Source organism: Salmo salar, chromosome ssa16 (assembly GCF_905237065.1).
Source record: "Salmo salar chromosome ssa16, Ssal_v3.1, whole genome shotgun sequence".
In the NCBI taxonomy this organism is placed as follows: domain Eukaryota; kingdom Metazoa; phylum Chordata; class Actinopteri; order Salmoniformes; family Salmonidae; genus Salmo; species Salmo salar.
In genome coordinates, this window is record NC_059457.1 from 4358015 (window position 1) to 4502193 (window position 144179).

At 42.6% G+C, this 144179-nt stretch overlaps 5 protein-coding genes, 1 long non-coding RNA gene and 1 other non-coding gene across 16 annotated transcripts; 1 reads left to right on the forward strand and 6 right to left on the reverse strand.

Annotated features, from left to right (window-relative positions):
• Positions 1-3446: 3446 nt before the first annotated feature.
• On the reverse strand, positions 3447-9219 carry LOC106573067 (uncharacterized). 3 transcript variants are annotated; one of them, XR_001321254.2, is made up of 4 exons: positions 8910-9170; positions 4691-4761; positions 4347-4479; positions 3447-4098 (listed from the first exon to the last, which is right to left on the reverse strand). It is a non-coding gene; the product is annotated as an uncharacterized lncRNA (long non-coding RNA). The 3 variants fall into 3 exon arrangements; XR_001321253.2 differs by having other exon boundaries at positions 3447-4479; positions 8910-9219; XR_001321255.2 differs by lacking the exon at positions 8910-9170 and adding an exon at positions 7261-7352 and having other exon boundaries at positions 3447-4479.
• A 1243-nt stretch (positions 9220-10462) lies between these two features.
• s35b4 (UDP-xylose and UDP-N-acetylglucosamine transporter) lies at positions 10463-17334 on the reverse strand. 3 transcript variants are annotated; one of them, NM_001142712.1, is given in 10 exon segments: positions 10463-11792; positions 12246-12321; positions 12668-12743; positions 13050-13159; positions 13760-13820; positions 14067-14148; positions 14425-14474; positions 14605-14707; positions 16455-16568; positions 16806-16953. In NM_001142712.1, coding segments are annotated over 10 exon segments (1050 nt in total). In that variant the 5' UTR covers positions 16934-16953; the 3' UTR covers positions 10463-11542.
• Positions 17335-17368: 34 nt separating this feature from the next.
• Positions 17369-30209, forward strand: golt1bb (golgi transport 1Bb). Its single transcript, XM_014147732.2, has 5 exons — positions 17369-17634; positions 20487-20578; positions 28149-28327; positions 28781-28862; positions 29156-30209. Exons 1-5 carry the CDS (start codon positions 17610-17612, stop codon positions 29192-29194), a joined length of 417 nt encoding a protein of 138 aa, XP_014003207.1. The 5' UTR covers positions 17369-17609; the 3' UTR covers positions 29195-30209.
• Positions 30210-37392: 7183 nt separating this feature from the next.
• On the reverse strand, positions 37393-48444 carry ldhbb (lactate dehydrogenase Bb). Of its 2 annotated transcripts, none has more exons than XM_014147734.2 (8): positions 48353-48444; positions 45166-45302; positions 44409-44526; positions 43934-44107; positions 43283-43456; positions 41080-41197; positions 39704-39827; positions 37393-39493 (listed from the first exon to the last, which is right to left on the reverse strand). In XM_014147734.2, the coding sequence occupies exons 2-8, from the start codon at positions 45292-45294 to the stop codon at positions 39326-39328; spliced, it is 1005 nt and encodes a 334-aa protein (XP_014003209.1). In that variant the 5' UTR covers positions 45295-45302; positions 48353-48444; the 3' UTR covers positions 37393-39325. The 2 variants fall into 2 exon arrangements, with proteins under 2 accessions (XP_014003209.1, XP_014003208.1); XM_014147733.2 differs by lacking the exon at positions 48353-48444 and adding an exon at positions 45839-46144.
• Positions 48445-49014: 570 nt separating this feature from the next.
• LOC106573070 (phosphate carrier protein, mitochondrial) lies at positions 49015-73215 on the reverse strand. 5 transcript variants are annotated; one of them, XM_014147736.2, is made up of 8 exons: positions 72817-73215; positions 72284-72487; positions 65603-65730; positions 65079-65258; positions 62380-62561; positions 57186-57358; positions 50637-50747; positions 49015-49679 (listed from the first exon to the last, which is right to left on the reverse strand). In XM_014147736.2, exons 3-8 carry the CDS (start codon positions 65699-65701, stop codon positions 49519-49521), a joined length of 906 nt encoding a protein of 301 aa, XP_014003211.2. In that variant the 5' UTR covers positions 65702-65730; positions 72284-72487; positions 72817-73215; the 3' UTR covers positions 49015-49518. The 5 variants fall into 5 exon arrangements, with proteins under 5 accessions (XP_014003211.2, XP_014003213.2, XP_014003210.2 ...); XM_014147738.2 differs by lacking the exon at positions 65603-65730 and adding an exon at positions 70118-70242 and having other exon boundaries at positions 72741-73154; XM_014147735.2 differs by having other exon boundaries at positions 72741-73149.
• LOC123727949 (small nucleolar RNA SNORA53) lies at positions 49844-50039 on the reverse strand. The gene has a single exon (XR_006759911.1). It is a non-coding gene; the product is annotated as a small nucleolar RNA SNORA53 (small nucleolar RNA).
• A 25924-nt stretch (positions 73216-99139) lies between the features above and the next one.
• On the reverse strand, positions 99140-105332 carry LOC106573071 (lamina-associated polypeptide 2). Its single transcript, XM_014147740.2, has 6 exons — positions 104733-105332; positions 102849-102966; positions 102418-102588; positions 102040-102152; positions 101752-101855; positions 99140-101544 (listed from the first exon to the last, which is right to left on the reverse strand). The coding sequence occupies exons 1-6, from the start codon at positions 104961-104963 to the stop codon at positions 101151-101153; spliced, it is 1131 nt and encodes a 376-aa protein (XP_014003215.2). The 5' UTR covers positions 104964-105332; the 3' UTR covers positions 99140-101150.
• Between the last annotated feature and the right edge of the window lie 38847 nt (positions 105333-144179).

Genomic DNA, 144179 nt, shown 5'->3' on the forward strand with positions numbered 1-144179 from the left:
AGTCCGATGGACGAATCTGGGTTTGGCGGATGCCAGGAGAACGTTACCTGCCCTAATGTATAGTGCTAACTGTAAAGTTTGGTGGAGGAGGAATACTGGTCTGTGGCTGTTTTTCATGGTTCCGGCTAGGCCCCTTAGTTCCAGTGAAGGGAAATATTAATGCTACAGCATAAAATGACATTATAGATGATTCTGTGCTTCCAACTTTGTGGCAACAGTTTGGGGAAGGCCCTTCCTGTTTCAGTATGACAATGCCCCCATGCACAAAGCAAGTTCCATACAGAAATGGTTTGTCGAGATCGGTATATAAGAACTTGACTGGCCTGCACAGAGCCCTTAACTCAACCCCATCGAACAACATTGGGATGGATTGGAATGCTGACTGTGAGCCAGGCCTAATTGCCCAACATCACTGCCCGACCTCACTAATGCTCATCTAGTGGAAAGCGTTCCCAGAAGAGTAGAGACTGATACAGCAGAAAAGGAGGGACCAACTCCATATTAATGCCCATGATTTTGGAATGAGATGTTCGACTAGCAGGTGTCCACATATGTAGTGTGTGTTACGTTTCATATGGTAGGCTATGCATTAATTTGTGGTTGTCTATCACCCATTTCACGTGTTATGTTATGAATTACAATTCGTATTATATGTTACGAATTTACAAAACTTACAATATGTTACGAGATTGCAAAACGTATGATACGTTACGAATCTAGCTAGGTGGCTAACGTTAGCTAGCCTAGGGGTTAGGGTTAAGTTTAGGAGTTAGGTTAAAGGGTTAAGGTTAGAGGAAGGATTAGCTAAAATGGTTAAGGTTAGGGGAAGGGTTAGCTAATATGGTAATTTGTTAAAAAGCAGCAAAAAGTTAAGTAGTTGAAAGTTGCTAATTACCTAAAGTGGTTTGTGATGATATTCGAACTCACAACCTTTGTGTTTCTAGACACTGAGTAGTAACTACTTAGCAAACGTGCAATATGTTGCAAATTTACTAAATGTACCATATCTCACAAATTTGCTAAATGTATATGTTACGAAATCTAGCTAGGTGGCTAACGTTAGCTAACTGGCTAACGTTAGCTAGGCTAGGGGTTAGAGGTTAGGGTTATATTTAGGAGTTAGGTTAAAGGGTTAAGGTCAGGGTTAGCTAACATGCTAAGTAGTTACAAAGCAGCAAAAAAAGTAGCAAGTCGTTGAAAAGTTGCTAATTAGCTAAAATGCTAAGGTCTGTGTTGAGATTCAAACTCGCAAAGGTTGCTAGACGTTTGCATTATAAAAAGGGTTAAGGTTAGGGTTACACCTTGATCACACCGACAGCGTCATTGAGCAAAATGGTACGCAGCATCATCTGGATATGTGTGCAACAAAAGTTCAACATTCACCTTCTGCTACCATTTCTGTCAAGCCGTCACGCATACAATTTGATGCATACAATAAATCCAACGTATGCACCACACAGAATACACTGCAACTGCCTTTGCAATGCAATGCTGCAAGGAAAACGCAGCGCTCCATTGGGAATTAACATAGTTTGGTGTACCAAAATGCAATGACGCTGTCGGTGTGGTCAAGGAATTAGGGGAAATAAATACCATATATTCCGGACTATAAGCCGCAACTTTTTTCCCACGCTTTGAACCCCACGGCTTAAACAATGACGCGGCTAATATATGGATTTTTCCCGCTTTCAATTAAAAAAAAAAAAAAACATTCTGTGACGTGCTCAGTTTTTTGGCGGCATGAAGCTTTCATTAGACCAATGAAATTGCCGAACGGGTTAAGGTCAAACAACTTTTTTTTTACTGTTTAGATTAAATCGAGTGCTCTCAAACTTCCCATCATTCTGATTACGGTAGTCATTTTGTCACCCTCATCATGGCAAAGACACGGAGAAATGCATATGATGCAGCTTTCAAGTTGAAGGCGATTGATCTGGCTGCTGCTGCACGGGAGCTTGGTCTTAATGAGTCGATGATAAGACGTTGGAAACAGCAGCGTGAGGAATTGACTCAGTGCAAAAAGACAACTAAAGCTTACTGCTAATTTTTTATTTTTTGTTACAAGCCGTGTTTCGTTAAAGCCTATTTATTTTTGTTACAAGCCGTGTTTCGTTAAAGCCTGTGTAAAGTTAATTTGTTTCAATGTACCGGTAGGCACCTGCGGCTTATAGACATGTGCGGCTTATTTATGTTCAAAATAATATATTTTTTTTTTATTCAGTGGGTGTGGCTTATATTCAGGTGCGCTAAATAGTCCGGAAATTACGGTAGTTGAAAAGTTGCTAACTAGCTAAAGTCCCTAATGAGATTCAAACTCGCAACCTTGGGGTTGCTAGACGTACGCGTTATACGCCCACACATCCACCCCGACCAACTGCACTACTTGCCTTAAGTAACCATCTGGCTTATGTAACCACACCAAATGTAACATATCATGCTAATTCGAGTGTCCCGGATTTACATTTGCTATGTTATGTCTCGTTTATGAGACCAGGCTGAGTCTACTATGCACCTTTTCCTTTTGACCAGGGTACATTAAGTGGTAATTGTGTGCATTTATAGCCCATTTGTGTGTGAGGAAATGTGAATGGGATCAAATTGGTTTTATATTCAAATTTGGGCTGACTAGGCTACCTAGACTTTTTCCAATCCAAAATGATTAACTGGAATGAATCAATAAATACAATAGCTGACAGACTGAATACATTTTTAATGAGGCACACAGTTAATTGCATAGGGCATGACTACACAATGCAAACCTGCATAAAGCAAGTGCAGCCCTGTGAGTTTAATTGTAAAATTATGTTGCTTTCTATGTGCCTATGTATAGGAAACCCCGTTAGTCCTGTTTTAAAATATAATTCATATGAACAAGTATAAGGTTGCTGCAGTTTGACAGGGTTTTCATCCTCCCCAAGGCCAGGAGTTTTTCCAGGAGTTTTTTCAACCAAAAACTCTGGTCCCATCATAGCCCATTTTACAACAGATGAATCACGTTATACCGTGTAAGGTTCAGCATTTTACTTGGTTAGGTTACCAGATTAGGAAAAACTAGAATTTTTCTACGCCACACCACACTGGGACCTGTGGTGCCACCTCTGAGATACAGTACACCCGGGTCGCCCCATCTCAGGCTGCAGTATTACAAAATGGTGCGCAATCCAATGGCCAAAAAAACATGAGCGCAGTAACCTATACACAGAGTGACAGGTATCAAAAGATGATCTATTTCCACACAGGTAAAGTTAAAATGCTAACCGTTTTAAAGATAAAGTACTCTTTGGGTATGTTGTTGACTTGTTATGCTCTCCATATCCAACTGTGTAAATGTTCTATAGGAAGGGAAGCATGTCCACACGTAGTGCTATCCAAGTAAATCGAACATTCTCTTTTCATTTCACATTCTTATCACTAAACTGATATACATTCAAATCTGAAGGCTGATAGGGGTTTCACAACAATTTATTGAGCTCAGAACAACTCCCTTTCACACCCTCCATGATTCAGAAATATGTTTTGATGGAACATTAAGGCATAGGTTCATATTAACTCCACAAACGATGCACAATATATTTCACAACGCGGCCATTCCTTATGTTTCTTACTGCTGTAAATAGCAAAATATTAATCCCATTATTTCGATTGGTGGATATATTATATGATGCGTTTACGTCCAGTCAGGGATGAGATGTGTTTGAAGCACCAGCTATGCTTTATTTCTTGTGTTAGTGTAGTCATGGTAACACTGTCCGTTTCCTGTGGTAGTAGCACTGTCAATTTGAACTGCACTTCCTTCACTTTCAGACCCAATCTACCACATCCTTTGACATCAGTACCAGCGAAGACAGTACCAGTGGTCTGTCATAGCCTGGACTGGGTCAAGACATGGTCTCCTCGTTCTACCTCTGACCCTGTGCCAAGTTCATACAGATACCATGGATGGGAGTAAGGAATGGTGGAACAGCTGCTGTGGCCCTGGTGTCTGTACAGTTCAACTGGCTTTGGTGTGCCTTGATGGCTGATGGTGCCTGTCCCTTTGGTTTAACAGTAATGCAATTGGTGGAAATTAAGGCTCTTCTACCCTCCAGTGCACTTAGTCTGAAAAGCAAAGAGGAGAAAGGGCTTGACTAAAATGGCTGTTCAAAATATGAAGGATGAGAGTGAACAGAGGAAGTAAAGATGGAGTGAGGGGAAGGAAAATATGTTTAAAAATAACAAAAATAAAACGTGAACATGAGCAGACTACAAATTTCACAAGAACATGTCTGTCTGTCTGTCTGTCTGTCTGTCTGTCTGTCTGTCTGTCTGTCTGTCTGTCTGCGAAGGAGATAAAAGACGTGTGAGACCTTGTGGTTATCCACACACTGCATGTAAAGGTTGGCGATGCCAGAGCAGGCGAGGGTCTGTCCTATGTTTTCCCTGAAGCACTTCAGGATCTGACTCTGCTGGTCACCACACACTGGCTTGATGTCAACACACCTGGGAATAGAGGGAGAAAGAGGAGAGGGATGGACAGAGACTCAGAGAGAGACAACAGACATCCTACCATACCATATTCTGCCCAGTGAAGACAGCTCACAGAACGCTTGTTTTTGTCAAACAGAATGTGTTTTCAATAACCTACCTGGTTAAATAGTAAAGGTGATAAAAACCTTATTAGCATACAGCCAAGTGTAACGACGATACTCACTTGAAGGTGTTGCAAACGTCGTGTTTGTCCTTCTTGAAGTTCTCTGTGGTGACTTTGAAGAACTGTCAACTCTGTTAAAGAGGGGAACACATGGCACATCAGCAATAGAACAGCTGTTGGACTGTTAAGGGTTGCAGGTTCAATGGGTGTAGGCAGGACTACAGATTCAACCACTAGAGGAACAACTACAGGATCAGCAGGTGGAGGCACAACTACAGCTTCCAGAGGCTGTGTGTGTGTGTGTGTGTGTGTGTGTGTGTGCGTGCGTGCGTGCGTGTGTATATACACTACAGTTCAAAAGTTTGGGGTCACTTAGAAATGTCCTTGTTTTTGAAAGAAAAGCACATTTTATGTCCATTAAAATAACATGAAATTGATCAGAAATACAGTGTAGACATTGTTAATGTTGTAATTGACTAGTGTAGCTGGAAACAGCAGATTTTTTTATGGAATATCTACAAAGGCGTACAGAGGCCCATTATCAGCAACCATCACTTCTGTGTTCCAATGGCATGTTGTGTTAGCTAATCCAAGATTATAATTTTAAAAGGCTAATTGATCATTAGAAAATCCTTTTGTAATTATTTTAGCACAGCTGAAAACTGTTGTTCTGATTAAAGAAGCAAAAAACTGGCCTTCTTTAGACTAGTTGAGTATCTGGAGCATCAGCATTTGTGGGTTCGATTACAGGCTGAAAATGCCAGAAACAAATTACTTTCTTCTGAAACTCGTCAGTCTATTCTTGTTCCGAGAAATGAAGGCTATTCCATGCGACAAATTGCCAAGAAACTGAAGATCTCGTACAACGCTGTGTACTACTCCCGTCACAGAACAGCGCAAACTGGCTCTAACCAGAAAATAAAGAGGAGTGGGAGGCCCCGGTGCACAACTGAGCAAGAGGACAAGTACATTAGTGTCTAGTTTGAAAAACAGACACCTCACAAGTCCTCAAATGGCAGCTTCATTAAATAGTACCCGCAAAACACCAGTCTCAATGTCAACAGTGAAGAGGCGATTCTGGGATGCTGGCCTTCTAGGCAGAGTTGCAAAGAAAAAGCCATATCTCAGACTGGACAATTAAAAGAAAAGATTAAGATGGGCAAAAGAACAGACACTGAACAGAGGAAGAAGATTGGAAAAAGTGTTATGGACAGACTTATCTAAGTTTGAGGTGTTCGGATCACAAAGATGAACATTCGTGAGATGCAGAAAAATTAAAAGATGCTGAAGGAGTGCTTGACACCATCTGTCAAGCATGGTGGAGGCAATGTGATGGTCTGGGGGTGCTTTGGTGGTGGTAAAGTGGGAGATTTGTACAGGGTAAAAGGGGTCTTGAAGAAGGAAGGCTATCACTCCATTTTTCAATGCCAGGCCATACCCTGTGGACGGCGCTTAATTGGATCCAGTTTCCTCCTATAACAGGACAATGACCCAAAGCACAGTTCCAAATTATGCAAGAACTATTTAGGGAAGAAGCAGTCAGCTGGTATTCTGTCTATAATGGAGTGGCCAGCACAGTCACCGGATCTCGACCCTATTGAGCTGTTGTGGGAGCAGCTTGACCGTATGGTATGTAAGAAGTGCCCATCAAACCAATCCAATTTGTGGAAGGTGCTTCAGGAAGCATGGGGTGAAATCTCTTCAGATTACCTCAACAAATTGACAACTAGCATGCCAAATGTCTGCAAGCCTGTAATTGCTGCAAATGGAGGATTCTTTGACGAAGCAAAGTTTGAAGGACACAATTAAAAATCATTATTTATAACCTTGTCAACGTCTTGACTATATTTCCTATTCATTTTACAACTCATTTCATGTATGTGATCATGGAACAAAGACATTTCTAAGTGACCCCAACATTTTGAACGGTACTGTACATATGTTTGTTACTGCTCGACTAAAACAGTCTCAGTTGAACAACAGCCTAACGACCAAACAATGGACCAGTCGACTAATTTGGCTCATCCCTACTCTCATTACATTGTCATACATTTTGTCTCCAGCCTATAGGCTACAGAAAAGCTCACAAACTCTTTCTACCATATACTTTATCTGCTACATGATTTATGGTAGATCATTTTTGAGGGAACGCTGGTGGAGCGCGGAAGCAATGAGTCTCTCCAACAGCAACCTGGAGAGGCGCGCCGAGGATGGACAAGCAAAATATTTTGCGCCCCTTCCTTTGACAAAGTGGGCACTACTTATCACAGGGCGGCATCAGCGCACAGCTAAAAAACCCATATGCCACTGGTTGAGAGAAAATGTAATTGTTTTTGGGAAGAATTGTATGAGGATTTGTGTTGTTGGAGGCGCGTCTTTGTCGGTTTAGCACAGGAAATACAGACCTCTTCAACCTGCCGCCATAGGCGGATGCATAATCCTACCTAATGAGCGGGCCGGACTTGGTTATGGCTACTGGAATTGACTCTAAGGAAAGTGGGCTCTGACACCGAAAACTTTTTTCCAGTCAAAGGTTCCTCTGTGGATTTTATTTATACACTGGGGAGCCAGGCCCACCAACTTGGGAACCAGGCCCTGCCAGTCAGAATGAGTTTTTCCCCACAAAATACCTTTATTACAGACAGAAATCCTCCTCAGTTTCATCAGCTGTCCGGGTGGCTGGTCTCAGACGATCCCGCAGGTGAAGAAGCTGGATGTGGAGGTCCTGGGCTGGTGTGGTTACACTTAGTCTGCGGTTATGAGGCCGGTTGGATGTCCTGCCAATTAATCTAAAACGACGTTGGAGGCGGTTGTGTGACAAAACTGCACATTTTAAAAGTGGCTTTTTATTGTCCCCAGCACAAGGTGCACCTGTGTAATGATCATGCTGTTTAATCATGTTCTTGATATATCACACCTGTCAGGTGGATGGATTATCTTGGCTAAGGAGAAATGCTCACTAACAGGGATGTAAACAAATTTGTGTGCAACATTTTAGAGAAATAAGCTTTTTGTGCATATAGTACATTTCTGTGATCTTTTATTTCAGCTCATGAAACATGGGACCAATACTTTACATGTTGTGTTTATATTTTTGTTCAGTTTATTTAGCCCCTACTCTTGCAATTAGGGCCCCCCTCCTAGATTTGACTCCAAATCCAATATGGCTGCCACATTACAATTCAATTGTGGTTTAATCACCTATATATGTACACATTTTAAATGAGACGCTTTTCAGATGTGTACTGCCCTTATGACCAGTACTCAAGACTATTTCTGGGTACTTCACTATGTTAGGAATCCAATATGCCTACCATATACACTCAAAAAACTTTGTCTGGAACAGGTGATTTTTACGTGATACGAGCTTCAGCACTCGGCGATCCCTTTCTGTGAGCTTGTGTAACATACCACTTCGCTGCTGAGCCGTTGTTGCTCCTAGATGTTTCCACTTCACTATAACAGCACTTACATTTGACCAGGGCAGAAATTTGACGAACTGACTTGGAAAGGTGGCATCTTATGACAGTGCACATTTTGAGTGTTCCTTATTTGTTAAGTAAATAAAACGGAGCACAGAAAAACGGAACCAACACCATCCTACTGCCAATGTTTGTCTATGGAGATTGCATGGCGGTGTGCTCGATTTTCTACACCTGTCAGCAACGGGTGTGGCTGAAATAGCCGAATCCACTAATTTGAAGGGGTGTCCACATGCTTTTGTATATATAGTGTATATCGGTCTGCTAATACAGGACTATTAAAGGCCCAGTGCACTACTTTTGTGAAAAAGTATTCATCTTTTTTTATTCAGACTTTTCAGGGGGTGCTGCAGCACCCTGAGCACCTCTGCGTCTATGGTTGTGATTTGTTATACCTCAGGTAGGGGTATCTCAAATTTTTCGGGCCTTGCCACTACCTATTTACCCGTTTGAACATGGATAGTCAGGAAAGACTAAGCTATTTGGGGACTTAGCAGCATATTGTTTTCAAATGGTTGTGCAATTGTTAGGGCTATCTGGGGTCCTTGGGACTGCCATAACCTAAACCCTATCCTAACCTTACCTAACCATTTTAAAATGTCAACTTCAATGGCGTAGGGACTTCCCATGTATGCTAGACCGTTGTGCAATACGTTTAAAAAAAGTGCTGACCTGGCAGAATTTGATGCGTTTCAGAATTTTTGCATAAATATCGACAAAAACAACTGCAACATAACCGTATCATTTCAGTGATACAGCTTGATTATCTACATGAAACGTATCTCGTGCTCACTTACCCTAATGCCCTCTTCATACGAGACGTGGGTGCTCTTGTTGCCCCCCCCAATGCTTGCCGTACAGAGTTCCTAAAATGATAGTTTATGAAGATTCTTGAGCCATAACATTGGTCTTTGGACCGGGATCACACGGCCCAGTCACAGCTCACATTCAAACACAACCGCAAGTACCTGGGGGTGTATTCATTACGCCGATTATGTTGCAAAACGTTTCATATGTTTTGTAACAGAAACCGTTTAATCCTAACACTCTTCAACGTGGACGTAAAAGCTGTTGGGTTCTTAAACGGAAGTTGTAGTTCATTTTAATTGTATGGTTTACAAGAGTTGCCATTCCAATCGGAATAATCTGCTAAGTGTTCTGCACAAACTCCACATCTATCAATTATTCCATGCTCTAACGTGGAGTGAAGTCAGCAGTGTTCCTTCCACCTTCTTCCAGCCGCTTATTTTTTTGGAAGAGACACGACTGAACTACGACAGTTTAAAAACGGAACTCAACATTGTTTGGAGTAAAGGGTTTGTTGCAAAACGTTTAGAACAGAATCGGTGTAATGAATACACCCCTGCCCTTCCCTCTGAGTATTGAATTTAGGCAATTTCCATTGGCTGAGAAAAGGTGTCTTGAACAAGACCGCTCTCCATTGTTGTTCATTTTCACTGAAACTATTACGTAAGTACAATATTTTCCATTTTTCCATTTAATTGTAAGTGGGTCATTGTATGAAAATATACATACAGAAATATTATGCAATACAATGCAAATGTATAGGGTAGAACATTTTATTTCAGTAGGTTGAGAATTAATGGTGCATTGTTTCTGGAGTGTAGTAAAATGCATTTGCATGTTTTTTTGTTTTTTTCAAGACAGTTACTGGACCTGCCAATTACTATTTTGAAAGGACAAATATCCTCATGAGGAAATATTCCTACAATAAAATCTGAGCAAGTATCATATTCAGAATACATGAAAATAATACTTGTAACTTTTGTGTTTCACTAACATCAGTTTTTATAACATTGATGAGGTGGTGAACTCACTTTTTGTCATTAAGTATTTCAAGCCTTCCCTGTAGCTCAGTTGGTAGAGCATGGTGTTTGCAACACCAGGGTTGTGGGTTCAATTCCCACGGGGGGCCAGCACAGAAAAAAAAAATGTATGAAATGTATGCATTCACTACTGTAAGTCGCTCTGGATAAGAGCGTCTGCTAAAATGTAAATGTAAAATGATGCTAAACAGAGTACAGTAATATGTTTTGTCCATATACCAGTATAATCATTTTTCTGGTGTTCAATTACATACTCTTCACTCACAGCTCAGCAAAACTCATATTTAGCAAAACACCTAAATAAATACAGCTCACCAAACAAACAAAACAGTAGGGTATCTCCATACAATCAGTTTTGCAAAAATCTTGCCTTGACTTATTCAGTGAACAAGGTCGTTTTTGTCAAGGTTATGTCCTTAAAATGGGTTAAGTGAGAAACCTAGTGGGAAGGCATTTTTTCTAAGGTAATTGTTCAAGCAATGAAAACAATAGGAAAAAACTTATTTTTTTAATGATGATTCTATTAAAGACCAACCTGCTCCTACTGCAACTGCAGTAGAGAGCGAGGGGGGAAACAGGCTCCAGTGTGCAATCACACCCACAACAAATGTATACACACACACACAACAGTGCAGCCAAAGGCACTCTCTTGTGACGTTGTGTAACGGCTGTCTTCGTCGTCAGATGAAACAGAGAAGTCATCGTCTGAAAAGGTGAACCAATACGCAGCGGAGGATGTGTTCATCATTAGTCTTTTAATGAAAAAAAGAGAACACTACAAAAATAAACAAAAGACGACAGCAAACAGTTCTGTTAGGAAAACACACGAACAAAATACAATTACCCACAAAACCCAAAGGGAAAACATGCTCCTTATGTCTGACTCCCAATCAAAAACAACGAACTTCAGCTGTGCCTGATTGGGAGCCACTGTCACGTCCTGACCAGCAGATGGAGCTGGTGTAGTAGTTTGGGGGTCAGGACGTGGCAGTCTTGTGTGTGTCTTGTGACTCCTGATCAGGAACAGCTGGGAATCGTTGTTCCTGATTGGGAGTCATATATGTAGGAGTTGTTTGTCACTGGGGTTTGTTGGTGGTTGTTTTGCACTGCGTTTTTTAGCCTGCAAACTGTTGTTGCTGTCACGTTTATTGTTTCCTGTGGATGCTTTACTCCTTTTGTTGGGTAATTAAAAAATGAGTATTCACATACCTGCTGCGCCTTGGTTCATTTCAGAAGACAGCCGTTACAGCCACACACGGCCCAAAACACAGAAATACAAAAACCTAGAAAAAGAACATAGAACGCCCACCCAATGTAACACCCTGGCCTAACCAAAATAAAGAACAAAAAACCTCTCTCTATGGCCAGGGCGTTACACGTTGGCTCTATCTCAATTTGTCTTTCTGTGATTTCCTGCATCCTCTCACTTCTACTCCTTCTCAACCATATTGGAGGAGATGGTTTCAGGTCCCCCCTCCCGTGGACCCTCTTCTCCAATTCGTTTTGAGAAGGAGGCAAAGAGAGAGGATGCAAGGAATTGACGAAAGTGCTGCGTATCACTCTGCCTTCTTTACTGCATATTACTACGTCTTTTTCTTCTTCAGCTTTTCACTTCCTCTTAACGCCGTGCAGATGCTAGTCCAGACCTCCGTGTAGATCAGGGTGCCCAGGAAGACGACTCCAGTGCCCACCCAGTGCCAGGCGGTGAAGGGATTCTTGAAGAAGAGGATGGAGATGATGAGGCTGATGAACTTCCTCAGAGTGACCACCAGGGTTACGGTGAGAGAGGCACACTCTGTGGTCAGGATGAAGACACCGCGGATACACACGTATCTGAGGAGGGTGAAGGACTGGTAGAGGATGATGGTATATGTTTAATCAAAACTGGTCTAAAATGTGTGTGTGTACGTGAGTGAGAGAGAGAGAGTGTTTGCATCGCAATTTGTAAGGTGAATGTGCATAGTTTTCTAGTAGACAGAGACGTCAGTGACAGTGTGTTTGTTAGCAGCGTTGTAAAGAAAACTCTGGATTGGTCTAATTTGTTTCCAATGGGATGAATTCCCCTCCAAGCATGCCAATTTGTGTTCAGTGACTACACATAGTGTTTACTGTGAAAGTAAGATTTTAAAGGAGCTGAAAGAAAAACAGCACAACTATGGACAACTTCCAATCCTTACCGTGGCGGCAGGCAGGTAGTCGCTGGTTCGAATACCCGAGCCGACAAGGTGAAAAATCGGTACTGACTACACAATACAGTATTCACTGTGAAAGTATTGTAAAGGATACTGTGTGATGACGTTCAGCAGTAGGTACAGCCACAACACCGGCACAGCCTGGCCAATCACAGGAACCTCTACAGGAGCTGGAATACAAATGTAATTTAGGCTACAGCCCAACTCTGGACAATATGAATTCAACATAACATTCATAACATCAGTGAGAAAAGACTAGCCTGGTCCCAGATCTGTTTGTGCTGTCTTGCTAACTCCTATGGTTATTGCCAAGACAGCACAAACAGATCTGGAACCAGGTTATCAAAGACACCAACAGACATAACTTTAAATTATTGAGGTTAGTGAAGCAATTTCCAATTAATCCTTCAACTGGGATTTCTGAAAAACCTGGAAACTTTGAGTAGAGTTGCAATGAGGAGGATACTTTGACATGTTTTCATACAAAACTTTCCTACAAGACTGTATTTGACTCACTGCTTTGACTGAAGAGGACACAGTGGTTATAGATGTCTGAGGACAGAAGCAGGAATCCAGGCAGAGGCAAGCAGTGCTGAGAGAGCAATGACAAACATATTACAACTGCAGAGAAGATACATATATAGAGTAAAGTATACATATAAACACCCTATTATCAATGCACAGTGCACACAACACTGAAAATGCAGACACTTGGTTTGCACCAAATATAGATCAACAATTGTAGGGTGGAGCATTACCTTTGGTGAGAAAAGCAAAGCTTAATATCCCCATTGTCAGGGGATAAATTACAATTACTTTTGTGAGTTACTTTGCCTTTCAAGTATACAACATCTGACAGGTTTGGAATGCATACAGGAGTTTTGGGGTGGGCGCGTACATTATAGAAGAGAGCCTCCTTGGAGTGTTTGCCATACTGCTTGTATAGGGTCTCCTGGAAAATGCCCATTCTCGCAGACATGAGCAGTGCAAAGGTCAACATGGCGATACCTAGAAGAAGAACAACAACAAACCCAGAAAATCAGTTGTATCATGATTGACAAACGGATACTTTAACCATACAGGGAGAGGGAGAGAGTTGTCGGTTGTCAGTCTGTACAGTAGGGGCCATTTGTTTGCTTGCCGACTGCAGTCATTTTGCCCATTTCTACATGTAGAATCAGTTTGCAAATGACTGCCAGCACTCTGTTCAGAGGTGCTAAGTACTCTCGGCTGGCAGACACTCTACAATCCTACCGGTGTGTCTGTGCCTTAAGCTTGTATTAATGATTGCATTAATCATTGTCAGGTTAAAATGGGAATGGGGTAGATTATGCACTAAGGACTTGCAAGTCCCGTAATTTCCTATAAATACGTATGCAGGGTTTGTGTGATCGTCAGAGTTGTGTGCTCTTATTTCAAGCCATTGTCCACCCTTTGTCAACAACAGTAACAATCAGTGTCCAGTTCTCAGATAAAGATAGTCCCAACTAGTCGAGGCAAGGCAAAGATCTTATTAACAAAAATGCAAGTCATTCAGGAACAAAGAAATCTGGCTGAGAAGACACTCTTATATGCACACCGAACAGCCAAAGTCCATGTAAGACTTACCTATCAGCCAGTGCAGGAAGGCATATACACCTTGATCATCTGAGCCCTTAGTACCTACATTCTGAAAAGTGGATAACAGAGGTCACTAAATAGCAGAAAATGTAACAGCCCAAAAACCTACTGAAGATTTCCCTGTACAATATGAACAAATATGTACTGACTACTGTATACGTGTGGCAGATTGTAATAACTGTAACACGTGTAACAACTCAGCTACTAGACATTGCGGCTGCAGCCCACGGTGCACATTATATGGAAACAAAGTGTGTGGTTGAACAGAGTCATGTTAATATTATGAAGAGCTCACCACTTGTTTGGCGGACATGATGGTGCATATGAAGATGCCCAGAGACACCATCGCTACGGAGAGATATTTACTCATTGAATACCTGCAGGGAAAAGATGCTGTACATAGTTTCAGAACCTCCTTATAACCAGAACAGGCCAGACATCTTAGGCATTTCAACAGCAGCCATCATGGTCATGCAAAATAGTGACAAAGGAAGCAATACATTCCTCTGATGCTATAGCTCATGCGGCAGAAAGGCAAAAGTAGCCTATTCATTTGGCTAACTAATTAGTAACATCTCTAGAGTAACAGTAACGTGATAACATGGTAAGGGTTTGTAAGACTGCCAAGTAAAGAGAAATTATGCAGGGGATACCTTTTTTTCAGAATTATTATACCCAGGATCATATTAGCTATTAACGATCCCTGTGAAGATATAAGCAAGGCATTTGTCAATCAAGAAGGGATATTATTGGATGTTGGTAATAAGTGGTACTAAAAGCATCAGATGTTGAGAGTTAAGAGCCATCAGAACATTTATAAACAGTAGACTTACAGATCTGAAGATCATGTGCAGAGGCATAGCGATGTTGAAGTTGAGAGCATAGTTGTTGATCACACTGACTGTGAAGAACATGGTCACCATGATTACATAGTTGCTATTAAGAAGAAATAAACACAAAAGGTTGAAATGAAAACTGTGCTCCTCATCCCTGACAGGACAGGGAGACAGACGGACGGACAGACAAGCAGACAGACAGCTCAATAATTCCATCATTGTAGCTACATTCTCATACATTAGGCCAGATGTTCCCAAACTTTTTCAGCACTGGGGAATACCCTGTGCCCCCCGCGCACGCGCCTCGTCTATTTCTACAGGCACAAGCACTGTTCATGACACAAACTGTTCACACCCCTCTTTTGCAGGTTTAAGCTTACTTCCTGCAATTCTACACATTTTGTCATGGGCGCAAAGACAATTGTGCCGTTTTAAAGCAAATTTTCTTGCAATTCTACACATTTTTCCATGTCTAATGTGTATTCATGTGATATTTGAGTGACAAAAAAATGACAACAATATCTATGGGCTAAAAAAACGCAATAAAAAAACATTAGCTGACATGGGCTAGTTGATCTGGACATTTCTGACAAGTTATAAATAGCTCTCCAACAATGGTGGTCAGTGCCGTTTATTATGAGGAGGCCGATTTTCTTTTCTCATGAGCATGCCGTTATTTCTATGACAGCATATTGGATGACTGTCATTCATATTCCATTCACCCAGTTCAATGTAACATCAATAGGTTTAGGCTACTACATGATACTCACATTTTCCCTGTACCCATCATGAGTTTGCTACAACCTAGTGTAACCGATGTGAAATGGCTAGCTAGTTAGCGGGGTGCGCGCTAATAGCGTTTCAATTGGTGATGTCACTCGCTCTGAGACCTTGAAGTAGTTGCTCCCCTTTGCTCTGCAAGGGCCGCGGCTTTTGTGGAGCGGTGGGTAACGATGTTTCGAGGGTGGCTGTTGTCTGTGTGCAGAGGGTCCCTGGTTCGAGCCCAGGTATGGGCGAGGAGAGGGACGGAAACAAAACTGTTACATTGATGCTGTTGACCCGGATCACTGGTTGCTGCGGAAAAGGAGGAGGTCAAAAGTTGGGTGAGTGTAACCGATGTGAAATGACTACCTAGTTAGCGGGGTTTGCGCTTATAGCGTTTCAATTGGTGACGTCACTCGCTCTGAGACCTTGAAGTAGTTGTTTCCCTTGCTCTGCAAGGGCCGCGGCTTTTGTGGAGCGATGGGTAACGATGCTCGTGGGAGGCAGTTGTTGATGTGTGCAGAGGGTCCCTGGTTCGGGGCAAGGAGAGGGACGGAAGCTATACTGTTACACTAGCCTATGAATGAAAGTTTACGAAGTAGGTGCACACAGGTCAAGAGAAAAGTTCTCCAAGGTATGCAAAGACTAACATGACAAGAGGAATTGGTGATGTACTACCCAATTTCGAAATTGCACCTTGTCCATTTTACTATTACAACTTTCAAGAATAAATTTTATGCTGGACTGAGTTCCTTTAAAAAGGAGGGGAACCGCCGATCCCAGGTAGCCTGGCGGGTAGGAGTGTGGGGCCAGTAACCGAAAGGTTGCTGGATCGAATCCCAGAGCTGACAGGGTAAAAATCCGTCATTCTGCCCCTGAGCAAGGCAGTCAAGCCACTATTCCCCAGGCGCCGAAGACGTGGATGTTGATCAAGGCAGTCCCCCCACACCTCTCTGATTCAGAGGGGTTGGGTTAAATGCAGATGACACATTTCAGTTGAAAGCATTCAGTTGTAGAACTGACTAGGTATCCCCCTTTCCCTTTCACCCCCCACAGTTTGGGAACCACTGCATTAGGCTACCTACCTCATAGGGATGGCTGGTTTCTTTCTTCCAAAGTTCGTCTCGAAGATGAACCCCTCCAATGCAATGAAGGCAAATTGAGCGAAGGTCACAATGTTGCCACATCCTGGGAACTCTCTGGGAGTAGGAAAAATATATTAAAGTGTACATGAATATCATTAATTATCAGGAAATATCCTAGCCTAAATAATAGATTATTGGATATTAAGCATTGCAGCATCTTAGCTAGGCTTATATAAACTTGTTCTTTAAAGAATGCATAAATATTCTAAAGATGCAGCTAACCTCATTCAACTAAGCTAGTAGCCTAGTTGTCAATAGTTGTTGTTGAGGAGTTCAGAGTTGATCACTGACCTTACAAGCGTTTCCAGAAACACAACATTGCTGCAGCACCCAACGAAAACAAGAAGTACTGCAAAAATGGTATTCATGTTTGCAGTTATTGGGGGAAAATAACCTACGAGTACTCCTAATGCGGACATTGTGTAAACACTGAGGTTTTCTGCTCTAATAATATTTATTAAAAAAACGAATCGAGTATTTTCTTGAATACGTCACCGGTTGCACTCTTCCGGATTGCCTACGCATGGATGTTGTAGTAGCTATATTTTTCAAGCAGAGAACCACATTTCCCATAAAGATGGCGATGCAACGCTAAAATAAATCAGTTGTATTGAGTCCAGGCAGAATTTTGTTGGGGGTTAAGGATACATAGTAACAAAATACATATTCACAACAGAGAGGAAGAGGCGAAGCGAGAGGGTTCACTCTCGCCATAATCTGTCCAAAATAAACCTAATGTGTTTATATGGGTTTATCTTGGAACTAAGCTTAAGCTTGTCGCCTGCCTTCCCATCTTTGGGACAACGACTCCAATTGTTAGGGCGGAGACATGGGCATCTCGTCATTATATACAGATCTCTGTTCACAAATAGCAACACACACATCCCCCCCATATCTTGACTTTTTATCACGACTAAAGCTCTACGCAGCACCGCGCAGAACTGTTTCCCGTGAACGTGTCATTTGAGCGTGCGTGACCGCATGAATCACGAAGAAGACGTGGCGCCAGCTTTTCTTCTGCTTCAACAAGCTACCGCTGTCTAACGATTATTGAATGAGCACAAGTGATTTTCCAATCGCTACACTTCCGACAAAATGATTTCTCTAACGGATTCCCAGAGTAAGACCGTTTCATTTATAAATGACATGTTTAAAGCGTTGTTGTATCTTCTCTTTGTGAGCAGTCCTTCTAGCTAGCCAGGTTGAATGAATGGGACCAGTTGGGCCCATCGCCCTGTTTTATGAACGACCTATTATGAACTTATTACACTGCTAGTCAAATCATGGGCGATAGCTAGTTACCTACCTACTCCTGCTCATAAAGTAACGAATGTGCAGACAAGAGAGAGTATATGGATGGATGCTTTAGGTGTCAATCAATGTCAATGGAAACAATGTGGCTAGTTAGACTTGAATGTATAACATGTAAATAACATGATTAAGTCTACCTCTGATAAGCTTCCCAGTAAAGCATTAAAAACAATCAAGCAACCCAGAAAAGTGCTAAAAATAGCCCATATTAACATATGTAGCCTAAGAAACAAGGTCCATGAAGTCAACAACTTGCTTGTAACAGATGACATCCATATTCTGACTATCTCTGAAACTCACTTAGGTAATACCTTTGCTACAGTGGTAGCAATACATGGTTATAACATCTACAGAAAAGAGAGAAATGCCAACCAACGGAGGCGGTGTTGCTGTCTATATTCAGAACCACATTCCTGTAAAGCTTAGAGACCATCTAATGTTAAATAATGTTGAAGTAATATGGCTACAGGTTCATCTGCATCACCTAAAGCCCATTCTTGTGGGAAGCTGCTATAGACCACCAAGTACTAACAGTCAGTATCTGGATAATATGTGTGAAATGCTTGATAATGTATGTGATATCAACAGAGAAGTATATTTTCTGTCGATTAAAATATTGACTGGCTATCATCAAGCTGCCCACTCAGGAAAAAACGTTGAACTCTGCCTGCAAGTCAAACTACCGGGGTAGTTACAAACAGCACAGGAATTAAATCATCAACATGTATTGATCACATTTTTACTAACGCTACAGATATTTGCTTTAAAGCAGTAGTATCCAAATCCATAGGGTGTAGTCATCACAATATAATAGCCATATCTAGGAAAATCAAAGTTACAAAGGCTGGGCCTAATATAGTGTGCATATATAAGAGGTCATACAAGAAGTTTTGTAGTGATTCATATGTTGATGATGTAAAGAATATTTGCTGGTCTGTGGTGTGTAATGAGGAGCAACCAGACACTGCACTTAACACATTTATGAAATGACTTTTTCCAGTTACTAATAAGCACCCATTAAGAAAATGACTGTAAAAACTGTTAAATCCACATTGGATTGATGAGGAATTGAAAAATTGTATAGTGGAGATGGATGAGGCAAAAGGTATGGCAATTAAGTCTGGCAGCCCAACTGATTGGCAAATGTACTGCAAATTAAGAAATCATGTGACTAAACTAAATAAAAATAAACTACACTACACTGAAACGAAGATCAATTATATAAAAAATGATAGCAAAAGCTTTGGGGCACCTTAAATAAAAATTTTGGGAAAAAAGCCAACTCGGCTCCTTCATTCATTAAATCAGATGGCTCATTCATCACAAAGCCCACTGATATTACAAACTACTTTAATGACTTTATCATTGGTAAGATAATAAAACTTAGGGATGACATGCCAGCAACAAACACTGACACTACACATCCAAGTATATCGGAACCAAATTATGAAAGACAAGAATTGTACTTTTGAATTCCGTAAAGTCAGTGTGGAAGAGGTGAAAAAATGATTGTTGTCTATCAACAATGCCAAGCCACCGGGGTCTGACAATCTAGATGGAAAATTACTGAGGATAATAGCAATCATATTGTCGCTCCTATTTGCCACATCTTCAATTTAATCCTAGGAGAGAGCGTGTGCCCTCAGGCCTGGAGGGAAGCTAAAGTCATTCCGCTACCCAAGAATAGTAAAGCCCCCTTTACTGGCTCAAATAGCCGACCAATCAGCCTGTTACCAGCATTTAGTAAACTTCTGGAAGAAATTGTTTGACCAGATACAATGCTATTTTACTGTAAACAAATTGACAACAACATTTCAGCATGCTTATAGGGAAGGACACTCAAAAAGCACGGCACTTACACAAATTACTGATGATTGGCTGAGAGAAATTGATGATAAATAGATTGTGGGGGCTGTCTTGTTAGACTTCAGTGCAGCTTTTGACATTATTGATCATAGCCTGCTGCTGGAAAAACGTATGTGTTATGGCTTTAATGTGGATAAAGAGTTACTTGTCTAACAGAACACAAGAGGGTGTTCTTTAATGGAAGCCTATCAAATATAATCCAGTTAGAATCAGGAATTCCCCAGGGTAGCTGTTTAGGCCCCTTGCTTTTTTCAATTTTTTACTAACAACATACCACTCAACCAAGAGCTGCAGTTAGTTTCAGAGTAGGTGGCAAGGAATAAGTTCACCCTAAATATCCTAAAACTAAAAGTATTCTATTTGGAACAAAACACTCACTAAACCCTAAACCTCAACTAAATCTTGTAATAAATAATGTGGAAATTGAGCAAGTTGAGATGACTAAACTGCTTGGAGTACTGTCATGGTCAACTGTCATGGTCAAAACATATTGATGCAGTAGTAGCTAAGATGGGGAGAAGTCTGTCTATAATAAAGCGATACTCTGCCTCTTAACAGCACTATCAACAGCAGGTCCTACAGGCCCTAGTTTTGTCGCACCTTGACTACTGTTCAGTCGTGTGGCAACAAACGTACAGTGTGTTGTGAAATCTGTGAATGTATTGTAATGTTTTAAAATTGTAGAAACTGCCTTAATGTTGCTGGACCCCAGGAAGAGTAGCTGCTGCTTTGGCAGCAGCTAATGGGGATCCATAATAAATACAAATGTATTGACTTCTAGTTTTGGCTCCACAGAAATCGGGATGGGGTTGACAGGCTTTGGCGTGTTCTTCCTCTTCTTTGGGATGATCCTGTTTTTTGACAAAGCCCTTCTTGCCATTGGAAATGTGAGTTATAGTCTACTACGTAATCACAATGTTTGCAATAGATGCCCTGCTACATGTATGTCCACCTCTTTTTTTTACGAGAATGATCCAAAATGTACCCCTTACCGGCTGTTTACATTTTACTCATTTAGCAGACGCCCTTCTCCAGAGCGATTTACAGTAGTGACTGCATACTTTTTCATAATTTTTATTCCCCTCATACTGGTCCCCCGTGGGAATCGAACCCACAACCCTGGCGTTGCAAGCACCATGCTTTACGGGACTGGCGTGTACACTATACAAGCAGCCAAACCCTAACGACGCTGGGCCAATTGTGCGCCGCTCTATGGGACCAATCACGTCGGGTTGTGATAGACTGGAATCGAACCAGGGTCTGTAGTGGCGCCTCTAGCACTGAGATGCAGTGCTGTCCACTCAAATCAAATTTTATTTGTCACATGTGCCAAATACAACAGGTGTAGACCTTACAGTGAAATGCTTACTTACAAGCCCTTAACCAACAATGCAGTTTTAAGAAAATAATATTTTTTTGTAAGACATAAGAATAACAAATAATTAAAGAGCAGCAGTAAATAACAATAGCGGGGCTATATACATGGGGTACCGGTGTCAAGGTAATATGTACATGTAGGTAGAGTTATTAAAGTGACTTATGCATAGTTAATAACAGAGAGTTGCAGCAGCGTAGAAGAGAGGGGTGTGTAATGCAAATAGTCTTGGTAGCCATTTGATTAGATGTTCAGGAGTCTTAAGGCTTGGGGGTAGAAGCTCTTTAGAAGCCTCTTGGACCTAGACTTGGTGCTCCGGTACCACTTGCCATGTAGTAGCAGAGAGAACAGTCTATGACTAGTGTGCCTGGAGTCTTTGACAATTCCAACTCCTACTCGGGATCCCCAGTATGGGTTGGAAGCTATGGTGAGCTTCGATTGGTCACTTGAGTTGTGATATCGTGGAGGATTTTTATTTTATTTTATTTCACCTTTATTTAACCAGGTAGGCCAGTTGAGAACAAGTTCTCATTTACAACTGCGACCTTGCCAAGATAAAGCAAAGCAATGCAAAAAAATCAAACAACACAGAGTTACACATAAACAAACGTACAGTCAATAACACAATAGAAAATAAATATAAAAATCTATGTACAGCGTGTGCAAATGTAGGGAGGTAGGCAATAAATAGGCCATAGAGACGAAATAATTACAATTTAGCATTAACACTGGAGTGATAGATGTGCAAGTAGACATACCCCCTTGCTCTTTTGCACCCCAGTAAGTAATAATATGGGGATGAGGTAGTTGGATGGGCTATTTACAGATTGACTCTGTACAGGTACAGTGATCAGTAAGCTGCTCTGACAGTTGATGCTTAAAGTTAGAGAGGGAGATATAAGACTCCACCTTCAGCGATTTTTTTGCAATTCGTTCCAGTCATTGGCAGCAGAGAACTGGAAGGAAAGGCGGCCAAAGGAAGTGTTGGCTTTGGGGATGACCAGTGAAATATACCTGCTGGAGCACGTGGTGCGGGTGGTGTTGCTATGGTGACCAGTGAGCTGAGATAAGGCGGGGCTTTACCTAGCAATGACTTATAGATGACCTGGAGCCAGTGAGTTTGGCGATGAATATGTAGTGTGGGTCGGCCAACGAGAGCACACAGGTCGCAGTGGTGGGTATGGGGCTTTGGTGACAAAACGGATGGCACTGTGATAGACTACATCCAATTTGCTGAGTAGAGGGTTGGGGGATATTTTGTAAATGACATCGCCGAAGTCAAGGATAGGTAGGATAGTCAGTTTTACAAGGGTATGTTTGGCAGCATGAGTGAAGGAGGCTTTGTTGCGAAATAGGAAGCCGATTCTAGATTTCATTTTGGATTGGAGATGCTTAATGTAAGTCTGGAAGGAGAGTTTACAGTCTAACCAGACACCTAGGTATTTGTAGTTGTCCACATGTTCTCGGTCAGAACCGTCCAGAGTAGTGATGCTAGTCGGGCGGGAGGGTGCGGGCAGCAATCTGTTGAAGAGCATGCACTTAGTTTTACTAACAATTAAAATCAGTTGGAGGCCACGGAAGAAGTGTTGTATGGCGTTGAAGCTTGTTTGGAGGTTTGTTAGCACAGTTTCCAAAGAAGGGCCAGATGTATACAGAATGGTGTCGTCTGCGTAGAGGTGGATCAGAGAATCACCAGCAGCAAGAGCGACATCCTTGATATATACAGAGAAAAGAGGAGGCCCGAGAATTGAACCCTGTGGCAGCCCCATAGAGACTAATAGAACTTTGCATGCTATCTCTGCAGTAGATTGCAACTCCGCCCCTTTGGCAGTTCTATCTTGTCGGAAAATGTTATAGTTAGGGATGGAAATTTCAGGATTTTTGGTGGCCTTCCTAAGCTAGGATTCAGACATGGCTAGGACATCCGGGTTGGCGGCGTGTGCTAAAGCAGTGAATAAAGCAAACTTAGGGAGGAGGCTTCTAATGTTAACTTCTCTAGGGCCAGTGGGACGATTTCGTCCCACCTACGTAACAGCCAGTGGAATCCTGTGGCGCGTTATTCAAATAACTTAGAAATGCTATTACTTCAATTTCTCAAACATATGACTATTTTACACCATTTTAAAGACAAGACTCTCGTTAATCTAATCACACTGTCCGATTTCAAAAAGGCTTTACAACGAAAGCAAAACATTAGATTATGTCAGCAGAGTACCCAGCCAGAAATAATCAGACACCCATTTTTCAAGCTAGCATATAATGTCACATAAACCCAAACCACAGCTAAATGCAGCACTAACCTTTGATGATCTTCATCAGATGACAATCTTAGGACATTATGTTATACAATACATGCATGTTTTGTTCAATCAAGTTCATATTTATTTCAAAAACCAGCTTTTTACATTAGCATGTGACGTTCAGAACTAGCATACCCCCCGCAAACTTCCGGTGAATTTACTAAATTACTCACGATAAACGTTCACAAAAAACATAACAATTATTTTAAGAATTATAGATACAGAACTCCTCTATGCACTCGCTATGTCCGATTTTAAAATAGCTTTTCGGTGAAAGCACATTTTGCAATATTCTCAGTAGATAGCCCGGCATCACAGGGCTAGCTATTTAGACACCCACCAAGTTTAGCACTCACCAAAATCAGATTTACTATAAGAAAAATGTTATTACCTTTGCTGTCTTCGTCAGAATGCACTCCCAGGACTTCTACTTCAATAACAAATGTTGGTTTGGTTCAAAATAATCCATAGTTATGTTCAAATATCCTCTGTTTTGTTTGTGCGTTCAAGACACTATCCGAATGGTAAAGAAGGGTGACGCGCACAACGCATTTTTTTGACAAAAAAATTCTAAATATTCCATTACCGTACTTCGAAGCATGTCAACCGCTGTTTAAAATCAATCTTTATGCCATTTTTCTCATAAAAAAGCGATAATATTCCGACCGGGAATCTGTGTTTAGGTTCAAAGACGAAAGAAAAGAAAAACATGGAGTCGACTCGTGCACGCGCCTCAGCCCATTGTCCTCTGATAGACCACTTAACCAAGGCGCTAAAGTTTTTCAGCCAGCGGCTGGAATTACATCATTCAGCTTTTTCCCGGGTTCTGAGAGCCTATGGGAGCCGTAGGAAGTGTCACGTTACAGCAAAGATCCTAAATGTTCAATAAACAGAGCCAAGAAGCCCAGGGCATGGTCAGAGAGGGTACTTCCTGTTTGGAATCTTCTCAGGTTTTTGCCTGCCATATGAGTTCTGTTATACTCACAGACACCATTCAAACAGTTTTAGAAACTTTAGGGTGTTTTCTATCCAAAGCCAATAATTATATGCATATTCTAGTTTCTGGGCAGTAGTAATAACCAGATTAAATCGGGTACGTTTTTTATCCGGCCGTGTAAATACTGCACCCTATCCCTAACAGGTTAACATGCATGAAACCAAGGCTTTTACGGTTACGGAAGTCAACAAATGAGAGCGCCTGGGGAATGGGAGTGATGCTGGGGGCTGCAGGGCCTGGGTTAGCCTCTACATCACCAGAGGAACAGAGGAGGAGTAGGATAAGGGTACGGCTAAAGGCTATAAGAACTGGTTTTCTAGTGCGTTCGGGACAGAGCGTAAAAGGAGCAGATTTCTGGGCGCGGAAGAATAGATTCAAGGCATAATGTACAGACAAGGGTATGGTAGGATGTGAGTACAGTGGAGGTAAACCTAGGCATTGAGTGACGATGAGAGGTTTTGTCTCTAGAGGCACCATTTAAGCTAGGTGAGGTAACCGCATGTGTGGGGGGTGCAACAAAATGGCTAGCTAAGGCATATTGAGCAGGGCTGGAGGCTCTACAGTGAAGTAAGACAAAAATCACTAACCAAAACAGCAATAGACAAGGCATATTGACATTAGGGAGAGCAGTCCGATATGCTCTGGGTTGATATCACGCTGTGCAGACTGGCAGGAATTGGCCAGGCTGAGGCTGGCTGATGTCTGAGTTAACCACTACTAGCGGTCATCACCGTTAACTGACTACTAGCTAGTAGCTAGTTAGCTGGCTAGCTGCTGAAGTGGGTTCCGGTTCAAAAGTATGAAAAATAGTAGATCCATACCACATTGGGTGAGGCGGGTTGCAGGAGAGTATGTTCAGTCCGTAGTTGGAAATAAAAAATATAAAAAATGTACGAATTATATACAAAGAAAACGATATATACACGGGACAAGACAAACAAAACAGACGCCGACTGCTACGCCATCTTGGAACACGGTAAATACGATGAATAATGTTCGTCTTTCATTTCTATTCAAGGGGCTTTATTGGCATGGGAAACATATGTTTACATTGCCAAAGCTTTCCCCAACTTTAGTCCTGCCCTGTTCAGTTCCCTCGCCCATGTTCGTATCCCTCAACAGTTCCGACAGAGAACAATGAGACAGATATTTCACTGGAAGACCAGTGGCCGGCAGTGGGAGAAGATGGAACGAGAGGGATTTTAGCTGAAATTCTGCACACTTTCTCATTAATGAAACATTTGATCTCAACGCAGTTTTCTGTTCCCAAAACTAAAATCTGTTTTGAACAGAGTGGACAAAATTTTTGTGGACTTTACCCTTTGTCAAAGATTTTAAAATTGCGTTTTTTAGGAGTGCAAAGGCGAATGGAGTTATTGCACACGCACACTTCACAGAGTAGGTGTTCCATCGCGGAAATATGCAAATGTGCGCTAGAACGCGCCAATAGAATCTCGCTAGCTTGTGCTTGGCTCTGCCCACCTCCTTGCTTGTTCTGCCCACTATGACTCATTTGTTCCCATTGGAAACTACAGGCTGTGGTCTATCCTAGTTCTAAAAATCTTTGGTTCAGATGTTTCAATGGTGGTGCCACTTCCTTAAACGCAGAGTTATTGTGGAAGAAAACAAAAAACGTTTTAGCTAGAGTTGTGGACAGGGCCCTAAACGAACCTTTTTATCTACCAGCCACTGTAGCAGGTAGATTAGATATTTTACTAGGGCTGAGGCGATACCAGTATCGCAGTACTCGTTAGTATCGTGGCAAAGAAACAAAACACGAAACGGATTTAACATCTTGTTGGAAACAAACATTATGTTGTCATCCCAAATAACATGTATTTATTTTCCAAGTTATAACACACAGTATTGTATGTCCTGCAAGAGATTGCTCTGCTTTGTGTTTTTTCATTTTTGCCATGGAAAGAATATTGCCATGGTATCGTCACAGCCCTATTTACACACAGAAGAAAAATACTGATGTGCATGCATAGTAATGTTTGTAAAACAAGAAATGTATTACTTGTAAGAAATTTGGAATGTTGCGCAATGTCATTTCAATATTTTGTCACCGATTAGACATTTTCAGCTGCCCCTTTAAGGTTACTGTGGTAACGGGGCCATTCCAGTCATCACGTGCAGTCCCTGTGAAAATCTGAGGGACGGGGCAAGTTCAAACGGATCACTTTTGTCAAGTAATTGACCATCGTTGGTCACCACCTTTCAAAGTGTGTTGCATTATGGTTATAAAAATTGTCCGGCTTGCGACTATATGTCGACTCCATGAACTTGTCAAAAATAATGAGATAAAAGGTCATGCAGTTTTTGAAGTCGCTGCAGTTGCTTCTCACCAACGGCACCATGCAGCAGCCATCACCTGCATTGTGTGGGGCACAATTTGCCAACCAGTCATTACGGTGTTTTTGTTTGACTCACGTGAGTGTGGCAAAATACATGACTAAAACAGGAACCAACTTTGTCATATCTTAAAGCTACAGGTGATACAAATAAAGTGATATTTGAGACCTTTCTAGTCTAACCAATGAATTATACACACGTTATGTTTCCAGTGTGTGATATGGGGGTATAGAAAAGTTTATTTTTACATTTTATATAGACAGACATTGATAAACAATAGCAGCTACGTTGACACTGCCATGTTGATCTGAGTTTAGCTGTTGGAAAAACACTGCATTGTCCGACTTTCGGCGGTGGCAGATGCACCTCCTTGACTTTCGACTACAGTGGGTTGCTTTCGCCATTACCGCTCAAATGAGCCCACACTCTTTTCCCGCCACTTTGATTACAAAGGGATTTTCATAGCCGGTTAGGAGAGCATTTTCCCTAACCTCAGTCTCCTGACCTGCTACGTTAATTCTCCAAATCTGCAACGTAAATTCTCCTAATCTGCAATGGAAAAAGTGGCGTGAAAAGAGCGTTTCCTGAGAATCTGACTTGTAGCCGAGGACGTTTCTTCTTCACTAGCACTAGACTCAAACATAAAAAAAAACTAGTATGTAAGGAAAATGTAAATAGCCAAGAAACAAGAGGACAGTCTCACTTTAGTAAGCTTTTGAGTAAATTAGACCAATTTTATGCCTGTGCGCATTTCTTCTAAAAACAAATCTTTCAGCACTTCACTCACAGTGCACACGGCCCCTCAGCCAGGCAGTGTTGCTGTGCGAGGTGAGATATAACGTTAGGATTCATAGATCTTTGTGTAATTACCAGATAATAAAACAAAATGGCAAAAATACTTTGAAAACAGCTACTGCAGCATTTCCTTTGCTACAGTATAAATCACAACTCGCATGTGCTCATATTTGACTTTTGAATATTCTTATGAAATGCTCACACTATAGATCCCTTAGTGTGACCACCTGCCAATGTGGCTGGGGAATTAGATATTCTACCTGCCAATGAGAAAATCTGTTCATTTTAGGCCCTGGTTTGTGGAGGGCTTTGATGATTCTCTGTTGTATTGCACTGCCTACTAATCTACAGTACTAGTACTATGTGTCTCTGATCAGACCACTGTGTTAGGACTTGTCTAGCTGGTATGTGTCCTCCAGTCGTTTACATAGCTAAATTAAGTGAAATGACATACTGTACTGCACTAGCCTTGCATCCAAAATGCTTTCACTACTACGTTTCAATGTTGAAGTGAAACGGCAGGGAAGTGTAGCTAAATCAATTTGGATGCCGCCAGGCTAGTAGTGCAGTATACTGTCATGGGATTCTAAAAATCCTCTAACCTTTTATTTCTCACCCCTGTGTTTGTGTGTCAGATATTGTTTGTAGCAGGCCTATCCTTTGTCATCGGCTTGGAGCGTACCTTCAAATTCTTCTTCCAGAGACACAAATTTAAAGCCACAAGTTTCTTCCTGGGGGGTGTGCTGGTGGTTCTGATTGGCTGGCCTATCATCGGAGTGGTGCTGGAGATCTATGGCTTCTTCCTCTTATTCAGGTCAGTTGGTCTGAAATGGACAGTTAGCCAAATATTTGAACAAACTTATTTTGGCCATGTTTTTTTTCTTGATTCCCTGCTTCCTCTCTCTCTCTCTCTCTCTCTCTCTCTCTCTCTCTCTCTCTCTCTCTCTCTCTCTCTCTCTCTCTCTCTCTCTCTCTCTCTCTCTCTCTCTCTCTCTCTCTCTCTCTCTCTCTCTCTCTCTCTCTCTCTCTCTCTCTCTCTCTCTCTCTCTCTCTCTCTCTCTCTCTCTCTCTCTCTCTCTCTCTCTCCTCCTTTCTCAAAACCTCAGAGAAGCAAGGAGAACATTGGAGCAGAAGGAACCTCAGATCTTCTCCAATGCTCTCTTTGCTTCCCTCTAACATTTTGCGAAGTAGGTGAGGGAACAGGATTTGAAAAATCAAGAAATACTTTTGAGATTCACCCCAAATGTCACTCTCTTCACTTTTCCAGGGGCTTCTTCCCAGTGGCTGTAGGCTTCATCAGGAGGGTGCCTGTCCTCGGGTCCATACTCAACCTCCCAGGGATTAGTGGAGTAAGTATCAAGTTTCAAGTTTATTTGCCACGTGTAATGTGATAAAGTTCATAGAATTGCCAAAGTCGGCTGTTTACGGCTCTTTGCGCCTTGCACCATTGCCCTTTGTTTCTAGGGGCAAGTTTTCTAGACACAAATTAAGCCTAGTCCTGAAAAAAAAAAAAAACACTTTCAATTAAGATTATTAATTGAGCTTGCTTTTTAGTCCAGGACTAGGCTTAATCTGTGTCTGGCAAACCACCCTTAAATGACAGATTGTGGTTTACTGATAATACATTTTTATCTTTTTTCAGTTTGTGGACAAAGTCGGCGAGAGCAACAATATGGTATAACAGTGAACATCTTTGGATTGGAGGATATGAAATCGCTTTACTCTATTTATAATAGTTTATATTGGTGACTTTTCTCTACTGGTCAACTATTGGCCAAGACTACCCCCATGTTAAAGGTCAAAGCTGTGAATCAGAAACCTCTTTCTGTTCAAAGGAAAATAATGTTTCTTTGGGCAGGCGTATGAATACAACTGGTATCGTAAAGCTTCCTTTGACGGAAATGGTCTTATAACCTGGTTGCCATCGATGGACATTGTTACTAAGGGACTACTTTATTTCAAGGCCCAATGGGTGAATTGGGCCCTTTTTGTGTCACTGCCCGTTCCTGATCGACTGATTATGATGATTGACATATGACTGGACCAACCACTAGATTGGACATCGCTATGGAGGAGAAGTCTTGAATCTGTTACAGCAGTCTTTCTTCTGGAATGTTGTCTGTACAGTCAGAGAAGTGTTTTGATTACCTTGATGATGAAGAGTTTCTGGAATTTTTGTATGGCTGTTTAGAGTACAGTTGTGTTACACCTGGGTACTGTTCAGGAGGATGTAGCTTTACAGAACGTTCAGATAGAAATGTATTGTGTAGAACAGATGTGATTCTGTCAGATAGGGAATTATGTCAGCTCTATTTATTCTATTTCTATCTGCAATGTTCAGAATGTTTTGCATCACTAAATACTAAGCTGTTGAAGATGAATTGCCCTGTGCGCACAACGGGTCACAAATGGGTACATTCATTTAAGCTTGTCCAGGACACCGGGTGAGTTGAATTTACACATTTTAAACTATTCCTTCCTGAATTGAAAATTTCCACCCACCTGGGGCACTGGGCGAGCTAAAACGAATGCATCCAATGCTACAGATGTGTCTCTACAACCCAGATATTGATGGTCTCACAGCAGCTGGGCTTTGTCACTTTCTACTTAATGTATTAAGAGGTTTGTCAGAGAGATGTTTTACTCAATGTATCTTTTGTAAATACATACTTGAAATAGTGTGTTTTAAAAACAAATTTGCCTGACAATTTTTTAACACAAAATTCAGATTACTAATGTAGACTAAAAGAACAGGCAATGCTGATTTAAAAACTAGTAATGTACACGTAACTGTCAAAATCAAGGAAACACTTGAGTAAATTAGGAATACAAAGTATATTGAAAGCAGGTGCTTCCACACAGGTGTGGTTCCTAAGTTAATTAATCAATTAACAGCCCATCATGCTCTGTCATGTATTAAAAAAAGCTCAGTTGCCCATTATTTTGGCTACCATGACTAGCATAAAATATTTGTGACTTTGGAAGACGTGTTTAAAGTGTGTCAGTCCCCAGATCTCAACCCAATTCAACACTTATGGGAGATTCCGGGCCGGTGCCTGAGACAGTTTTCCCCACCATCAATAAAACACAAAATTATGGAATTTCTCATGGAAGAATAGTGTCGCATCCCTCCAATAGAGTTCCAGACACTTGTAGAATCTATGCTAGCCTCCGGGTTTCAGGGGAAATGGAAGAGCGAGGCAGTGACATGACTTCCAGTTTTGGATGTTAACAAACCAACACTCCTTCATTTACTGGATTGGTTGAACAGTGCAGAAGAGAACCTCCCCAAAATGTTTTTTTTAAATGTTTTATTCTTGTCAAGACCAGAATGTGGGGGATTTAGTCTCAGGCTTTTTTTTTTTTCACCTGGCTACGTTAAACATTGAAGCGGTTCTGGCGACACGTGGTGGCTCAAACGCACTATTTCAAGACACTTGATGTTTCCTTTATTTTGGCAGTTACCTGTAATTTGAAATTGGACAGAGATTTGCAAATTGAACACAGACAACCTTTGAAAACAATCATCCACCTGCCTCAAAGCCAATGTAGAATAATAATAATAATAATGTATTCATTCTGAAAAAATATGAATAGAAAATAATTATGGGGGGGGGGATCTGATAAAACATAGGCTACATTAATCAACCGCCCTTAGGTCCACACATTCTCAAACAGAAACGTGTCTCCCTCGTCAAACTAACGATGTCTTCGGGGGTCAAATAACAGGCATTCACACCAAGCGAGTAGGAAGTGTCACATTTTCTGGTCTCGTGCACCAGAGTACAGAGCGGTTAGAATACACCCCTGTGATCATTAGGAAGAACACACTGTAATCCAGTGAACATGGGTTATACATGCTGTGAAAGAGAGCGACCCGGCTCTACGTATTTGCTGACCTAGAGTTGACACACAGGGAACTTAATTTATACACATTGACGAAGTATATGGGGATGAAAGATTAGGAAGGTAGGTTCTGTAGAAGGAAATTAAAGGCAATGAATATACTGTACCTATTACAAGAGTAGTAATAAAGGACTGTATAAATATCTCTGAACGTTTACAGGTTACAAGCTATACAGAGGCAACATGCATAATGCAACAACAAACTATTAAGAACAATATATACAGTGGGGGAAAAAAGTATTTAGTCAGCCACCAATTGTGCAAGTTCTCCCACTTAAAAAGATGAGAGAGGCCTGTAATTTTCATCATAGGTACACGTCAGCTATGACAGACAAAATGAGAGAAAAAATCCAGAAAATCACATTGTAGGATTTTTAATGAATTTATTTGCAAATTATGGTGGAAAATAAGTATTTGGTCACCTACAAACAAGCAAGATTTCTGGGTCTCACAGACCTGTAACTTCTTCTTTAAGAGGCTCCTCTGTCCTCCACTCGTTACCTGTATTAATGGCACCTGTTTGAACTTGTTATCAGTATAAAAGACACCTGTCCACAACCTCAAACAGTCACACTCCAAACTCCGCTATGGCCAAGACCAAAGAGCTGTCAAAGGACACCAGAAACAAAATTGTAGACCTGCACCAGGCTGGGAAGTCTGAATCTGCAATAGGTAAGCAGCTTGGTTTGAAGAAATCAACTATGGGAGCAATTATTAGGAAATGGAAGACATACAAGACCACTGATAATCTCCCTCTATCTGGGGCTCCACGAAAGATCTCACCCCGAGGGGTCAAAATTATCACAAGAACGGTGAGCAAAAATCCCAGAACCACACGGGGGGACCTAGTGAATGACCTGCAGAGAGCTGGGACCAAAGTAACAAAGCCTACCATCAGTAACACACTACGCCGCCAGGGACTCAAATCCTGCAGTGCCAGACGTGTCCCCTGCTTAAGCCAGTACATGTCCAGGCCCGTCTGAAGTTTGCTAGAGAGCATTTGGATGATCCAGAAGAGGATTGGGAGAATGTCATATGGTCAGATGAAACCAAAATAGAACTTTTTGGTAAAAACTCAACGCGTCGTGTTTGGAGGACAAAGAATGCTGAGTTGCATCCAAAGAATACCATACCTACTGTGAAGCATGGGGGTGGAAACATCATGCTTTGTGGCTGTTTTTCTGCAAAGGGACCAGGACGACTGATCCGTGTAAAGGAAAGAATGAGTGGGGCCATGTATCATGAGATTTTGAGTGAAAACCTCCTTCCATCAGCAAGGGCATTGAAGATGAAACATGGCTGGGTCTTTCAGCATGACAATGATCCCAAACACACCGCCCGGGCAACAAAGGAGTGGCTTCGTAAGAAGCATTTCAAGGTCCTGGAGTGGCCTAGCCAGTCTCCAGATCTCAACCCCATAGAAAATCTTTGGAGGGAGTTGAAAGTCAGTGTTGCCCAGCGACAGCCCCAAAACATCACTGCTCTAGAGGAGATCTGCATGGCGAAATGGGCCAAAATACCAGCAACAGTGTGTGAAAACCTTGTGAAGACTTACAGAAAACGTTTGACCTGTGTCATTGCCAACAAAGGGTATATAACAAAGTATTGCGATAGACTTTTTATTGACCAAATACTTATTTTCCACCATAATTTGCAAATAAATTCATAAAAAATCCTACAATGTGATTTTCTGGATTTTTTTTCTCATTTTGTCTGTCATCGTTGAAGTGTACCTATGATGAAAATTACAGACCTCTCTCATCTTTTTAAGTGGGAGAACTTGCACAATTGGTGGCTGACTAAATACTTTTTTCCCCCACTGTACATGTCACACAACTCACTTTGGGCATGCAAACCATCCCACAAGTTCAGAGATATGAGTGAGTCCAGTTGATGGGCAGAGAGAGATGTTTCTCTGCCACTGCTTGAGATAGACTGCATGTATTGGGTAACCTGTATAGTCAAGAGGCTGGGCAGATGTCCGTCCCCCTAGTAGCATCCCTTAGCAACCTACCAGGGCACAGTCACACAGGTCAGTAGCCCCATTTATACCTGGTTCTAACTTGCATAATTTGTCCTGACCTTGTCGACATTCTGATTGTCTACTCCTGTATAAAAATGTGGACACAATCAAAGGACACATCGTGATGAGAACATCCTGCCCACCTTTCCGAGGTAGTCGACACATTACATCTGGATATCTTGGTAGTGTAGACATATCTACACAGAGAAAGAATTTAAATCCTCATTATTCCGCCCCCAAATTATTGACAGGTGGCACCATTGACTGATTACATCAATATGTCTTACAATAAATACATATTATTTCGAACGAATAGCTGTGGAATAATTTGCATAAAGGAAGGGGCCAGAATCTGGTCACAATGCAGACACAGTGGATGGATAAGACACATTTTAATACCATGTGTAGACACATTTATGGAAATGTGGGCACAATCCGAATGTAGACAAGATCAAGACAAAGGACCATGTTAGCACCAGGTACAAACAGGGCTAGAGAGTTTGCAAGGCAAGGTACCCCCTAAACTCTAAGGCTCTGGTTGTGGGGGATAGGGAGTGGAGTGGGCAGCTCAGGATTGTGAGGTGCTGAAAACAGTCACCAACCTTCAGGGAATTCGTAACATGCTCTATGTTTTCTATGTAATGAAACTCCTGTGTTCAGAGAGGTCGAAACATCACATCTTAGTGCCTTTCCATGACGCAGGGAAGAGTTGGTCCGGAAGAAGAAAAAAAACGCATTTGTAAACTTTTAACTCTGAATCAGATATTTCGACCCGGTGGATGAACTTTGTGTCTAGAGTGATGACAGTTTGAACAGCACCTCGCTGTTAGTGCACGGTGGCTTACGTATTTACGCATGAGGTGCGAAGGAATCTCCCCATAAAATACCCAGTTCATGACTAATGGGGACCAGGGACAGTCAAGAAGTTAATAAGAAGCCATCTACTTGTTGTACAATCGTGGCCAAAAGTTGAGAATGACACAAATATGAATTTACACAAAGTTTGCTGCTTCAGTGTCTTTAGATATTTTTGTCAGATGTTACTATGGAATACTGACGTATAATTACAAGCATTTCAAGTGTCAAAGGCTTTTATTGACAATTACATGAAGTTGATGCAAAGAGTCAATATTTGCAGTGTTGACCCTTCTTTTTCAAGACCTCTGCAATCCGCCCTGGCATGCTGTCAATTAACTTCTGGGCCACATCCTGACTGATGGCAGCCCATTCTTGCATAATCAATGCTTGGAGTTTGTCAGAATTTGTGGATTTTTGTTTGTCCACCCACCTCTTGAGGATTGACCACAAGTTCTCAATGGGATTAAGGTCTGGGGAGTTTCCTGGCCATGGACCCAAAATATCGATGTTTTGTTCCCCGAGCCACTTAGTTATCACTTTTGCCTTATGGTAAGGTGCTCCCTCGTGCTGGAAAAGGCATTGTTCGTCACCAAACTGTTCCTGGATGGTTGGGAGAAGTTGCTCTCGGAGGATGTGTTGGTACCATTCTTTATTCATGCCTGTGTTCTTAGGCAAAATTGTGAGTGAGCCCACTCCCTTGGCTGAGAAGCAACCCCACACATGAATGGTCTCAGGATGCTTTACTGTTGGCATGACACAGGACTGATGGTAGCCCTCACCTCGTCTTCTCCGGACAAGCTTTTTTCCGGATGCCCCAAACAATCGGAAAGGGGATTCATCAGAGAAAATGACTTTCCAGTCCCAGCACAACCGTTGCAGAAATCAGTCTGGCCCTTTTTAATCTTGCCCTTCACCGCCTCACTGTGCGTGCAGATGCACTCACACCTACCTGCTGCCATTCCTGAGCAAGCTCTGTACTGGTGGTGCCCCGATCCCGCAGCTGAATCAACTTTAGGAGACGGTCCTGGCGCTTGCTGGACTTTCTTGGGCGCCCTGAAGCCTTCTTCACAACAATTGAACCGCTCTCCTTGAAGTTCTTGATGATCCGATAAATGGTTGATTTAGGTGCAATCTTACTGGCAGCAATATCCTTGCCTGTGAAGCCCTTTTTGTGCAAAGCAATGATGACGGCACGTGTTTCCTTGCAGGTAACCATGGTTGACAGAGGAAGAACAATGATTCCAAGCACCACCCTCCTTTTGAAGCTTCCAGTCTGTTATTCGAACTCAATCAGCATGACAGAGTGATCTCCAGCCTTGTCCTCGTCACTCACACCTGTGTTCACAGAGAATCACTGACATGATGTCAGCTGGTCCTTTTGTGGCAGGGCTGAAATCCAGTGGACATTTTTTTTGTTTTTTGGGGGGATTCAGTTCATTTGCATGGCAAAGAGGGACTTTGCAATTAATTGCAATTCATCTGATCACTCTTCATAACATTCTGGAGTATATGCAAATCGCCATCATACAAACTGAGGCAGCAGACTTTGTGAAAATGAATGTGTGTCATTCTCAAAACTTTTGGCCACGACTGTAGATGCAAATACCATATTTAGTAGCGAGCAACTGAAGAAAGACATCCAATAGAAATTAAAGTAAGTCAACTATTTGCCTAAATATAGGGATAATGATGTGCTTTGATATACTGTATCGGAGAACTCTTCTAGGCTTAATGCATTATTGAATGTTATTTTCATTAATAACCGGTGGTTGAAAAGTAACAATGGCATGATTATTCTAATTCTCATTTTGTAGGAACATGTACCCTTTGACGCATGTATATTGGTTTACTAGGGTGCTTTTACAGTAGCATACAAATATTTTCCTCAAAATACTTGATATAAAGTCGACATTTTATTGTTAGTTTTCAGACCTCAACGACTCTTTTGCTCGCGCTGCTCTTGGTTAAATTAACGTCTCATTCTTGGAGCGCGCCCCAGGTAACCACATTTTACTCGCATCCTACAGACCGCTCAAAACCAACATTTTGGTTGATTAAAAGTGCATTGAATAAAAGTTACAATAACATCTATTGTCTGTACTTGGTTTCAGCGGAGAAACTGAACTCCTTGGGCGATACTGTACTTAAAAGGCGCGCGTAAGAAAGATCTTTCTCTTTTTAAAGTGACTGTGTAACGTCTACGGTTATCCTTATCGTTAGGCAATACATTTGTGTGTGCATTTGTTCCATATGTGAATTTTTAATTAGTATGTAGTGGCCTTGTGGTTAGAGTGTCCGCCCTGAGATCGGAAGGTTGGGAGTTCGATCCCTTTGCCAAGTCATACCAAAGACTGTAAAAGTGGGACCCAATACCTCTCTGCTTGGCACTCAGCATTAACGAGACAGATTGCGGGTTAGGCCCTGCGATAGACTAGCGTCCTCTTCAGGGTCAAGCTGCCTCGCGCTACAGGAACACAAGATGAGCCCTTCCGGCTCGTTTGTGCAAGGGTAATTACATTATTGTTGCCAAAGTTATAGAAATGAAAGGGATTTTGTTAACTGTGTAAAGAATGGCCCACCAGTTGTATGAAAGGTTTAGCAAAATATTTAAAAGGACAGTCCATGTATTGGTCCTAATTTGTTAGAGCGAGGACATTATCGTTTCATATCAGAGGGCAGAAAAGGGGACGCTTTACAATTAGGTGAGCAATGAGCATGATTCTCTCTCCGTTGTAGCTTCCTCCATAGCACATTTGTCCCATAATTTCTAATCAGCTGAATATGTGTGGATTGTATGTGTCTCTATAGAATATATTGCTCGATATGAGTCGTGTGTGTGTTGTCTCTTCAGGGACCAGCAGTGAAAACACAGATTGGTCTCCGGTTGCATCAGGTCTCCTAAAACCTGTCATACATTTGTGTTCTTTCCGGTCAGGGAAATTTCAGATCTATATTTTCAAGACCAACCAATGTGGAAAACCAACTATGTTGAACGATGGTTTGTTAATGTGAGCATCTTTATATGTTCCGTTGATGCGTCTAATAACAATGTTATTTTTGAGCTCATTGAATAAAATTATATTCCATAACTTGCAAATGTCATTTATTAAGAGAAATCATGAAATATTTGATAGTCCAATTGTATTGACACTGTCTTCTGCTGGACTCATTTTTAAAAGGGGTTTCCCCTCAAAGTCAACACTGACAGGTGATTAGAAGAAGAAAAAAACATGTCTATGCCTGTCCTCAGGCTACTTACAGTAACTCTGGTGACACAGGACTGTCACGCCACCATAATTAACAGCAGTAACACCCCTCTGAACACCATTCGGCCCCACTTCACCATGGTCACACGATGTTTACATTCTCCTCACTGTGAGAGGTTGCCCCATCACACTGATGTGGGATGACACATTTCTACTGGTCAGACTGAGGGCACATGCCATGGTGTGTTGTTAGGACAGTACTGTGACACTCCAGAGCTCAATCTGAGCATGAGTGGGGAAAAAAACTGTTGCTGTACATAGTATATTGTGTTTGTACATGCATGTATGAAATAATCATGAAAATACAGAAATTATGCTTCTAAATCTGAACCAAATAAATTGTTGATTAATAACGGTTTCAATCATTCTGAAAACAAAAGATTGGAGGACTTTATTCATTCCAACACCAATACACTTTTATTTTACACATCCAACATTATAAATAAGCCTTCACTTTAAAAAGGGAACAATTACTGAAGCATTTGCTGATCCCACATCTGAATGATACATGGTGTTTATATAGCCTAGCACTTTTCCTGGTTTTTATATAGCGCTTTTTCAGGGAAACGAAGACACTTCAATCGGCACCTTTTCCAGTTAAGCAGCCATGTGCAAAGTAACGCTAACACTTAATGCTCTTGACCTTGAGACCAAACACCCAGATGACAGGAAAGCTATGAAGATTACAAGTGTGTAAGATAACAGCAGTGACACTGTGAAAGTGTATTTTTGGAACCTGTGTAATTTTTTTAACCGTGTGGCTCAGTTGTTAAAGGGCAACTGCACTTCCTGATTATCTCTCGTGTTAGATTTGGTTCATTAGAAATGCTAGAGGCCATGACTGAATTCAAACTTGAGTTGGTTTCTGGGTCTGGTATGATGTGGGTGTCTTGTGTGTGTTTGTAGGTGGGAAGAGTTAGTCAAATTATTTAGCCAATTAGCTTCAGCCAGCTGGTGTGCGACTATGGCAAAGTTGGTTTCTCTTTAACGTGAAAATATTGTCTCCAAACACCTTTTAGTTCTCTCATCAAATGCTTTCAATATTTGTATATACATTTTTTTAAATGCTAATTAGTTTGAGGTTTTTAAGTCATTGACATTTTAACATATTGGCCCATGTACATTGTGTAATTTACTGATGGTCCCTAACTAGCCCAATATGGATATCGAAAGTAAACCCAAATTTATCATCGGCATTAAGATTGGATCATTTGCAGCTTTACCTCCCGAATTGATGATTAATTTTGTGCTGCCAGCTGCGGGCAGGAATGAAACAAACCCAACTTTCATTTACGTTGTGATGCAGTCACGACCACAAGTCTCAACATTTCGGATGAGACTGACTTTATGACCAAAATTATCCCATTTACACTTTGTAGTAAATTTGCCACATAGGCGGTTTTATAAATGAGAAGTTGTTTTTTTAGGGGCAGTTGCTCTTTAAGAGCGAGGCTAGCAATGCAAAAGTTGTGGATTTAATTCCCACATGGATCAAAAAAACATATTAGAACTATATGCAATCACTGTACTGTAAGTCGCTTTAGATACAAGCGTCCGTCTGCTAAGTGGCATATGTTGAGTAATAGGTGATAAGGAGAGTTGGGGCTATGTCCCAATTATCTCTCCTTTCTCCCAAAGTGTGCACTTGATTTTAGATTTGTGGGAAGTAGTGACACACTAGAGGAGAAAGGAGATATTATTGGGACACACCCTAGGGGTTGAGTGGAATGTGGCGCCCCTTGGTGTTCTGTTAGCGTTGCTACAGGTCCGTCAGGTCCTTCTGGATGTCCCACAGTGTGTCAGCGCTCTGTTTTATTTGGCCGATCTCGTCGTCCGTCAGGGTCATGTTGACCACGCTGGCCACGCCCCCAGCATTCAGCACGCACGGCAGGCTCAAGTACACCTCGTCATCGATCCCGTACATGCCCTGTCGAGCAACGGCATCATCTCCTTGAGTTTTGTGCATAGGTGTGTACATGTCTATATGCATGTTTGTTTATCTGTTACATACCTATTGTGGAAGCAGTTACATACAACAGACTGTGCGTTTTCAGGGAAGAACCGCACACCTCCAGTGGTGTGAGAAGGCACAAGGCCCAAGTGTGCGTACAGTACGTGTATGGAGTGTGTCTCTCACCTTCACCATTGTGGAGACAGGGTGGATCCTGTTCATGTTCCTGATGAGGCTCTCAGTGAGGTCAGCTACACTCAGGCCAATGGCCCAGTTAGTATAGCCCTTCAACTTGATCACCTCATAGGCACTGGAACACACAATTACATTTTTTTATTTTAGTAGCCTTGAGGTTTGAGAAGCGGGCAGGTAACCAGATGGTTGCCAGTTCGAATCCCAGGGCCGACAGGGAAAAATCTTGTGGAAGTGATCAGACTGCAGTTGTGCCCTTGGGCTCAATATATCCAGGACTCCATTACAGTGAGAGCCAAACTACAGGTATGAGAATGACTCAAATACACTCAGAAAAAAATTGTTCCAAAAGGGTTCTTCGGCTGTCCGCATTGGATAATTTTTTGGGGTTCCAGGTAAAATTCCATGTAGAACCCTCTGTGGAAAGGGTTCTACATGGAACCCAAAACGGTTCTACTTGGTGCCAAAAGGGTTTTACCTGGAACAAACAAGGGTTCTTCAAAGGGTTCTCCTATGGCAGCGTTCCCCAAACTCGGTTCTGCGGACCCCAAGGGGTGCATGTTTTGGTTTTTGCCCTACCACAACACAGCTGATTCAAATAATGATCTCATCATCAAGCTTTGATTATTTGAATCAGCTGTGTAATGCTAGGGCATAAACCAAAACGTGCACCCCTTGTGGTCCCCAGGACTGAGTTTGGGAAACCATGTCCTGATGACTCCAGGCTGTCCCCAGTCCACCTGGTCGTGCTGCGGCTCCAGTTTCAATTGTTCTGCCTGCGGCTATGGAACCCTGACCTGTTTACCGGACGTGCTACCTTGTCCCAGACCTGCTGTTTTCGACTCTCCCTCTCCCTCCCAGACCTGCTGTTTCGAACCTCTGAATGCTCTGCTATGAAAAGACAACTGACATTTACTCCTGAGGTGCTGACCTGTTGCACCCTCTACAACCACTGATTATTATTTGACCCTGCTGGTCATCTATGAACGTTTGAACATCTTGAAGAACAATCTGGCCTTAACGGCCACGTACTATTATAATCTCCACCTGGCACAGCCAGAAGAGGACTGGCCACCCTTCAGAGCCTGGTTCCTCTCTAGGATTATTCCAAGGTTACTGCCTTTCTAGGGAGTTTGTCCTACTCACTGTGCATTGCTTGCTCTCTGGGGTTTTAGGCTGGGTTTCTGTAAAAGCACGTTGTGACATCTGCTGATGTAAAAAGTGCTTTATAAATACATTTGATTTGTCCTACAGGGACAGCCAAAGAACCCTTTTAGGTTCTAGATAACACCTTTTTTCCCCCCTAAGAGTGTATACAACAGAAGTAATAGAGGTAATAGTTTGTGTTGGTACGGTGCTGTGTACATTACCTGTCAACCACCTGTTTGTGAGTCTCCTTCCAGTTCTCCTGGTCAGCATCAGTACCGATGTCAGGGTTCAGTGTCTGCAGGTTGACACCTGCTACGTTAGTGCCGCTCCACACAGGGACTGGAACACACACCCACCCAAAAAAACGTGATCCTGTGTTTTATATATATTTCCACACTGTGGATTTGTGAAAATTATGATAATGCCCTTTTAGTGTAAGAGATGTTTGAAAAGACCGCCTGAAATTTTTGCCCGTTTTGGTGGGAGTGAGTTTTGGCCTGCCTAGTGACATCAAGAAACCTCTACCCATAACAGCTAGTTCTCCCCTCCCACTCCCAGACAGTCCTAGCTAAATTTTTTCTAAGAAGCTATTTTGGACCATTTTAATTAAAAACAATTACAGTAAGGTACTTAATTGTTACCCACAAATGATTTGACATAGAGATAAAAATAGCTGCACTGGACCTGTATGTCCCAGACAGCCCAGATTAACAGATCTCTGTCCCTCACCTTTATCACAGTAACCCTCAAGAATGGGGTCGCTGCTACTTATAGTCTAAGAATTCAGTAGCACATTAGAATGGAATACACACGTCTTCAGACTTCCTGAGTGTATTCTTTAACGCTTTTTGGCTTACTACATGATTCCATATGTGTTATTTGATACTTTTGATGTCTTCACTATTATTCTACAATGTAGAAAACAGTAAAAATAAAGAAATACCTTGGAATGAGTAGGTGTCCAAACCTTTGACTGGTACTGTACGTACGTGTTTATGGTTAATAATTAGGACAAAAAAAAAAAATCTAAATATATTTTATATTTGAGATTCTTCAAAGTAGCCACCCTTTGCCTTGATGACAGCTTAGCACACTCTTGGCATTCTCTCAACCAGCTTCGTGAGGTAGTCACCTGGAACGCATTTCAATTAACAGGTGTGTCTTGTTAAAAGTTAATTTGTGGAATTTCTTTCCTTAATGCGTTTGAGCCAGTCAGTTGTGTTGTGACAAGGTCGGGTGGTATACAGAAGATAGCCCTATTTGGTAAAAAACCAAGGGCCTATTATGGCAAGAACAGCTCAAATAAGCAAAGAGAAACAACAGTCCATCATTACTTTAAACATGAAGGTCAGTCAATCCGGAAAATGGCAAGTTTTTTTTCAAGTGCAGTCGCAAAAACCCATCAAGCGCTATGATGAAACTGGCTCTCATGAGGACCCCCACAGGAAAAGAAAGACCCAGAGTTACCTCAGCTTGGAGGATAAGTTCATTAGAGTTACCAGCCTCAGAAATTGCAGCCCAAATAAATGCTTCACAGACTTCAAGTAACAGACATCTCAATATCAACTGTTCAGAGGAGACTGCGTGAATCAGGCCTTTATGGTCGAATTGCTGCAAAGAAACCACTACTAAAGGACACCAATAATAAGAAGAGACTTGCCTGGGCCAAGAAACAGGAGTAATGGACATTAGACCGGTGGACATCTGTCCTTTGGTCTGATGAGTCCAAATTTGAGATTTTGGTACCAACCGCTGTGTCTTTGTGAGACGCAGAGTAGGTGAATAGATGATCTCCGCATGTGTGGTTCCCACCATGAAGCATGGAGGTGGTGGTGTGATGGTGCTTTGCTGGTGACACTGTCTGTGATTTATTTATAATTCAAGACACACTTAACCAGCATGTCTACCACAGCATTCTGCAGAGATACACCATCCCATCTGGTTTGCGCTTAGTGGGACTGTCATTTGTTTTTTAACAGGACAATGACCCAACACACCTCCAGGCTGTGTAAGGGCTATTTGACCAAGAAGGAGAGTGATGGAGTGCTGCATCAGATGACCTGGCCTGCACAATCACCTGACCTAAACCCAATTGAGATGGTTTGGGATAAGTTGGACCGCAGAGTGAAGGAAAAGCAGCCAACAAGTGCTCTGCATGTGGGAACTCCTTCAAGACTGTTGGGAAAGCATTCCAGGTGAAGCTGGTTGAGAGAATGCCAAGAGTGTTCAAAGGGTGGCTACTTTGAACAATCTAAAATATTTTGATTTGTTTAACACTTACTTCTACATGATTTCATAGTTTTGATGTCTTCACTATTATTCTACAATGTAGAAAATAGTAAAAATAAAGAAAATCCCTTGAATGAGTAGGTGTGTCCAAACTTGACTGGTACTGTACGTATGCATGCACACACACACACTCACCACTGGTGTCTCCGTGTTCTCCCAGGATCCATCCGTTGAAGCTGGTAGCATGGATGCCCAGTTTGTCGGCCATCAGGTAACGGAAACGGGCAGAGTCCAGGTTGGTGCCGCTGCCGATGACACGGTGCTTGGGCAGGCCGCTCAACTTCCAGGTCACGTAGGTCAGCACATCAACTACAGCCAGGGAGAGATTTCTGTGGTTAGACTTACATAACAAGTCGTTGGATGAACACTACTGTATCTGATGTGTGAGTTTGTATCTGTGTTAGTGTGTATCTATGTGAGTGTAGCTGGGATGTGTAAGCGTTTGCATTCAAGTGTGTGTAGGTACTACAGTATATGTAGGTGTGAGTGTCTGCAGAGCCATATATTTATATATCTAAATAAATGGCTCTGAGTCTATGGTGTCTGTGTGTGAGAGTGTACTAGGTGTGTGTTTATTTAAGTGTGTATGTACCAGTGGAGGCTGGTGGGAGGAGCTATAGGAGGACGGGCTCATTGTAATGGCTGGAATGGAATGGAGTCAAACATGGTTTCCATATGTTTAATACCGTCCATTAATTCCATTCCGGCCATTACAATGAGCCTGTCCTCCTACAGCTCCTCCTACCAGCCTCCACTGGTATATACAGTATGCATATTGGAGTTTACCTGGGTTGGAGACCACGATGATGATGCACTTGGGGGAGTGTTTTATGATCTGGGGGATGATGTGTTTGAAGATGTTGACGTTCCGCTGAACCAGGTTCAACCTGCTCTCTCCCTCCTGCTGACGAACGCCCGCTGTTACCACGACGATACGAGAGTTCGCCGTCACAGAGTAGTCTGACCGTGGGAGAACATTAATCAATGAGAGTACTGTGTATCATTTGTGTCTAGTATTTTTTCAGTAATTTGTCATATCATTAATAGATCTAATGGCAGGACTATTACATGTCAAAGTGGGATTTCAGAAATTGCTTTGAGAAACTTCATTCATACATTTCCCTTTCACCCTTTTCCCATCTCCCTTTCATACACTTCCCCTCTCAGTGAGAGTACTTCATTTAACACACAGACATTTGACATGCAGATGGTGTCCATCTTGGTTTTCTGGTTTCCTGGTGCCCAATTGCTACACACTCACCTTTACTGGCGACTATCTTGGGCGTTTTGAGGAAGAGGCTGCCATGCTGCAGATCCATCATCTCTCCCTTCAACTTGTCCTCCATCACATCCACCAAGGCCAGCTCATCAGCCAGCTCCTGAAGAGAGAGAGAAAGAGAAGGGGTGTAAGATGTCATGAATGTACAATGAATGTGCAGTTATTCTTTCCACCTTGACTTCACCATGATGGGCATTTGGGGAATAAAACTATATTTCAACCATTGACCCATAATGTCTTTGCATGACTTCAAACATAGGAGTAATTTAACTCATTGGCCACATTGCTGCAGCTATCATCCCGAATTACGTTGGTAACACTGCCTAGGAATAATACTCAATTTATAACAGATTATAAACACATTTACAATGGCTTCTGAGCTAATATCAGTCTAAGCAATGACAGTCAATTACACATATTCTGCATGTGCATGTCTAAAAGCCTATGTTTTATAGTATAGCAATAAAGTATTAAACATTATAATAACACTAATAAAGAGGGAATGGATAGACGTGTAATATTGAGAGAAGATCAGTAGGCAGAGAGTAAGCTTGCCCTGAGACATGACAGTAGACTCCTATGGCATCTAAGGAGTCTACAGCCATGTCTCAGGGCAAAGAGTAATCCAGTGTCAGTGCGGTAGACTAAACACTATAATACTGTATAATACTGTAGCACTAGGGGGTAAAGTGGGGATAGTAATCTGACAGGAGTATAAACACAGCAGGTCTTTTCTTACCCTGAGCAGGATACTGACAGCACAGGCCATGCCCACCTGGCCGACGCCCACCACTGTCACCTTGTTCCTGGCGGGCTCAGGGGTCCCACTGAACAGGGGAGTGATGAGCTTCTGAAGGATAGAGGCCATGTTCAATGCTATGAAGAGAGAAAGGGGAAGAGAGAGGTGGAGAAACAGAAGTGGTCTTTCACATGTCCAAAGTCATACAACAAATGGTCATCTGCTTCCTTTCCTTTCCCCCTGTAGCTTCGTTGGTAGATCGTGGCTCTTGCAACGCCTGGATAGTAGGTTAGATTCCTGGGACCAACCATACATTACATTTTTTTATGTATGCAAGTCGCTTTGGATAAATGGCATACATTATAAACCCTATCAATCAAGCTGGCCAAATACGTTGGTGGACCTTGGTAGGGTGAATTTAGGTTTCACTAAGTAAGTAATGCATTCATAAAAAAAACAGCCTGCGTTGCTTTAAAACGCAGCACTGCACGGAGATTACAGATGAAGGTTTAACACATTTGATTCTACAGCTCGTAGTCCTGTGTGACTTTCACCTCCTACACCCATTTCTTACACACACATCAACAGCTGAGCTCCAACCCTTAGAACCGAGGAGAGCTGATACTTGCAGGACACCCTGAACTTCCCCAGGTATAAGACAACAAATACTTGCTTTGTTTGACGATGCTCCGAGCTGCGAGGTATAAATACCACCATGTAATCAACATGTCAGACTAGACGAGAGCTACGGTGCCTTCCCCCTGCATCCACAACACCTCACACAACGGCTGTATCCAAATCCAGACAGGGAAGGAATCAGATAGGTGAGCTGCAGCACTACAATCAGTGCATGTGACACAGGCCTAAAACGAGGGTGCACTACAAAAAGCGCCGGTGACAGCACAGAGCTCTACTGTAGTTTGCTGCTGCTCTTCCTCTCCCTCCTGTGCTCCAACGGCCTGGTGAAGGCTCTACTAATCGGATGCCAAACTTGACTGCAGGCTGTTAAAGGAGTTATCCTGTAATCCTGTAATGTCACAGGCTTCATCTGGTGCACTCGTCCTGCTTCTCTGATGACTATAGACGATATGTATGCAGTATATGGGCAGTGCTAAACAAACTGGGAATTATGCATAGCGCATAATGTGTTATAAAGAGGGTTTTATTCCTAGGCAGTGTTACCAACATAATTCTTTCTCGGGATGATAGCTGCAGCAATGTGGCCAATGAGTTAGGAGTAACTTTTTTTTTTTTAAATCATGCAAAGACATTATGGGTCAATGGTTGAAATACAGTTTTATTCCGCAAACGCCCATAATGGTGAAGTCAAGGTGGAAAGAATAAAGTGCAGGGTAGTGCCGCAAAATTGTCAATCTATTGCAAGTGAATGTTGAATGACATCGTCCTCCAGTATGGCGTGCATAAATACATTGAGAGATAATGCGCTTGATCCTTATCCGTTTGGCAAGGTCATCCGTGTAGGCCATGAACAATACATTGTTTCCATTATAATATGTTGGATTACTAGAAAACCAAATATAATTGTGCATGCAGTAAAGATGATACTAGGCAGACCATACAATAGATGAATGAGATGGGACGACCACTGTTCAATTTGCGCAATTCATTATCTCTTGGGCATGGCACGTCGCCAACACATTCAACTTCAAAACAGTCCCACTTTCGCAAGGCAGACAGACAGTCATTCCATCATCGCTCAATCTGCTAAATAGACAATATGGCCGAGGGTAGACGACGTCGGAGATAAAATAAGGGGCTAAATTTGCAGAGACGCATAACTTTAAATTGATATCTAAAGAATATGACGAGGCGCGCGTACATATTTGAATCATAAACGTTATACACAATCTTAAGAGCATTTTGTTTGGATAGGCAAGAACAATTCTAGAATGCGATGCGAATTTTATTTATGCCTAACAAAATTATAATAAATAGGCTTTAGTCTATTAATAAATCACCACAATTTTATAAAGCACGATACACTAATCGTCCATAACATGACATTCAAAACTAATTTGAAGGAAAACATCTTCAGTACACACATCCTTTTTCCTTGATAAAAATTGCCCTCTGTCCCAGAGAGAACGCACTGCGTGGGATTCTGGTTGCTCTTGTCGGGATGGATTTAAAGCGGAAGCTGTCGCCAAAGAGAGATAGATGCGACAATTAAGCAGTGTGGTAAAGTACTTAGATACTACTTCAAAATAATTTGACGTAAGTAGTTTTTTGCAGAATCTGTATTTGACAACTTTTACTTCACTACATTCCTAAAGAAAATAACGTACTTTTTACTCCATACATTTTCCCTGACACACAAAAGTACTTGTAATTGCTAAAATAAACTTAAGTATTGAAAAACTATATAAATCATTTAAAATTCCCTATATTAAACCAGAAGGCACCATTTTCTTTTTTTAAATTTACGGATAGCCAGTGGCACACTCCAACACTTAGACATCATTTACAAACTATGCATTTGTGTTTAGTGAGCGCCACATCAGAGGCAGTTGATGACCAGGGATGTTCTCTTGATAGGTGCATGAATTTGACCATTTTCCTGACCTGCTAGTAACATTTACTTTTGATACTTAAGTATATTTAAAACCAAATACTTTAGACTTTTACTCAAGTAGTATTTCACTGTGTGAATTTCACTTTTACTCGAAAAATGTTCTATTAGCGTATTACATTTACATTTTAGTCATTTAGCAGACGCTCTTATCCAGAGCGACTTACAGTAGCGTATCTTTACTTTTACTCAAGTATGACAATTGGGTACTTTTTCCACCACTGCAATTAAGTAGCCTTAAATTAGTTACACCTCACATAACACCTTGTGTACTGTGTTCAAAATTCGAATGTTCCTGTTGCTTTTTTCTTACCAATCAATGACATCACAAGGCCTTAATCAGGATACCACGATGAATCAACCAATAGCCTAAATATCCAGGGTCAATAGGCTGATTGAAATTGCAGCAGTGCATCATATAGGCTCAGGTAGCCCATGTACAGATGGGTATTGCACACCACCATAGGTTAATAGCGCATGCTTCACATACTTCGACACCCCAAAATCAGACACTGGTTATTGGTATTGGACCCTCTCACCACTGCTCTTTCACTTGTTCCAAAATCTAAATTAAAGTATATTTACAGTAAGTCTTACCCTTGACTTGTCGTCTTCTGTCTCCTAGTCCTCTCTCCTTGCCTGCCTGCTGCCTCCTGAGTGCAGGTAATCAACTCTAAGCCCTAAACTTCCATCCCCCACAGGAAGTGTACTGCCTCTAATGGGTGACCTGACATGTCAGCTGTTTGTGTACTTCACCCTGAGACTCTTTCAAATACCAAAATGCTGTCACCTCTTATCTGTACTGATCTGAAAACCCACCCTAATGATGAACTTCCACCAGTTTTCACCTGTCAAGCCTTTTTACAATCGGTGCAGAAGGAGTCAACGGATTTGTCTAGGGACTCATCTTTCTGAAGGATTCAATCCCCTCCTGGATCAAGATCCCAGTTGTCTAAGTTGTTTTGAGCAATTAAAAATGGAACCCCTTGTGCGCACTTCTGGTAATACCGTGTACCCCGGTATGGTACACAAACCGGAGGAAAATCTAGATACCACCCAACCCTATAAATATGTAGTTGTTTTAGGCGATGGTGCAAAAAAAATCTGACTTTTGAAAGGCTTATCACAACCCCATATTTAAAACAGATAACTAAAATCACAACTACTGGCAATGGACAGTCTCTAAAGAGGCATCTAAAGTGGAATCAAAACATTACCTTCCTTATCTGCCACAATCCTTGAAAAACAAGACAAAACACTGTTGTTTCCACATTTATTAGAACATCAACTATGGTGGGGTGTTAAAACCTGATTGCATTTACGTCGTAGTCTTTCCTCTATACCCCCACAGGGGGGAACCATCTTCCCTCTTATCTTTTAGTATGCCTAATGAGTCATTACCAATGACCAGTTGAGCTGGGGACAATTACATTTCTATTCAATCAATTCAGGAAATAAATTGAAATTCCAATTACCTTGCATTCAATTAAGAAAATTTGCATTTAAAATTAGAATTTAAGTTTACTTCTAGAACTGACAAGGAATTAAAATGGAATCAACCCCAATCCTGCTGATCAGTAGCCCAGCCCAGGGTAGGTGGGCTACAGGCAGGACAGCTATGACTATAGCAGGTAGAGAGCGGTGTGCTAGGCGGTTGTTAACTGAAGGATGTTTGATAAGGCCGCTGTCTTACATCTTATATGGCTGTTGATAAGGCCGCCATTTTGAATTGCCATTTGTTGATAAAGCCGATATTTGTTTCGTTACTCGGTGAGGCCCAGTTTCTTCTTGAGGGACTCGGGCATCTCTGGGGAAGGGGGACGGGGCAGGCGGAAGTAGACCTTCACAGAGTCGTAGATGAACCACTGCAGGGCGGTCAGGGTACCAATCATGATGATACGGGCCACCAGACCCTTCCACACACCTGAGAAGGAAGGACGAACGGAGGGAAGAAGGAGCAAGAGAAATAAAGGCAAGCTGTTTAAACTCCGATCAAATTGATATTTTAATATCCCATTACACCATTTTAAAATATCAAAGGTCAACAACTAATGATGGTTACTCTGAGACAGGTGGTAATAGGTATTGCATGTCTGCTCCCCAGCCCGTCTGCACTGGTAGTATTCGAGCGAGGCTGCCAGTGCAGATAATGGGCTGGGTTGCAGGTAGACTGTTCGCACATGCCAATGACTCAAGCACCTCCAACTGTCCAGCCAAAAAACTGCTGGGGGCACCTGGGCTGGAGCTGCAATCAGCCCTCAGAGAGAGATCTAAGGAGTGTGTTGGAAACCTCAGTGTATTTACTGTGAAGTTAACGCCATCAATTTACATTCTAAACCAGTGGTTATTAACTGGTTGTGCCTCAGGACCCAAATTCAACCAGGTTCTCAGTCGCAACCCAATATTTGCGTTGCGAAAAAAGGCCAGAACACAATCTGGATTTATTTATTTTTATGCCATGATAGTAAATGTGACAATATGACAAAGGAACAACATTCCCACCTTTTTCCATTCTCAATAATTCAATTTTGCCCATATTATTGATTAAGAATGTTAATAAGCTTACTGGTTTGAGACCACAAAACCAACTAAACAGCGCCAATAGCTCCATATTAAAAATACTGGGATTGAAGAAAAATTGTTCAGGGATTAAATGATTGAAGTTAGAACATTTTTTGAAATTATAATGAACCTACCTGGTTTTAGTCGTTTAAATTCAGATGAGTATTTTTTCATTTTATTTAAACTCAGACACCCATTAAAAACCTCCATTTGGGTCGCAGCCCACCAGTTGAGAATTGCCGTTCTAAAAACAGTTAGAATGGGCAATAGGATAGCCCACCTTTGTCTGTAGCACTTCTGGAAAGAATCCAGTACTCACCCTTGGGTCCGAGCTTCTTGAGTACTCCGATGGCGCTGCTGCCACTCTCCTTGTTCAGTACAGACACCACAGAGTCAGCAGGGTGAGACACAATGGCACAGAACACACCAGCTGAAGGGGAGAGAACAAACCCCAAGGATGTGATCAAGACAACATAGAAAATCTTGATTTTGACAAGGGAAGCAGTCTCAAACATACAGCCAAATATGGCCTGCTAACCCATTTAATGTGGCCTGATATTTATTTTTATTACCATATCCTCAATGATTTTAAATGCAGTTCATCCACCTACAGTGCATTCGGAAAGTATTCAGACCTCTTCACTTCTTCCATATTTTGCTAAGTTAGCCTTATTCTAAAATTCATTAAATAAAACATCTCAATCTACACACACCCCATAAGGACGAAGGGAAAACAGGTTATTTGTGTGCAAATGCATAAAAAAATACAGCAATATTCAGACCCTTTGCTATGTGACTCAAAATTGAGCTCAGGTTCATCCTGTTTACATCCTTGAGATGTTTCTACAACTTCATTGGAGTCCACCTGTGGTAAATTCAATTGATTGGACATGATTTGGAAAGGCACACACACACCGATCTATATAACCGATCTATATTCCACAGTTGACAGTGCATGTCAGAACAAAAACCAAGCCATGAGGTCGGAGGAATTATCCGTACAGCTCCGAGACAGGATTGTGTCAAGGCACAGATCTGGGGAAGGGTACCAAAAAAGGTATGAAGCATTGAAGATCCCAAAGTGGCCTCCATTCTTAAAAATGGAAGAAGTTTGGATCCACCAAGACTTTTCCTAGAGCAGGCCACCCGGCCAAACTGAGCAATCGGGGAGAAGGCCCTTGATCAGGGAGGTGAGCAAGAACCCGGTGGTCAATCTAAAAGAGCTCCAGAGTTCCTCTGTGGGGATGGGCGAACCTTCCAGAAGGACAACCATCTCTGCAACACTCCACCAATCAGGCCTTTATGGTAGAGTAGCCAGACGGAAGCCACTCAGTAAAAAACACGACAGACCGCTTGGAATTTGCCAAAAGGCATCTAAAGGACTCTAAGACCATGAGAAACAAGATTCTCTGATTAAACCAAGATTGAACTCTTTGGCCTGAATGCCAAGCGTTACATCTGGAGGAAACCTGGCACCATCCCTACGGTGAAGCATGGTGGTGGTAGCATCATGCTGTGGGTATGTTATTCAGCGGCAGGGACTAGGAGACTAGTCAGGATCAAGGGGAAAGATAACGGAGCAAAGAACAGAGAGATCCTTGATGAGAACCTGCTGGCTTCGGGGGAAGTGTCTGAATGTCCTTGAGTGCCCCAGACAGAGCACGGACTTGAACCCGATCGAACATCTCTGGAGACCTGAATTATTTATTTTTTTTAATAAAAAAAAAAGAGTAACCTTTATTTACCTAGGCAAGTTAGTTAAGAACAAATTCTTATTTACAATGATGCCTATCCAGGCCAAACCTGGACGACGCTGGGCCAATTGTGCGCCGCCCTATGGGACTCCCAATCACAGCCGGATGTGATACAGCCTGGATTCGAACCAGGTACTGCAGTGACACCTCTTGCACTGAGATGCAGTGTCCTAGACCACTGCGCCACTCGGGAGCCTGAGTGGAGCAACGCTCCCCATCCAACCTGACAGAGCTTGAGAGGATCTGCAGAGAAGAATGGGAGGAACTCCAAGTACAGGTATGCCAAGCTTGTAGCATCATACCCAAGACTCAAGGCTGTAATTGCTGCCAAAGGTGCGTCAATAAAGTACTGAGTAAAGGGTCTTAAAACTTATGTAAATAAGGTTGATTTTTAATACATTTGCAAACATTTCTGTTATTATGGTGTATTGTGTGTAGAATGAGGAAAACTATTTAATACATTTTAGAATACGGCTGTAACTTTTTTTTTTAAATGTGGAAAAAGTCATGGGTCTGAATACTTCCTGAATGCACTGTAGCTGTAAAACTGCAAATGTCTCTCTGCTCCATGGCAAAAATGTGTAGAATTGCAAGAACTTAACTCTTAAACAAAAACATTTTATTTCCACTCAAGAGGGGGGCCTCTAAAACATTTTGCTCACAAGGTATTTGTATATATTAAGGATCCCCATTAGCTGCTGTTACTCTTCCTGGGGTACAACAACATTAAGGCAGTTAAATACAATAAAAAAAAAAGATGACATTACATTTCACAATACATTTAGTGTGTTCCCTCAGGCCACTACTCCACCATCACATATTTACAATACCATATCATGTGTAGAGTCTTGTGTGTGTCTTCACAGTTTCCGCTGTTCCATAAGGTGTATTTTTATATCTAATTATACTGCTTGCATCAGTTACCTGATGTGGAATAGAGTTCCATGTAGTACTGTGTGCCTCTCATTATGTTCTTGACGATTTTGAAGACATTTGGTGGCATGTTTTGTGAGGTATACATGGGTGTCCGAGCTGTGTGCTAGTAGTTTAGACAGACACCTCGGTGCATTCAGCATGTCGATACTTACAAAATGTATTGATGAAGTCAATCTCTCCTCCACTTTAAGCCATGAGAGATGTACATGCATGTTATTAATGTTAGCTCTCCGTGTACATTTAAGGACCAGCCGTGCTGCCCTGTTCCGACCAATTGTAATTTTCCGAGGACTCTTTGGCAGCTGACCACACGACTGAACAGTAGTCCAGGTGCGACAAAACTAGAGCCTGTAGGACCTGCCTTGTTAATAGTGTTGTTAAAAAGGCAGAGCAGCACTTTAATATGGACATTCTCCCCATCTTAGCTACTGTTGTATCAACATGTTTGACCATTACAGTTTACAATCCAGGCTTACTCCAAGCAGTTCAGTCACCTCAACTTGATCAATTTCCACATTATTTACAAGATTTAGGGTTTAGTGAATGATTCATCCCAAATACAATACTTTTAGAAATGTTTAGGACGAACATATTCTTTGCCACCCATTGTGAAACTAACTGCAGCTCTTAGTGTTGCAGTGATTTCACTCGTAGTAGCTGACGTATATAGTCATCCGCATACATACACACACACACTGGCTTTACTCAAAGCCAGTGGCATGTCAGTAGTAAAGATTGAAAAAAGGGGGCCTAGATAGCTGCCCTGGGGAATTCCTGATTCTGCCTGGATTATGTTGGCGAGGCTTCCATTATAGAACACCCTCTGACAGGTAACTCTTTACCCACAATATAGCAGGAGGTGTAAAGTCATAACACAAGTTCTTCCATCAGCAGACTATGATTGATAATGTCAAAAGCCACACTAAAGTCTAACAAAACAGCTCCCACAATCTTTTTATCATCAATTTCTCTCAGCCAATCAATCATCAGTAATTTGTATAAGTGCTGTGCTTGTTAAATGTCCTTCATAATAAGCATGCTGAAAGTCTGTTGTCAATTTGTTTACAGTAAAATAGCATTGTATCTGGTCAAACAATTTTACTAAGGGTTGGTAACAGGTTGATTGGTTGGCTATTTGAGCCAGTAAGAGAGGGCTTTACTATTCTTGGGTAGCTGAATTACTTTTGCTTCCCTCCAGGCCTACTATTATCCTCAGTAATTTTCCATCCAAGTTGTTAGACCTCGGTGGCTTGTCATTGTTGATAGGCAATTTTCACTTCTTCCAAACACACTTTACCGAATTCAAAATGACAATGCTCAACTTTCATAATTTGATTAGTTATACTTGGATGTGTAGTGGCAGTGTTTGTTGCTGGCATATCATGCCTAAATTTGCTACTCATATCAATGGAAAAAAATCATTAATGTAACTGGCAACATTACACATCAACAAATATTCTTTACATCAATAACATAGGAATCACTACAACATTTATTGTAGAACCTCATACACTATATTAGGCCAAGCCATTGGAACTTTGGTTTTCCTAGATTGTGATCACTACTTCAAATAGATTTGGACACTGCTTTAAAGCAAATTTCTGCAGCATTAAGTAAAGGTGTGATCAATACATGTTGATGATTTCATTCCTGTGCTGTTTTTAACTACCCTGGTAGGTTAACTGACGTGAACCAGGTTGCAGGCACTAGTTACAGTTTGAAGCATTCTCTTGAGTGGGCAGCTTGATGAAAGCCAGTCAATGTTGAAAAACAACCCCCCAAAAAATATACCTCTGTTGATCACATACATTATCAAGCATTTCACACATTATCCAGATACTGCCTGTTAGCACTTGTTGGTCAATAGCAGTTTCCCACCAGAATGGGCTTTAGGTGAGGTAGATGAACCTGTAGCCATATTACTTCAACAGTATTTAACATGAGATCCTCTAAGCTTTACAGGAATGTGGTTCTTAATATAAAATGGCAACACCACCTTTGGCATTTGTTTTCTGTAGATGACTATAACATGTATTGCTACCAATCTCTGAGTTTCAGAGATTGTCAGAATATGAAAGTCATGTTATTAGCAAATTATTGATTTTATGAACCTTGTTTCTTAATAAGCTACATATGTTAACGTGGCCTATTTTTAGCACTTTCCTGGGATGCTTGATTGTTTTCATTGCTTTACTGGGAAGCTTAACAGAAGTAGACATGCTCATGTTATGTTAGTGCAGGGTGAGCTGCACAGTGGACTTCCTACTAGGGCACACCACCTCAGTGCTAACAGTATAACTCTTGTTCATAGGCACATGATTACTGCATACAATAGCTGTAGGATCAGCAGAGGCATTCAGGGTAGTAAGAGGGACATAAATTAGGTTACTTAAACATTGGGTCTTCCAACACCCCTGGGATAATGTATATTTGCTTAAGTATAATGACAACTCAGTGACACAATGGTAGGGATTAACTGAGCTGGGGTCATTGATAAGTCATTGTCTCATTGCAGCCTTAAGGTTGTGAACGGATCCAGGAACCCAAATGACTTTGGTGAATTTCATCCTCCTTATAAAACGAGTGTTTCAAGAGGGTATCAAAATTGTCAATAAATGTTACACCCAGAGCTGCAAGTCTCGTAGCCAGTTATGGTGGGCTAAAAATCTGCTGAAATGTTCAATGCCACAATTTAGGGATGGCACAGGGCCAGATATTATGGGGCATTTGTTGGTGTCAAGCAGAGACCCAATCAGTTATTTAAAATCCATCATTTTCAGTTGTTGTGAGCTGCCCTTCATAGTGTAATTGAATCCCACATGAACTATGAGAGCCAAAATTTCCTGATGCAGGTTTAAAATGTTTGAGAGAAGCTTATTGATGTCCTGTAAGCCGTGGATTGCAGAACGTTTTTGCTCCAGGGACCGAGACGTTTCTTACCATTGAACTGCCCAATACAACAGCTGGAGAAGGGGATGGAGAAATCCGCCCATTCCCACAATTCGTTGAACCTTTCACGGACCCAGGAGAAGCAGAATAGTAAACGCTCGCTGCTCCCGGCAATAGGTTCAGAATTACCACAGCAGGCAGTGCACCGTCAGATCCAGAGAGAGGGAAAGGAGCAAAACTTATCTACGAAGCCACTGCTGGAGTCAGCATAGTTGGAGTCAGCACAGCAGTCCCAGCAATGAAAGGACAGGTAGTTCAGGCACCAGTGCAGCAAAGTTAAGCCTTAGGTAAATCTGCTCCGAATCGCAGATACACCAGTCCTCTTAGCAGCATGCCGCTGCCTTCGGTTTCCACGACTTGTGACATGGGACAAGCGCCGATTGGAACAATCCTCTTGCTGTTCTACGTGTACTCCACTACAAGATGGAGGAGAAGCAAATGGAGAGGACTTCCTTGGCAGGCAAGTTCCAGGTAACACAGGCCATTCGGATAGTGCCAGATGACAAGGCGGGGAAACATCCTTCAGGCCCGAGCGGCTGTCCAGCCACAGGAGTTGAGAACGAGTAAGTTCCAATTTGCGTTTTCCCAATAAATTTGCTTGCCAAGGATAGCCACCTTATCCTGTAATCCTGCGCTAGCAAACAATTTCCACATTGGAACTCCGGATTGTCAATATTCTCCCGGACAAGAGCGTAATAAACAGATCCTACAGTGCTGGAAACATTTGTTAGCTACTCCAGGCAAGTCAGTTAAGAACAAATTCATATTTACAATGACGGCCTACCGGGGAACAGTGGGTTAACTGCCTTGTTCAGGGGCAGAACGACAGATTTTTACCTTGTCAGCTCAGGGATTCGATTCAGCAACCTTTCAGTTACTGGTCCAATGCTCTAAGCTCTAGACTACCTGCCACCCCAAAGAACAAAATTAAATTTAGAAAACAGGAAGAAACAGGTTAAGGCGCAGGAGGTATCAGAGTTCGTGACTTGGTTGGCCTCTCCCAACAACATTTTGCTTAGGGCCTCCAAAAGGCTAGGGCAGGCTTTGACTGCATGTGTGGGTATGGATGTGGGTAAGCAGACAAGCCAGTATGGCTTCTCATGTTGAGTTTTCTTTTGTGGCCCCCACCAAAGTTGCTGCCCATCCCTGACCTATATGGCTGTAAATCTGTTAACATACCTATTCATCTACCAATTTCAATAAACTTCTATCCAGCATTGTGGACTCACCGATATATCCAGCCACGAAGGTGACGACCAGCTGTTCAGACTTGGAGCATTCAGCACGGGGCTTGGGGACCACACGTTTGTAGAGCAGCTCTACGGTCCTCTCAAAGCAGGCAAACTTCATCATGGTGTAGGGGATCTGCCTCATCCACAGAGGTACCACACCCTTGTAGAAACTAGAGGGAACAGAGGAAGAGGTGGAGCAAATGAGTGACTTGGTTTTATTGACATTTCCCACACCAGGATTAAGCCTAATTTGGAACTATATTAGATGGGCATGGTTAAACCGAATATCCGGATGGACATTAGTATTCGATTACTCTTATTTATTTTTATATAGGTTCACTGACAATAACAACAAGCTACACGTGTGAAATGTTTAAGATACTGGTGCGTCCTTTTTATGGGGAGCACTCAACATTTTGCATAACTGTTTTAAAATGTCTTATGCAATGGTCTATCCTTGTAGCAATTACATATATATATACATACATACATACATATATAAAACATTACACACGTGCAGCTTGTTGTTATTGTCAGTCAATGAAAGTGCCACTACAGTCAGAAGCTCCATGTGTAGCAAGTGAATTGGGAGATTTCAAATGGATGCAAAATGGAATTCAAATTACAGAACTAATTAAGTTGGCTAAATTAGAAGGAGTAGGCTACAATGAGCAACCAACAGGTAGGCTGTTTCATATGGAGTTGTTGTAGACAAGGACGCCTCAAAATATCGTCGCTACTTTAGCTAGCTAGCTGGCTAAATTAGCTTACTATTCTAGCTAGCTTCTTTACAATGATTTGATGCAGTCAACACGGGCACTACCAGATGGTACATGATAGACAAACTTGTTGCTGCTATAGGTTAACTAGCAAGTTGGTTTGGCTACTTTCCTCGCTCTCCCTCCGTTCCACACAGACACACACCGGCCCCTGATCATCTCTTACCATTCCAAGCAGAGCACATGCATTTCGATTATCCGGATAACAGAAGACTGAAATAATTTCAAAATGCCCATCCCTAGAATGTAGGGCTGGGCAGTATACCATATTTTATGATATACCGGTATTGATGCAGGCACCAGTTTGGGTTTTTACTTTACCTTCTATACCGGTATTTGAATGTTAGGTTTGTTAAAATGTGATACGCCATGTGTAATGTGTATTTTTATTCGCTACTTGAGCCGTCTCTCTCCGCTCTTTCTCTCTCCGCTCTTTCTCTCTCGCCACTTTCCACACAGACCTATCCACGCCCCCTGTCATTCAAGGAGCGCATTTGATGTTCTTCAACCATGAGACACTTGTGTTCAGTCTGCATGGTCAATGCAGCACATGCAACAATGTTGATGACAACAATGCTGTTTTCACTTTGCTTCTTAATATAACTCTACTAGTGTTCTATAATGACTCTACTAGTTTGTGTTTCTTACATCAGCAAACAGCTAGTTTGTCTTTTCTTAGCAAGTTGCCATAAATCTTGTGAGACGCTAATTGTTAGCCACTAATGCTAATAAATGTACTGAGTAAGAGAAAACGTAACTTGCTATACAGTCCAATAATAACAGTGATGGTGTAGACCTAAATCAGTATGTTGTTTGTGCAACAGTATATTCTAAATCAAAAAGGAATATGCAAAGCAAGAATATGTTAGCTACATGAACTAGCTAAGAAAAACATGCAATGTAGCCAAAGCTTATAGGGTCCCCTAGGAAACACTTATAAACTTTAGTTCCTACCATGTCACAATTACTCCTCCCTGGCATTTTAGTTCGTTGTCATCTCAAACACAGTATTCAAAGTGCACACTATTTTATTCTAACTATATAATTAGAATAGTCATTATATTTCCATGATTCCAACAGTATTGCTCTAATTCACTAGTTAAATCACAAATGGCAACATTTATCATGCAGCGTCTTTTGTAACCATCGCAGATTTTAGAGAAACATATTTTGGTTCATATAAGTGTCTTATATCGGCTGAAAGCTTAAATTCTTGTTAATATAACTGCACTGTCCAATTTACAGTAGCTATTACTGTAAATTATTTCCACTTGTTCAATTTGTAAAGAAAGGAATCTTTGAAAATCTAACCCTAAACGTTGTTTCAACCAGGCAAATCACGTTGGTATGTATTCCTCAGAGATCCTAGAACATAACCAGACTTCACTATATCACTAGGGGTGTAGTATATCCTATAGGACACCAAATTTGGTCAGAGAGCGATGCCTTCATGGCACACCGATGACGCGGCCGGTCTTCATTTGATCGACTGTATCTTTGTCAAATAAGCACCAAATCAGGATCAAACAAAGCTAGCTAGATAGCCAATGAGCTGGGCTTTTCGGGAATATCCCCAAAATGTAGGTGGTAACCTTTTGCGACAGCATGCCTTTTCCTTTTGGACAAAAATAAGAATATTCAGAGTTATGAAAACTGGTTGTTTTGCAAATGTTGAACTTATAATATGGCTACGAATACTGGAAAAGCTCAAAGTCCAAGTATACAGATTTGACAATATTCTTGCAGAAAAATGTAATATGAATGACCATGTCTCCTTCACGATTTGCCCAAATGTACCTGGGTGACTCATACTTCAAGCTATCCGTCTGAAAGTTTGCATATACACTGCCGCCATCTTGTGGACACCATCGGAATTACAAACAGAGTGATGGCGAAAACAGGGACCCATCTCTTGCATTTCAAAGACGGTGGTAGAAAAAAAACGGGTTGGTTTTATCCTCTACCAGATCTATTGTGTTATATTCTCCTACATTCAAGTAACATTTCCACAAACTTCAAAGTGTTTCCTTTCAAATGGTACCAAGAATATGCATATCCTTGCTTCAGGTCCTGAGCTACAGGCAGCTAGACTTGGTATGTCATTTTAGGTGAAAATTGAAGAAGAAAAAAAAGGGGGGGGGGGGCAGAGAGATATCCCTAAAAAGTTAAAAATAAGTCCTAGATTATTTGCTCATATCGTGCAGCCCTACGTGGCAGTGTGGAAATTATCTCAATTGAGCAGTGGTGTAAAGTACTTAAGTAAAAGTCTTTTGGGGTATCTGTACTTTACCATTTGACAACTTTCACTTTACTACATTCCTAAAGAAAATACTGTACTTTTTACGTGAATTGGACCTTTTTCCCTGACACCTAAAAGTACTCGTTTTATTTTGAATGCTTAGCAGGACATGAAAATGATCCAATTCACGCACTTGTCAAGAGAACATCCCTGGTCATCTACTGCCTCTGATCTGGAGGACTCACTAAACACAAATGCTTTGTTTGTAAATTATGTCTGAGTGGTGGAGTGTGCTCCTCGCTAGCCGTAAATAATAATAAAAAAAAGAAAATGGTGCCATCTGGTTTGCTTAATATAAGGAATTTGAAATTATTTATACTTTTGATACTTAAGTACATTTTATCAATTACATTTACTTTTGATATACTTATGTATATTTAAAACAAAATACTTAAGACTTTTACTCAAGTAGTATTTTACCGGGTGACTTTCATTTTTACTTGAGTAATTTTCTTTTAAACGCATCTTTACTTTTAATCAAGTATGACAATTGGGTACTTTTTCCACCAGCAATGCGCACACGGCAGTAGGATATATGCGCGACTGTTCCATAAGCAGGATAACGCCATTCTCAAAAGTAACCACAAATGCGATTATGCATGTAATGCTTTTATTATAAAAGGTGCATTTTTATGGTGAAAATGAATATTCCCCAAACTTGAAACTCACATGCTGCGTATGTATGCCAGTTTGGCTCTACACCCTTTGTAAAGCGGATAAATGTGCTTCATTTTAAGACATTATTTGGCCACTTTAGTTGTGATAGAAACCTTATCAAAACATATAGACCTACGGGCTAGGCTACATGAGGTGTGCAATTATGATTTTAAAAAGCCACAAAAAAAGCATGCGCTGTTTGCCTTAACAGGGCATCATTCACAAGTGATAGGCTAATATTGTCACCCACCAAACTATTCTTGATTTAATCTTGTCTTTACATATACTAAATAATATGTGTTACACTTCTTTTGATTTAGAATGGACCATTATCATGCACCTGTCTTGAAACAGGGGCAGCGGGAAAAAATACATGTCATCTATGCACTTAAATAGCGAATGGATGGCGCTTTTCCAATGGTTCATTTTCATGCCAGCCAGGTAGGCTGCACTCCTGTTTTAAAGAGAAGCAATGTGCTTAATATTAGGAAGGTTGATAAATAAATATAGCCGGTCTAGCCTATAGAAAGCTGACGGGATCCTCTTTTTAACAGAGGGCTATATAAACATTGCGCAACATGAGCTCATTTGAAGTGTTTAATTTGATTTTCGATTACATTTACATTGATGTCAGAGTGATTAGAGAGACAAAGTGCGGTGTGCCAGGCAGATAGCAAGTTTGGTAGGCTACTTATGACCATCAGCAGCATCAGAGCTTGAAGAAGACTAATTACTGTGACTAAACGGTAACATTGAATTTGGCTGCCATCATGACCGATGGTAATACGGTCACCGTAACAGCCCTAGGTGCACCTTGTGATGGGGACAGTAAAAGGCCACAAAACAAACTGCAGTTTTGTCACAACAATGCCACAGATGTGCCAAGTTTTGAGGGAGTTTACAATTGGCCTGATGACTACAGGAATGTCCACCAGAGCTGTTGCCAGATAATTTAATGTTCATTCCTCTACCTTAAGCAGCCTCCAACGTCGTTTTAGAGAATTTTGTAGTACGTCCAATTGGCCTTACAACCGCAGACCATGTGTAACCACACCAGCCCAGGACCTCCAGATCCAGCTTCTTCACCTGCAGGATCATCTGAGACCAGCCACCCAGACAGCTGATGAAACTGAGGAGTGTTTCGGTCTGTAATAATGCCCTTTTGTGTTTAAAAACCCATTCCGATTGGCTGGCCCTGGCTCCTAAGTGGGTGGACCTATGGTTCATCCCCTGCCCAGTCATGTGAAATCCATAGATTAGGCCATAATTGATTTAATCTGACCGATTTCCTTATATGAACTGTAACTCAGTAAAATCTTAAATTGTTGCATGTTGCATTTATATTTTTGTTCAGTATAGTACTTCACTGATTATACAAATCCAGACCAACATCAAAGGGTTACAGCTAAGCAGGAGGTAGCGAAATGTGACCGGCTGATTTAGTTGGGATACTCACGCCCAGAGGCCCTCCTCTGCGAACATCTTGGGGGCACACTGTCTGAGGTTACTGGCATAGCCGGGGCAGGTCTGGATACGTACTTTACACGCCTCCATAGGGGCCAGGGCGATGTCAGCAAAGAACTCAGCACTGGCAGACGCAGCCAGGTAGAGGGAAGTCCTCCACAGATAGGTGTTTTCCTGGGGAAGGCAGACTGGGAGGTTAGGAGGTGAAGACTAAGTGTACATCCCTAGACACAACGCAAATCATAATGAGTTGTCAAAATGGAAGGAGAGGAACAACTTTATTCATCAGCTCTTTCTCATTTCATCTTTACTTGATTGCCTTGCATTCTCTCTCCTCGCCTCCTTTTCAAAGCGTATTATTAAAGGTCTGATACAGTTGGTGTCAAGGAGATAGGATGCGATGAATCACGGAAAAAATAATTGAGATGGAGCCTTTCTGTGCCACTGATGACAACCTTATTTCAATATTAATTAATTAGTTGGAACTGGGAACTGTTTTAGTTCGAATGGTAACATCGACTTCAACGGCGTGAGGAGAAGTGCAGCGAGAGGATTGCGAAGATAGCAGAGGCCCGTAGTGATGAGAACTACTACTCTGACAATTACAGATGTGTGGTGGGATTTCTGGTGCCAGCATATGTCAGGGCATCGCCCAAGTGGGTACTAAACATTGGTAGTGCAGAGCAGTTATTATAAAAACAATTACGGGGCAGATCAGATTCAATATGGAAGCTACAATTTAATCGTTTGCATCGTTTCCAATCCCCCATACGGTTTTATAAAATATTTTTGACATTTATTTTCCTTTCCTAACCCTTCCCCTAATTGGAGTGAACTAACACACATAGGCTTCTACTTCCAGCTTATACACTGCATTCGGAATGTATTCAGACCCCTTGACTTTTTCCACATTTTGTTACGTTACAGCCATATTTTAAAAATAATTACATTTCTCTTCCCCCCCATCTACACACAAAACCCTATAATGACACAGCAAAAACAGGTTTAGACATTTTTCAAAAAACAAGAATATGGAAATATGACATTTACATAAATATTCATACCCTTTACTCAGTACTTTGTTGAAGCAACTTTGGCAGCGATTACAGCCGAGTCGTCTTGGGTATGCAGATCCTCTCAAGTTCTGTCAGGTTGGATGGGGAGTGTCACTGCACTGCTATTTTCAGGTCTCTCCAGAGAAGTTCGATTGGGTTCAAATCCATGCTTTGGTTGGACCACTCAAGGACATTCAGAGACTTGTCCCAAAACCGCTCCAGTGTTGTCTTGGCTGTGTGCTCAGGGTCATTGTCCTGTCCTCAGTCTGAGGTCTTGAGCAGGTTTTCATCAAGGATCTCTGTACTTTGCTCCGTTCATATTTCCCTCGATCCTGACTAGTCTCCCAGTCCCGGCGGCTGAAAAACATCCCGACAGCATGATGCTGCCACCACGCTTCACTGTAGGGATGGTGCCAGGTTTCCTCCAGAAGGGACGCTTGGCTTCATCAGACCAGAGAATCCTGTTTTTAAATGGTCTTAGAGTCGTTTAGGTGCCTTTTGGCAAACTCCAAGCGGGCTGTCATGTGCCTTTTACTGAGGAGTGGCTTCCGTCTGGCCACTCTACCATAAAGGCCTGATTGGTGGAGTGCTGTAGAGATGGCTGTTCTTCTGGAATGTTCTCCCATCTCCACAGAGGAAGTCTGGAGCTCTGTCAGAGTGACCATTGGGTTTTTTAGACAGCTCAAGGAAGAGTTTTGGTAGTTCCAAACTTCTTCCATTTAAGAATGATGGAGACCACTGTGTTCTTGGGGACCTTCAATGCTGCGGACAGTTTTAGGTACCCTTCCCCAGGTCTTGTCTCGGAGCTCTACGGACAATTCCTTACAACCTCATGGCTTGGTTTTGGCTCTGACATGCACTGTCAACTGTGGGACCTTATATAGACAGGTGTGTGCCTTTCCAAAGCATGTCCAATCAATTGAAATTTACCACAGGTGGACTCCAATCAAGTTGTAGAAACATCAAGGATGATCAATGGAAACAGGATGCACCTGAGCTCAATTTCAAGTCTCATAGCAAAGGATCTGCGAACATTTCTTTTTATTTATACATTTGCAAACAATTCTAAAAACCTGTTTTCACTTGGTCATAATGGGGTATTCTGTGTAGACTGACGATGAAAAAAATTTATTGAATCAATTTTAGAATAAGGCTGTAATGCAACAAAATTCGGATAAGGGGAAGGGGTCTGAATACTTTCCGAATGCACTGTATATACTATATCCATTTTAGGGACACAACGTATTTTACAACAGTTATTGTTATCTTCTATTTGCCATATATTTCTAACTGTGCTGTTTCACAAAAGTTCGGAACCTATATACATTTTACAGACAGTATATTTTACATTAGTCACCTTGTTTTTAGTCCCACCCTTCAGCTCCACTCAACCCCTCCAATATACATCTTAACACCCTCCAATTTGTACTTATATAGTGTAAAGCAGTGTTTCACAAATCCGGTCTGTGAATACCCGCAACATATTTTTGTGTGGCCCCCGGACAAGCATCCTGAATCTAACCCCATGAGAAGTTTGAACAGGTGTTTTTTTCTGTGGCTACACCATAGTGCAAATGAAACAAAATAAACCCTTACCATTATTATTTTCATCGTCAATCACTTAGTAACTACTTACCTCTCCGATAAAGTCGCTGTAGGTGATCTTGAACACCTCATAGAAGCCAAACTTGCAGAGACCCTGCGTGGAGTAGCCGATGAAAGTAGGAGCCCAGCCCTTAGCCAGCCCCCGCATGCCGTCCTCCTTTATGGTGATGGAGAAGCCCTTGAAGATGCTCTTGTACTTGTCTGGGTCCACCTAGACAACACATTAAAAACAGAATGGTTAATGGTTGTGAACTAGTAGTGGTTTTGAGGGGGGAAATAATACTTGGAGGTCCTCGTAAAGAAAATGCACTAAATACACAACACTACAGGGCCATCCATACCACTCAATGTTTTATCCCTTTACAAGGGTTGGGGCAAATTACATTACAGAAAGTAAATTGAAATGTCTTTTGCTTTTCAATTAGGTAAATCAACAATGGAATTTCAGTTTTACTTCCCCGAATAGAAATGGAATTAACCCCAACTCCACAATGTATACATTATTCCAGTCCAGTACTCATTACAGCTCAGAGAGACATTAGCTGAGATACAGACCTGCAGACGGCACTTGACCAGGTCGAGGGGTACGACTGCCGTGTGTGTAATCCCACAGCTGAGGATGCCACCGAAGCCGCACAAGGCATAGTATTTCATAGAGCCAAACTCGCAGCTAATATCAGAATCTAGAGCAGACAGAACACAATACAAACAGACAACACACCATGCACTTAGATAAAGGGAGCCATGCTAGGAATTTGAATTTCTCACACCACAACGTTAGCAATCCTGCCAAGGCTTGCAAAAAAGTGAGACTGTTGGTCAAGTATGTTTTCTAGGCCAGCGATTCTGAACTGGTGGGTCAAATGAGGATTTGAATGTGCTGGTGTCTAAATGAGTAAAAAAATAAAATAATAATAATAATAATAAATATATAAAGATAACAAACCAGGTAGAATGTGTAGAAATGTTTTTATTATCCTCACTAGGGTAGGGAGCAGCATTCGGAATTTTGGATGAAAAGAATGCCCAAAGTAAACTGCCTGCTACTCAGGCCCATAAGCTAGGATATGCATATAATTACATTTGGATAGAAAACACTCTAAAGTTTCCAAAACTGTTAAAATAATGTCTGAGTATAACAGAACTGATATGGCAGGCGAAAACCTGAGGAAAATCCATCCAGGAAGTGCCTTTATTTTGAAATGCCTGTTTTTCCATTAAAAGCCTATCCACCATACAAAGCCTTATGACTCAGTTCACGATCCCTATGGCTTCCACTACATGTGGCCGGTCTTTAGGCATTGTTTCAGGCTTTTACTCTGAAAAATGAGGGAGGAACACCACTTTCAATGAGAGGACAGTGGAAATTTCCAGACATGAGTCCTGCGCGTGACTGGGACCACGCCTTTCTTGTTTTTCCTTTTCTATTGACGAAGCTATTGTCCGGCTGAAATATGATCGATTATTTATGACAAAAACAACCTGAGGATTGATTATAAACATCATTTGACATGTTTCTACGAACTTTTATAGTACTTTTTTGATTTTGTCTGTCTGTGACCTCGCTTTGTTCCAATAGATTACTGAAAAAAAACCGCACCAACAGAACGGAGGTTTTTGAATATATAGAGGGACATTATCGAACGAAACGAACATTTGTGTAACATGGAGTCTTGGGAAAGCAATCATATGAAGATCAAAGGTAAGTGATTCATTTTATCACTATTTCTGACTTTTGTTTCTCGTCTACTTGGCTGGTTACTGTTTGTTATGATTTGTCTGCTGGGCGCTGTTCTCAGATAATCGCATGGTTTGAATTCGCCGTAAAGGCTTTTTGAAAACTGAAACTGTGGTTGGATTAACAAGAAGTTAGTCTTTAAACCGATGTATAACACTTGTATGTTTCATGAATTTTTATAATGATTATTTCAGTTTTTGAATTTGGCGCTCTGCAATTTCACTGGATGTTGGCCAGGTGGGACGGTAGCATCCCACACTCCCTAGAGAGGTTAAACTAGTCAAGTCAGTTAAAAACAAAATTCTTATTTACAATGACGGCCTATCCCGGGCCAAACCCTAATGACGCTGGGCCAATTGTGAGCCGCCCTATGGGATTCCCAATCACGCCCAGTTGTGATACATGCTGGAATTGAACCAGGGTCTGTAGTGACACCTCTAACACTTAGACCGCTGTGCCACGCGGGAGCCCTTACATCTTTAATAACTTAATCTCTGAACAATTTTTCTTCAATCACAGTATATGTATGCATGTATGAATGTACATACACACACACACACACACACACACTTGAAGTCTACATACACTTAGGTTGGAGTCATTAAAAAAAACTCATTTTTCAACCACTCCACAAATTTCTTGTTAAACAAACTATAGTTTTGGCAAGTCGGTTAGGATATCTACTTTGTGCATGACACAAGCAATTTTTCCAACAATTGTTTCCAGACAGATTATTTCACTTATAATTCACTGCATCACAATTCCAGTGGGTCAGAAGTTTACATACACTAAGTTGACTGTGCCTTTAAACAGCTTGGAAAATTCCAGAAAATGATGTCATGGCTTTAGAAGCTTCTGATAGGCTAATTGACATAATTTGAGTGAATTGCAGGTGTTCCTGTGGGATGTATTTCAAGGCCTATCTTCAAACTCAGCGCCTCTTTGCTTGTCATCATGGGAAAATCAAAAGAAATCAGTCAAGACCTCAGAAAAATAATTGTAGACCTCCACAAGTCTGGTTCATCTTTGAGAGCAATTTCCAAATGCCTGAAGGTACCACGTTCATCTGTACAAACAATAGTATGCACTTATAAACATCATGGGACCACGCAGCCGTCATACCACTCAGGAAGGGGACGCGTTCTGTCTCCACTTTGGTGCGAAAACTACAAATCAATCCCAGAATACCAGCAAAGGACCTTGTGAAGATGCTGGAGGAAACAGGTACAAAAGTATCTATATCCACAGTAAAACGAGTCCTATATCGACGTAACCTGAAAGGCCGCTCAGCAAGGAAGAAACCACTGCTCCAAAACCTCTAAAAAAGCCAGAATACGGTTTGCAACTGCACATGGGGGCAAAGATGGTACTTTTTGGAGAAATGTCCTCTGGTCTGATGAAACAAAAACAGAACTGTTTGGTCATAATGACCATTGTTACGTTTGGAGGAAAAAGGGTGATGCTTGCAAGCCGAAGAACACCATCCCAACCATGAAGCACAGGGGTGGCAGCATCATGTTGTGGGGGTGCTTTGCTGCAGGAGGGACTGGTGCACTTCACAAAATAGATGGCATCATGAGGGAGGAAAATGATGTGGATATATTGAAGCAACATCTCAAGACATCAGTCAGGAAGCGACAATGACCCCAAGCATACTTCCAAAGTTGTGGCAAAATGGATTAAGGACTACAAAGTCCAGGTATTGGAGTGGCCATCACAAAGCCATGACCTCAATCCCATAGAAAATTTGTGGGCAGAACTGAAAAGCGTGTGCGAGCAAGTAGGCCTACAATCCCGACTCGGTTACACCAGCTCTGTCAGGAGGAATGGGCCAAAATTCACCCAACTTATTGTGGGAAGCTTGTGGAAGGCTACCCAAAAAGTTTGACCCAAGTTAAACAATTTAAAGGCAATGCTACTAAATACTAATTGAGTATGTAAACTTCTGACCCACTGGGAATGTGATGAAAGAAATAAATCATTCTCTCTACTTCTGACATTTCACATTCTTAAAATAAAGTGGTGATCCTAACTGACCTAAAACAGGGAATTTTTACTTGGATTAAATGTCAGGAATTGTGAAAAACTGGGTTTAAATGCATTTGGCTAAGGTGTATGTAAAGTTCCGACTTCAACTGTATGTGTATAGATAGAGAGCCATTAGCAGCACCAGTTTGTTTTGATTTTGTGATCCAAAAATCAGTGAGTTTATTAGCATTCTTCATCCAGAATATGGGCAAAATGTAATTCTTGACAATGAGGTGGGAATGTTGTTCCCTTGTCATATAATTGCTACATTTAATATCAACATAGCATTAAAAATAGTTTTCCAGATTGTATTTTGGCGATTATTTTTCGTGATGTGAAAATTGGGTCTCAACAGACATCGTTCAATTTGGGTCCCGAGGCAAAACCAGTTGAGAACCACTGCTCCAGGCCGTCCTCCTGAATGTGTATGCTGGCACAGTGGATAATTCTCTCTGCCCAAAACTTCTAATGAGTATTATTAACATACGAATTCATGTTAATTGCAAGGTGATGGTGAGTAATATCAAAAACAAGGCATGAATACATAATATGTCCGATTTATTCCTGTACTCGCACCAGGGCCTGCATTCATAAAGCCCTCGCTCTAGGAGTACTGATCTAGGATAAGTTTTGGCTTTGAGATCATAATATACAAGACTACATGGAGGGGGGACGTGGGGCATGATCCTAGATCAGGAATCCTACTCTGAGAAACTTTATGAATACAGGCCCAGGACACCAACATTCATTTAGAAAACTTTCCCTGCAAGTATAGTAGACTTAACTCCAGGCTGGTTTTTAATAAGGAGGATGTCCTGTCCTAGCTTGGACATTGACTGCTGTTGTTGCTAAGCTAAAGGTCACTGCCGTTGAATGAATGTGGGTACAGTATCAAATTGCTGATTGGGCACAGAGAAAGGGCAAGTACAGTCTGAGGTCATAGATTAAAGGACATTGTATTAATAAAAGTCACCTTCAAGTTCTGTTAAGAAAGGCTCAGACTTCACTCCCTCCTGTTAATGTTTTAAGCTGGTTCACAGCTCACTTGACCCCCTTTGACTTGTTTATTATAGCAACAAGTGGAGCAAAGGACCTAAACAGTGCTTCTTCAGCTCAAACATGCAAATGAAATAGGCCTAATGATAATGGGTTACATTTATTTCAGCAAATTAGTTGTAACTCAAACTATTCCTGTAAACCGTTATTTGTGTGATCTTAGTCTTGGTGAAAGTCAGTTATCTTGTGGTGAAATCCACAGCACAATATCCATTCCATGCCATGCAACCCCTGGCGGGCCAACAGACCTGCAACCTGCACTTGACGAGGTCAAGGGGCACCAAAGCTGTGTGTGTGGTACCACAGCTCAGGATCCCACCGATGCCACACATAATGAAATAATGTGAGGAGCCAAACTCACAACTGTCTCCCTCTGAGGAAAATAAAGAATTGGGGTTCTTTCACAGATGTAAGAGGAAAACAATGTGTGCACTGTAATAGTAGGCCTACTCTTTAGTAGGGTAGCTGATGCATAGACCTGACATCATAAACGTTCAGTTCAACTCAGAGTGAAGACCATAGCTGTGTTCGAATACCCATACTAACATACCGTATACTACATAGTTAATGTGTATATACTACAAGTTCATTTTAGTATACTGTAAAAGAACGGATTTAAATACGCTTTTTTGCCGACGTTTACTGACAACGGCCATATTCAACGTGTGTTGCACGTTTGTAAATTCATCAGTTATTCTGCGCTCTGGTACACTCAGACGAAAGTGCTCTGAAATCAGAGTAGATAGCCAGAGAGAATTTACGAATGCACCCGAATGTCCATTGAGAACACAACGACTATACCACTTTGCTAAGAATGACGGGAATAATCAAGTCAATAAAAGTTGGGTAGTTAGATAGCATATAGTTAATATACTGGCAAGCTTGATGTATTAGTGGCCAACTAACGTTAGGTAGCTAGCTAACATACCAGTACATACTGCTGTAATGATATGCTGTGGTTCGTAAGGACAGTGTAGCTAACAAATTGATAGCCAACATGACGTGTAAGGTGACTTATTTGAAAAGTCCTTACTTTATTACATTGCTCAACATTTGTCATAATTAGTTAAAGCAATGCATTTGTATCTGCTCGTTGGACTTCGGCTGCATATTTTCTGCCATTTTCTTCAAATCTGAAAACGATGTGAAGTCATGCCCATTTTGTGAAGAATTGCAATTATGGGCCCTAAAAGCACAGAATGTGTCCACTGTTTGTATACTTCGTATTTTGGTGAATGTAGTACGACATCCGGGAACTTTTGGCATACTAACTATATCCAATAAGCATACTATATACTCAATTTACGTCACAAATAGTACAGTTAGTATGAGTATTCGAACACAGCTCGTGTCTTTTGCTAGTACTGGGCCTTTCACTGGTGCCTCACATTCTATTTAAGCGGATAAATGACATGGATACAGAGCGAAATCACCTTCATGACTGCGTTAAGATGCCGTTTAACTACATGGACTCATGTGAACTGTAAATCAGACTTATCTGATAATAGTAAATAAACTGGTTGTAAAATGGCAGCCTATCTGCTTTATCTATTTGAGTGTGTCAAGTTTCATTACAAACACCACACATTAATCACTAACTGATAGTCAGTATATGGTAGCCGCTGTAAAATAAGCACAGGCCTACATCAAGTCCATAATTTCAGACCTTTAGTAATTGGGAGACTTCCAAACTCACATGGTAAGGCGATAACATAACACCCAATGCAGCCCCTATACTCAGTCTTATTTCAACCATGACATTAGGCCCCTATGTGTTAGTCAACTTTTTTGTAACAAAGAACTCCTAGGCTGTTGCAGTATTTACTTGGTGATTAACTACCTTTGCCAGGGGCATAACGTTAGTTAGATAATATTACATTATGTAGGCCTAATATAAGGTTGTACTGAATGTGTAGCTAAGTAGCTTAATTCGGCATACAGTGCCTTAGAAATACTACCTATTTTCTTTGTTAGCTTCCTATTCAAATTATGCAGAATTTTCTGCAGACTTGTAGCTAGATATTAATCATTTGCACTGCCAACGTTACTGGCCTACTTCCAAAGTTACTAGCCTAAAAAAACGTGTCCTTGCCGTCCTCTGCAGGGCCCCTGCTCAAAACGAAGTAGTCTCTAGAATAGGTTTGCGCAGAGGCCAAAAGCAAACCAAAGATGACTTCGATCATTGTAGGCTGCCAGATATTCAGATAAGCTAACATTTATTGGTGTGCAATCACAAATGACTTTAGTTAGTTACATACGAAGGTAATCACTGATAAGCAGAGTGATAAGACAGTTCACTTCGCGTTCGTTCATAAACCCATCCCACACTCGACGAACGTTAGTGCTTGGCAACATTTGCAACTCAATTAAGGTCAGCATTCTAGCTAACGTTAGGTGGTTAAAGCCTAACTTACCCAGCTAGGTAGCATTTCTAGCATGCACCACTCGGCTGACCCGCCACTGCAGCGGCGGCCAGGGTGCGTTTGCTTAGTCCATGTTCGGCAGCAAGGCTTTGTGATGGTTCCTCGACTTTTTGGAGCGTGAACAGCGGTGCGCTGAAGGGGTTCGCCCGCGCTAACTGTGTCAACGCGTTGGGGTACATTGTTCAGTACGGGTGGCTGTGGGGCATAAATAAAGACAACGTGGTTAGCTAGCTAACGTTAAACCAATGGCAGTGGCTAAAACAAAACGAAATTCATGCGGTTGTCTTAGCAAATTAACTAGCGAACTCTGGAAAGTAGCTAAACTAGTTAGCCAACATTTGCTAGCTTCCCCTTCTTCTCTAAACCAATATTCTTGTTTTAGCAATGTCTCAAACCAAAACAAATGTTACTACACGCAAAGTAGAAATTCGCTACGCATTTTCCTCACATGCAGGCTTTCAGTCGCAAAATGGCGCAACCGTCCTTTACCATCGGCGAATCGTAGAGGTCATGAAGGTACTTACACCACTCGCATTAGTCAGCTGAGATAGAAAGATATGTCCGTTTTATTGATTCAGTTCATCTGGCAGGCTACACATTCACAGCTAAAAGTTGAATTGCCGTATAGACCGACAGATAAAGAGAACAAAATAAAAGTAGACAACAACTAGGTAGATTAAAACAAATAAATTGATGGAGATGAAGCCAGCTGCTTTCTTCTTTGGGGTTTATGGAGAACTACAATCAAAAGGTGTAATGTCGCTACCAATTGGAAGGGGATAACAAAACAAAAAAAGTCAATTCCATACGGGAAATGGACATTTAACATCAATCCCCATACACTACAAAAAAAAAGCGATTTCCCCCAAAAATATACATTCCCACTCATTCATTTAAAAACGAAAATACCCTGATCATGCTCTGGCGCCTGAAAACGTGGGAACGCAGGAACTGGTACTTCATGGAGTAAATCATCCCAGAAAGAGTTAAACTGCAGAAACAATTATTTTTATCTTTTGTGATTTGCTTTCAATTTGTGTACTTCCATTTATCACTATTGCTATAAATGATAACAAAGTCCACTTTCTTCACATGAAGAATTTCTGGATCCTATTGTTGCCGGACCTTCAAAGCTACTGATGTTTCTACCCTTTTGACAGCCTCTATAGGAGATTCTCTCAACTGCCCTGATTTGAGGAACCTCATTCTCTTTCACCCTAATCAGGCACTCCAAAGATTATGCTTCATGCTCTCCACCACAGTTACAACATTTTGCTCCTTTGGTAGATAACCATGGTAAAGTTGGATTGAGATTCGATATTTGCCAGACATTCAGACCTTCAAATATTAATAGATTGTGAACGATTTGAGCTACATACCTCAGGTTAGGCTCTTTATGAAGTAAAGAAAGTGTACAACATTGCACTGATTTCGACCAGAGTTTCATAATCACACAGCAAGGTGTAGGTAGCCTGGCACACCATCAATGCAACTACACTGAACAAAAATATCAACGCAATATGCAACAATTTCAAAGATTTTACTGAGTTACAGTTCATATAAGGAAATCAGTCAATTGAAATATTTCCAGTAGGCCATAATCTATGGATTTCACATGACTGGGAATACATATGCATCTGTTGATCACAGATTCCATTAAAAAAAAGTAGGGGCGTGGATCAGAAAACCAGTCAGTATCTGGTGTGACCACCATTTCCCTCATGCAGCCAGTGGCGGTTCTAGACCATTTCAACTGGGGGGGGCCAAGCTGGGGTCAGTTGTACTGTTAGAGGGGCCAGTTACATTAGATGTTATTGTTGTCATATCGTTTTCTTCACTGCATTGCAGGCAAAAGACCATGTTCATAATTATCATCGTTGCCACTGTCTAATAACGGATGTAGAAAGAACGATAGCAAAAATTTGTTATGTAAAAGTTATTTCATACTGCACATTTAGGGGGGGCACAAGGGGGTCCAAAATTGTTGTCACAGGGGCACTGCCCCCCCCCCGCCACACCAGAACCGCTAATTCTCTCTTTCTTTCTCTCTCTCGGAGGACCTAAGCCCTAGGACCAAGCCTCAGGACTACCTGGCATGATGACTCCTTGCTGTCCCCAGTCCACCTGGCCGTGCTGCTGCTCCAGTTTCAACTGTTCTGCCTGCGGCTATGGAACCCTGACCTGTTCAGCTGACGTGCTACCTGTCCCAGACCTGCTGTTTTCAACTCTGTAGAGACAGCAGGAGCGGTAGAGATACTCTCAATGATCGGCTATGAACAGCCTTGTTGCACCCTTGACAACTACTGTGATTGTTATTATTTGACCATGCTGGTCATTTATGAACATTTGAACATTTTGGCCATGTTCTGTTATAATCTCCACCCGGCACAGCCAGAAGAGGACTGGCCACCCCTCATAGCCTGGTTCCTCTCTAGGTTTCTTCGTAGGTTTTGGCCTTTCTAGGGAGTTTTTCCTAGCCACCGTGCTTCTACACCTGCATTGCGTGCTGTTCGGGGTTTTAGGCTGGGTTTCTGTACAGCACTTTGAGATATCAGCTGATGTAAGAAGGGCTATATAAATACATTTGATTTGATTTAGTGCATGCAGCACGACACATCTTCGCATAGAGTTGATCAGGCTGTTGATTGTAGCGTGTAGGATGTTGTCCCACTCCCCTTCAATGGCTGTGTATAATTGCTGGATAATGGCGGGAACTGGAACGTGCTTGTCAATCCAGAGCTACCCAAACATGCTTCATGGGTGACATGGTTGGTGAGTATGCAGGCTGTGGAAGAACTGGGATATTTTCAGCTTCCAGGAATTGTGTACAAATCCATACAAAATGAGGCCAAGCATTATCGTGCTGAAACATGAGGTGATGGCGGCGGATGAATGGTATCACAATGGGCCTCAGTATCTCATCACGATATCTCTGTGAATTCAAATTGTGATCGATAAAATACAATTGTATTAGTTGTCTGTAGCTTATGTCTACCCATACCATAACCCCACTGCCACATTGGGGCACTCAGTTCACAACATTGACATCAGCAAACCGCTCACCCACAGGTCTGCCATCTGTCCGGTGCAGTTGAAACCACGATTAATCCGTGAAGAGCACACTTCTCCAATGTTCCAGTGGTGATTGAAGGTGAGCGTTTGGCCACTGAAGTCAGTTACGACGCCGAACTTCAGTCAGGTCAAGACTAGAGGTCGACCGATTAATCGGAATGGACGATTAATTAGGGCCGATTTCAAGTTTTCATAACAATCGGTAATCGCCATTTTTGGACACCGATCATGGCCGATTACATTGCACTCCACGAGGAGGCTGCGTGGCAGGCTGACTACCTGTTATGCGAGTGCAGCAAGGAGCCAAGGTAAGTTGCTAGCTAGCATTAAACATATCTTATAAAAAGCAATCAATCTTAACATAATCACTAGTTAACTACACATGGTTGATGATATTACTAGTTTATCTAGCTTGTCCTGCGTTGCATATAATCGATGCGGTGCCTGTTAATTTATCATTGAATCATAGCCTACTTTGCCAAACGGGTGATTTAACAAGCGCATTTGCGAAAAAAAGCACTGTTGTTGCACCAATGTGTACCTAACCATAAACACCAACGCCTTTCTTAAAAATAAATACACAAGTATATATTTTTAAACCTGCATATTTAGTTAATATTGCCTGCTAACATGAATTTCTTTTAACTAGGGAAATAGTGTCACTTCTCTTGCCTTCTGTGCAACAGAGTCAGGGTATATGCAGCAGTTTGGGCCGCCTGGCTCGTTGCGAACTGTGAAGACTATTTCTTCCTAACAAAGACAGCCAACTTCGCCAAACGGGATGATTTAACAAAAGCGCATTTGCGAAAAAAGCACAATCGTTGCACGAATGTACCTAACCATTAACATCAATGCCTTTCTTAAAATCAATACAAAGAAGTATATATTTTTAAACCTGCGTATTTAGTTAAAATAAATTCATGTTAGCAGGCAATATTAAACTAGGGATATTGTGTCACTTCTCTTGCGTTCATTGCACGTAGAGTCGAGTATATGCAACAGTTTGGGCCGCCTGGCTCGTTGCGAACTAATTTGCCAGAATCTTATGTAATTATGACATAACAGTGAAGGTTGTGCAATATAACAGGAATATTTAGACTTATGGATGACACCCATTAGATAAAATACGGAACGGTTCTGTATTTCACTGAAAGAATAAACGTTTTATTTTGGAAATGATAGTTTCCGGATTTGGCCATATTAATGGTCTAAGGCTCGTATTTCTGTGTGTATTTGTTATAGTTAAGTCTATGATTTGATATTTGATAGAGCAGTCTGACTGAGCGGTGGTAGGCAGCAGCAGGCTCGTAAGCATTCATTCAAACAGCACTTTCGTGCGTTTGCCAGCAGCTCTTCGCAATGCTTCAAGCATTGCGCTGTTTATAACTTCAAGCCTATCAACTCCCAAGATTGGGCTGGTGTAACCGATGTGAAATGGCTAGCTAGTTAGCGGGGTGCGCGCTAATAGCGTTTCAAACGTCACTCGCTCTTAGACTTGGAGTAGTTGTTCCCCTTGCTCTGCAAGGGCCGCGGCTTTTGTGGAGCGATGGGTGATGATGCTTCGAGGGTGGCTGTTGTCGATGTGTTCCTGGTTCGAGCCCAGGTAGGGGCGAGGAGAGGGATGGAAGCTATACTGTTACACTGGCAATACTAAAGTGCCTATAAGAACATCCAATAGTCAAAGGTATATGAAATACAAATGGTATAGAGAGAAATAGTCCTATAATTCCTACAATAACCTCAACCTAAAACTTCTTACTTGAGAATGTTGAAGACTCATGTTAAAAGGAACCACCAGCTTTCATGACCAGCTTTCATGTGTTCTCATGTTCTGAGCAAGGAACTTAAACGTTAGCTTTTTTACATGGCACATATTGCACTTTTACTGTCTTCTCCAATACTTTGTTTTTGCATTATTTAAACCAAATTGAACATTTTTCATTATTTATTTGAGGCTAAATTGATTTGATTGATATATTAAGTTAAAATAAAAGTGTTCATTCAGTATTGTTGTAATTGTCATTATTACAAATATATATATATATATTTTTTTAAATCGGCATCGGTATCGGCGTTGAAAAATCATAATCGGCCGACCTCTAGTCAAGACCCTGGTGAGGATGATAAGCACACAGATGAGCTTCCCTGAGACGATTTCCGACAGTTTGTGCAGACATTCTTCGGTTGTGCAAACCCACAGTTTTATCAGCTGTCCAGGTGGCTGGTCTCAGATGATCCCGCAGGTGAAGAAGCAGGTCCTGGGCTGGTGTGGTTACACGTGGTCTGCGGTTTTGAGGCAGTGTGGACGTACTGACAAAATGATGTTGGAAGCGGCTTATGGTAGAGAAATAAACATTAAATTCTCTGGAAACAGCTCTGGTGGATATTCTTGCAGCCAGCATGCCAATTGCACTCTCCCTCAACTTGAGACATCTGTGGACAAGGTGCACCTGTGTAATGATCATTCTGTTTAATCAGCTTCTTGATATGCCACACCTGTCAGGTGGATAGATTATCTTGGCAAAGGAGGAATGCTCACTAACAGGAATGTATACAAATTTGTGGAAAAATGTTGGAGAAATAAGATTTATGTGCGTATGGAACATTTCTGGGATCTTTAATTTCAGCTCATGAATCATGGGATGCTCTGGATCGACGTGTATGGCAGCGTGTTCCAGTTCCCACCAATATCCAGAAACTTCGCACAGCCATTGAAGAGGAGTGGGACAACATTCCACAGGCCACAATCAACAGCCTGATTAACTCTATGTGAACGAGATGTGTCACGCTGCATTAGGCAAATGGTGTTCACACCAGATACTGACTGGTTTTCTGATCTACTTCCCTACTTTTTTTAAGGTATCTGTGACCAACAGATGCATACAGTATCTGTATTCCCAGTCATGAGAAATCCATAGATTAGGGCCTAATGAAATTATTTTAATTGACTGATTTCCTAATGTGAACTATAACTCAAGAAAATCTTTTAAATTGTTGCATGTTGCGTTTATATTTTTGGTCAGTGTATATTTATATAAAATCACTTACATTTGAAAAAAAAGGGGGTCAATGCAAATATTCCGGCTAGCCATATGATTAACTGTTTAGCAGTCTTATGGCTTGGAGGTAGAAGCTGTTAAGGAGCTTTTTGGACCTAGACTTGGCGCTCTGGTACCGCTTGCCATGCGGCAGCATAGAAAACAGTCTATGACTAGGGTGGCTGGAATCGTTTAACATTTTAAGGACCTTCCTCTGACACCGCCTGGTATAAAGATCCTGGATGGCAGGAAGCTTGGCCCCAGTGATGTACTAGGCTGTACGCACTACCCTCTATAGCGCCTTGCGGTCGGAAGCATTAAGATGGAAAGAAATTCCACAAATTAACTTTTAACAAGGCATACCTGTTAATTGAATTGCATTCCAGGTGACTACCTCTTGAAGCTGGTTGAGAGAATGCCAAGAGTGTGCAAAGCTGTCATCAAGGCAAAGGGTGGCTACTTTGAAGAATCTAAAATTGAAAATATATTTTTATTTGTTTAACACTTTTTGGGTTACTACATGATTCCATATGTGTTATTTCATAGTTTTGATGTCTTCACTATTATTCTACAATGTAGAAAATAGTACAAATTAAGAAAAACCCTGGAATGAGTAGGGGTGTCCAAACTTTTCATTGGTACTGTGTATATAAACAGTGTATTAGGAAAGTATTCAGACCCCTTGACTTTTTCCACATTTTGTTACGTTACAGCCTTATTCTAAAAATGATTAAATTGTACAATATCCCATAATGACAAAGCAAAAACGTTTTTTTGAAATTTTGGTCAGGGAGGTGACCAAGAACCCGATGGTCACTCTGACAGAGCTCCAGAGTTCCACTGTGGAGATGAGAGAAACTTTCAGAAGGACAACCATCTCTGCAGTATTCCACCAATCAAGTCTTTATAGTAGAGTGGCCAGACGGAAGCCACTCCTCAGTAAAAGGCACATGACAGCCCACTTAGAGTTTGCCAAAAGGCACCTAAAGGACCCTCAGGCCATGAGAAACAAGATTCTCTGGTCTGATGAAACCAAGATTGAACTGTTTGTAATGAATGCCAAGCGTCAGGTCTGGAGGTAACCTGGCACCATCCCTACGGTGAACCATGGTGGGGAAGAATCATGCTTTGGGGATGTTTTTCAGCAGCAGGGACTGGGAGACTAGTCAGGATTGAGGGAAGGATTAACAGAGCAAAGTACAGAGAGATCCTTGATGAAAACCTGCTACTGAGTGCTCAGGACCTCAGACTGGAGCGAAGGTTCACCTTCCAACAGGACAACAACCCTAAGCACACAGCCAAGACAGCGCAAGAGTGGCTTCGGGACAAGTCTCTGAATGTCCTTGAGTGGCCCAGCCAGAGCCCAGACTTGAACCCGATTGAACATCTCTGGAGAGACCTAAAATTAGCTGTGCAGCAACACTCCCCATCCAACCTGACAGAGCTTGAGATGAGCTGCAGAGAAGAATGGGACAAACTCCCCAAATACAGGTGTGCCTAGCTTGTAGAGTCATTCCCAAGAAGACTCGATTCTGTAATCGCTGCCAAAGGTACTTCAACAAAGTACTGATTAAAGGGTCTGAATACTTATGTACATTTAATATTTCAATTTTTATTTGCAATAAATTAGCAAAACATTTTAAAAACCTGTTTTTGCTTTGTCATTATGGGTTGTTGTGTGTAGATTGATGAGGGAAAAAACTATTTAATCAATTTTAGAATATGGCTGTATATATATATATATATATATATATATATATATAAAATGTTATTATATATATATATATATATATATATATATAATAACATTTTTGACATGCGTTTTTCTGGATATTTTTGTTGTTATTCTGTCTCTCACTGTTCAAATAAACCTACCATTAAAATTATAGACTGATCCTTTTTTTATCAGTGGGCAAACGTACAAAATCAGCAGTGGATCAAATACTTTTTTCCCCCACTGTATATACAGTCAATAATACAGTAGAAAAATAAGTCTATATACAATGTGAGCAAATGAGGTGAGATAAGGGAGGTAAAGGCAATAAATAGGCTATGGTGGCGAAGTAAATACAATATAGCAATTAAAACACTGGAATGGTAGATTTGACAGTAGATGAGTGTGCAAAGTAGAAATACTTGGGTGAAAAGGAGCAAAATAAATAAATACAGTAGGGAAAGAGGTAGTTGTTTGGGCTATTTATAGATGGGCTATGTACAGGTGCAGTGATCTGTGAGCTGATCTGACAGCTGGTGCTTAAAGCTAGTGAGGGAGATATGAGTCTCCAGCTTCAGAGATTTTTGCAGTTCGCTCCAGTCATTGGCAGCAGAGAACTGGAAGGAAAGACGACCAAAGGAGGAATTGGCTTTGGGGGTGCCAGTGAGATATACCTGCTGGAGCGCGTGCTACGAGTGGGTGCTGCTATGGTGACCAGTGAGCTGAGATAAGGCGGGGCTTTATCTAGCAGAGACTTGTAGATAACCTGTAGCCAGTGGGTTTGGCAACGATTATGAAGCGAGGGCCAACCAACAAGAGCGTACAGGTCACAATGGTGGGTAGTGTATGGGGCTTTGGTGACAAAACGGATGGCACTGTGATAGACTGCATCCAGTTTGTTGAGTAGAGTGTTGGAGGCTATTTTATAGATGACATCACCGAAGTCGAGGATTGGTAGGATGGTCAGTTTTACGAGGGTATGTTTGGCAGCATGAGTGAAGGATGCTTTGTTGCGATATAGGAAGCCGATTCTAGATTTAATTTTGGATTGGAGATGCTTAATGTGAGTCTGGAAGGAGAGTTTACAGTCTAACCAGACACCTAGGTATTTGTAGTTGTCCACGTATTCTAAGTCAGAGCCGTCCAGAGTAGTGATGCTGGACGGGCGAGCAGGTGCGGGAAGTGATCGATTGAATAGCATGCATTTAGTTTTACTTGCGTTTAAGAGCAGTTGGAGGCCACAGAAGGAGAGTTGTATGGCATTGAAGCTCGTCTGGAGGTTAGTTAACACAGTGTCCAAAGAGGGGCCAGAAGTATACAGAATGGTGTCGTCTGCGTAGAGATGGATCAGAGAATCACCAGCAGCAAAAGCAACATCATTGATGTATACAGAGAAGAGAGTCGGCCCGAGAATTGAACCCTGTGGCACACCCATAGAGACTGCCAGAGGTCCGGACAACAGGCCCTCCGATTTGACACACTGAACTCTATCAGAGAAGTAGTTGGTAAACCAGGCGAGGCAATCATTTGAGAAACCAAGGCTGTCGAGTCTGCCAATAAGAATGTTGTGATTGACAGAGTCGAAAGCCTTGGCCAGGTCGATGAATACGGCTGCACAGTAATGTCTCTTATCGATGGCAGTTATGATGTCGTTTAGGACCTTGAGCGTGGCTGAGGTGCACCCATGACCAGCTCTGAAACCAGATTGGATAGCGGAGAAGGTTCGGTGGGTTTCGAAATGGTCGGTAATCTGTTTGTTAACTTGGCTTTCAAAGACCTTAGAAAGACAGGGTAGGATAGATATAGGTCTGTAGCAGTTTGGGTCTAGAGTGTCACCCCCTTTGAGGAGGGGAATGACCGCGGCAGCTTTCCAATCTTTGGGAATCTCAGACGATACGAAAGAGAGGTTGAACAGGCTAGTAATAGGGGTTGCAACAATTTCGGCAGATCATTTTAGAAAGAGAGGGTCCAGATTGTCTAGCCCGGCTGATTTGTATGGGTCCAGATTTTGCAGCTCTTTCAGAACATAAGCTATCTGGATTTGGGTGAAGGAGAAATGGTGGGGGCTTTGGCGGGTTGCTGTCGAGGGTGCCGGGCAGTTGACCAGGGTAGGGGTAGCCAGGTGGAAAGCATGGCCAGCCGTAGAGAAATGCTTATTGAAATTCTCAATTATAGTGGATTTATCGGTGTTAACAGTGTTTCCTAGCCTCAGAGCAGTGAGCAGCTGGGAGGAGGTGCTCTTATTCTCCATGGACTTTACAGTGTCCCAGAACTTTTTTGAGTTAGTACTACAGGATGCAAATTTCTGTTTGAAAAAGCTAGCCGTAGAAAAGCTAATTGCCTGTGTATATTTGTTCCTAACTTCCCTGAAAAGTTGCATATCACAGGGGCTATTCGATGCTAATGCAGTACGCCACAGGATGTTTTTGTGCTGGTCAAGGGCAGACAGGTCTGGAGTGAACTAGAGGTTGACCGATTAATCGGAATGGCCGATTTAATTAGGGCCGATTTCAAGTTTTCATAACAATCGGTAATCGGTTTCTTTGGCCGCCGATTTTAATATTTTTATATTTTTTGTTTTTGTTATATATATTTTTGGGGGGACATTTTTTAAACAATTTTTTTACACCTTTATTTAACTAGGCAAGTCAGATTAAGAACACATTCTTATTTTCAATGACGGCCTAGGAACGGGGGTTAACTGCCTTGTTCAGGGGGGATTCGGGGATTCGTTTTTGCATCCTTCCGGTTACTAATCCAGTCCAACGCACAAGGAGCCTGCATGGCAGGCTGACTACCTGTTACATGAGGGCAGCAAGAAGCCAAGGTAAGTTGCTAGCTAGCATTAAACTTATCTTATAAAAAACTATCAATCTTAACATAATCACTAGTTAACTACAGATGGTTGATGATATTACTAGTTTATCTAACGTGTCCTGCGTTGCATATAATCGATGCGGTGCATATTCATTTATCATTGAATCATAGCCTATTTCGCCAAACGGGTGTTGATTTAACAAGCGCATTTGCGAAAAAAGCGCTGTCGTTGCACCAATGTACCTAACCATAAACATCAATGCCTTTCTTTAAAATCACTAAACAAGTATATATTTTTAAACCTGCATATTTAGCTAATATTGCCTGCTAACATGAAATTGTGTCACATCTCTAGCGTTCATTGCTCGCAGAGTCAGGGCATATGCAACAGTTTTGGCCGCCTGGCTCGTTGCGAACTAATTTGCCAGAATTTTATGTAATTATGACATAACATTGACATAACATTACTCGTAAGCATTCATTCAGACAGCACTTTCGTGCATTTTGCCAGCAGCTCTTCGCTGTGTTTCAAGCTGTTTATGACTTCAAACCGGGTGGGTATAATTTCTGGAACGTTCCAACAGGAATCTATTCCAAAAACTTAATAAATAACAAGGTTGCCAAAAAACAACGCATACAAAGTTGTATATCGGCAGAATAAGATACCGGGTAGTGAGTGGTCTATTTCATAGCGTTTTTTACTCATCACGTTTATTCCGAAAAATGTCTGTCCTCACTCTGGTTGCCTATAGACAAACATTAAGAATAAGCTACGTGGTGAGTTGATGCCTATTCGGCAGCTAGTTAGCTAGGTTTGTATGCGTTGCTACTTTGTATGCGTTGTTGGTTGGCAACCTTTTACTTTACGTTTTTTGGAACAGATTCCTGTTGGAACGTTCCACAAATTATACCGTCCCTTTCAAGCCTGTCAACTCCCAAGATTAGGCTGGTGTAACCGATGTGAAATGGCTAGCTAGTTAGCGGGGTGCGCGCTAATAGCGTTTCAAATGTCACTCACTCTGAGACTTGGAGTAGTTGTTTCCCCTCCTCTGCATGGGTAACGCTGCTTCGAGGGTGGCTGTTGTCAATGTGTTCCCGGTTCAAGCCCAGGTAGGTGCGAGGAGAGGGACGGAAGCTATACTGTTACACTGGCAATACTAAAGCGCCTATAAGAACATCCAATAGTCAAAGGTCTATGAAATACAAATTGTATAGAGAGAAATAGTCCTATAATTCCTATAATAACTACAACCATTAAACTTACCTGGGAATATTGAAGACTCATGTTAAAAGGAACCACCAGCTTTCATCTATTCCCATGTTCTGAGCAAGGAACTTAAACCTTAGGTTTTTTACATGGCACATATTGCACTTTTACTTTCTTCTCCAACACTTTGTTTTGCATTATTTAAACCAAATTGAACATGTTTCATTATTTATTTGAGGCTAAATTGATTTTATTGATGTATTATGTTAAGTTAAAATAAGTGTTCATTCAGTATTGTTGTAATTATCATTATTATAAATAAATAAAAACACAAAAAAATCGGCAGATTAATCGGCATTTTTTTTTGGGACCCTCCAATAATCGGTATCGGCATTGAAAAATCATAATCGGTCGACCTCTAGAGCGAACCAAGGACTATATCTATTCCTAGTTCTACATTTTGAGTGGGGCATGCTTATTTAAGATGGTGAGGAAGGCACTTTTAAAGAATATCCAGGCATCATCTACTGACGGGATGAGGTCAATGTCATTCCAGGAAACCCCGGCCAGGTCGATTAGAAAGGCTGAGATCTTGATTGAAAACAGCAGAGGTGTATTTGGAGGACGAGTTAGTTAGGATGACATCTATGAGGGTGCCCGTGTTTACGGATTTGGGGTTGTACCTGGTAGGTTCATTGATCATTTGTGTGAGATTGAGGGCATCAAGCTTAGATTGTAGGATGGCTGGGGTGTTAAGCATGTCCCAGTTTTGGTCACCTAGTAGCACGAGCTTAGAAGATAGATGGGGGGCAATCAATTCACATATGGTATCGATGGCACAGCTGGGGGCAGAGGGAGGTCTATAGCAAGCGGCAACAGTGAGCGACTTCTTTCTGGAAAGGTGAATTTATAGAAGTGGAAGCTCGAATTGTTTGGGTACAGACTTGGATAGTAATACAGAACTCTGCAGGCTATCTTTGCAGTAAATTGCAACACCGCCCCCTTTGGCAGTTCTATCTTGCCGGAAAATGTTATAGTTAGCAATGGAGATTTCAGGGTTTTTGGTGGTTTTCCTAAGCCAGGATTCAGACACGGCTAAGACATCCGGGTTGGCAGAGTGTGCTAAAGCAGTGAGTAAAAAAACTTAGGGAGTAGGCTTCTAATGCTAACATGCATGAAACCAAGGCTTTTACGGTTACAGAAGTCAACAAATGAGAGCACCTGGGGAGTGGGATTGGAGCTAGGCACTGCAGGACCTGGATTAACCTCTACATCACCAGAGGAACAGACGAGAAGTAGGATAAAGGTACGGCTAAAGACTATACAAACTGGCCGTCTAGCACGTTCGGAACAGAGAGTAAAAGGAGCAGGTTTCTGGGCACGATAGCATAGATTCAAGGCATAGTGTACAGACAAAGGTAAGGTAGGATGTGAGTACATTGGAGGTAAACCTAGGCATTGAGTAATGATGAGAGAGATATAGTATCTAGAGACGTTTAAACCAGGTGATGTCATCGCATATGTAGGAGGTGGAACAACATGGTTGGTTAAGGCATATTGAGCAGGGCTAGAGGTAAATTCACCAAATTAAACTTACAATATTAGTTCTGTAACTGATTACATTAAGGATATCAAACTTAGTTCTGGGACTTGAAGGACTTAAGCAGGTAAAAAAAAAACAGTTCTGAACCTGATAAAATTAAGTTGAATGAAACAGACACCTCACAAGTCCTCAACTGGCAGCTACATTAAATAGTACCCTCAAAACACCAGTCTCAACGTCAGCAGTAGAGAGGCGACTCCGGGATGCTGGCCTTCTAGGCAGAGTTGCAAAGAAAAAGACATATCTCAGACTGGCCAATAAAAAGAAAAGATTAAGATGGGCAAAAGAACACAGACACTGGACAGAGGAACTCTGCCTAGAAGGCCAGCATCCCGGCATTGCCTCTTCACTGTTGAAGTTGAGACTTGTGTTTTGGGGTACTTTTTAATGAAGCTGCCAGTTGAGGACTTGTGAGGCGTCTGTTTCTCAAACTAAACACTCTAATGTACTTGTCCTCTTGCTCAGTTGTGCACCGGGCCTCCCACTCCTCTTTCTATTCTGGTTAGGGCCAGCTTGCGCTGCTCTGTGAAGGAGTAGTACACAGCGTTGTATGTGATCGTCAGCAATTTGTCGCATGGAATAGCCTTCATTTCTCAGAACAAGAATAGACTGACGAGTTTCAGAAGAAAGTTCTTTGTTTCTGGCCACTTTAAGCCTGTAATCGAACCCACAAATGCTGATACTCCAGATACTCAACTAGTCTAAAGAAGGCTTCTTTAATCAGAACAACAGTTTTCAGTTGTGCTAACATAATTGCAAAAGGGGTTTCTAATGATCACTTAGCCTTTTTAAAATGGTAAACTTGGATTAGCTAACACAACGTGCCATTGGAACACAGGAGTGATGGTTGCTGATAATGGGCCTCTGTACGCCTTTGTAGATATTCCATTAAAAATCTGCTGTTTCCAGCTACACTAGTCAATTACAACATTAACAATGTCTACACTGTATTTCTGATCAATTTGTTGTTATTTTAATGGACAAAAAATGTTGCTTTACTTTCAAAAACAAGGACATTTCTAAGTTATCCCAAACTTTTGAACAGTAGTGTATTTGAGTTTGTAATACACTAAAAGCGAAGTATATTGTACTTAAAAGATCCTCCTTGTTGGATTTACTTAAAAAGCTGATGCAAATAGTTACCTACATTTTAAGTGAAAGGGCACAATATTTTTTACAGTGTAAAAGAAATGCATATTTCAGAGGTTTAAAAAGGAACAGAAAGGAACAATATAAAATGGTACTCCTTTGGGTTCGAACTGGTTCACAACTTTTATTTTACTGGTTGGAAACAGTGGAACGGAATGAAAAAGAATGGTTCTGTTCAAAACAAATAATTTTTGTTCCCAGTGGGCTACTGAGGGGAGAACAGCTCATAATAATGGCCTGGAACAGCGCAAATGGAATGGCATCAAACACCTGGAAACCATGTGTTTGATGTATTTGATACCATTCCATTGATTCCGCGCCAGTCATTACCACAAGCTCGTTATCCCCAATTAAGGTGGTTCCAATCCCTGGTTTCACACAACAATAAGACTTTCAGCTCTGCAAAGTTAGACTGCCAGGTTTTGGGCATTCTGAATAGTATTGTGTTGAACAATTTGTCAGATTGTCACCTCCTACCTGGACTGCTGCAACGCTCATCTCTATAGCCTCTCTGTCAACCCTCTTCAATATGTTCAGAATTCTGTTGCTTCAGTGCTCACTCTGAAGGGTACACCATTTTGGTGTTACTGTTATGGCTAAATCTTTTTGCAGCCATTCTGATGGGCTGGCAGGGGAGGGCAAAATATAGTGTTCTCCCTTCTCTGAGACCTTATCTGATGTTATGGTATAAATGAATGATGCGGACGGACTGTTGGATAACTTTGCAGGCAGGTATGCAACTTCTCACCATTGTGCACATTGTCTGAATGCTATTAAACCTTTAAAAGACCATTGTTGTTCGATCTATCCTTGGATCCTTTATTTCACACCACTGGAAACCGAACCCTACATCTGCACCAAAACCTGGGAAAACATCACATCCACTCTCTACCGCTCACCTACAAATCTCTCCATGTCCTGGTTCTTTCTTACCTATCTTACATGCTGCACACCTAAATCCCCTGTCACTCACTTTACTCATCTGACTCGGGTTTCCTTATCACCCCCAACACCAGACTCCTGGCCACTGGGAACCTTGTCTTCAGCACCTTCAGCTCAGCTGCACTCAACTCATTTGCGTATTTAAAACTAGACTCACAAGCTATCTCTTCAGACAACACGTATGTTACCCTCCACTCAGCCCCTATAGTTTCCCATTTCTTGTTCAATGTTTTGACTAGAACCCAAAGCTGATATATTACTCCAGTGCTAGCCTTCCTGTTAAGGCTAGGGATGATTTCAAGGTTTACTGTTAACCTACAACACATTGCATGGACTTGCTCCTATTTATGTCTATGATTTGATCCTGCATTACATACCTACATGTACGCTACAGTCACAAGACCCAGGCCTCCTTATTGTCCCTATAATTTTGAAGGAAACAGCTGGAGAGCTCCTCTTTTGTGGAATGGTCTGCAGATCCATGTGAGAGAAGCAGATTCGGTCTCAACCTTTAAGTCTTTACTGAAGACTAATTTCTTCAGTAGGTCCTATGATTTAAGTGTAGTCTGACTCAGGTGTCTGAAGATGACCTTGTTGTCTAGGTCTTAATTGAAAGGAAAAACCAAAAACCAGCAGATATTAGGCCCTCCATGGAATGAGTTTGACACCACTGATCTAAGTGGTAATTTTCTGGATGGAAAAACTGTTTCAGTGTTAACTTAAACAACCAAAACCAGAGAGAAAGCATGCAGCAAAGGTATTGGGACAGTGACAATATTTGATTGTTTTGGCTCTGTACTCCAGCACTTTGGATTTGAAATGATACAATGACGGAGGTTAAAATGCAGACTGTCAGCTTTCATTTGAGGGTAATTTCATCCATATCGGGTGAAATTAAGGTACTTTTTGTACATAGTCCCCCCATTTTAGAACTAACAAATAAAAAATAAAAGCTAGACAGTCAGGGAGAATAGAAAATTCCAAAAACCACATGCCCATTGGTTTTGTTATGTTTGAGCAGAGGAGCACAGCATTAGCCATGGTGAAATGCATAGTATTGCAGAAAATTAGCTTTAAAACGGCAAAATGGACTCTCAGCTCTTCCTCTTCCAATGAACTGTGGGGAGGTCAAAATAATGAAATTGTCTACCAAATTTATTCACTTTAAAATGTTGATTACATATACTTCATATTAGCATTGGGGTGGCAGCGTAGCCTAGTAGTTAGAGCGTTGGACTAGTAACCGAAAGGTTGCTAGATCGAATCTCCGAGCTGACAAGGTACAAATCTGTCGTTCTGCCCTTGAACAAGGCAGTTAACCCACTGTACCTAGGCCGTCATTGAAAATAAGAATTTGTTCTTAACTGACTTGCCTAGTTAAGTAAAGGTAAAATAAAAAAATTCACCTGATGATAAGATGTCAAAGATGGACCTTCTTGATATATGGGTGCATGGCACGAGCCCAGATGTTTTGGTTCTCATAGAGACTTGGCAGTGTGGCTCGATCTCGGATAAGGCAAAATGGCTCAATCCCGGATAAGGACATTGGCATTGCTGATTACAATGTCTTCAGGTGTGACAGACTGAAAAAAGTGGGAGGGATAGCTATATATGTGAAATCAATTATTGTGGCATCATGCCCCAAAATGTGAGCTTTTGGTTATAGATGTGGCCATAAGCCAAAAAACACTTATCTGTTGCAGGGATTTATCCCCCATGATTTTCTACAGAACTTTCCGATCTTGTTATGATGAGAAATCATGCCTGGGCCAAGGCTACAAAAACGGACTCTATAGGCAGCTTTAAAGGCAATTGAGAAATAGATAACTAAATCTAGCTAAGTTCTACAGTATCTCAGACTGCTGGTGATCTGTCTACATTTTGGAAAACAGTTAATGCACTGAAGTGTGGAAATTCATCTTCTTCCCTGCCTAAGCAGGTGTTGTCAGACTCTGGCATCACTACTGAGAAAAATGAGATAAGTGATGATTTTAATCAGCATTTTATCTTGGCAGACTTTTTATCTGAAATAAATTGTGGTTTAATTGACCCTGTTCAGCCAGTTGACCGCCTGCCCCTCTCCCAGCCTTCAGTTGGCTTGATGGAAGTTCTGTCAACTTCTAGTGAATCTTTGTTTTCATTTCAACATCTTTCTACTTGTGAAATGCTAGACGCTTCGCACAAGACTGATGTAAAAAAAAAAAAATCCACTAAGGCTTGATTCTTTCTTGCTGCAGCTTTCTGCTGATTGCAGAATCTTTAAAGAATGGCGCTTGAGTGAATAACGCAGTTTTACGGGCTCCTGACCAATTGTGCTATTTTGTGGGGGACCCTCTGCACACATAGACAACCAGGGACCCCTCGAACCAGGGACCCTCTGCACACATAGACAACAGCCAACCTCGAAGCACCATTACCCATCGCTCCACAACCATCTCATATCAGTTACACTCACCCCCCTTTTGACCTCCTCCTTTTCCGTAGAAACCAGTGATCAGGGTCAACAGCATCAATGTAACAGTATAGCTTCCGTCCCTCTCCTCGCCCCTACCTGGGCTCGAACCAGGGACCCTCTGCACACATAGACAACAGCCACCCTCGAAGCATCGTTACCCATCGCTCCACAAAAGCCGCAGCCCTTGCAGAGCAAGGGGAACAACTACTTCAAGGTCTCAGAGCGAGTGACGTCACCGATTGAAACGCTATTAGCGCGCACCCCGCTAACCATTTCACATCGGTTACACTGATCTTAACTTTTTTTGTACATAATGTTTCCACCATCGTTTCGACCAAAAAAAGCTTCTGGACATCAGAACAGCTACATTGCTGTGAAAAAGTATTTGCCCCCTTTCAAATATTCTCTACTTTTGCATATTTTTTTATACTGAATGTTATCATATCTTCAACCAAAACCTTATATTGGATAAAGGGAACCTGAGTGAACAAATAACCCAACAATTACACACTTATTTCATTTATTTCATCACAAAGTTATGCAATTCCCCTGTGTGAAAAAGTAATTGCCCTGTTACACTCAATAACTGGTTGTGCCACCTTTAACTCCAATGACTCCAACCAAATGCTTCCTGTGGTTGTTGATCAGTCTCTCACATCGCTGTGGAGGAATTTTGGCCCACTCTTCCATGCAGTGTCATTTGTGGGTTTTCAAGCATGAACTGATTGTTTCAAGTCCTGCCACAACATCTCAATTGGGATTAGTTCTGGACTTTGACTAGGCCATTCCAAAGCTTAAAATGTGTTGCTTTTTAGCCATTTTATCTATACTTGATTGTGTGTTTTGGATCATTGTTTGCTGCATGACCCAGCTTCAGCTCACAGACGTATGGCCTGAAATTCTCCTGTAGAATTAAGGCAAGTTGTCCAGGTCCTGAGGCAATAAAACATCCACAAATCTTCACACTACCATCACCATGCTTGATCGTTGGTGTAAGGTTCTTACTGTAGATATTCTGTGTTTGGTTTTTGCCAGGCGATCTGTAATTTTGTAATTTTTGGTCATGGCTATAATAATATATGCCATTTAGCAGATGCTTTTATCCAAATTCTTTAAAAAATAGATATTGTTGTAATTTTTACCCCTTTTTCTCCCCAATTGGTAATTACAGTCTTGTCCCATCGCTGCAACTCCCGTATGGACTCGGGAGAGGCAAAGGTCAAGAGACATGCGTCCTCCAAAACACGACACTGCCAAGCCGCACTGCTTCTTGATACACTGCTCCTTGATACACTGCTCAGTTAACCCAGATACAAGCTGTATTCGAATACACATACTAACCGTGCTATTTGTGACGTGATTTGAGTATATAGTATGCTTATTGGTCATAGTATGGATAGTTAGTATTCCAAAAGTTCCTGGATGTCATATAAATTCGTAAAAATACGAAGTATACAGGCAGTGTACACTATTTCCGTGCATTTAGGGCCCATAATGCAATTCTTCAGAAAATGGGCTTGGCATCACAACGTTTTCACATTAGAAGAAAATGGCAGAAAATATGTCCGACATGAGTGGATACAAATTCATTGCTTTAACTAATTATGACAAATGTTAACATTTTGAGCAATGTAATAAAGTCATGACTTTTCAAAATAAGTTATATTGGTTGACAATTTGTTAGCTACGCTATCCTTACAAACCGCATAGCATTACAGCAGTATGTGCCGGTATGTTAGCATTAGTTAGCTACTAATACATCGAACTTGCCAGGCAGTATATTAACTATCTGCTATCTAACTACCCAACGTTTATTGACTTGATTATTCACATCATTCTTAACTAAGTGGTATAGTTGTGCATTTCAATGGATATTCTTAATTCTGGATATCTAATCCGATTTCAGAGCACTCTCGTCTGAGTGTGCCAGAGCGCAGAATAACTGATGAATTTACGAATGCTCAACACCCGTTGAATATGGAAAACATGTTTTGTGATTGTAGTGAAAGATGGTAGGGTAATTTTTTTTTCAAGCAAAGTATATGGGAGTTGTACTCCAGTCTAATATAGGTGGCGCTCTCCCTCTCCCTCCTTTTGGCAAATCTGACCACATTTCTATCCTCCTGATTCCTGCTTACAAGCACCAGTGACTCGGTAAATAAAAAAGTGGTCAGATGAAGCAGATGCTAAGCTACAGGACTGTTTTGCTAGCACAGACTAGAATATGTTCCGGGATTGTTACGATGACATTGACACCCCCAGGTGTTAAGGGTAGGTAACAACACATCTGCCACACTGATCCTCAACACTGGGGCCCCTCAGGGGTGCGTGCTCAGTCCCCTCCTCTACTCCCTGTTCACTCATGACTGCACGACCAGGCACAACTCATTAAGTTTGCAGACGACACAGCAGTGGTAGGCCTGATCACCAACAACAACGAGACAGCATATACGGAGGAGGTCAGAGACCTGGCCGTGTGGTGCCAGAACAACAACCTTTCCCTCAACGTGATCAAGACTAAGGAGATGATTGTGGACTACAGGAAAGGAGGACCGAGGACGCCCCATTCTCATCGATGGGGCTGTAGTTGAGCAGGTTGAGAGGTTCAAGTTCCTTGGTGTCCACATCACCAACAAACTAACATGGTCCAAGCACACCAAGACAGTCGTGAAGAGGCCACGACAAAACCTATTCCCCCTCAGGAGACGGAAAAGATTTGCCATGGGTCCTCAGATCCTCAAAAGGTTCCACAGCTGCACCATCGAGAGCATCCTGACTGGTTACATCTCTGCCTGGTATGGCAACTGCTCGGCCTCTGACCGCAAGGCACTACAGAGGGTAGTGCGTACGGCCCAGTACATCACTGGGGCCAAGCTTCCTGCCATCCAGGACTTCTATACCAGGTGGTGTCAGAGGAAGGCTCTAAAAATTGTCAAAGACTCCAGCCACCATGGTCATAGACTGTTCTCTTTGCTACTGCATGGCAAGCGGTACCGGAGCGCCAAGTCTAGGTCCAAGAGGCTTCTAAACAGCTTCTACCCCAAGCCATAAGACTACTGAACATCTAAACAAATGGCTACCCAGACTATTTGCATTACACACCCCTCTCTTCTACGCTGCTGTTACGCTCTGTTATTATCTATGCATAAGTTACTTTAATAACTACCTACATGTACATATTAAATCAATTATTTTGACTAACCGGTACCCCCTGTATATAGCCTCATGTCACGGTTGTTGTCGGTGAATGAGGACCAAAACGCAGCAGGTACGTGAATGCTCATCTTGATTTTTAATTACTCTCAAAAATGAACATACCAAATAACGAAAAAACGAACACTCGACAAATAAACAGTCTGGTAAGGCACAAGGCTATACACAGAATAATCACCCACAAATCACACACACACAAACACACCCTAATATATGGGACTCTCAATCAAAGGCAGATAGACAACACCTGCCTTCAACTGAGAGTCCCAACCCCAATTAACCAAACATAGAAACACACACACCAGACTAACCATAGAATACAACCACATAGACCATCAACCAAAAACCCAGAAATACTAAATCAAACACCCTTTACACAAACACACCACCCCGAACCACATAAAACAAATACCCTCTGCCACGTCCTGACCAAACTACAAAAACAATTAACCTTATACTGGCCAGGACGTGACAGTACTCTCTTAAAGGTGCTACCCCAGAAGCACCTTAAAAAATAACCCCAAGCAACACCAACATTTTTTTCCCCTTTTCTAAAGGGAGGGAAGGGAGGGTGGCTGCCGTCAACGACGGCACTGTGCTACACCCCCTCCCCAACCCACCTATTTCTGGAGGTGGCTCTGGTTCCGGCCGTTCCAGGCTGTCGGGCCACTCTGGCATCGCCGAGGGGCAGTCGGACCAGTCTGGCATCGCCGGGGGCAGTCGGGGCAGTCTGGCAGTTCGGGACAGTCTGGGCAGTCTGGCAATTCGGGACAGTCTGGGCAGTCTGGCAATTCGGGACAGTCTGGGCAGTCTGGCAATTCGGGACAGTCTGGGCAGTCTGGCAATTCGGGACAGTCTGGGCAGTCTGGCAATTCGGGACAGTCTGGCCACTCGGGCCACTCCGGCAGTTCAGGGCAGTCTGGCCACTCCGGCAGTTCAGGGCAGTCTGGCCACTCCGGCAGTTCAGGGCAGTCTGGCCACTCCGGCAGTTCAGGGCAGTCTGGCCACTCCGGCAGTTCAGGGCAGTCTGGCCACTCCGGCAGTTCAGGGCAGTCTGGCCACTCCGGCAGTTCAGGGCAGTCTGGCCACTCCGGCAGTTCAGGGCAGTCTGGCCACTCCGGCAGTTCAGGGCAGTCTGGCCACTCCGGCAGTTCAGCGCAGTCTGGCCACTCCGGCAGTTCAGCGCAGTCTGGCCACTCCGGCAGTTCAGCGCAGTCTGGCCACTCCGGCAGTTCAGCGCAGTCTGGCCACTCCGGCAGTTCAGCGCAGTCTGGCCACTCCGGCAGTTCAGCGCAGTCTGACCACTCCGGCAGTTCAGCGCAGTCTGAGCTCTCTGGCGACTGTTGACTGGCGGGCAGCTCTGACGATGACTGTTGACTGGCGGGCAGCTCTGACGATGACTGTTGACTGGCGGGCAGCTCTGACGATGACTGTTGACTGGCGGGCAGCTCTGACGATGACTGTTGACTGGCGGGCAGCTCTGATGAAGACTGTTGACTGGCGAGGCTGGGTTGACGCACTTGTAGCCTGGTGCGTGGTGCTGGTACTGGGCTTACCAGATTATGTACACGCACCTCCAGGCTAGTGCGGGGAGCGGGAACAGGACGAGTCGGACTGGGTTGACGCACTTCCGGGTCCGCACGAGAGACAGGAGCTGGAAACCCAGGGCTATGGAGGCGCACAGTCGGTCTCGATCTTACCTCCTGCACAACCCGTCTTGGCTGGATGGAACTAGTAGCCCTGTACGAGCGGGGTGCTCGTACAGGGCAGACTGGGCTGTGCAGGGGCCTGATGGTAGCCGTGCGTAGAGCGGGAGTTGGGTAGCCTGGTCCTCGGAGGCGTACCGGCGACCAGATGCGCTGCGCAGGCATCCTCCTACCAGGCTGGATGCCCGCTCTAGCACGGCACCTGCGAGGGGCTGGAATAACGCGCACCGGACTGTGCGTGCGTATGGGTGAGATAGTGCGCTCCTCAGCGAAACATAGCGCCTCCACCCCTATACGCTCCTCCATATAACCACGGGTAGCTGGCTTCCGGCTCTTCTTACGCCTAGCCAAACTACCCGTGTGCCCCCCCAAAATTTTCTTGGGGTGCCTCTCGTGCTTCTCCTTCAGCGCGTACTTGGCCTCGTACCACCGCCTCTCCGCCTTGGCTGCCTCAATTTCCCACTGCGGGCGTCGATAATCCTCAGCCTGGTGCCAAGGTCCGGCCCCGTCCAGAACTTCCTCCCAGGTCCATTTCTCCCGCCAGTCCAACTCGAATTCCCTCTGCTCCTTCTTCTGCTGCTTGGTCCTTGAGTGGTGGGTGATTCTGTCACGGTTGTTGTCGGTGAATGAGGACCAAAACGCAGCAGGTACGTGAATGCTCATCTTGATTTTTAATTACTCTCAAAAATGAACATACAAAATAACGAAAAAAACGAACACTCGACAAATAAACAGTCTGGTAAGGCACAAGGCTATACACAGAATAATCACACACAAATCACACACACAAACACACCCTAATATATGGGACTCTCAATCAAAGGCAGATAGACAACACCTGCCTTCAACTGAGAGTCCCAACCCCAATTAACCAAACATAGAAACACACACACCAGACTAACCATAGAATACAACCACATAGACCATCAACCAAAAACCCAGAAATACTAAATCAAACACCCTTTACACAAACACACCACCCCGAACCACATAAAACAAATACCCTCTGCCACGTCCTGACCAAACTACAAAAACAATTAACCTTATACTGGCCAGGACGTGACACCTCACTATTGTTATTTTACTGCTGCTCTTTAATTATTTGTTACTTTTATTTCTTATTTTTCTTTAGGTATTTTTCTTAAAACTGCATTGTTGGTTAAAAAGGGCTTGTAAGTAAGCATTCCACTGTAAGGCCTACTACACCTGTTGCATTCGGCGCATGTGACAAATAAAATTTGATTTGATTTTAATGCAACATTTATTGGATGCCAACTGCCGTTAAACCTCATCAAAGAAGAATCATTCAGTCTTCGTGAAAATCACTACAATCAAGGTCCTTTAGCTGTCACACATATTGGCTACACTAGCTAATGTTAGCTACTTTTGCCACACTGCAAACAATGTAAATGTTACCTGTACTGTATTAAGATAATGAAGTTGAAATGTCATGTTTTCGAGTTGATCCCCCTGACCAAGAAAGTGCATTTACTTGTTTTGAGTTGATTTACCTTACCCAGAAAATTCAGTTTGTATTGTTTAAAAAATATTCTGACTTGTTTCAATACTTTTTTAGCTTAAAGTAAGAGAATTCTAATGGTAAGAGATATCTAGGTAAGATTTTAAAAAATGTGCAGTGCATACTGCGGGACAGCAGTGCTGGGCAAGCGGGAACAACACTGTGCCCGGGCATTGTGCTGCCGGCTTGCCATGCATGCTCCCCTCTCCCCATTGATTTAGTAGACTGTTGCAGCGTTCAAAACAACTGGGAACTCGGAAATCTCCGACTTCAGAGCGTTCAAAACAACTGGGAACTCAGAAAAAACGGACTCCCATTGGGAAAAATCCATTTGAACGGTCATCCAACTCGGGAACTCGGGCTTCTTTCTAGAGTTCTGACTTTCCAACCTGAAGATCACTGACGTCATGATTTGATCTTATATTTTTCCTAGTTCCCATTTGTTTTGAATGCGGCATGTATCATGGTGGTACCAACCAATCATGGTACCAATATTATAATTAATTTATTGTGGGCTACTATCATACTCTAAATAAATAAGGGATCCATTCAATCTGTATCGCTGAAGCGTTACATATTGCGAGATAGAAATCTAAAGTTGCACTCGGCAGATATTGCTCTGCCATTTCCTTGTTGCTAAAACGCAAATTTTATTTACATTTTATTTCACCTTTATTTAACCAGGTAGGCCAGTTGAGAAGAAGTTCTCATTTACAACTGCGACCTGGCCAAGATAAAGCAAAGTAGTGCGGCAAAAACAACACAGAGTTACACATGGGATAAACAAATGTACAGTCAAAAACGCAATAGAGAAATCTATGTACAGTGTGTGCAAATGTAGTAAGGTTAGGGAGGTAAGGCAATAAATAGGCCATAGAGGCTAAATAATTACAATTTAGCATTAACAAAGGAGTGATAGATGTGCAGATGATGATGTGCAAGTAGAGATACTGAGGTGCAAAAGAGCAAAAAAATAAATACAAATATGGGGATGAGGTAGTTGGGTGTGCTATTTACAGATGGGCTGTGTACAGGTACAGTGATCGGTAAGCTGCTCTGACAGCTAGTGAGGGAGATTGCAACTCCGCCCCCTTTGGCAGTTCTATCTTGACGGAAAATGTTGTAGTTGGGGATGGAAATTTCTGAATTTTTGGTGGCCTTCCTAAGCCAGGATTTAGACACGGCTAGGACATCCGGGTTGGCGGAGTGAGCTAAAGCAGTGAATAAAACAAATTTAGGGAGGAGGCTTCTGATGTTAACATGCATGAAACCAAGGCTTTTACGGTTACAAAAGTCAACAAATGAGAGCGCCTGGGGAATAGGTGTGATGCTGGGGGCTACAGGGCCTGGGTTAACCTCTACATCACCAGAGGAACAGAGGAGGAGTAGGATAAGGGTACGGCTAAAGGCTATACGAACTGGTCGTCTAGTGCGTTGGGAACAGAGAATAAAGGGGGCAGATTTCTAGGCGTGGTAGAATAGATTCAGGGCATAATGTACAGACAAGGGTATGGTAGGATGTGAGTAGAGTGGGGGTAAACCTAGGCATTGAGTGACGATGATAGAGCTTGCATCTCTGGAGCCACCAGCTAAGCCAGGTGAGGTCTCCCCATGTGTGGGGTGTGTGACAAAATAGCTATCTAAGGCATGTTGAGCTGGACTAGGGGCTCTACAGTGAGATAGAACAACAACAACTAACCGAAACAGCAGAAGACAAGGCATATTGACATTAGAGAGGCATGTGTAGCCGAGTTAGCTAATAGTTTGACTAATTGCAGTTTATATAACAAAATAAGCTAGTATATACCATCTAAACCGCTGTGATATGTATTTTCCATAACCAACAATATAGTTTTTTTAGCTGTTTGAAGCTGGTGTACAAAACCTAAACTAAAAAGATAATAACGCTAGTCACTGTGACGTCCAGATGGTGAAGAATATTATAAGTTCTCTCCCTTGCCCATTGAAGTAAGCATACCTTTCTTATGAAAATTGTAATCAGTGCCTGGCTGTTGTTGCCAGCATAACTAGATGGCTTGTTCAAAGTCTAAGTTAAGGGCGAGTGTGACATCCCTTTGGCATACTCTTCTGTCACCTTTCATTTGGATGCTTATCTCACTATGCATGCATGTTTTCAGATTCTGTTGAAATGTTCTCAAACGAGCATTCAGAGATGTTTTTATGCATGTGACCAACTGGGTTCGACTGTGGGTGTCTGCACAGTGCGCACCACAAGACTGTTAACCAGCTGAACTAAATCCTAGGCATTACCTCAGAGAGCCAACACAAGTCTTCATGTTGAGAGAAGGATTCTAATAATCATCATCAACAGATATCTTCAGTACAGTAGCTGTCTTCATTTCTCAGATGACCAAGAGTATGGAATCTCCTCATAAAAGAAAACCACAGGGAGAGAATTGACTAACCACATTTATTTAATGATATTATCTATTAGAAATAAAAACAGATAAAAAACCTTAACCCCACAATATACTTTCATCCTTGCTTGGGAAGCTAGCTGCCTGATCAAAGTCAAAAACATTTAATCTTTAATATATTCACTTGTGTAACAAGTAAACAAAGAGGTTCAGATTTAGGATAGCACTTTCACCTATGGTACTTTATTTCTCTACAATAAAATAATAAAAAATTTCACAATTCACATTAGAAAAATACGGAAATAAATAAATAACCGTTTTTTTTTTTTTTAAACAGTGTGGATGAACATGTCAACTTCTTGACAAATGAAAGTCAGTAACTGGTCAACATAAGTGGCTATCACTTTTACCATTAGTCTCCTCAGGTAATTATTGTCCCCATTAGTATTACCTCTGCTATCAAGATGAATTATACAAGAGGCAAACTCTGAGTTTTTGACTCATTAAAATTAGAATAGGATCATGAGCCATTTACTTGCTCTTGCAAAAATATAATTCTTCCAAGATCCATAGCAGTATGTATGCAACCATTAGGAAGGGTTGTGTGGATGCACTAAATATAAAGACAGCCAGTCCTAGGTCGTGTTCATTCGGCACCACATGGGGAAAAAAACACAGAATCAGGGAATATTTGTCCAATAAGGACTACCCATTTGTGTTTTCCTGTTTCAAAACCTTTTGCTATGGTGTACATGCCCTTTAGATAGGACTGAAGGATCTTGAATCTTCAGAGCAACAAAGCACTAAAGATGAAACACAAATGCACACAAAGCTATACTGGGATTTGGTCATCACACTTCAACTCTGGTACTATGATGAGCCATTCAACTACCAGACCACTTACTGCTAGACTGGTCCCAAATCTGCTTTTGCTGTCCAGCCAACTCCTCCTGAAAATGACCAAGAGAGTTGGCAAGATAGCACAAACAGATCTGGGACCAGGCTTACTTGCTGCAGTTCATCTCCCCAACAGCTTTTCAATGTACTGAGGGCTCTACACGAGCAGTTTAAAGACAACTAATAGTTTTAGCAATCAAACTCATAGTTTATAGCATGAAAAAGGGCTTCTCCTCATTCAGTGACAAAACCTTATTTAACACTATTGGACAGTATTATGACTCCTCGCAGCAGTGATCCAATTAACTTAGAGCAAATTAGAATAGACCTGAGCACCATTCAATTCATAGTTTAAAAACATTATTCTACATATCTCTATTATTAATACTACACTGTATATTCAAAATAAATACAGAAATACTTGTAAATAATTGTAGATATTTCCGTAATTAGTAGCAGGGTTGGGTTCAGTTCCATTTCAATTCAGGAAGTACACTCCAATTCTCATTCTCTCCAAAGCTTTTTATGAGGAACCTTTGGAATTTGAATTTTGTTTACTTTCTGAATTGACTGGAATTTAAATGGAATTGACCTCAACCCTGGCACTATGCATGTTCTAACAGTGTGCATGGCACAACAGACACCCCAAAAACTACAACCATGTCCTTCAAAAACTACAACCATGCATGTGACCTGTCCTCACCATATCACATGGGAGTTCTATCTACACACATAAGTGAAAAATACATACAAAGAATAGACAAAATGCACTTCACACTATGATTAAAAACAACTTAATAAAAACGAGTCTATTCAGACTGTCATGACAAGTGTTGGTTTGTTTTCCAGGAAGCTGGTGTTGGTTAGGTTGAATGCCCCTCCTTTCTCTCCTTAGCGGGGGGCGAGGAGAAGTGAACAAGGAGGGGACAGGGTGAGACAGCCTACCAGCCCAGATTAAATGTCAGTCATCGGCAACCATGTATAAATAGATGAAGATGGGGTTGGTGACCAGATTGGGGGGGGGGAATGGCAAAACAGGGCATGGCCAGGTCTCTTGACCAAGAGGTCTTTTGACCTCAACTGGACAGCCTGGTAAAATAGTGGAATAAATGATAATAAAAGAGAGCAGGGTGGAGTAGGTGCATTACTTACTTGCCTCCACCCTCAGCTCCTGCACTTTGTCTGCTGCTGGCCCCGATGCCCAGCGGCACAATCACATTATCGACCACGGCATCTACCACCTTATCAACCGTGCTACACAGGTGACCCTTGGCGTCGTTTATCAAACCCTTGATGGACTGGACTTGATCTGCATCAAGGTGCTGGATGACGAAGTAGATGGAACCGGCTACAGTGATGAGCACCATGAGCTTTAATAGGACAGAGAGGAATCCTGGCCTGGCCGGTTCTGAGCCCAGGGAGCTGCACACAGAGTGAGACTCTGTGTAGATGGAGCGCTCCAGGAGAGACTTGTTCAGCCAATAGTTGCTGGGTTTCACCGGTCGGCCAGCCGCACCACGGATCGATCTCCTGCAGGTGGCGCTGCGGAGAGAGGAGGATTAGAGGATGATGTGACAAAGTAATTTCTGACAAGTCATGTTTAACAACTGCTGTAAAGATTTTACTGGTAAGTGCCCCTGTGTTCTTGGAGCCATACGCATAAAAAAAGATCAGGAGATGGGATCTGTCTTAGTTTTACCAAAAGTGATAGGTTCCACATACTAGTGATAGGGCCTAAAAAGGTCTTACCTGATGCCTATGGGTGAAAGGATCTCATTAGCGAGAATCTCCTCAACATTCTTCCCCGTCTTCTTAGGGGTCTGGTCACCAGTTGCTAGACTCTCATCCGCCACCTGTGAACATTGACAATGACAACAGATGATTGAGAGGTTGAGGTTTATGGGTGCAAGATAAGATTATTTACATATGTGCTGAACTGTCTTGCTGGTGAAGACGAACGCTGTTTTAATGTGAGAGCTCTGGTGAGTGTGATTTTGCATTGTATTTATTTAAATAAACTTGAACTTAAAGGCTTACCTTGTTGCTCCGTCTGCTGCTGGTCCTGATGGTGACAGGAGTCTTCCCTCTGCTCATCACAGGCTTCTCCACAACAGGAGCTGGCTCTGGTTCAGGAGCAGCAGTAATCTCATCTGACAAGAGGCAAAGCCAACACAAGTCAGCGAGAATCAAGGCATCTAAACTGACAGTCAAATATCAAAGTAAAAAGGATCCATTTCAATTCTGAAATTCCAATTTCCTCATTGCTTTTCAGTTTAGGCCTACTTCCTGAAAAGAAATTGAAACCAACCCTGAATTAAATCAAATCAAAATGTATTAGTCACACGCCCCGAATAAGTGTGCTGCTTAATGAATGGTGCATGTTCTTGTGCAGTTGTAACTAATATCTCATCTCACCTTCCTCCTTGTCACTGTACTGGTCAGAGAGTGTGTTGCCGTTCTGGTTGCCGTCTGCCTTGACTGCTGCAGCGGTAACTGTGGCAGTCTCGGATAGGCTAGGGGTAGCCTCAGCGGCAGGTGTATCCAGTAGCTTCTGAAGCTTCTTCTCAAAAAGAATGCGAGTGCAGCCTGAAGACAAGGGGAAACAAGTCAGAAGTGAAGGGGGTTACATTTAGTCAAGGATCTCTCACTGACTGTTTGAGTCTGTTGGTGCATCTCAATAGTCTAAAGTGGCTTCCTCTCCTTGTCTCATTTCCATCATCTGCACAGATATACAAGAACTGAAGAGGTGAAAGCTTATCTTCTCAGATCAATGCAGATGAAGTGGCGGAGCAAGGAAAGGAAGCCATTTTAAGACACACCCTGAGTAAAACAGAAGGAAGACTCACCAACTATGGGTCCAACATTGACTCCATGCTTCAACAGCTCATCTTTTAAGCCTGCATCTGTAAGGTCTGTCACTTCCACTTCTTCTGACCGAGGCTTGTCAGTCTTCCTGGTGGCTTTCTGTGGATGGATGGATTATGGGTGTCAATTCATAGACCTGGGTAAAAAGCTTATCTAGAGACCGAAGTTTTGCCTATCTCTGTTTTAACTAAGACTATCTAGAAAGAACACAGACATTAGAGAACCAGTAAGTAAAGCCCTATTCAGATGGGATTAGTTTTACTGGGGGAGGTCGGGTAATGTAATGATGTGCACGAGCACAAAACACCACATCTGTAATTTTAGTCGTTGTTACATGGCAGGTGAGTAATAATTCCAGCCAGAATAACCTAGTGTTTTTTGGCAAAGTCCAAGGTCCTCTGAAAATACTAGTCCCGTTGCGAATCGACATCCCTGTTTTATGAGAGAAATGTCTGTGTTTGACAGGTGTTGCTCACAGTTTGAGCAAGAAAACAATAACTGATTCGATAAATCAAAAGAAGTGCTGCCTATAGGCTATATATGAATGGCCTACATGCATCAACTTTCACAGTGAATGCTTTTGTTTATGTTTCGTGCGTATGAATTGAATATTGCCAAATGAATCAGTAAAAAAATATGGTGCTTGTTTAATGCAACCCTTGCTGTTAATACATCGCAAAGCAGCTGATCTAAACATTTGGAAATTATAAGTTAACTTTCTCATCCATAGCCTTAACAAACATCTCAAATGCACTGTTTAGCTCACATCCAAACGTACTGCGGATCGATTATTATGACACTATACCAAAGATGGTTTGGTATGGTTTAGAAACCAAGCTCCAGTTATCAGTGTGGCACAATCAGCTGGACATGTTGAAATATCTTCATGCCTAGAATAAATCCCTGTAGCCTTCCATTATAACTGTCAATTTATATATATTAATAAAAGTAAGAATTCCAGGGGACATTTTGGAAAAAAACGAATCCCGCCCGAAAGGTCCTCTGGAATAAAAGACATTCTGGAGTAATAATTACATAATAACCAACGTTCTCTAGTAATACTAGTCCCATGTGAATATGGTTTAAGAGGCTTCTATGGGAATGGTGTCCCCCCCCGCGGGATGGTTGAGCTAACGTAGGCTAATGTGGTTAGCATGAGGTTGTAAGTAACAAAAAAAATCCCAGGACACAGACATATCTGATATGGGCAGAATGCTTAAATTCTTGTTAATCTAACTGCACTGTCCATTACAGTGATATAATACCATGCTATTGTTTGAGGAGAGTGCAGAATTATGAACTTGTAAATGTATTAATAAACCAATTAGGCACATTTAGGCAGTCTTGATACAACATTTTGAACAGATATGCAATGGGTCATTGGATCAGTCTAACACTTTGCACATACACTGCTGCCATCTAGTGCCCAAAATCTAAATTGCGCCTGGGCTGGAATAATACATTATGGCCTTTCTCTTGCATTTCAAAGATGATCTAATGTGTTATATTCTCCTACATTAATTTCTCATTTCCACAAACTTCAAAGTGTTTCCTTTCTAATGGTATCAAGAATATGCATATCCTTGATTCAGGTCCTGAGCTACAGGCAGTTAGATTTGGGTATGTCATTTTAGGCAAAAATTGAAAAAAAGGGTCAGATCCTTAAGACATTTTAAGAGGGAAAGAAACAAGAAGGGGATATTTAAATGAATAACATTAACGTTACATGGAAAGGTTGCTCTCAGTCAGATTAATGGGCTAATGGAAAGGCAACAATCATTTAACACAGGTACCTAGTAATTTCATGCATTACAAAATCAATTCATAGCACTGTAATGACCAATAATAACATATTCATAACTTACTCTTCCAGAAAGACTCTTGTTGGAGACTATAGGGGTAGGTAGTTCTTCATCACTGGAGAACATGTCTGTAAGTGGACTTTTCTGGTTCAGAACGGTCAAGTTCTTCAAGTACAATTGAACATATACATTTTTCTTCTGCTCAGAGATGGGAAGCGGCACATTGTTGGCCGTGAGCTCACTTTTGAGTTTATCCTTCGTGAGAACTGACGGATTTTCGAGAAATTCCGCCATGCCCGTTTCCTAGGTAATGCTTAAATTGAGCCGTTAGCAAGCTCGGTCGTAACAACAAGAAAACGTGCAGAGTTGGAAGTGTCGGTAAACGAAAAGACTGGTGCCCAGCAACGATTATTCAAGCTATCATGAGCTAGCTATCCGGTTCAACTTTACGTACTTATTTTTTTTATCTTAGAAATATTCACTCTCCATCGCGTGTCTCGGCTGAAAGTGTTTTGTTAAAATACAGCTGCACTGTGATGGTATATTGAAACTGAACAAGTAAATACAGATTGAAATTATTTTAAAGAACGGTATTAGCTAAAAACCCAGACCCTTTTTTTTTGCTGTCTGTCCGCGGCATAGTACGCGGTCGTGTATCAGGCAACAAAGAGGAGAGGTATTGGAAGTTAGACCTCAAGAAACTAGATGGTGATTGGTCAGTCTTGAAAAAAAAAACGCAACCCGCCACAAAGAAAGAGCCCTGTGGAGCTTGCTACATTAGTAGACGTAATCGGCAGTCAAAATATATTAATGTTGAATTCTGCCCGGAATTTCTGGATTTCTGCCCAGATGGATATTGGCATAGTTAAAAGTTCTTTATAATTACATTTCCAATGTACATTTTCAATTTCATAACATTGATGAAACTGCCATCTGAAGATGGCAGTGTTATCCACCATATGGTTGCCTGTAAGTATTCGTGGAGCGCAGGCCATTAAGCGCTTCACATTTCACCGACCATAAGCGACAAAGGAAAGCTGTTACTATAAACAGTGTTACATTAAACATTTCAAACATTGTTTGACACAGGCGTACATTGGAATATTATTAACATTATGTACAAGCTGGTCAGATCGTTCTGAAGGATACATTATAAATAAAGTTAAGAGGTCACTAAGGTTCTTTCAGACATGATCTCGCACGGGAATGTCCATGACCAATTTGATCTGCTGGCTGCTGCATTTCCAGGCAGAATGTATGCATACATTTCTTTAGAGAGAGAGAGAGAGAGAGAGAGAGATTGAGCAAGAGAGAGAGAGAGAGCGAGGAGGGGGGGGGGTCATAAAAATATATTTCTGACCACTGTCTGGCTGGTCCTTGGAGCATAACAGGCTTTTAAACTCTGTGGTGGTGAGGGCCCTATATGTTGCCACAGTGATAGTGGTTTGAGGTGCCAGATTGTTGCCTCCTACTACCTGACCTTCAACTAGACCTGGGTCGTGTCCCAAATGGGCTATGGTCAAAAGTAGTGCACATTATACAGGGAATAGGGTGCCATTTGGGATGCCACCCTTGCCTTTCTGGGATGCCACCCTTGCCTTTCTGGGATGCCACCCTTGCCTTTCTGGGATGCCGCTGCAGTAGAAACCAAGCAATGGATCCCCTGCCCACCTCAGCCCTCAGCCTCAAACCACACAGAATACAGTGCTTGAAGTTTATAGTTCAGGTTTTCCATAGCCGACTTGCCAATGGAGTGTAAGCGTACATTTTTTTGAGCCCTTGAGAAACACCTCTTAAGCTTTCTTTGTATGTCATTTACACAGAAAATATGTGGCGGGCCAAGAATCATAGTAAGTGCCTCAAGCATAACAGTCGTGCCCTCTGAAAGATGATCAAAGCGGAGACTGCAATTATCAACGATCACATGTTTTCAAAATGAGTTAATGTAAAATGAAATACTAGGCCTACAGTACTATGCAGAAACTGTGTGAATAGCTAATAATATATATATATATATATATATATATATATTTGGATCAATGTTTATAACCTCTCAAGCTAGATAAAGATTTTGCAATGGTGTTAACTTTTGGAAACTTACAGAACTAGGCCTCTATATAGAGTCAATAATATATACACTGTAATATATAATATATTATACAAGAGGTGAGTCTAATCCTGGATGCTGATTGGTTAAAACCGCATTCCAGCCGGTGTCTATTTCACAAGTTACCACCGGCTAAAGCTATGGTGTTGAAATCGCTATTTATTCTCTTCCATCTCACTGCGCAATCCACTGTTTCATCAGCCCAGCCAGACAATTTATCAACTTGATCTCCAGTGTAAAAAGCATCTAGACATTATCTCCCATTTCTTTTAGACTAGCAATTGGTTTTCAATAGCGGAGATTTGTATAAACCTTACTGTTTGTCACTCTGACATTTGCAATATTGTTTCAGTATTGAAATTCGATCTCCAGCTGTCCCATAGTAATGAACATGTAGGGGTCGGGAGTTGGGATGACAGACAGGCAGGCAGCTTTTCTCAGCCAGTCTAAATCATGAATCAGCATAATTTCTATGGATATATACAAAGAAATGTCAATAACAAAAAACAGGTAAAAACCAAATGAAGTGCAGCTAGTTTGCAGTCTTTACACCTTCAGTTTGAAGTGATTGTGTTAGCTGTGTTGTTGGCCAACTCCTCTGAATAACAGTGTCCTGACGAGAGAGCACATTTTCTATGCCAGGTGAAATCGTGCATCATTAGCTCATTGTTATGGACGCATCCAAATAAATGTCACCAGAAAACAACTTAAACACAGCTTATTCTGGCTGCACTGTTTGACGTTACTGTAAGTTAGCCGTAGCAAGCAAGGGATAAGAACGTTGCCAGCCAGTATTGCAATAGAACATTTAGAATGAACGACTGGGTTGCATCCATAGATACAGAACAAAAAGACTTAACGACTGGGTCGCGTCTCTGGCAACCGAACTGATAGAATGAACGACCAGCCGGCTTGGATAGTAACCCTAGATCTGTGTCGGGACTATATCTTGTGGAAGGATGAAATACTGTGAATAAATTGATCAAAATTAAGTTAAAGAAAATATGTAAATCATTATTTTAATACTCTTGGTAACCAGTTGTATACAAGTGATAATGCCCTTGAAGCAGGTGTTAGGAGGATACATTGGCATGGTTTGCCTTGACTTTGTCTTGGGCCTAACAACACCCGTGCCAATATATCCTCAAAACGCTGGCTTCTCGGGCCTTATCACTTAAATATATGACATTAGGCAGATGCTTTTAGCCAAAGCAACTTACAGTCATGCATGCATACATTTTACGTACGGGTGGTCCCAAGAATCGAACCCACTATCCATGCCCTACCAACTGAGCTACAGAATTCAATAGACATGTCATAACCCGATTCAATTGTAGAAGAGTCTCTGCACACTTAGATCAATACAAATGTAATATTATAATGTTCCAGGCAGTTTTCAGACACAAAGACCTTCATCTGAGCATGCAGAGCATTTGATTGTCATCTTTTAGCCTTGTCAATTAACTTGTTTGGCACAAAACTACAAGAGATGTTTAGGCTCTCCGTGGCCTAAATATTTTTTTGTGTAGAGACAGTTTGGTAACATTCCACTTAAAGCCTGTAGATATAATGCATTATGTAGATACATAAGACTTGTCATGGGCTTTTATGACCCCCTTATAACCTGTTGTTATCATCTTATTATGGTCCTGGCTAAATACCATTTGGAGTCAGTCAAAGAGAGGCATAACATTATTATAAGCCTTGTAATATGACTTGTGTAGTCTTTTATAGATAGCCCAGATAAGATTCACATACTCAGAAAGTCAAGAATGTAACACACTCTATAATCAAGAATGCAACAGCGTGATGGGTGGGGACTTGGTAGAGGTCACAGAGGTCTGAAATCCCAACTCAAAGATCCAAAGTTCCTCTAAAAATAGATTTTTTTTATCATTTAAAAAAACATTTAACACAAGACTCCAGTTTATCTTGGATTTGAAACATTTCTGAATCCCAATCGAGCCAACTGCTGCCGCGGGAGGAGTGTAGGAAAAGTCAACCTTTTACCAACCAGTGAATGTGTCTGATCAAATTCCACTGACACAACAAAATAAATACTGGTGAAATTGATTGAAGATGTGAGATTTCAATGGTTTTAAACTTGATGATGAAAGCAGTTTTATATGTTCAATGGATGGAGACAGCCAGGTTGATTGCATGAGGAATTGAGTTTACAGGTGAACAAAATGACATTGTGTGAGTCCACATTCTTTAGACAATGTTAATTAATTATGTGTGTAACCTACAGCTAATCTACTAACCTTACTTCAAACATGTTTTTCAGTATCCCAAAGCTCCCAGTTCCCAGGTTTGATTAAATAGGCCCCTTGTGTGATCCTAATCCTGCCTGGGTGGGTTCAAAAAGTTCCAACAGTTCCGTGACGCTGGATACACAGTCAAAGTGTGTGTGTGTGTGTGTGTGTGTGTGTGTGTGTGTGTGTGTGTGTGTGTGTGTGTGTGTGTGTCATTATACAATAACTGAATCAAAACCGTTGGGTGGTTGGTTGGTGGCACAAACCTACAACAACAATCTCCTTAATCCACTGAGGATGTTATTCATAACTGCCAAGCTAATTAAGATCAGCCCCTCTGTCGTTTCCTGTTCCAGAGGGAGGGACAAATGGAGGGAGAGGTGGAGTGATGTAAAGGAGGGCAGGGTGCGGGTGCTAGGCGCTCTGTGTTTCACAGGAGCTGAAGAGGAGATTTGTGTGTCCTGGCCTATGAACAGTGAGCCAGCCGCCCATCCATCCAGTAGTGCTGCAGCTCAGTCTGCTCACACAGTATATTTTTGTCTGTTGACAAAAACACTTAGTTGTGGACATTTCTCTCTGCAGGAGAAACTGAGACTCCCTCTCTTGGCCCCTCTGTTGATGCCCATTTGGCTCTCTACGTACTGGTGCCATAACAACTAAGTACTCCATATATTTGCATTATTATTATTGGAGTTTTTTCCATTTTGTTTGGCTGTCAAACACAGAAAACACAGCCGTGCGTACTGCCTGGGCTGCTTCAGTTCAGACAAATGTTAGGTGAATTGTCACGCTTCAAAATGAATGACAAATATGTTTTTAAAATCCCTGTCGAGGCCGCTGACGACTCATGGCATTTTAGGTAATTTAGAGGAAAACTTAATGTTGACCCAACATCTACCCAAAATGTAATAGAGTCATATCTAATTAATACTAAGGTCAACACAACCTTAATACTGTACATATCCAAGATCTAGGGACATATTCACAAGTCTCAAAGTGCTGACATTGGATCAGTTTTGCCTTTAAGATCATAATCAGTAAGATTACATGGACAGAGGGGATCTGATCCTAGATCAGCACACACTCAGAGACACTTTTTGAATATGTGCCCTGAAACTACCTCTGAATCACAACCAACATCCCAGTAGATATTAGTACAGGAGTTAGAACTTTCAACCCCGTAGATCTTTTATCCTACTTGCTGTAATTTAAGAGATCATGGGCCCTATGTGCATAGCTAAGCAGAGCCCATGCCAGGAGAGCTACTATGCTGCACGCCAAACACAATCACCAGCCCAGCAGCCCTGCCCAAGCAGAAATCCATCCTGTGTCCCCCAGCACAGACCTGGCTCTCTGAGACAACCTTAGGGCGTTCACCCTCCCAGCGTCCCTCAGCAACTCTACACCTGCAGCACAGTTAAGGGAAGGTTTTCACCGGCCAACAAAACCACCCTGCAAAGTGAACGATTCCTTGTTTAGGCAACAGCTGATATAGTATCCATAGCTAAAGAGCTCTCAATGAAATTCTATGGGTCGAGGGTGACAGGTAGCCTAGCGGTTAAGAGCAAAAGGCCAGGAACAGAAATGGTGGCTGGTTCGAATCCCCGAGCAGACTAGGTGAAAAATCTGTTGATGTGCCCTTGAGCAAGGCACTTGCTCCTATAAATCGCTCTGGATAAGAGTGTCTGCTAAAATGTAACTGTTCCTGGACACATATACTATATACAGTGCATTCGGAAAGTATTCAGACCCCTTGACCTTTCCACATTTTGTTACGTTATAGCCTTATTCTAAAACTGATTAAATCGTTTTTTCCCTCATCAATCTACACAACATACCCCATAATGATAAAGAAAAAAACAGTTTTTTAGAATGTTTTGGAAATGTATAAAAAACGGAAATATCTCATTTACATACGTATTCAGACCCTTTACTCAGTACTTTGTTGAAGCACCTTTAGCAGAGATTACAGCCTTGAGTCTTCTTGGGTATGATGCTACAAGCTTGGCACACCTGTATTTGGGAGTTCCTCCCATTCTTCTCTGCAGATCCTCTCAAGCTCTGTCAGGTTAGACGGGGAGTGTCGCTTCACTGCTATTTTCAGGTCTCTCCAGAGATGTTCAATGGGTTCAAGTCCGGGCTCTGGCTGTGGCACTCAAGGACATTCAGAGACTTGTCCCAAAGCCACTGCTGCGTTGTCTTGGCTGTGTGCTTAGGTTCGTTGTCCTGTTGGAAGGTGAACCTTCGCCCCAGTCTGAGGTCCTGAGCGCTCTGGAACAGGTTTTGATCAAGGATCTCTGTACTTTGATCCGTTCAACTTTCCCTCGTTCCTAACTAGTCTCCCAATCCCTGCCGCTGAAAACATCTCCACAGCAGCTTGGTTTCATCAGACCCGAGAATATTGTTTCTCATGGTCTGAGTGCTTTAGGTGCCTTTTGGCCAGCTCCAAGCGGGCCGTCTTGTGCATTTTACTGAGGAGTGGCTTCCATCTGGCCTCTCTACCATAAATGTCTGATTGGTGGAGTGCTGCAGAGATGGTTGTCCTTCTGGAAGGTTCTCCCATCTGCACAGAGGAATTCTGGAGCTCTGTCACCTCCCTGACCAAGGCCCTTCTCCCCCGACTGCTCAGTTTTGCAGGTTGGCCAGTTCTAGGTAGATTCTATGTGGTTCCAAACTTCTTCCATTTGGGGACCTTCAATGCTGCAGAATGTTTTTGTTACCCTTCCCCGTATCTGTGCCTCGACACAATCCTGTCCTGGAGTTCTAAGGACACTTCCTTCGACCTCATGGCTTGATTTTTGCTCTGAGATGCACTGTCAATGGTGGGACATTATATAGACAGGTGTGTGCCTTTCCAAATCATGTCCAATCAATTGCATTTACCACAGGTGGACTCCAATCAAGTTGTAGAAACAACTTGGGACTCCTGTGTGGCACAACGGTCTAAGGCACTGCATCTCAGTGCTAGACGCGTCACCACATACCCTGGTTTGATCCCGGGATGTATCACAACCAGCTGTGATTGGGAGTCCCATAGGGCGGCACACAATTGGCCCAGCGTTGTCTTGGTTAGGGGAGGGTTTTGCCGGGGTAGTCCGTCATTGTAAAATAAGAATTAGTTCTTAACTGACTTGCCTGGTTAACTAAAAATGATCAATGGAAACAGGATGCACCCGAGCAGAGTTTCGAGTCTCATAGCAAAGGGTCTGAATAATTATGTAAATAAGGTATTTCAGTTATTTATTTTAAAGTACTTTTCGAACGCACTGTATACAAAAGTATGTGGCCACCCCTTCAAATCAGTGGAATCGGCTATTTCAGCCACACCCGTTGCTGACAGGTGTATACAATCGAGCACCCAGCCATGCAATCCCAACAGACAAACATTGGTAGTAGAATGGCCTTACTTAAGAGCTCAGTGACTTTCAACATGGCACCTTCATAGGATGCCACCTTTCCAACAAGTCAGTTCATAACATTTCTGTCCAGCTAGGGCTGAACCGGTCAACTGTAAGTGCTGTTATTGTGAAGTGGAAAGGTCTAGAAGCAATAACGGCTCAGCCACAAAGTGGTAGGCCACAGAACGGGACCGCTGAAGTGCGTAGCACGTAAAAATCATCTGTCCTCGTTCCAACATCTACTGGAACACAGCAAAAGTTGGGACCAACTCCATGATATTGGAATGAGCTATTCGACGAGCAGGTGTCCGCATACTTTTGGTCATGTAGTGTATTATGCCTAGTCCTGGGCTATGAAGCTATTTCAATGGAGACTCGGAGCATCGTACATTTTATTGAAATTAAACGTCATATTTTTAAGCAACATATTAAAATGGTCAAGGGTCATTCAGACAAATATAGTTGAACCTGTTAAACCTTCATTGAACAAACGTAAAGTAATATTGCTGACCGACATGGTTTAACCTAGTCACGAACCCAGTTGACCATACGTAGACTAGTCCTGTGGCTGACTGACACGGTTAAACCGAGTGGCCGCATGCCTGGACGGTAACTCAGGATCAGGAGGAACAGAGACTCTTGAATGAACAGGAAATAAATATTTCCGTGCTTAACTTGGCCCAGGAACCTCAGTCAGGCAGGGCAAGCAGACCTGCTTCTGCTCAGTTTCCCTGTGCTGCCCACCAGCCCGCCTTGCATGGTTGAATGAACACCGTTACCCAACCAACCGCCCAGCCCCGGCGATGCCTGGAAAAGCCAAAGAACCAAAGAGCCAGAGACTTTTCTCAAAAGACTCCTGTGCTGTGATGTGCAGGTGGCACTGGCATGCCCTTTGGCTCTGTCCGTTTCCCTTTCTCTCTCCATCCTTTCTCCATCCTGGATGTCTGGACACTGAGCTCATTGGCCTGGCACAGCAGCCCTTCACCGGAGCAGCAGCCCTGGGTTCAAATACTATTTGAAATACTTTGAAATACTTTATCGATGCTTGATTGAGCTTTCCTGGAACAATGGAACCAATAGAATAGCGTCAAAACTGTAAACCCCGTCCTTCTGGCACTGCAGGCAGGCAACAGCAAACACTCAAAGATTTCAACTAGTATTTGAAACCAGGTCTGCCGGGCCGGCAGCCTGTCTACCAGAGCAGGCCGCTCGTCATTCTGGAGTCTGGAGCCTCACTGTACTGTTAACTTGACCTAATAAATCAACCAGCAGAAACCTTCAACAGCACTAACAGTCACATAGGGCCAGATCGAGGGACATGCCAACACCTCAATGCTTTAGCATTTCACTGTAATTTCTGTCCGAGCTTGAGCCTCAATTGTTTTATCAAGCCATGAAGAGTGGATGGCGAGTGGATCTACAATGGCTCACAATAAGAGACTTGTTTGGTCTGATTGGGGTCATTTGCCTACACATAGGTGGAGAGGTGATGTCAAAGACAGAAAATTACTTTCAAAAATGAAGATATTGATAATTATTTTCCTTTATTTACATGTTAATGATCCTAAGGAATAGCATGTCAATAATGTATTTTGCAATTTCAAAGCAGTTCATGGATCACATGCCAAGCATTGATTCTCAATATTCTTCATGTGTTTTAAAATGATAAGAATTATTTGGGCGGTCAGTTTAAACTATGGGTGCCCACCCATAGTTGTTTGCATAGACAAGAAATAGGAAGCACTTTGTAACAGAGGCTTGAATGTTATAGAGCAAATCAGACATCGCAACCTAAAAAGAATGTTCCTTTACTCCAAACATTTAAATTAAATAAATAATAAAGGTCTCGCATTGAAATGGAAGTCAGTGTTGAAAAGTATTTTTCCAATGTTCCGTGTATGAAACACGAATGCTTTCAATTAATCTCCTTTGGCTATATATAATAAATAAAAAGAAAAATCGTCCGATATTGGTGTTCTGGTAATGGGAAGTTGAACTACAGAAAGAAACAGTTGCTTTTGACTACAACAAAGATGGAAAAAATATTACTGCTTTTTCAGCAAAACAACAACTTGTAATTGAGCATATTGTGAAATAAAGAGTACAGTCTGTTTTTTGCTGGGTTTACACTCAAGGCCATCAATGGTCTTGCCAGTTTTGTCACACACTTTAAATGTACTTAGTGCAATGTACATTGACAATGTACTTAATACAAATGTAGGCCCTACTAAGACAATGCTCTCTTACTCAAAGGTATTCCTCAGAACAGCTCCAGTCTAGCCATTAGCTTTCATTCAGTTCAGAGCTGTCTCAAGCTCAAGCAATGTGCAAAAGCAGGCAAACACACGCTCTGGTAAAACAGCCTAGCACTTTGCCTCGCTATTATTTTATTTATGTAATCCTGAAAACTGAAACTTTTCGTTCCATCTCTATACTGTTTGGACGTGCCCCTCTTTAGTTTAGCGCTGACCTCTTTGTACTATAGAAGAAGTGTATGTCAGTGTTGGTGTCAGTTATAATGGGATTGGGTGGAGATGGGCCTACAACAGGAATTGACAAGTGTTGTCATGTTTACTTGTTTTTTTTCAATCCAATGACCCTCCTCATGATAGGTTAAGTGTTGGGAGTCAGTGGCAGTCATATTATTGCATGGTTTCTTGTAGTAGTGTGTATGGTTGCCAATCTGCCAAAGGCCTATCGATGATCTGAAGCCTCACAGCGAGCGAGGTTCATCCGTGCCAGCGGTTAGGGGACAGATGTGCCAAAGTCTACTGGGTTTGGCACCGTCCTCACCCCCTGGCTTCCAACACCCACGTATCCAGCTGAGGTACAATAATTTGACACCTCCTCAGCAGCAGGATCCTTTAGCATGACAACCATGGCTTTGTTTTATATCCCGGCCTGCATTCTGAACGCAAGACAAAAATGACAGTCAGCAACATCCCAACTGTTTTTTATATCCACTTTTGGAATGGAATTGGAAGTTCACTTCGCTCCCCCACCCTCCATCTCCTCCATCTCTCTCCATGTCTTTTATCCCTCCATTTTCCTATGTGGGATTTAACGTACACTTTGTGGTAACCTTGCTAAGTTATCCGTTTTTTTTTTCTCTACGCTCTCCTCTGCTGAATAAAGGGTTTGTTTCTCTATGTCTTGCTTGTTAAGAATTCAAGGACAGCTCGCTACTTCTGGCATTAAGTAGTCCTGGTGCTCCTGGTGCCAGTGGCGAGTTAACTGACACTACTGCACTTAGACTAATGTCAGTGAGTGAAGAGAACACACCAGTCATCACCCATGAGGTAGTGTACGTAGGTAGGCTACCTACTCACCTTGGATTTGAACAAGCTCCCAGGCCAAACTCCCTCATCTCAAATCACATCGGTCTTTCCACCCTCTGAATCAAACATGGAAAGAGAGGCATGAATATATAGTCAGGCGTATTGGGGAGAAACAACAACATTTAACACTACGCATGACCTTCTTTGGAACTGCTGCCCCCAGAGGTGTGAGGTTATTTCCCGATAGCGCAGTCTTTTGTGCATTTTTGGTCACTTATTGTATCCTCACATTTCAATGAACAGAGCCACTGTGATACAATCACTCTATAGCATGTGTATTCAGTTGCCGTTTCATCAACACGATGGCATAATACGATGTCTATGTCTTTGTGAAACGTCACTTATGCAGAAAAGACAGCACTGGTAGCTGTCCAGACCCTTTTTAAAACCAGGTTTTGTCTGTGGTCTTGGTTGAAGAGCTCAGTGGTTCTATGACGAGCCAACCCCTGTCTCTCTCTGCCAGCCTGCCAGTATTTCTGACTATGCTCCCCAAGAATGTGTTATTTTAAACACCTTACAAGAATGTACTTTAAATCTGATGTTAGACAAGATGTCTAGAAGACGAGACGTGCTGTCCAAGAAGAAACCCACCACTGTCTTGAGTTGTCTTTCTTCATTGTTCTGGCTGACCATCAGATTATGTACTCAATTAAATTTTAAACATCCCATCAGGGCTGATATAACTATGCTTAGGAGAGGAGCTGCACCAGAGGGCAACTGTCTGCAGTATAAACATGTATTTACAGGTGAATACTGCGAGAAAAAACATCTACACCATCACCAGTCCACCACCGTGTGCAAATCAAATCGCCACTCAAGCACCAGAGTGCAGAGTCCCACAACGTCTCACCTCACCTCCTCTAGTCTAAACCCCCCAGCCCGTCTCAATAGAAACCTAAGCAGAACACTTTTTAAGAATGAAGGGTTTTTGTTTTTCAGTTTGTTGCTAAATATAGTCTCCGGCAGTCCAGGCTGCCATGTTCAACAAAGATGAGCCCCAGTTCCTGGCCAGTGCCCGATGGGTAGCAACTGCTGGTGGTCTTTCCTTTTTGGGTCCATCCCAGGTAGCACCCCATTCCCTATGTAGTTCAGGGAACATAGGGAAACCCATATGGCTCTGGTCAAAAGTAGTGGGGTGGGGGGTGACTAACAAGCAACCCTAGTTGCTAGGGGGGTGGGAAGGGGGGGAACACATGGTTTCTGGGAATGGGGGTGGGAACATGTTGGCTAGGTGGGGACATGTTGGCTAGGTGGGAACATGTTGGCTGGGTGGGGACATGTTGGCTGGGTGGGGACATGTTGGCTGGGTGGGGTTGGGGACATCTTGGCTGGGTGGGGTTGGGGACATGTTGGCTGGGTGGGGACATGTTGGCTAGGTGGGGACATGTTGGCTGGGTGGGGACATGTTGGCTGGGTGGGGACATGTTGGCTAGGTGGGGACATGTTGGCTGGGTGGGGTTGGGGACATGTTGGCTGGGTGGGGACATGTTGGCTGGGTGGGGTTGGGGACATGTTGGCTGGGTGGGGTTGGGGACATGTTGGCTAGGTGGGGACATGTTGGCTGGGTGGGGACATGTTGGCTAGGTGGGGACATGTTGGCTGGGTGGGGTTGGGGACATGTTGGCTGGGTGGGGTTGGGGACATGTTGGCTGGGTGGGGACATGTTGGCTAGGTGGGGACATGTTGGCTGGGTGGGGACATGTTGGCTGGGTGGGGACATGTTGGCTAGGTGGGGACATGTTGGCTGGGTGGGGTTGGGGACATGTTGGCTGGTTGGGGACATGTTGGCTGGGTGGGGTTGGGGACATGTTGGCTGGGTGGGGACGGGGACATGTTGGCTGGGTGGGGACATGTTGGCTGGGTGGGGTTGGGGACATGTTGGCTGGGTGGGGTTGGGGACATGTTGGCTGGGTGGGGACATGTTGGCTGGGTGGGGTTGGGGACATGTTGGCTAGGTGGGGACATGTTGGCTGGGTGGGGACATGTTGGCTAGGTGGGGACATGTTGGCTGGGTGGGGTTGGGGACATGTAAGCTGGGTGGGGTTGGGGACATGTTGGCTGGGTGGGGACATGTTGGCTAGGTGGGGACATGTTGGCTGCGTGGGGACATGTTGGCTGGGTGGGGACATGTTGGCTAGGTGGGGACATGTTGGCTGGGTGGGGTTGGGGACATGTTGGCTGGTTGGGGACATGTTGGCTGGGTGGGGTTGGGGACATGTTGGCTGGGTGGGGACGGGGACATGTTGGCTGGGTGGGGACATGTTGGCTGGGTGGGGTTGGGGACATGTTGGCTGGGTGGGGTTGGGGACATGTTGGCTGGGTGGGGTTGGGGACATGTTGGCTGGGTGGGGACATGTTGGCTAGGTGGGGGTGGGGACATGTTGGCTGGGTGGGGACATATTGGCTGGGTGGGGACATGTTGGCTAGGTGGGGGGAATGGGATGGAAGGTTGAGGGTGAAGGCCCACTTCTTTTTTGTTTTCTTCTCCTGTATATATTTAATTAATTATTACTTCAACTTTAAAATATGATACAATGATCAATACTTTTTTAGTTATGTACCTTTAGTAATGTTTATTTTTATTAAATTTTATACTTTGTAGTTATGTACCTTTTGTAATGTTTATTTGTAGTACATGTTTTCTTCTTACGAGCGGCAGGTCACAGGTACAGTGAAAAAATTAATTGAATATATAAACTCAGCAAAAAAAGAAACGTCCTCTTCCTGTCAACTGCAAACTTAACATGTGTAAATATTTGTGTTAACATAACAAGATTCAACATCTGAGACATAAACTGAACAAGTTCCACAGACATGTGACTAACAGAAATGGAATAATGTGTCCCTGAACAAAGGGGGGTCAAAATCAAAAGTAACAGTCAGTATCTGGTGTGGCCACCAGCTACATTAAGTACTGCAGTGCATCTCCTCCTCATGGACTGCACCAGATTTGCCAGTTCTTGCTGTGAGATGTTACCTCACTCTTCCACCAAGGCACCTGCAAGTTCCCAGACATTTTTGGGGGAATGGCCCTCTCCCTCACCCTCCGATTCAACAGGTCCCAGACGTGCTCAATGGGATTGAGATCTGGGCTCTTCGCTGGCCATGGCAGAACACTGACATTCCTGTCTTGCAGGAAATCACGCACAGAACGAGCAGTATGGCTGGTGGCATTGTCATGCTGGAGGGTCATGTCAGGATGAGCCTACAGGAAGGGTACCACATGAGGGAGGAGGATGCCTTCCCTGTAACGCACAGCATTGAGATTGCCTGCAATGACAACAAGCTCAGTCCGATGATGCTGTGACACACCGCCCCAGACCATGACGGACCCTCCACTTCCAAATCGATCCCGCTCCAGAGTACAGGCCTCGGTGTAACGCTCATTCCTTCGACGATAAATGCGAATCCGACCATCACCCCTTGTGAGACAAAACCGCGACTCGTCAATGAAGAGCACTTTTTGCCAGTCCTGTCTGGTCCAACGATGGTGGGTTTGTGCCCATAGGCGACATTGTTGCCGGTGATGTCTGGTGAGGACCTGCCTTACAACAGGCCTACAAGCCCTCAGCCCAGCCTCTCTCAGCCTATTGCAGACAGTCTGAGCACTGATGAAGGGATTGTGCGTTCCTGGTGTAACTCGGGCAGTTGGTTTTGTCATCCTGTACCTGTCCCTCAGGTGTGATGTTCGGATGTACCGATCCTGTGCAGGTGTTGTTACACGTGGTCTGCCATTGCGAGGACGATCAGCTGTCCGTCCTGTCTCCTTGTAGCGCTGTCTTAGGCGTCTCACAGTACGGACATTGCAATTTATTTCCCTGGCCACATCTGCAGTCCTCATGCCTCCTTGCAACATGCCTAAGGCACGTTCACGCAGATGAGCAGGGACCCTGGGCATCTTTCTTATGGTGTTTTTAAAGTTAGTAGAAAGGCCTCTTTAGTGTCCTAAGTTTTCCTAACTGTGACCTTAATTGCCTACCGTCTGTAAGCTGTTAGTGTCTTAACGACCGTTCCACAGGTGCATGTTCATTAATTGTATATGGTTCATTGAACAAGTTTTAAACCCTTTACAATGAAGATCTGTGAAGTTATTTGGATTTTTATGAATTATCTTTGAAAAACAGGGTCCTGAAAAAGGGATGTTTCTTTTTTTGCTGAGTTTAAGAACGGAATATTAATTTATATGAATTTAAATATTGTACCCCCCTCCCCAACAAAAAAATACACATCCAGTCATAAAAATATAAATAAATTGTGCACTGCTTAGGTTGCGTTTACACAGGCAGATATTTTTTCCCACTAAATTGGTCTTTTGACCAATCACATCAGATCTTTTTTACAGCTGACCTGTAAAAAATATCAGAATTAGGCTGCCTGTGTAAACGCAGCCGGAGGGATAGGGTGCTATTTGTGATGTACATCTTTCTCTTGTGCACCGACTGTTAAGTAAACACTGCAGTCCTGCAGTCGTAGGATGGTGTGGCAGCGAGCGAAAGGACTCACTGTGTAGTTAGGGCAGTTAGTTACACACAGCTTTGATGTGTTGTCTTTCCATCTCCTCCAGAGTCCAGACATCGACCCCTCAGTCTCTCCCCCGGCCCCATTACCTGTCCCTAAGGCCTGGGGTCGAGGTACAGGCAGCATGCAATGACAGACCTTGATGTAGGGTCTGATCCCGGGACCCTGCTGGGCTGAGAACTCCTGGTGGGAGCAGTGTTGGACCTTGGCTCTCCTACCTACTCTACCGCCCAAACTGCAGGCATAGATATCCAATTCAAGGAAAGTTGGCTAATTGTGATAATGGCTGCCGTTTTACGGGTTCCTAACCATCTGTCTATTTTGTGTGTTTTTTCGCATTGTTTGTAACTTATTTTGTACATAACGTTGCTGCTACTATCTCTTATGACCGAAAAGAGCTTCTGGACATCAGAACAGTGATTACTCACCTCGAACTCGAGGAAGATTTTAATTTTTTTTTATGAATCCGACGCAAAGAATTTAATGCTTCTCCGAGACCAGGCCCAAATCCCCGTCATTCACGTGAAGAAAAGATGGAAAACAGTGGACGGCGATCGGGGGGCCTTGTGAGAATTCGTTGGCAAGTGGGTAACCCGCCTCTACGATCCTTTCTATTGGCCAACGTGCAATCACTGGAAAATAAACTGCATGGTTTCCGCTGGAGACTATCCTACCAACAGGACATTAAAAACTGTAATATCTCATGTTTCACTGAGTCGTGGCTTAGTGATGACATGGATAATATTCAGTTGGCTGGTTTTTCTGTGCATCGGCAGGACAGAACAGATACATCTGTTAAGATGAAGTGTGGGGTTGTGTGTCAATAACAGCTGGTCTGCAATGTCTAATATTAAGGAGGTCTCAAGGTATTGCTCGCCTGAGGTAGAGTACCTCATGATAAACTGTAGACCACACTATCTACCAAGAGAGTTTATCTATATTTTTCGTAGCCGTTTACCACCACAAATTGAGGCTGGCACTAAGAGGGGCGGGAGGTAGCCTAGTGGTTAAACCGTTGGGCCAATAACCAAAAGGTTGCTAGATTGAATCCCCGAGCTGACAAGGTAAAGATCTGTCGTTCTACCCCAGAACAAGGCAGTTAACCCACTGTTCCTAGGCCATCATTGTAAATAAGAATGTGTTCTTAACTGACATGCCTACTTAAATAAAGGTTACATTAAAAACTTTTTTAAAAGTATTTTAATGACTTTTTCCACATTTTGTTACGTTACAGTCTTATTCTAAAATGTATTACATTGTTTTCCCCCCCTCATCAATCTACACACTATAGGTTTTACTGCTAACCTACAAAGCATTAAATGGGCTTGCTCCTACCTATCTCTCCGATTTGGTCCTGCCGTACATACCTACACGTATGCTACGGTCACAAGACGCCAGCCTCCTTATTGTCGCTAGAATTTCTAAGCAAACAGCTGGAGGCAGGGCTTTCTCCTATAGAGCTCCATTTTTATGGAATGGTCTGCCTATCCACGTGAGAGATGTAGACTCAGCCTCGACCTTTAAGTCTTTACTGAAGACTCATCTCTTCAGTAGGTCCCATGATTGATTGTAGTCTGGCCCAGGGGTGCGAAGGTGAACGGAAAGGCCAGAGAATCTTGTTTCTCATGGTCTGAGCGCCCTGTAGGTGTCTTTGGCAAACTCCAAGCGGGCTGTCATGTGCCTTTTACTGAGGAGGGGCTTCCGTCTGGCCACTCTACCATAAAGGTCTGATTGGTGGAGTGCTGCAGAGATGGTTGTCCTTCTGAAAGGTTCACTCATCTCCACAGAGGAACTCTGGAGCTCTGTCAGAGTGACCATTGGGTTCTTGGTCACCTCCCTGAACAAGGCCCTTCTCCCCCGATTTCTCAGTTTGGACGAGTGGCCAGCTCTAGGAAGACTCTTGGTGGTTCAAAACTTCTTCCATTTTAGAATGATGGAGGCCACTGTGTTCCTGGGGACCTTCAATGCAGCAGACATTTTTTGGTACACTTCCCCAGATCTGTGCCTCGACACAATTCTGTCTCGGAGCTCTACGGACAATTCCTTCGACCTCATGTCTTGGTTTTTGCTCTGACATGCACTGTCAACTGTGGGACCTTATATAGACAGGTGTTTGTCTTTCCAAATCATGTCCAATCAATTGAATTTACCACAGGTGGACTCCAATCAAGTTGTAGAAACATCAAGGATGGTCAATGTAAACAGTTTGCACCTGAGCTCAATTTCAAATCTCATAGCAAAGGATCTGAATACTTATGTAAAGAACTGTTTTCACTTTGTAATAATGGGGTATTGTGTGTAGATTGATGAGGAATGTTTTGATTTAATCCATTTTACAATAAGGCTGTAATGTAAAAAAAAAATGAAAAAAGGGAATGCACTGTATATGTCACATTCAAAGTATGATATCTCAAAGCAAAACCAGACTTGCCAGATCCTCTGATACCATCATTGGTCCATAACATGCTGTAACTTGTGCATCAAAGATTTGTATTTCTAACAGTAAAATAGAACTAGCACTTAATCCAGAATTGAAAGTACGGCATATTTTTTCCAGGGTACTCTGTAGCCTACATTAAACATGGAAGGCTAACATGTTATTCAAAAGCCTTTATGTCAAAGTAAATAAGTCAAACAAACAAGAGGACAGGCCTAATTGACAAAATGTTTGTACCCAGGAATGCTATAAAGACCATGGTATGAGTCTGCCAAAGAAAACACTTGGGTACATGAGTGGCAAATCAGAAGCACTCGCAAGGGAGAGGAATCAAATAGCGATCAATTGATTAAACAAAGCAGCTACTAGAACTGAGACAGGATTTCTGAGTGGCATGCCCCTTAAATAGTCATTGGTTACATGGCTAGTCTTCGATCCAATTGAAGACAGCTTCAAGATATGTACAGCTAACTGCCAAAATAAATAATGGGGCGCTGGGCCACCACGAGGTGCCAGAATAGCTTCAATGCGCCTTGGAATAGATTCTACAAGTATCTGGAATTCTTCCACAAGAAATTCCATAATTTGGTGTTTTGATGGTGTTGGAAAATGCTGTCTCAGGCGCCGCTCCAGAATCTCCCATAAGTGTTCAACTGGTGGCTGCGAGACACACACACACACACACACACACACACACACACACACACACACACACACACACACACACACACACACACACACACACACACACACACACACACACACACACACACACACACACACACTTTAAACCCCCTATGCTCCCTTGAGACCCCTCTTTGAAAGTCACTGAGATCTCTTATTCTAGCCATGGTAGCCAAAATAACAGACAACTAGGCATTTTTATACATGACCGTAAGCAATTAACTCAGGATGGAACCACACCTGTGTGGAAGCACATGCTTTCAATATACTTTGTATCCCTCATATACTCAAGCGTTTCCTTTATTTGGCAGTTACCTGTATATTATTTTTTAGAAACCTCTTAGATGTATGCGTGGTTCTGGTATCCAGTTTCGACAGACATTTTCAGGTACAAATTGATCTGCGGACACCGTAGACCGAAATGGCTTGCATTGAGCGATAGCCCTGGTTCGCATAGACACAGTAGTATTTCTGAGCCTGTGAGACGTAGGATGTGAAGTCTGAAACCACTTGAGCTGGGATGTCCCTCCTACTATTCCTGCTCTTCTGACTGTCCATCAACTCCTGGCTGAACCGTACATCGCAGCCACTGACAAAGCACTTGCCTGCAATCGCTACACTGTAGTGGTTTCATCACAGTAGCACATTCAGAGATCAATTTATACATATTAATCACGAATAATTAATAGATTTTAAACAAAATATATATAGTGAGATGTCCATATGCTATATTTAGAAAGCATATAAGTCATTTTAAGCCTTACTCATACAGCTTTGTTGAATAGGAAATGCATTTCATATTTCATATTTCCACATTTTGATAATATTCATATTGTGTACTTGAGCTTGTGTCCTCAAAAGTTACTACACCTCAGCAATTTATAACAATATTTTTTTACCAGAAAGCTGAGATTTTATATGCAGTATTAGTAGTTATTGTTTATTGCCCTCATGATAAATTCTTACTTTTGGGGATTACCGTCACGACTTCCGCCGAAGTCGGTCCCTCTCTTTGTTCGGGCAGCGTTCGGCGGTCGACGTCACCGGCTTTCTAGCCACCACCGATCACTTTGAGTTTGAGTTTATTTAATTTTTTACAGGGACGGTGCACATTAATAATCAACGTTTCAGTAAAAGTGCCAGTTTTAGCCAGCCGGCTAATTTTCAACCGCAGTCCCTGGGCAGGTTATTAAAAACAATTACAATATAGACAATCATTGAGCAGTGAGCACACGCAGAGCAACATAGGACAAGCAAGACATAGCATACAGACAGAGCAACATAGAACAAAAAGCAACAAGACAAAATCCATAAAAGCAACAGTGTTTCCACACCTCACAAGCTACAGACAACAGACAACATGGAAAGCGGCAATACACAGCTAGGGATTATGTTCACAAATCTGATTGACCTTTAGCCATGTCTTCATGTTTTTGTGAAAGTGTGATAGGTGGTGCAGTTATGTGTGTCTGATGGCAGTGTATTCCAGACATGGGAAGCTCTCACAGAGAAAGCGGATTTACTAAAGGTGCTTTTCCTTAATGGAACTATACAGTCACCTCTCATGGCAGACCTTGTGGATCTGCTGCCATATGTTTGGGTTTTCTGTTTAACTAAAATACTGAGTGGAGGGGGAGCCAGGCCATTTAGGATCTTGAATACAAGACATGTGTCGGTGTATTGCACAAGATTTTCCCAACTCAGGAGCTCATGCTTTCTGAGGATGTAACAGTGGCTATTGGGCTTCCTATCAAGCACTTTTCCACTTTTCATTTTCCATTTGTTCTGTCTTTGCCTTATCACACCTGGCTTCACTCACCCATCACTTGTTTATTATTTAACCCTCTGTTCCCCATGTTGTATTTGTGAGTGATTGTTATTTGTTACGTGGATGATTGTCAGGCGTTGCACTTTTGTTTTAGACCGTGTTTTTGGCACTTGTATGTGTTATGTGCTGTCATTTGGTAACTGATATTAAAGTGCGCCTGTTTATTATACTCTCTCTCCTGCACTTGACTTCGCCTCCCATGTACACGCATTACAATTACGTAGATTATATTTTCGATGACATTTATACTGAACAAAAATATAAACGCAACATGCAAAAATGTCTAAGATTTTACTAGATTACAGTTCATATAAGGAAATCAGTCAATTTAAATAAATTCATTAGGCCCTAATCTATGGATTTCACATGACTGGGAAAACAGATATGCATCTGTTGGTCACAGATACCTTTAAAAAAAAAGGTAGGGTTTGTGGATCAGAAAACCAGTCAGTATCTGGTGTGACCACCATTTGCCTCATGCAGCGCGACACGTCTCCTTCGCATAGAGTTGATCAGGTTGTTGATGAACTAAAAAGAGAGAAGCTTTTGAATTATTTTTTTTTCTTCTCATTATTCCATGAGGCAAAGTTGCTGCTCCTCGTTTCACCTATGGATAATAAGAAAACAATCCACTGAGAGCTCTGCGTGTCATTGCAATGCTCCCTGTTACACATGGAGTAGGTAGATCATAATTCGGTCTGTAAGTAAGTCTCAGTGGCTGGGCTACCTGTAAAGGACCTCAGGGCTGTAGCTTTCTGAGCTTCTTAGTGGTACAGGAAGAAGGATTTACGGTAACTCTCAGACAAGCGTTAACAGCTTGGACTCCTGGCAAAGCGGCCATATTGCCCCTGGCCGGGCATCAAACCCACTAGTCCTGAGGTCCAAGAGTACCTATACACAAAACCCCTCGCCCTGGCCTGGGATGTTTGGATGATAAATCGCCCAATGTTTGTGGCAGGCAGAACAAATAATATTGGCCTTGCAGGGGAAATCAATTTGTATTAATTCACAGTGAGAATGCTGTATGCTTACTTACTGGGTGTTTTGATCTGATTGACCTCTTTTTTCTAATTGACATAGGGTGCATCCCAAATACCCCCTATTTCCCATTTTACCCATAGGGCTCTGGTCAAAAGTATGACTGAAGTAAAAGATCCCAGAAATTTTCCAGATGCACAAAAAGCTTATTTCTAAAAAAATGTTTAATGTATAAATTTGTTTACATCCATGTTAGGGAGCATTTCTCCTTTGCCAAGGCAATCCATCCACCTGACAGGTGTGGCATATCAAGAAGCTGATTAAACAGCATGATCATTACACAGGTGCACCTTGTGCTAGGGACAATAAAAGGGCACTCTAAAATGTGCAGTTTTGTCACACGACACAATGCCACAGATGTTTCAAGTTTTGAGGGAGCGTGCAATTGGCACGCTGACTGCAGGAATGTCCACCAGAGCTGTTGTCATTTCTCTATCATAAGCCGCCTCCATGACATTTTAAAGAATTTGGCAGTACGTCCAAACAGCCTCACAACCGCAGACCACATGAATGGTGTTGTGTGGGCAAGCGGTATGCTGATGTCAACGTTGTGAACAGAGTGCCCCAACTTCAGACATGCAGCAATGTTTTTTTTGGACAGCAGTTGCTTCTTCCGGGGTGTCCTCCCATGAACACGATTCTTGTTTAGTGTTTTACGTATCGTAGACTCGTCAACAGAGATGTTAGCATGTAACAGAGATTTCCGTAAGTCTTTAGCTGACACTCTAGAATTCTTCTTAACCTCATTGAGCATTCTGTGCTGTGCTCTTGCAGTCATCTTTGCAGGATGGCCAATCCTAGGGAGATAGCAACAGTGCTGAACTATCTCCATTTATATACAATTTGGCTTAACGTGGACTGATGAACATCAAGGCTTTTAGAGATAGTTTTGTAACCCTTTCCAGCTTTATGCAAGTCAAAAATTCTTAATCTTAGGTTTGAGGCATGGTTCACATCAGGCAATGCCTCTTGTGAATAGCAAACTCAAATTTTGTGAGTTTTTTTATAGGGCAGGGCAGCTCTAACCAACATCTCCAATATTTTCTCATTGATTGGACTCCAAGTTAGCTGATTCCTGAGTCCAATTAGCTTTTGGAGAAGTCATTAGCCTAGGGGTTCACATACTTTTTCAAACCTACATTGTGAATGTATAAATTATATATTCAATATAGACAAGAAAAATACAATAATTTGTGTGTTATTAGTTTAAGCACACTGTCATAAGTTTTGTCGTCTGAGTAAGAAATATCGGACCAATACGCAGCGTGGTAAGTGTCCATACTTAACTTTTATTTTTTTAAACGTGAACACTAAACAAAACAAGAAAAACGAACGACAGTCCTGTAAGGCTACACAGCTATACAAAGAAACAACCACCCACAAACACAAGAAAAAATAAACCCACTTAAATATGGCCTCCAATTAGAAGCAACGACAACCAGCTGCACCTAATTGGAGGTCGTTCCCAAAACTAAAATAGAAATAGACAAACTAGAAAACCCACATAGAAATAGAAACATAGAACATAAACCAAAAACCCCGAAACACACAAAACAAACACACCTCTGCCACGTCCTGACCAACTACAATAACAAAATGACCCCTTACTGGTCAGGATGTGACAGTACCCCCCCCCCCAAAGGTGCAGACCCCGAATGCACCTGAAAAAATGACCAAAACAATAAACCCAAACTGAAGGGAGGGTGGCCACCGTCACCGACAGTTCCTGTGCTACACCCCCCTTCCCAAACCTCCCCCCATGGAGGTGGCTCTGGCTCTGGGCTTAATCCCCACTCTAACCTGTCCACCCCCGCTGAAGGCTTAGGGCTGTAGCACATCTCTAGAGACCTCGGACTGCAGGGCGTCTCTGGCTGCGCCGGACTGGCGGGCCGTTTCTGGCTGCGCCAGACTGGCGGGCCGTCTCTGGCTGCGCCGGACTGGCGGGCCGTCTCTGGCTGCGCCGGAATGGCGGGCCGTCTCTGGCTGCGCCGGACTGGCGGGGCACTGTCGCCGGAAGCTCTAGACGGGGACTGCGCACTATAGGCCTGGTGCGTGGGGCTGGCTTTGGAGGCGCCAGACTAGGGACGCGCACCACAGGGCTAGTGCGAGGAGCAGGAACAGGACGTACTGGACTGGGCAGGCGCACTAAAGGCCTGGTGCGTGGGGCTGGCTTTGGAGGCGCCAAACTAGGGACACGCACCTCAAGGCTAGTGCGAAGAGCAGGAACAGGACGTACTGAACTGGGCAGGCGCACTAAAGGCCTGGTGCGTGGGACTGGCTTTGGAGGTGCCAGACTAGTGACACGCACCTCAAGGCTAGTGCGAGGAACAGGAACTGTTTTTTTTGGGGCTGCCTCTCGTACTTGCCCATCCTTGCGTATAACGCCTCGTAATGGCGCGCTCCGCCTTAGCTGCCTCCAGCTCCTCCTTAGGGTGCCGGTACTCCCCCACCTGGTGCCATGGTCCTGCCCCATCCAGGATCTCCTCCCAAGTCCATGACTCTTTATAGCTCCTCTGCTGCTCCTTCCTCTGCTGCTTGGTCATGGTTTGGTGGGTGGTTCTGTCATAATCTTCGTCTTCTGAGGAGTAAGAAATATCGGACCAATACGCAGCGTGGTAAGTGTCCATACTTAACTTACATTTTTTTTAAACGTGAACACTAAACAAAACAAGAAAACCGAACAACAGCCCTGTAAGGCTGCACAGCTATACAAAGAAACAACCACCCACAAACACAAGAGAAAATAAACCCACTTAAATATGGCCTCCAATTAGAAGCAACGACAACCAGCTGCTTCTAATTGGAGGTCGTTCCCAAAACTAACATAGAAATAGACAAACTAGAAAACCCACATAGAAATAGAAAACATAGAACATAAACCAAAAACCCCGAAACACACAAAACAAACACACCCCTGCCACGTCCTGACCAACTACAATAACAAAATGACCCCTTACTGGTCAGGACGTGACACACACTGTCTATGTCTATTGTTGTGACTTAGATGAAGATCAAATCACATTTTATGACCAATTTATGCAGAAATCCAGGTAATTCCAATGGGTTCACATACTTTTTCTTGCCACTGTAGCTGCTCTACCATTTAGGATTAGGACATCTGGGTCACCAGTATGTTCCTTCTTCCCTTCTAGCTACATTTGAAGTTGGAAGTTTATATACACCTTAGCAAAATACATTTAAACTCAGTTTTTCACAGTTCCTGACATTTAATCCTTGTAAAAATTCCCTGTCTTAGGTCAGTTAGGATAACCACTTTATTTTAAGAATGTGAAATGTCAGAACAATAGTAGCGAGAATTACTTATTTCAGCTTTCATTTACTTCATCACATTCCCAGTGGGTCAGAAGTTTACATACACTCAATTAGTATTTGATAGCATTGCCTTTAAATTGTTTAACTTGGGTCAAATGTTTCGGGTAGCCTTCCACAAGCTTCCCACAATAAGTTGGGTGAATTTTGGCCCATTCCTCTTGACAGAGCTGGTGTAACTGAGTCAGGTTTGTAGGCCTCCTTGCTCGCACACGCTTTTTTAGTTCTGCCCACAAATTTTCTAATGAATTGAGGTCAGGGCTTTGTGATGGCCACTCCAATACCTGGACTTTGTTGTCCTTAAGCCATTTTGCCTCAATTTTGGAAGTATGCTTGGGGTCATTGTCCATTTGGAAGACCCATTTGCAACCAAGCTTTAACTTCCTGACTGATGTCTTGAGAGGTTGCTTCAATATTTCAACATAATTTTCCTACCTCATAATGCCATCTATTTTGTGAAGTGCACCAGTCCCTCCTGCAGCAAAGCACCCCCACAACATGATGCTGCCACCCCCGGGCTTCACGGTTGGGATGATGTTCTTCGGCTTGCAAGCCTCCCCCTTTTTCCTCAACATAACGATGGTCGTTATGGCCAAACAGTTCTATTTTTGTTTCATCAGACCAGAGGACATTTCTCCAAAAAGTACGATCTTCATCCCCATGTGCAGTTGCAAACCGTAGTCTGGCTTTTTTATGGCGGTTTTGGAGCAGTGGCTTCTTCCTTGCTGAGTGGCCTTTCAGGTTATGTCGATATAAGACTCGTTTTACTGTGGATATATATATATACTTTTGTACCCGTTTCCTCCAGCATCTTCGCAAGGTTCTTTGCTGTTGTTCTGGGATTGATTTGCACTTTTCGCACCAAAGTACATTCATCTCTAGGAGACAGAAGGCGCCTCCTTCCTGAGCGGTATGACGGCTGCGTGGTCCCATGGTGTTTATACTTGCGTACTATTGTTTGTACAGATGAACGTGGTACTTTCAGGCATTTGGAAATTGCTCGCAAGGATGAACCAGACTTGTAGAGGTCTACAATTTTTTTTCTGAGGTCTTGACTGATTTCTTTAGATTTTCCCATGATGTCAAGCAAAGAGGCACTGAGTTTGAAGGTAGGCCTTGAATTACATCCGCAGGTACACCTCCAGTTGACTCAAATTATGTCAGTTAGCCTATCAGAAGCTTCTAAAGCCATGACATCATTTTCTGGAATTTTCCAAGCTGTTTAAAGGCACAGTCAACTTAGTGTATGTAAACTTCTGACCCACTGGAATTGTGATACAGTGAAATAATCTGTCTGTAAACTATTGTTGGAAAAATTACTTGTGTCATGCACAAAGTAGATGTTCTAACCGACTTGCCAAAACTATAGTTTGTTAACAAGAAGTTTGTGGATTGGTTGAAAAATTAGTTTTAATGACTCCAACCTAATTGTATGAAAACTTCCGACTTCAACTGAACATCAGTTGATGATTTATGTAATTCCGTCAGCTACTCTCTCGCACGAGAACCTGCTCGATGACACGGCTACCTATGCCTGCTGCCACTCTAAGGGCACAGTCGAAAAGGATCAAGCATGTTTTGGGAAAAACACTATCCTCATATGCCTCGGATACGTTGTGAGATATCCCAGTTAACTGGGACACTCTCAGCCAGTGGAGGCTGTTGAGAGGAGGACGGCTCATAATAGTGGCTGGAACGGAGCAAATGGAATGGCATCAAACACACACACATTTTGATATGTATTTGATTCCATTTATTCCGCTCCAGCCATTACCAAAAGCCTGTCCTCCCCAATTAAGGTACAACCAACCTCCTGTGCTCTCAGCCTCTGCAGTGTTATCGATTTCTTAGAGTCCGTTTCTTGCATCTATCCAGACTGATTCCACAGTCTGTTAGAAGCAACTACCCTATGAGGGTTGTTTGGTGGCTCCATCCCCACATAGTGGTGACAAAAGCACCCCTAGAGATGGAAGCGCTGACACCTTGTCTAGGGCGATGCTCCCCCCTTTTCCTCCTCAATGCTTGGCTCTCCCCACTCCATTATAACGGAGCGTTTATTGGTTGCATACATCCGCTATAACATTTGCTAAACTGTGTAACAAAATACTTACTGTATGTTACTAGCTCCTAACAATGTAGTAAAATGTCAATCAAGTACACAAATAATACATATCAGAAATGAAAATCAAGAAAAGTTGTAATCTAATTCACAACCCAAACAGCACTGTAACAGTACTCCAAATGTTTTCTATACGTACACAGGATGAACACAATATATACTAAGAATGTTATGTATAACAGTAGATATACAGTATTAGAGTGAGTTATGCCAAGAATCCAGTATATAAATAAATATGCGGTGTGTATTAACAGTGTAACTAAAATGCAATGCACAGTAGTAGAAGTATTAGTGTCACACGCGTCGATGAAAGGGGACCAAAGCGCAGCAGGTATAGTGCTATCTTCTTTTATTATCGTAATAACGTGAACACTTAAACAAAATTAATAAACCGACAATCAACAGTTCCGTAAGGTTCTCAGACTATACAGGAAACAACCACCCACAAAACCCAAAGGAAAACAGGCTGCCTCAGAGACAACGAAAAACACCTGCCTCTGATTGGAAACCATACTCGGCCAAACATGGAAAATGAAACATAGAAATAGAAAACTAGAACCAAAATCCCCCAGAACCAAAACCCCCAAAACACACAAAACAAACACCCCCTGCCACGCCCTGACCATACTACAATGACAAATGACCCCTTTACTGGTCAGGACGTGACAGTACCCCCCCCCCCCCCCAAAGGTGCAGACCCTGACTGCACCGCAAAACAAAAACCCCACAAAACCAACCCCAAACCAAAAGGGAGGGTAGGGAGGGTGGCCACCGTCAACGACGGTTCCTGTGCTACACCCCCCCTTCACCAATCCTGCCACTACGGCGTAGCTCCCGTTCAGCAGACTCTGGGCTGAGAGGCGTCGCTGGAGGCCCCGGGCTGAGAGGCGTCGCTGGAGGCCCCGGGCTGAGAGGCGTCGCTGGAGGCCCCACGCTGAGAGGCGTCGCTGGAGGCCCCGCGCTGAGGGGCGTCGCTGGAGGCCCCGGCCTGAGGGGCATCGCTGGAGGCCCCGCGCTGAGAGGCGTCGCTGGAGGCCCCGGCCTGAGGGGCGTCGCTGGAGGCCCCGGCCTGGGGAGCGTCGCTGGAGGCCCCTGACTGGGGAGCGTCGCTGGAGGCTCCGGGCTGAGGTGCGTCGCTGGAGGCTCCGGGCAGGGGAGCGTCGCTGGAGGCTCCTGACTGGGGAGCGTCGCTGGAGGCTCCAGGCTGGGGAGCGTCGCTGGAGGCTCCTGACTGGGGAGCGTCGCTGGAGGCTCCGGGCTGGGGAGCGTCGCTGGAGGCTCCTGACTGGGGAGCGTCGCTGGAGGCTCCGGGCTGGGGAGCGTCGCTGGAGGCTCCTGACTGGGGAGCGTCGCTGGAGGCTCCGGGCTGAGGAGAGTCGCTGGAGGCTCCTGACTGGGGAGCGTCGCTGGAGGCTCCAGGCTGAGGAGCGTCGCTGGAGGCTCCGGGCTGAGGAGCGTCGCTGGAGGCTCCGGGCTGAGGAGCGTCGCTGGAGGCTCCGGGCTGAGGAGCGTCGCTGGAGGCTCCTGACTGAAGAGCGTCGCTGGAGGCTCCTGACTGAAGAGCATCGCTGAAGGCTCCGGGCTGAGGAGCGTCGCTGGAAGGAGAGTGCGCAGAGCAGGCACAGGATGTACTGGGCCTTGGAGGTGCACTGGAGGTCTGGCGCTCAGGGCTGGCACAACCCGTCCTGGCCCGATGCTGTCTATAGCCCGGCAAGGGCGAAGCGCTGGCACAGGACGAACTGGGCAGTGCTGGGGAATGCGGGGCACTGTACATGGAGCAGGCGTAGGATATCATGGGCCCAGGATTCTCACTGGAGGTCTGACACTTACAGCTAGCATAACCCGTCCTGGCTCAATGCTCACTCTAGCCCGACAAGGGCGAAGCGCTGGCACAGGACGAACTGGGCTATGCTGGGGAATGCAGGGTATCGTGCGTGGAGCAGGCGTAGGATATCCTGGGCCGAGGAGCCGCATTGGAGGCCAGATACGCTGAGCCGGCGCACTTTTTCCTGGCTGCCGGCTAGCTGTCGCACGACACCGTTGAGGAGCCTGTATCGACCACACCGGGCTCTGAGTGCGTATGGGCGACACAGTGCGCATTCCTCCATACTGCCTAGCTCCTCCCTCTGTGCGTCTGCTCCGTCGTGCGCTTTCCACCAGTCCCTTTCTCCGGAATCCAGCATCGTCATCCGCTCTTGACTCCTCGACCGGCTCTGGTTTCCTCCATGGCTCCCTCCGAAATGCCCGGGAAGTTAGATCAGGGTTCCCCGCTGACCTAGCAAAACTCCCCTTATGCCCCCCCCGGCTGCCTCTTCACCTCCTGAATAGGAGGATACAACGCCTCGTACCTCCGTCGTTCCCTCTTTGCTTCTTCCAGCTCCTCCTTCGGGTGCTGGTACTCCCCAGCCTGGCTCCATGGACCCTTTCCATCGAGGATCTCCTTCCACGTCCATGACTCGAGATACCTCCTCTCCTGCTCCTTACCCCGCTGCTTGGTCTTCTTTTGGTGGGTGGTTCTGTCACACGCGTCAATGAAAGGGGACCAAAGCGCAGCAGGTATAGTGCTCATCTTCTTTTATTATCGTAATAACGTGAACACTTAAACAAAATTAATAAACCGACAATCAACAGTTCCGTAAGGTTCTCAGACTATACAGGAAACAACCACCCACAAAACCCAAAGGAAAACAGGCTGCCTAAGTATGGCTTCCAATCAGAGACAACGAAAAACACCTGCCTCTGATTGGAAACCATACTCGGCCAAACATGGAAAATGAAACATAGAAATAGAAAACTAGAACCAAAATCCCCTAGAACCAAAATCCCCAAAACACACAAAATAAACACCCCCTGACCATACTACAATGACAAATGACCCCTTTACTGGTCAGGATGTGACAATTAGAATGAGCTGTCGAGAATAAATTATTTAAATACAGTGTGAAACGTGAATTTTCCAGTGGTTTAATGTCTCTATTACATGGGACAGTAGCATTGGGTGTATGTGTGCGTGCGTGCGTGAGGTGTGTGTGTGTGATAGCTTATGTATGTGTTTTGTGTGAGTGAGTTTGCATCACGTGGTAGATTGCAAGTGATGGCTGTTCAACAATCTGATGGCCTGGTTATAGAAGCAGTTTTTTAGTCTCTCGTTCTTGGCTCTGATGCACCTGTACTGTCTCCATCTGTCGGACTGTAGCTGAGGGAACAGTCCATTCCTTGGGTGACTGAGGTCCTTAATGATCTTCCCGGCTTTCCTTTGACACCGAGTGCTGTAAATGTCCTGGAGGGCAGGCAGCGTGCTCCCGGTAATGCATTGGGCTGACCGCACCACCCTCTGAAAAGCTATGCGGTTTAGGGCAGTGCAGTTGCTGTACCTGGCGGTGATGCAGCCCGACAGAATGCTCTCAATGCATCCCTGGTTGGCGGAGATCACTCTCTTGCTTACAACAAGCCCTGGCGGTTTCTGTTACGCAGGGATCCTCGGACCCATGTACACTGACAAATTTACGACCCTCACCCATGCCATCACCCTCTGGGCGCGATCTGTGAGAGGTAAAGACTGAATGCAACACAATTGCCAATCGAGACCATGAGCATCCAGCGTGCCAGTGCCTCTCTTTACTGTTTACTAGAGTGCTCTGTATCCAGGGGGTTTATGCTTCATTGCATAACCTTTTTTGGACAGAGGGAAGATCTCCACTGTCAAGGTCCATTTAAACCACTATTTTGGCCTGTCATACACAGTAGTTACGCCTTCTGTTATGTCATTGATAAAGGGTACGTGCCGCTTGCACCTAGTCTCCAAACCTTTTTCGGGCTTCCGGACGGCCGCTGGAAAGCGTGGAGAGGTAATACCTCTCTCTCTGGCCGCTTTACCGTCTGTCCGCCTGTAAAGAGAACGAGTGAGCAGCACAACGTGTCAGTCCGCCATTCATGCCTACCTGTCTGATGGATACTTAGGTTAGAGAATAAGCCTGAGCGAATCCTCATAAAGTGAGATATCTCACTAGGATAGGAAATAGGATATATCATAGAACCAGAGATACTCAAGTAATTTAATGTCTTCCTGCAAATTCAGCACATGTGCAATAGCAAGAAAGACACAGTGTAAGGAACACAATTTGGTAGGGCGCCAATGGGGGTGACACCTAATACAACCCAGTGGAGATCAGGTGCTCTGACCAAATTGTCTTTGAGTTCCTTTCTTCCGCTGTTGGGTCTTTTATTTATCTATGTAACTGAAACGGAGTGCTGACTTGCTTTGGCTGGCCACAACCAATACTTCTGGGTTTGATAAAAGAGAAGTTGGGTATTTGAGGGTTTTTGCCTGGAGGTGAGCAGTTGTCGTATGATAAATCTAAATTGACCAAACCAGTTATTAATATGTTTTATGGGAGATTAATAGATTGCGAAGAAGGCAGTGGGAAGGTAGGCCCCTAAATGGCAGGTAATCCAAAGAAAGAAGACGACTAGGCGGCCGGTACGTTGCAATAAACTTTAGTGAACTATTAACATAATATATTTACAAAAGAATACATATGGGAACAGTCAGCCTAGTACATCAGGACGCACAATTGCAACGCGTTTCAACTACTAGAGTCCTCCTCAGGCAGCTAACTGCTCCCATATGTATTATTTTGTAAATAGATGAATAGATTGAAAATGTCGATGTTTAAATTTATAGGATACGTATCTCATTTCATGGTTCATATACAGGTATAATCATTCCATTAAATTCACATCATGCATAATTATTCAATTTGAGCTTAGTCTGTGTATAGTTTGTTTTGGAGGCACCACTAGGATAGGAAATAGCAAATTGTAATTTTCTCGTTCTCAACTCCTTTGGCTGGACGCCGCTCGGGCCTGATGAATGTTTCCCCACCTTGTCATCTGTCCCTATCCGAATGGCCTGTGCTACCTGGCCTGTGCTATCTCCATCTGCTTCTCCTCCTCCGTCTAGTAGTGGAGTAGACGGACAACAGCCTGAACATTGTTCCAATCGGCGCTTGTCCCATGTCACAAGTCATTGAAACCGAAGGCAGCGGCATGCTGCTAAGCGGACGGGAGTGACTACAAGAGGGTCAGAGCAGATTGACATAAGAAATATCTTTGCTGAACTGGTGCATGATCTACCTGCACCTTCATTGCTGGGTTTGCCTGCGTCTGCAACGGCTGTGCTGACTCCAACTACGCTGACTCCAGCAGCAGCTTCGTCATCGAGTTTGGCTCCTTTCCCTCTCTCTGGATCTGACAGGGCACTGCCTGCTGTTGGAGGTCTGCACCTATCGCCGGGAGCAGTGGGTATACACTATCCTGCTTCTCCTGGGTCCGTGAAAGGTTCAATGATTTGTGTGAGGGGTAGTAATGGGCGGATTTCTCCATCCCCTTCTCCAGCCATTGTATTGGGTAGTTCAATGGTAAGAAATGTCTGTCCCTGGAGCAAAAACGTTCTGCTATTCAGTTGCATTAGTACAGGACATCAAAAAGCTGCTCCCAAACATTTTAAACTTGCATCAGGAAATGTAGTCTATCATAGTTCATGTGGGATTCAATTACATTATGAAGGGCAGCTCAGAACAACTAAAGATGGATTTTAAAGAACTGACTGGGTCTCTGCTTGACACCAACAAACGCCCCGTAATATCTGACCCTGTGACCTCCCTAAATCGTGGGATTGAACGTTTCAGTTGACTTTTAGTCATCCATAACTGGCTACAAGACTATTGCAGCACTGTGGGTGTAACATTTATTGATCCTTTTGATACCTTCTGGAAGCAAAGCTCGTTTTATAAGGAGGATGAGATTCACCCAAATCATTTGGGTTCCTGGATCCTTTCACAGTGTTATAAGGCTGCGTTGAGACAATGACTTATCAATGAGCCAAGCCCAGCTCAGTTAATCCCTACCATTGTGTCACTGAGTTGTCATAATGCTTCAGCAAATTACATTATCCCAGGGGCATTGGAAGACAATGTAAGTAACCTAATTCATATCCCTCTAACTGCCCTGAATGACTCTGCTGATCCTACAGCTATTGTATGCAGTAATCATGTGCCTATGAATCAGAGTTATACTGTTAGCACTGAGGAGGACTGCCCTAGTAGGAAGTCCACTGTGTGCAGCTCACCCTGCACTAACATAAATAACATGAGCATGTCTACTTCTGATAAGCTTCTCAGTAAAGCAACGAAAACAATCAAGCATCCCAGGAAAGTGCTAAAAATAGCCCACGTTAACATATGTAGTTAATTAAGAAACAAGGTTCATGAAATTAATAATTTGCTAGTAACAGATTACATTCATATTCTGACAATCTCTGAAACTCACTTAGATAATACCTTTGATGATACAGTGGTAGCAATACATGGTTATAACATCTACAGAAAAGACAGAAATGCCAAAGGTGGAGGTGTTGCCATTTATATTCAGAACCACATTCCTGTAAAGCTTAGAGAGGATCTCATGTTAAATACTGTTGAAGTGATATAGCTACATGTTCATCTGCCTCCCCTAAAGACCATTCTGGTGGGAAGCTGCTATAGACCATCAAGTGCTAACAGTCAGTATCTGGATAATATGTGTGAAATAATTTATAATGTATGTGATATCAACACTGAGGTATATTTTCTGGGTGATGTAATTATTGACTGGCTTTCATCAGGCTGCCCACTCAAGAGAAAGATTCAAACTGTAACTGGTGCCTGCAACCTTGTTCAGGTTATCAGTCAACCTACCAGGGTAGTTAAAAACAGCACCGGAATGAAATCATCAACATGCATTGATCACATCTTTATTAATGCTGCAGAAATGTGCTTTAAAGCAGAATCTAAATCCATCTATCTGATGTAGTGATCACAATATAGTAGCCATATCTAAGAAAACCAAAGTTCCAAAGGCTGGGCCTAATATAGTATATAAGAGGTCATACAACACGTTTTGTAGTGATTCCTATGTTGTTGATGTAAAGAATAAGTGTTGGTCTATGGTGTGTAATGAGGAGCAACTGTAAGGTTCTGTATTTATTTTCTTAGTCAACCTTGTGTTCTATTTCGTTGTGTTCTTGAACGTAGCCCTGTTTCTTTGTGTTCTTGAACGTAGCCCTGTCTTTAATTTTTGTTCATTGATTTCACCTGTGTTAGTTACTCACCTGGTCTCATCAGCTCCTTATTTTAGTTCAGTTCATTCTGTTTGTGGCTTTTGTAAGGTATTGTTCGTTTTGACTCTACTAAGCCTTTTCCTAGCTCGTTTGTGAGAACCAGTTACAGCCTTCAGTCCCAGTTTTGATTCACCTGCCTGTTTGCCTACTTGTGTATGACCATTACCTGCCTGTGACCATGATTCCTGCCTTTTGCGAAGGCAAAATAAACACCTGCCACGCTCTGCGTTTGAATCTACACCTTTTTCTCCCTGAGTTTTCATTACAGCAACCAGATGCTGCATTTGACACATTTATGAAGTTGCTTATTCTAGATACTAATAAGCATGCACCCATTACGAAAATTACTGTGGATTGATGAGGAATTGAAAAATGTATGGTTGTGAGGGATGAGGAAAAAAGAATGGCAAATAAGTCTGGCTGCACAACCGATTGGCAAACATACTGCAGATTGAGAAATCATGTGACTAACCTGAATATAAAGAAGAAACCCTGCAATGATCAAAGATAAATGACATAAAGAATGATAGTAAACAGCTTTGGGGCACCTTTGGGCCAAAAGACAAACTCAGCTCCATCGTTCATTTAATGATTTTTTCATTGGCAAGATTAGCAAATTTAGGCATGACATGCCAGCAACAAACGCTGACACTACACATCCAAGTATAACTGATCAAATTATGAAAGACAAGCATTGTAATTGTTTATTCCGTATAATGAGTGTGGAAGAAGTGAAAAAAGTATTGTCCATCAACAATGACAAGCCACCAGGGTATGACAACTCGGGTGGAAAACTATTGAGGATAATAGCGGACGATATTGCCACTCCTATTTGCCATATCTTCAATATAAGCCTACTAGAAAGTGTGTGCCCTCAGGCCTAGAGGGAAGCAAAAGTAATTATGCTATCCAAGAATAGTAAAGCCCCCTTTACTGGCTCAAATAGCCAACCAATCAGCCTGTTACCAACCAAATGTGTTGGACCATGTATAATGCTATTTTACTGTAAACAAATTGACAACAGACTTTCAGCATGCTAATAGGGAAGGACATTCAACAAGCACGGCACTTACACAAATGACTGATGATTGGTTGAGAGATTGATGATTAAAAGATTGGGTGCTGTTTTGTTAGACTTCAGTTCGGCATTTTACATTATCGATCATAGTCTGCTGATGGAAAAACGTATGTGTTATGGTTTTATACCCCCTGCTTTATTGTGGATAAAGAGTTACCTGTCTAACAGAATACAGAGGGTGTCCTTTAGTGGAAGCCTCTTCAACATAATCCAGGTAGAATCAGGAATTCCCCAGGGCAGCTTTCTAGGCCCTTTACCCCTTTATCTTTACTAATGACATGCCACTGGTCTTGACTAAAGCCAGTGTGGCTACGTCTGCGGATGACATAACACTATACACGTCAGCTACTACAGTGAGTGAAATCACTGCAACACGTAACAAAGAGCTGCAGTTAATTTAAAAATGGGTGGCAAGAATAAATGAGTCATAAATATTTAAAAAACTAAGAGCATTGTACTTGGGAAAAATCATTAACTAAACCCTAAACCTCAACTGGATCTTGTAATAAATAATGTGGAAATTGAGCAAGTTGAGGTGACTAAACTGCTTGGAGTAACCCTGGATTGTAAACTGTCATGGTCAAAACATGTTGATAAAACAGTGGCTAAAATGGGGAGAAGTCTGTTAATAACGCGCTGCTCTGCCTTTTTAACAACACTATCAACAAGGCAGGTCCTACAGGCTATAGTTTTGTCGTACCTGGACTACTGTTCAGTCGTGTGGTTTAGTGTCAGAAAGAGGGTCCTCGGAAAATTACAATTGGCTCAGAACTGGGCATCACGGCTGGCCCCTAAATATACACTAACACTTAGTGATAACATTGATAATATGCAGGTAAGTCTCATGACTCAAAGTGGAGGAGAGATTGACGTCATCATTACTTGTTTTTGTAAGGAGTGTTGACATGCTGAATGGACCGAGGTGTCTGTTTAAACTACTAGCTCACAGCTCGGACACCCATGCATACCCCACAAGACATGCCACCAAAGGTCTCTTCATAATCCCCAAGCCAAGAACAGACTATGTGAGGCAAACAGTACTACATAGAGCCATGGCTACATGGAACTCTATTCCACATCAGGTAACTGATGCAAGCAGTAGAATCTGATTTAAAAAAACAGATAAAAATACACCTTATGGTACAGCGGGGACTGTGAAGAGACACACAAACATACTGCCAAACATACCCTCGTAAAACGAACTATCCTACCGATCCTTGACTTCGGGCGATGTCATTTACAAAATAACCTCCAACACTCTACTCAGCAAATTGGATGCAGTGCTCTCGTTGGCTGGCTCTCGCTTCAAATCCGTCGCCAAACCCACTGGCTCCAGGTCATCTATAAGTCTTTGCTAGGTAAAGCCCCGCCTTATCTCAGCTCACTGGTCACCATAGCAGAACCCACCCGTAGCATGCGCTCCAGCAGGTGTATTTCACTGGTCACCCCCAAAGCCAATTCCTCCTTTGGCCGCCTTTCCTTCCAGTTCTCTGCTGCCAATGACTGGAACGAACTGCAAAAATCACTGAAGCTGGAGACTCATATCTCCCTCACTAGCTTTAAGCACCAGCTGTCAGAGCAGCTCACAGATCACTGCACCTGTACATAGCCCATCTGTAAATAGCCCATCCAACTACCTCATCCCCATACTGTTATTTATTTTGCTCCTATGCACCCCAGTATCTCTACTTGCACATTCATCTTCTGCACATCTATCACTCCAGTGTTTAATTGTTATATTGTAATTATTTCGCCACTATGGCCTATTTATTGCCTTACCTCCCTTATCCTACCTCATTTGCACACAGTGTATATATACTTTTTTCCCTATTGTATTATTGACTGTATGTTTGTTTATTCCATGTGTAACTCTGTGTTGTTGTTTGCGTCGCACTGCTTTGCTTTATCTTGGCCAGGTCGCAGTTGTAAATGAGAACTTGTTCTCAACTAGCCTACCTGGTTAAATAAAGGTGAAATTAAAAAATAATTAAAAAAAACACAGAGGCACAGACACACATACACATGATAAGACATGCACTCTACACACACGTACACATGGATGTTGTATTGTAAATATGTGGTAGTAGAGTAGTGGCCTGAAGGGATAAGGTAAATGTATTGGGTATAGTGTTATGAAATGTAATATCATGTAATATTTTAAACTGTATATACTGTCTTAATGTTGCTGGACCCGAGGAAGATTAGCTGCTGATTTCATACTGTAAGAAGAAATCCATAGTTACAGTAACCTCAATGTGGCCATGTGTTACTCATTTTAAGGTTGAATGTTACATTAGTTTGTAAGATAGCCTTAACTTTAGGCTATTTACTATATTACAAAGGTAATCTTGAATTGTGTTTGGTTGACAACACAACCAAAAATCAGCATTTAAAGGTGCTACACATAAGACATTTTTGCATTGTAATTTCAGAAAATGTCCGTACAGTACCAGTCAAAAGTTTGGACACACCTCAAGTTATTTTTTTATTTCTAATTTTTTTTTACATTGTAGAATAATAGTGGAGACATCAAAACTACGAAATAACACATATGGAATCATGTAGTAACCAAAAAAGCATTAAACAAATTAAAATATATTTGACATTTTTGATTCTTCGAAGTAGCCACCCTTTGCCTTGATGACAGCTTTGCACACTCTTGGCATTTTCTCAACCAGCTTCATGAGGTAGTCCCCTGGAATGCATTTCAATTAACAGGTGTGCCTTGTTAATTTGTGGAATTTCTTTCCATCTTAATGCGTATTTCCGGTTTGGAGCGAGCAGTCGCACTACGCTTCGCTCCACAGGTAATATTACACTTCATTACATTACAACGGTTTGATTTGTTTGATCTGAGCTAGCTACATAGCCGTCTTTGTATCAAAGATAATTGTGTAGTTTAGTGTAGTTTAGAGTAATTAGAGTAATTATCGAGGTTAGCTATCTTCGTCCTCCTAACGTAGTCATCACTGCTAGGTAGCTAGTCAACACTGCTAGCTAGCCAACCAAACAACTTCTACCGACTAGCAGCACTGTAGAAACTATTACATTACAATGGAACGACTTGATTAGTGTAGTGTTAGTGTTAGTTAGCCAGCTACATAGTTGTCTTTGCTGTCTTTGCATCTAAGATAATTGTGTAGTTTAGAGTAATTATCGAGGCTAGCTAGCCAGCCGCGACGCGACCCCAGACTTAGTCAACACACCTAGTCATCATTAACCCACTGCTAGCTAGCCAACCGTTACCGACTAGCAGCGCTGTAGATACTAATACTTTACAACGGAACGATTTGACTAGTGCAGTGTTAGCTAGCTAGCTACATAGTTGTCTTTGTCATAGCTTGATAATTGTGTAGTTTAGTAATTATCGAGGTTAGCTAGCCAGCTATTTCCGTCCCCCGCGACGCCATTTTTCCAAACCCAGACAACTATTACCGACGAGCAGCATTGTAGAAACTAAATGCATTACAAAGGAACGTCTTGATTAGTGTTATGTTAGCTAGCTACAAAGTTGCTTTTGTATCATGACAAGGTGTAGTACTGAAACTATCGAGGTTACCTAGCCAGCTACACGTTCAAAGTCAACAACGCAGCCACTGCTAGCTAGCCTACTCCACCAGCCAGCAGTACTGTATCATTTTCGTCATTTTAGTCAATAAGATTTTTGCAACGTAAGCTTAACTTTCTGAACATTCGAGACGTGTAGTCCACTTGTCATTCCAATATCCTTTGCATTAGCGTAGCCTCTTCTGTAGCTTGTCAACTATGTGTCTGTCTATCCCTGTTCTCTCCCCTCTGCACAGGCCATACAAACGCTCCACACCGCGTGGCCGCTGCCACTCTAACCTGGTGGTCCCAGCGCGCACGACCCACGTGGAGTTCCAGGTCTCCGGCAGCCTCTGGAACTGCCGGTCTGCGGCCAACAAGGCTGAGTTCATCTCAGCCTATGCTACCCTCCAGTCCCTAGACTTCCTGGCGCTGACGGAAACATGGATTACCACAGATAACACTGCTACTCCTACTGCTCTCTCCTCGTCTGCCCACGTGTTCTCGCATACCCCTAGAGCATCGAGCCAGCGGGGTGGTGGCACTGGAATCCTCATCTCTCCCAAGTGGACATTCTCTCTTTCTCCCCTGACCCATCTGTCTATCTCCTCATTTGAATTCCATGCTGTCACAGTTACCAGCCCTTTCAAGCTTAACATCCTTATCATTTATCGC

Bases quoted from the DNA above. Each gene is read 5' to 3' on its own strand.
- LOC106573071 (XM_014147740.2), bottom strand. From the start codon at position 104,963: ATGGCGGAATTTCTCGAAAATCCGTCAGTTCTCACGAAGGATAAACTC. The intron at 102,153-102,417 runs GTGAGATGAGAT...GCCTCTTGTCAG, and splicing joins GTACAGTGACAAGGAGGAAG to ATGAGATTACTGCTGCTCCT. The intron at 101,856-102,039 runs GTAAGCCTTTAA...CAATGTTCACAG, and splicing joins GCAGCAGACGGAGCAACAAG to GTGGCGGATGAGAGTCTAGC.
- LOC106573070 (XM_014147739.2), bottom strand. From the start codon at position 72,471: ATGTACCCCAACGCGTTGACACAGTTAGCGCGGGCGAACCCCTTCAGC. The intron at 65,259-65,602 runs GTCTGTATCTCA...TGTGTTGTCTAG, and splicing joins TGGTCAAGTGCCGTCTGCAG to GTGGACCCAGACAAGTACAA. The intron at 49,680-50,636 runs GTGAGTACTGGA...CTTCCTTCTCAG, and splicing joins CAAGAAGCTCGGACCCAAGG to GTGTGTGGAAGGGTCTGGTG.
- golt1bb (XM_014147732.2), top strand. From the start codon at position 17,610: ATGATTTCTCTAACGGATTCCCAGA. The intron at 28,328-28,780 runs GTCAGTTGGTCT...TCACTTTTCCAG, and splicing joins GGCTTCTTCCTCTTATTCAG to GGGCTTCTTCCCAGTGGCTG. The intron at 28,863-29,155 runs GTAAGTATCAAG...ATCTTTTTTCAG, and splicing joins ACCTCCCAGGGATTAGTGGA to TTTGTGGACAAAGTCGGCGA.
- s35b4 (XM_014147619.2), bottom strand. From the start codon at position 16,933: ATGTCCGCATTAGGAGTACTCGTAGGTTATTTTCCCCCAATAACTGCA. The intron at 14,673-16,454 runs GTAGGTAGCCTA...TGTTCTTCACAG, and splicing joins AAACCAGCCATCCCTATGAG to TCAGTGTGATCAACAACTAT. The intron at 12,744-13,049 runs GTACGCGCCCAC...TTGCTCTCTCAG, and splicing joins AGGAGGCTCTCTTCTATAAT to CACTGCTTGCCTCTGCCTGG.
- ldhbb (XM_014147733.2), bottom strand. From the start codon at position 45,893: ATGTTGATTACATGGTGGTATTTATACCTCGCAGCTCGGAGCATCGTC. The intron at 44,108-44,408 runs GTGAGTGTGTAG...TCCCACGGTCAG, and splicing joins CAAGATAGTCGCCAGTAAAG to ACTACTCTGTGACGGCGAAC. The intron at 43,457-43,933 runs GTAAACTCCAAT...CCCTGGCTGTAG, and splicing joins CATCGTGGTCTCCAACCCAG to TTGATGTGCTGACCTACGTG.